Source organism: Equus przewalskii, chromosome 2 (assembly GCF_037783145.1).
Source record: "Equus przewalskii isolate Varuska chromosome 2, EquPr2, whole genome shotgun sequence".
Taxonomy (NCBI): Eukaryota; Metazoa; Chordata; class Mammalia; order Perissodactyla; family Equidae; genus Equus; species Equus przewalskii.
The window spans coordinates 29,249,472-29,364,001 of record NC_091832.1 but is presented as its reverse complement, the minus strand read 5'-3'; the positions used below and the strand labels follow the sequence as shown (position 1 = coordinate 29,364,001).

At 48.0% G+C, this 114,530-nt stretch overlaps 3 protein-coding genes and 1 long non-coding RNA gene across 37 annotated transcripts; 2 read left to right on the top strand and 2 right to left on the bottom strand.

Moving 5' to 3' along the window:
* Positions 1 to 22,327: 22,327 nt before the first annotated feature.
* PAFAH2 (platelet activating factor acetylhydrolase 2) lies at positions 22,328 to 62,184 on the bottom strand. 24 transcript variants are annotated; one of them, XM_070610644.1, is made up of 14 exons: positions 61,876 to 62,155; positions 61,328 to 61,515; positions 56,822 to 57,037; positions 55,457 to 55,597; positions 54,344 to 54,497; positions 53,508 to 53,604; positions 49,534 to 49,602; positions 49,006 to 49,147; positions 47,920 to 48,033; positions 44,409 to 44,500; positions 42,753 to 42,923; positions 40,094 to 40,248; positions 26,382 to 26,482; positions 22,328 to 25,561 (listed from the first exon to the last, which is right to left on the bottom strand). In XM_070610644.1, the coding sequence occupies exons 4-13, from the start codon at positions 55,544 to 55,546 to the stop codon at positions 26,430 to 26,432; spliced, it is 1,137 nt and encodes a 378-aa protein (XP_070466745.1). In that variant the 5' UTR covers positions 55,547 to 55,597; positions 56,822 to 57,037; positions 61,328 to 61,515; positions 61,876 to 62,155; the 3' UTR covers positions 22,328 to 25,561; positions 26,382 to 26,429. The 24 variants fall into 24 exon arrangements, 17 of the variants coding, with proteins under 17 accessions (XP_070466745.1, XP_070466746.1, XP_070466744.1 ...); XM_070610645.1 differs by having other exon boundaries at positions 56,798 to 57,037; positions 61,876 to 61,990; XR_011537529.1 differs by lacking the exons at positions 22,328 to 25,561; positions 26,382 to 26,482 and adding exons at positions 30,904 to 32,116; positions 34,900 to 35,459 and having other exon boundaries at positions 61,328 to 61,736; positions 61,876 to 62,156.
* On the top strand, positions 61,417 to 71,846 carry LOC139081967 (uncharacterized). Of its 3 annotated transcripts, XR_011537535.1 has the most exons (4): positions 61,417 to 61,541; positions 62,451 to 62,570; positions 69,855 to 69,981; positions 71,495 to 71,846. It is a non-coding gene; the product is annotated as an uncharacterized lncRNA (long non-coding RNA). The 3 variants fall into 3 exon arrangements; XR_011537534.1 differs by lacking the exon at positions 71,495 to 71,846 and having other exon boundaries at positions 69,855 to 70,651; XR_011537536.1 differs by lacking the exons at positions 69,855 to 69,981; positions 71,495 to 71,846 and adding an exon at positions 67,970 to 69,406.
* Positions 71,847 to 79,312: 7,466 nt separating this feature from the next.
* EXTL1 (exostosin like glycosyltransferase 1) lies at positions 79,313 to 93,534 on the top strand. 6 transcript variants are annotated; one of them, XM_008529051.2, is made up of 11 exons: positions 79,313 to 81,013; positions 86,062 to 86,152; positions 86,453 to 86,560; positions 87,417 to 87,536; positions 88,118 to 88,250; positions 88,451 to 88,557; positions 89,361 to 89,450; positions 90,160 to 90,246; positions 90,631 to 90,791; positions 91,807 to 91,978; positions 92,118 to 93,534. In XM_008529051.2, the coding sequence occupies exons 1-11, from the start codon at positions 80,238 to 80,240 to the stop codon at positions 92,298 to 92,300; spliced, it is 2,028 nt and encodes a 675-aa protein (XP_008527273.2). In that variant the 5' UTR covers positions 79,313 to 80,237; the 3' UTR covers positions 92,301 to 93,534. The 6 variants fall into 6 exon arrangements, with proteins under 6 accessions (XP_008527273.2, XP_070466732.1, XP_070466735.1 ...); XM_070610635.1 differs by lacking the exon at positions 91,807 to 91,978 and having other exon boundaries at positions 79,346 to 80,113; positions 80,542 to 81,013; XM_070610631.1 differs by lacking the exon at positions 91,807 to 91,978 and having other exon boundaries at positions 79,343 to 81,013.
* Positions 93,535 to 94,462: 928 nt separating this feature from the next.
* Positions 94,463 to 102,151, bottom strand: SLC30A2 (solute carrier family 30 member 2). Of its 4 annotated transcripts, none has more exons than XM_008529049.2 (8): positions 101,951 to 102,151; positions 101,066 to 101,286; positions 100,327 to 100,473; positions 99,452 to 99,605; positions 98,548 to 98,704; positions 97,703 to 97,808; positions 96,539 to 96,673; positions 94,463 to 96,051 (listed from the first exon to the last, which is right to left on the bottom strand). In XM_008529049.2, exons 1-8 carry the CDS (start codon positions 101,998 to 102,000, stop codon positions 95,906 to 95,908), a joined length of 1,116 nt encoding a protein of 371 aa, XP_008527271.1. In that variant the 5' UTR covers positions 102,001 to 102,151; the 3' UTR covers positions 94,463 to 95,905. The 4 variants fall into 4 exon arrangements, 3 of the variants coding, with proteins under 3 accessions (XP_008527271.1, XP_070466737.1, XP_008527272.2); XR_011537526.1 differs by lacking the exon at positions 101,951 to 102,151 and adding an exon at positions 98,338 to 98,457 and having other exon boundaries at positions 95,408 to 96,051; positions 101,066 to 101,654; XM_070610636.1 differs by lacking the exon at positions 101,951 to 102,151 and having other exon boundaries at positions 101,066 to 101,654.
* Between the last annotated feature and the right edge of the window lie 12,379 nt (positions 102,152 to 114,530).

Sequence of the window (114,530 nt, the reverse complement as noted above, 5' to 3'; positions counted from 1 at the left end):
GAGAAGCTGGAATTTAGGATTTCTTGCAAAATCTTCTGACTTTTAAATATTGGTATCTAATTAAATATAAACTTTTTCTAATACCATGACTGCCAAAAGCAATGCAACCTCTGCTCCAGTCACCACAGGGTTCTCTCTAAAAATCTGGTCCTGTCCTTCCACTTTACCAATGCCCGTGGGATTAAAGGCCAAGTTCCCTAGCATGGCACATGAGGCCCTCGGCAATCCAACTCTTTCCCATCTCTCCAGGATCCTTTCCCACTGTTCCTGCCATGCCCCCACCCACTGTACCATCATATCAAGACTCGTCCTTTTCCAAACACACGGTGCTATTCTGCACCTCTTTGCACCCTCCCTCTGCCTGTGATGCTGTCTCCCCTCCAATCCATTGGGAAACTCCTGGCCATCTTCCAAGTGACCTCTCATTGCCATCCCCTCTGTGAAGTCTTCCCTGTCTCCTCCCCCATAGAGTTAATCTTTCCCTTCTTTACGCCTCCACCGCACCCAACATTTCTCTAGTATAGCACTTGAAAGTTTATTTGCTATTATTTGATTCCATGTCTGCCTCCTGTCTGGACCATGAGCTCTTTGGGGCAGGGACTGTTGATCTGGAACATGTAGCACAGATCCTGGCACACAGTAGGTACTCAATAAATATGGAGTAAAGGAATACTCTTTGCACAGCACCCAACGAGGTATCATGAGGGACCCAAAGAAGCATCATGTGGTGTCTGTGTTCTTGAGATCCTTACAATCCAGCTGGGTTCACAAGATACCAAAGAAAAGGTCAACCATATTGGTGGTGTATGATGTCAGGCAGAACAAGAGGCTACTGGGGCCTATGGTGGTCAATGCCTTCTCATCTGGGACAGAAGACATCCTGTTTTGCTGGCCTGATAGAGCACTGCTTTTGTATGCAGAAAGGTCAAGATAATCTGGCAAATCCTTCCTGGAATGGGGAATGACTGCTCTGCATGCTCGCAGAGATGAGGTCAACTACGGTGGCTCATTACAAGAAGATAAAATGCGGCAAGGAGAAGAGAGCAAGAGAAAACACAGCAAAATAGAAATGGAGAAAGAGGAGGGGTGGAAGTATGAACAGGAGGACCTGGGGACCTGTGCTCATCTCACATCCCTCTCCTGCATCAGTTTCCCCACTCTGCCAGCTCTTTCCTATTAGCATGTGTACACACTGCAATTCATTCTTCCCTAAAACCTTCCACTGACTCCTTCCAGAATCCCCCACTTCTCTGCTCTCCACTATAACAGCGTTCCCTGAAAGGGTTGTCATTCTTACTGTCTCCAACTCCTCTCCGCCTTTTCTCCTTTTTTTAAATTTATTTTTTTATTGCAGTAACTTTGGATTATAACATTATATAACTTTCAGATGTACATCATAATAATATTTCAAATTCTGTGTAGATTACATCATGTTCACCACCCAAAGACTACTCACAAGCCATCACCACACACATGTGCCTAATCATCCCTTCCCCCCGCCCTCTTCCCCCTCCTTCTTCCCCCCTCCCTTCTCCCCTTCCCCTCTGGTAAACACCAATCCAACCCCTGTCCTTATGTGTTAGATTTTTCTGGGGGGGGGAAGATTAGCCCTGAGCTAACATCTGCCACCAATCCTCCTCTTTTTGCTGAAGAAGACTGGCCCTGAGCTAACATCCATGCCCATCTTCCTCTACTTTATCTGTGGGACGCCTACCACAGCATGGCTCGCCAAGCGGTGCATAAGTCTGCAGCCGGGATTCAAACCGGAGAATCCTGGGCAGCCGAAGCGGAATGTGCACACTTAACCACTGCACCACCGGTCTGGCCCCTGCCTTTTCTCTTTAAACCCTCTTCCTGCAGACTTGTGCTCCATCACTCCCCGGACACTGCTCTCATCAAGATGACATCTATGTTACTGCACCCAATGGCCAATTGCGCATTCTTATCATCCTTGCCATGGCTGACCTTGAACCACTCTATTCTTGTGGCTTCCAAGGTCCTATACTCTTCTGGTTTTCCTGCTACCTCACTGGAAGTTCCCTTTAGTCTCCTTTGCTAGCTCCTCTTCATTTCCTTCACTTCTAACTATGGCAGGACTCAGTACTTGGACCTCTTCTCTATACCCAATCATGTCCCGGCAATCTCAGCCAGTCCTATGCCTTTTTTTTTTTTTTTTTTTGGGTGAGGAAGATTGGCCCTGAGCTAACATCTGTGCCAATCTCCCTTTATTTTGTCTGTGGGATGCTGCCACAGTATGGTTTGATGAGCAATGTGTAGGTCTGTGCCTGGGATCCAAACCCGAGAACCCCAGGCTGCCGAAGCAGAGTGCATGAACTTAACCACTATACCACCTGGCCAGCACCAGTCCTATGGTTTTGAATACCATCTGTGCTGCTGACTTCCAAATTTATATATCTCTAGCCTGGGCTTATGCCTTGGACTCCAGACTTGTTTATTCAGCTCCTACTCTGCCACTTCACTTGGTTGTCTCACAGGCATTTAAAACCAAAATTGTCTAAAACTGAACTCCCGATCGTCCCCCATCCTCCAACCTGTTCCTCCCATTGTTGTGTGTATTTCATCCCTCTTATACTTGTAGGCAAATTATATATTTATGTATTTTCTGTGACACACCCCGCCCCCCAGCTTGAATGTAAGATCCAGGAGAACAGGGGTTGCGTGTATTTCCCCCCGTATTATAGAACAGTGCCTGACATGTGGGAGGCTCTCAATACGTATTTGGCTCATGAACAAGTTGAGGGTATTAGGAGCTCAAAGCATAGTGCTTAATGGTGTGGCCTCTGGAGCCCAGGTCTCTGAGTTCAAATCCTGGTTCTGCCTCTTATCTTGAGCAAGTGGAACCCCTAGGGTTTGAGAGTCTCTAGAATGAGCACCAGGAAACTTGGCCCAAAGAAGAATTTGCTGCTTTTGATCTGGATTGTCTGCTCCTTTAACAGGTCGTGACTGAGGAGCTCTGAGCTGTCAGGCCCAGGGCTAGGCCCCGGGAGTGCAGGAATAAGGAAGGCGAGCCCCGGCCCCAGGAGCTCCCAGTAAAGAGGCAGTCAGCTCAGAGTGCTGAGGGAGCCCAGGAGCAGCAGCTAACCTGGGCAGAGGAGGGAGGCAGGGAAGGCCAGACCTGAAGGGAGTTTGCAGGCTGAGAGGAAGGCAAGAGGGTGCCAGGAAAGGAAACAGGGCAGCTAAACGCCCAGAAGGGAGAGCAGCCTGGCACAGGAGTGAACTGCAAGGGGTCTGCCCTGGCTGGAGCCCTCGGGTTTCGATTGGCGAGGCTGGGCTCAGGCCTGGGCAGCGCCTGGGGCGGGAGATCCAAGGAATCGCCAGCCCTCCAGGGTGGGCTGGGACCACAGAGATGCCCCCCTGGAATCCCACGCTCACAGGCTCTTTGAGCAGAGGGGTTGAATGGGTCATCCAGTCCCCCTTGAACCCCTTCCCTGCATTTAAAAAATTTTTTTCTTTTATTTATTTATTTTTTGGAGGAAGATTAGCCCTGAGCTAACTACTGCCAATCTTCCTCTTCTGGCTGAGGAAGACTGGCCCTGAGCTAACATCCATGCCCGTTTTCCTCTACTTTATATATGGGACGCCTACCACAGCATGGCTTTTGCCAAGCAGTGCCATGTCCGCACCCGGGATCCTAACTGGCAAACCCCGGCCACCGAAGCGGAACTAGCTAACCTAACTGATGCACCACCAGGCTGGCCCCTAAATTTTTTTATTTTTTAAAGATTGGCACCTGAGCTGACATCTGTTGCCAACCTTCTTTTTTTTCCTTCTCCCCAAAGCCCCCTGGTACATAGTTGTATATTTTAGTTGTGGGTCCTTCTAGATGTGGCATGTGGGATGCCACCTCAGCGTGGCCTGATGAGTGGTGCCACGTCTGCGCCCAGGATCTGAACTAGCGAAACCCTGGCCACCAAAGCGGAGCACGCAAACTTAACCACTTCACCTGAAACCCAAAAGTACAAAGAAGAAAAGTACCCATATTCCCCAGCACCTGGAATTAACCATGGCTTACATTGTGGCATTTGTTTCAGTGTTTTCTTTATGAATACACAATTTAAAATTCCTTAAGTAATATATGAATGAACTGTCACTTTTTTTTTTAAGATTTTTTTATTTTTTCCTTTTTCTCCCCAAAGCCCCCCCAGTACATAGTTGTATATTCTTCGTTGTGGGTCCTTCTAGTTGTGGCATGTGGGACGCTGCCTCAGCGTGGTTTGATGAGCAGTGCCATGTCTGTGCCCAGGATTCGAACCAACGAAACACTGGGTCGCCTGCAGTGGAGCGTGCGAACTTAACCACTCGGCCACAGGGCCAGCCCCTGAACTGTCACTTTTTTAAAGAAAAAATTAGAATATTACAAACAAAGCTGAAGTTCTCTTTCACCTCCACTGGCTGTTGCAACTCCCTGTCCCTCTCCACAGAAAAAGCCACTCCTATGAGTTAGGAGTGTATCTTGTCATTAAAAAAAAAACGCTTTTACGTATGTTTGAATATACTGTAGAAAATCCACAGCTCTGTTTGCTATGTTGCAAAAATTGTATTGTTTTATGCATTATTCTGCAACTTTGTTTTTACTTAACATATTTCAAGCTTTACCCAAGTCCCTGCATATATAGATCTAATTTATTCCTTCTAACTGCGATACAGTGAGTGACCCATTATGCATATACACCCTATTGTATTTCTACTTTCCCTGTTGACAGGCATGGGGCTGTTTTCAATGGTTTGTTATGTCTTGCAATGGTCCTGCAATGGACAGCCTCCTTGAATACATGTGCAAATATTTCTCCAGGGTAGAAACCGAGAAATAGAATTGTCAGGGCACAGAGTATGAATATTTTCAGCTTTCCTAGATAAGGACAAACGGAGAGAATCCATTTCCTTGCAACCTCGCCAATCCTTGCCATGGTCTGATTTTATTCCTTCCCTGAACTGTTACAGATGAGAGCACTGAGGCCTGGGGCTGAACTGCTTTCCCACAGTCGTAGAGTAGGTTAGGTTCGGGGCTAGACCCCCGTAGCACCATCTTTGCACCACACCAGGTCGTCCCTGTCAGTTCTCCCTGGAGAATCGAGGAAAGACCACGGGGTAAGAGGGTGGGTGGGGAGGGATGGGTAAAATTCTCCAACGTGGTGATTATACCATGAGTGGAAATGACTCCAAATCCTCCCAGAAAATGGCTTCGCCACGCTCACAGATCTGCTCTCCCACCCGAGGCAGTTTCCACCTGCGGCTCTCACAGCTACACACAAGATCGTGATTGGCTCTTCCTCAGCCAAGACAAGGGTGGGAGCAGAAATGGCGTCTCCAGCAGCTGGTTTTTCAGTGCCGCAGCTCTGTTTGGGGAGAAGGGGGAGGCCAAGCCTTGCTGGACTGGTGGAGGCACAGAGCCCACAGGGGCCATCCTGAACCGGGGCAGAGGCTGGCCAAGTCGGACTGCAGCTCCCAGCACCCAGCTGAGCCCCGGTGACACCTCCCTGCCCCATTTGCAGCAGCTCAGAGAGGGTGGGCTGCCTCTGGCCGGGCCCTGCAGCAGTGCCTGAGCGGCTGGAAGGGAGCGAGAGCTGCAGAGAACAGCGCTAAGGAGATTCCACAAGGACCTCCGGAGCCAGTGCGCACACGGCCGCACGCCCACCGAGGCAACTCTGAAACGTCCGACCCGCCCCGGGAGGCGCATGCAGCCGCCGCCTGCTGTTAGCTTTGAGCAAGAGATGGAGGGCTGGGTCTGCCCTGCCCACTTCCCGGGCTCGGATCAGCCGGGGAAGCTCCGCGGCAGGGACCTCCAGGGAGAGTGAAGACTAACTCTGCTTCAGCTCCTGCAGGGTGCCTAAGGCGAATCCGGTGAGGCCCAGACCCCAGCCCCTCCTAAGGGCCAGTCGTGGTGTGGGGTGTTTCTCCCCAGGAGCTGGGGGCCAGATTTCCTTTTTCCTCTTCGAGGCACGAAAGACCAGCGGGAGAGTTTGAGGGAAAGAACAAAGCTGGAACCGCCCAGCCTACTTTTCAGAGGCTGGACGGCTCCCTTCCTCTCGCAGCTGGGGTAACTTGGAGGGCCGGCATTTTTTCCTTAAGGAACTTTTCTTCTTAGCTACCCCCTTTTGAGCCCTGTTATGTGCCAAGCACTGTACTATGTTATCTCATTTCCTCCTCACGACACCTCTAAGACACTACAGTCCCAGAATAAGCAATTTCCCAAGGGCACACATTTTTGTGGCAAAACTGGCATTAGGAAATTCTCTCAGATGCTGTGTTTTTAATTTTGCTTTAATTAAGAAATTTTTAGAAATTATTTGCTCACTTTTGCTAATCTTTCATGGATCCTTTTGAAAAAATGACAATTGGGGGCAAATGCCACAGACATCACCGTAAGTACTATTCGTACTCAGTGGGAGGAGGGAACAGGGCACCAGTGTCATTGCTGGTGAAGAGTGTAAACAGGTACCACTTTTCTGGAAAGCAGCTTGGCCATTTGAATCAGGAGCTTTAAAAACCATCTCTATCTTTAATGAGGAAATGGTCACCTCTGTGGAGACAGCAATAGCTACCAACACGTAAAGTGCACATTCCGTAGGGCTCCGCCATTCCACCTGAAGGAATCTATTCCAGAGATGGCTGCACGAGCACATGGACAAAATGCTGCGTATGTAAGGACGCTCATTCCTGCACTGCTCGAATAGCAACAGATGGGAAGCACCTAAAAATGTATCAACAGAATTGATTAGTTTAATCATGCACATCCATTTAAAGACATTCCATGCAATATTTCTAGAAAATGAGGCAGTTCTCTATTTTATATATGGAACAACTGTCAAGAAATATTAAGAAAAGAGAAAAGTGCAAAAATATGTATCTGATGTGCTATATTTCTATATAAAAAAGGAAGATATATGTGTATTTATACATATTTGGATATATACATATTACATATATATATGTATATATTTTTTTCCTAAGAAAGATAAACAAAAAACCAAGTAATAGTGTTGCCTTTAAAGAGGAAAACCACAGCTGAGGGACCAAATAGGAGAAGGACATTTTTTCATTGTGTAACCTTTGGAATTTTGTACCATGTGTACATATTAGCAATTCAAAATTGAACTTAAAAAAATAGATTCTCTAAAATTTCTACCTCTGGACACAGTAATTCTCCTTTTGGAAATCTAGCTTAAGGAAATTATTGAATTTCAGCCAAGGATTTATGCAAAAAAATATTCACTGAGGTGTTATCATAGTGAAAAAACCTTAGTCAAAAGTCCAACAACAAAGAAAAGAAAATTATAGTATGTACATATAATACCTATCATGAAATCATAAAAAAGATGTCTCCAAAAATAGTTTAGTAACATAGGAAAATGCTTAATTAAAAAAAAACAGAAAATTATCTATGTGGTATGATCAGATTACTGTAACAATAGCAGGCATAGAAAATAATTGGAAGGAACATGCCAAAAAAAAAATCAGTGTGGCCACTAAATGGAGGGACGGGGGGGTGATTTTGTTCCCCATATATAGCTTTGTATACTTTCCCACTTTTTGGCAGTGGGCATCCATGTCTTGGATAATTAAAAAAAAAAAACACTCAAAAATAAATCCCCACAGTATTTAGAAAAATTAAAGATACAGAGACACATTAACCCAGCAATTCTACTTCTAGAAATAAACCCTACATAAACAGATGCACAAGTGCTCAAAGCATTATATTAATGACAAAAGATTGTAAACAACGCAAGAGTCTGTCGGAGGCAACCCCTTAAATGAGTACAGAACATCCATCCTGTAGACTCTTAAGCTGCAGTTATGGGGAGAAGGGTTAGTATACGAACATGGAAAAAGCTACAGGGTAACATGTTATCGTGGCAAGAAAAGCGACTTGCAGAACGACATGGATGTTATGACTGCATTTATGCACAAGAAGGAAAAGCTGAGATTCTGTATTTGTCTTGGTATCTAAATGTATGGAGGACTTGAAACTGTTAACAGTAGCCATCTCTGGCGAACGGAATAGATTAAAAGGAGACTTTTGCTTTTGACTCTACGCTTATCTGTGGTGTTGGCGTCTTTTATAAAAATGTATTCTCATATAATTTGTGTAATTAAAAAAATAATACTATAGGGGAAAAGTCTAAGCATACAGAAAAGTCTGAAAAGATACTCAACAAAATTCTCAGTAGTTTCCAGCAGGGATGAGGGGCTGGGTCATTTTCTTGATCTACTATATTTTGGCATTGACTTTTTGCTTTAATGACCCCCCCACACATGAACCACCCGGATAATTAAAACAGCAACATCAAAAGCCCCGGCTGGTGGGCAGTAGTAGCCTCTGCGATTCTCCCGCTCTCTGCTGTCCCTCCACACTAGGACTCTGCTCCCTTAGGTGACGACCCTGCTCACATGCAACACCTAGGAGCGCAGAGTCCCAGACAATACCAGCCTCATTTCTCCTCTTACCAGAGAGGAGAAACACAACCTCCTGGCAGTTCTGCTGGGAAAGTGGACTCAGGCGACCTAGATCCCAGGCCCCTTGTCTCCCACCTTCAGTTTCCAGAGATAACCCATAGGAGGGGAGAGCCGAGGATTATTTCCGCCGGGCCAGGGAGGACAAGGCTTGAAGCCACAAATTAATGATATCAGCATAGCGTCAAACGAGGGAACAATAAACCCCATCATTTGCCGAGTTCCCTCTGGGCTCAGCTTCAAGCTCCTTTCCCAGACAATAGCTGGCCACATCCCCACACAGCCTCTGCCAGGTTTTCCAGAGAGATGGCGACAGGGTGCGGGCCAAATTGGCCTCCGGTGGCCAGCACTCTGGGATTCACCTCTAATGACTTACCCCCTCCAAGGAGGGGGCTTGGGAACCCTCCCAGGGCCCAGGAGCTCAGTGCTGGAAGATCCGTTTGCTTCCAAAGCGGAGCAGGAGGCAGCTGTGGTGCAGCAGGAGGGTGCTGGCCTGGACGCGGGAAACCGGGCTTTCAAGAGCCAGCCCTGTCACGTCTCCTTTTGTGACCCTGGCAACTCACCAGATCCTGTGAGTCTGGGCGTTGGGGGGCAGACTGGAGCCTCGCATCTGGGGGAGAAAGGGCAGTGTGAAGCCCCCTCCCCCACCATGGCTGTCTCAGAATCCTAGATGTCGGTGAGGCTGCTGGTCCCTCTTCCCGCGCAGCTGCTGCCTGTCTGTCTCCATAGCAACCAGGCCACAAGACTAATTTGCCAGGGTCCAGGCTCTGGAGCTCACCTTGGAGCGGGATTTTAACTTGTCTTTCTGGAAACTAGTCCATTGCCACTCCTAGGAGCCTCTGACAGCATCCCCTAGCCATTGCATGGGAGGGACACTGGGCCAGCCAGAAAAAACAGGCCACTTGTCCTTTATAAACCTCATACACTTGGAGAGAGGAAAGACAAACAGCCTCAGGCCCAGTGGCCCTGTAAGCCCGATAATTTGTGTTTCAAAGACCCCTGGTCCCGCTCCCTAGTTGCTCTGGGCTGTTAGTAGGGATCTGCAAGAACAGATGGCAGAGGGAACAGGTCACAGGCAATGAGGTCCCCAATCGTATCCCCTTTCCATTCCCTCAAGCTCCTCACTACTCTCTGCTGGCCCATGGCTGGGTCCAGAAGTGCTGCTGTGGCCTGTCTGGTTCTAATAAGACTGAAACAAAAAATCTTGATCACCTTTCTCAGAAGGTCATGGAGGGTCAGGGAGGCGTTCAGAGTTTTACAGATCTCTCCTTTGGACATCGTAAAATTTGCCTGTTTTGGCTTCCCCCGGGGTCATTTTACATCAGACAGCTATCTTTTCTATGTGTGCTCTGACCCCCTGGCTGTAAACTTCCCAGAGCGCCGGGATTATGTGGCTGCCTCTTCCCAGGATACAGCACACTACCACGGACACAGCAGGTGGCTTCATGGACACCTCAGTAGCGCAGGAGCACCTTTATATACTGGCCAAAAAGTCTGACTGGAGTCAGGAGACCTGGTTCTAGGCCTAGCCCTGCAGCTGACCTGCTGTGCAACTTTGAGCAAGTCTGTTGCCTTTTCTGGGCCTCATTCTCCCCATCTGTGAAGTAGGTTGGACTGTGGCCTCTAAAGGTTCCTCCTCAGCTCCAACTCCTTCTGTCCCCGGGAGAAATCCACGAAGCTCTCCATAGGGGAAACTGGGTCAAGATCAGGATAAATAAAGAAGAAAAAACATCATGAAATGGCAACGTTGGAACCTATTGTCCCAACCGAAAAAGGCTCAGAGAATAGATAACACAGTCTGTGCAGATTAAATGCCACCCAAGATATGAGTTCTTGGCGTTCTCTCCACATAAGGCTGTAGTGGGTTGTGATTACAATCAGTCCTGCTTGGACCTCGGATGGGATGGCCTGGTGTATGCTGGGCCCAATAGAAACTAACTCCTACCATGGTGGCTTGGCTGAAAACCCTGTCTGATGGGGCAAGTTATGCCAGTCAGCAGCAAACCAATGCAACTGGACCCTCTTTCTCTCAGAAACCAAGACCAACCAACACCAGGTGCTCATGGGGAGGGTGAGACCCCGGAGCTCAGGTTGTAACCTGAATAGCACTGCATTGACTTGGCAGCTTAGGGACCCAGAGCATGTCTGGCTGGCAGCTGAGAGAGTTTCCTAAAAATCTCTCTTCTTGTGGAACCTCATAACAAAGCTCAATGGATCTCGTTTACGTGGGCTTCTTCCTGCAACTCAGAGAGGCAAACCAACATACACAGACATACACACCTAAACACGCTCCAGAAAGAACTCCGGGGTAATCACTAGGCTCCATTCCGACAATAAGAAACAGCCACGGGGGCCAGCCAGGTGGCGCAGCGGTTCAGTGCGCACGTTCCACTTCGGCAGCCCAGGGTTGGCCAGTTCGGAGCCTGGGTGCAGACATGGCACCGCTTGACACCGCCATGCTGTGGCAGGCGTCCCACATATTAAGTAGAGGAAGATGGGCATGGATGTTGGCTTAGGGTCAGTCTTCCTCAGCAAAAAAAGAGGAGGATTGGCAGCAATTAGTTCAGGGCTAATCTTCCTCAAAAAAAAAAAAAAAAGAAACAGCCACTATTACACAATGTTTTATGTTGAATATATTTTAATTAAAAAAAAAAGAAGAAACAGCGACCACACTTCCCTCAGACAACCTGTACTCCAGCTATGCTAAATTCATATACCCTCCAGTACCTTGGACGTGCTGTTTCCTCTGCCTTCCCCTCTGCATAGCTCCCATTCCCATTACCTCCTACTTGTCCTGTTTTTGTGGGACCTTCTCTGGCTCCAACTGCTGCTCACCGTCCCCACCCCTTGACATTCCACAGCACCTCTGGACCCCTCATGTCTACATGCCGTAATCATTTGTTTAGATGTCTCTCTTCCCTTTGAATTCCTCAAAGCCTGGGAGTTTCCTTGAGTCCCAAGTACTTAGCACAGTACCTGGCACAGGAGAAGTATTCAGTAAACATTTTCCCAGCATTAAGTGAATGAATGAAAGAAAGAAACAATCTGAAGGCCACCAGCCCTCATTTTTGTATGAAGATATTCAGAATCATGTTTTTAGTATTCTCAAAGAATCTCTGGCATCGCTCGTTACTTTGATTCTCATCATACTCAAGAGGCAGGCAGGGTCCCCGTAGTAGACAAGGACCCCAAGATGCTGAGAGCTGTGGTGACCTGTGCAAGGTCAGAGGAGAGATGGCAGAGTTGGAGGAGAGCTCCCACCTCCTGACTCTGAAACTGGGGCTCATTCCACCCCCACCACTGGCTTCCAGATGTGCCTGCCACCTCCCACATGAAAGGTGATATCAGAAAAAGGAAGGGAGGGGCCAGCCTGGTGGCACAGTGGTTAAGTTCGCATGTTCTGCTCCAGAGGCCTGGGGTTCACAGGTTTGGATCCCAGGCACAGATCTACCCATTGTTCATCAAGCCATGCTATGGCGGTATCCCATATACAAAATAGAGGAAGACTGGCACAGCTGACAAAAAGAGGAAGATTGGCAACAGTTGGTAGCTCAGGGCCAATCTTCCTCACCAAAAAAAAAGAAAGAAAGAAAGAAAAGAAAAAGGAAGGGAGCTTTGAGGCTAAGAATCCCTTGGCCCTTTGGGGGAACCTCTCCTTCTTAGTGAAAGCCCAAATCCTCAGTCCCAGGGAGGGAAGCATCTAGAACAGTGGAAGCACTGGGCTCAGAGCCAGAAAAGCTGGGTTCCAGTCTTGGGATTTCACTTTCTAGCTACTTGATCTTGGATGTGTCATTTACCTTCTCGGAGCCTCAGTTTTCTAAGAAGTGACAGGTACCTGCTTCACAAGGCTGTTACAGAATCTGTGGGTATCCGGGCTAAAAAGAATTTATTCCCTGTAAAGTATCATATGCCCGGGAGGGGAAAGATAAAAGAGATATGGCAAACACGAAGCAGGGTGACAAGGCCTCAAGTCAGAACCCGTGCCTGCACGCCCTCAGGTGGAGCTTCACGTGTGGGCAGAGGTCACTGGCCCAGCAACAGGGCAAACTGCTGTCTGTCATATCATTCCCACCTCTCCTGCCACTGCCCTGTAGCCCATTGAGGGAAGGGCCGGGGACAGGGTTTCACTTCCACACAAACCCATAGAAAGGCATTTGCCTAAATTCCTTGACCTCATATGAATGTTATGCTCACTAGATAGATGCACCAGGTTCTGACCAGCAGCCTCTTCCCAAATCCCCCTTCGGCCATTTTGCTACTTATTCCACCCCCACCAGGTATGTGCCAGTCCTAACATGCTGGCCTTTATTGCAGTAGACGTTGGTATGCTTAGGGCCCTAGGGACCATGACTTTTATTAAGCCCCCAGAAAAGCCACACTCAGTTCTTCAGTTACTCATCACCAAATCTTATAAGGCTTTGCAGGGGATAAAATGAAATCGCTGTCTATGGTGACATTTCACACTGTCTCCCTGGAAATGGCCAGTCACTATCTGCTATTATTATTATTATTATTTTATGTTCCATTACTGAGGTCATGGGTTCAGTCTCTGTTCTCACACAGTTAGCTGCACCTAGAGACAGGGAAGTCTACTCCAGGCTATAGACAGCTCCACTCCCAGCACGCTGTGTGGTAAATGTCCTGTCCTGTCCACAAGACAATAAACTCCTCAAATTGGCCTTATTCATGTAAGTATTTCCAGGGACTGGCATAGTGCTTAGCACACGGTGGGCATTTAATAATTACAGCTACTGTTTATTGCACACTGTGCTAGGCATTTTTTAATGTAGCATCTCATACAATCCTTACAACATCCCTACAAGGTAGAAATATTATGATTCCCATTTTACAGATGAGGAAACTGAGTCTCAGAAAGGCAAAGTCACTTGTCCAGGGTGACATGGTTAGTAAATAGCAGAATCAGGATGGAACAGAGGCTGACTTGCTTCAGAACTGTTTTCTTGCCATTCTTGTAGTTGGCTCGCTGCCAACCACCTCCACTGCTGGAAAACCCTTTCCTTCCTAGTGCTGTTTCCGAACGGCTCCGGCTGAGAGGCAGAGGCTGGCTCTGAGGCTCTGTCCTGTCTTCCTGACTCTCTCTGGGGCCTTCGCCCTTTGTTTTCCCAGTTATCCTCAGTCTTCCCAACAGCAGAATGAGGCACTTATTCTTTTTCCTAGTGGCTTTCCTTATACCTGGTGTCTGCGATGGCGGGGGCAAGGATTTCTTATCACAAGTGCATGGAGGCTAAGTGAAAAGAAAAGATTCATAAGGATTAAAATAATGAGGCAGTTGAGGGACACCGCAGGCTCCGGGCTGTCCTCAGGGGAGCCTTGCATCCTAATCTGGACCAAGTCACCGACTCCCTCCCCGACGGGGCTGACTGGATTGTCTGTAAAATGATGATTATAATGCTGACCCTTCTCATGGGAAGGAGAAGATGGGAGCAATTAAGGCTTGAACAGGAGAAGATTAGAGACGAAGAAGCATGAGTTTCAGGCTGAATTTAGAGCATGACATCATTCTTTTTAGGAGTCAAGAGTCTCTTTTAATTCATGTTTATGAAACTGCTTTTTGGAGTTCCTTGAATCCCTCACTTTGCTAATTTTCTACCTCTTATAACAAAGGTCAAAAAAGGAGAGACATGGGGCCAGAGGGTGCTTAGATTCAAGATTTTGCGGGAGAAACAGGAGACGTGAAGACTCACAAAGCCCCCCACCCCCACCAAGGACTGAAGGCTGGTGAAAACAGGAGGAGGAACTGGTGACAGCTTGGAAGGTGGCTTTGGCTAGCTCCAGGTGTAGAATTTTCAGCAGGAGACACACAGGTCACGCATGGGGAGGGAAGCTCACTCTGAGCTACGGAGGGGTCCTCAACACCTGTGTACTCCTCTAGGGCTACACGTGGACGGTAAAGCAGACACCGTCGTCTGAGGACTTGTGGGCTCGGCAGAGATAAAAATGGTGTTTAGCAGAAGAGAGAAAAATGCGTTCAACTCCCAGCCCAGTTATGATTTAGATGCAGCCGTGGGCAGAATAGCAATGAGCTCCTTGTTTTAAGCAAGTGGTAGAGAGATGAAAATAGATCAAGTGTGTTGAATCAATCCAGGTTTTTGCAATCAGTGAACTGGATTGAAGACTACACCCCATGAGACAGGGAGAAGAGAGAAATACGAGGAGTCCTTCTTAAAACAAAAAGCCTCTCTTTGCAGAGAGCAGTGTTCGAATTGCTGCAGAGTGGCTTTCATCTAAATTATCACTAGAGAAGGTTTAGATCCCATCTTGGCACTGGACTCAGGATCCAGGAAAGACCCTCCAAAAAGAAGGGGAAATTGGACCGGATGGCCCCTCAGGATAATCTAGCAACAGCTACGACAGTGTTTCCCATTTATGTATTTGGTGCCAGACATTTTATATATGTATTATTTTGTTCCAACCTCACAACATCCTCACAAAGCAGGTACTTTTATCTACATGCTGTAAATGGAGAAACTAAAGCTCAGGGTAGGGGTCTAGCCCAAGGCCACACAATGAAAAGTACAGAACCAGGATGTGAACTTAGGCTTGCCTGACCTCAAAACCCATGCTCTCTCCACTCCACCACAGAGGTCTCTGCTCACTTGTCACTTCTCAGAAGCCTTCCCTGATCATCTGACGTGATGCCTCATCCCAGGCTCTATGCTCCGCCCCTGTTTTGTTTCTCTTCTCAGCACTTCAAAGCATCTGACCAACTAGATCTTTATTTGTTTATGGTCTGTTTTCTTCCCCTAAAAGCGAGGCTCAGGAGGGCAAAGATTTTCATTCACATCCCTAATGCCTAGAACAGTGTGTGGAAAACTAATGACTGTTCAGTGAATACATGAACGTTGAATAACCCGTTTTCTGACTCTCCATTGCAAAGCTGATGGAAATGCACACCACTTTTGATAAAAAGCACCCAGTGATCCTCTAGAGAACCTGAAGGTTCTAGACTCTGATGGAGTAAAAGAGAGAGTAACAGACAGCAGGCCTGCTTTGGAAGAAAGGGCATTTATAGGAGAAGATGGCATCCAGGCTGTCAAAGCGGATGAGCTGCAGACACGAGGTGCCAGTTCCGCATCTAATTTGAGTGCACACAGGGACCTGTGAATGAGAAAGTAAAGCAGGTAACTAGAGAAACTGGGACAGACAGCGGCGCCCAATCTCTCCGAAGAATCAACAAAACCATCCCACAGCTTCACTTGGCATGGATCCTGTGGGCACTTGTAGCCAATAACTTTTTTCTTCATTTAGGACAGTAAGAGGTGGGGTGGGGGGAATAAGACTTCCCTGTAGCACAGACATCCACCGTAGCAGAGGAGAGATTTACCAAGTCACTGTAAAGCAGCAGTTCTTTAACTTGCCCAAACTGATAACTGGGAGCAAGTTTCTTGACCTCAGTGTGGATTAACTGAGCTATTGTATGTAAAACCCTCAGGACAAGGCCTGGAACGTGGAGGCCACGTGATGCTCACTATTCAAGTGATGTCCATTTCTGAAAATATGATAAACACAACAAACTCTCTCTCCAGAAAAATGCACATTTGACCATATACTCAAAACTTTGCGTGCAATCTCAGGGGGAATAGGAGCCTTCCAGAGGTCCACTGAAGCAGGGGTGAAGGACAAGTACCTTAATGAGATGGATGGGCTCCCGAGCCAACAACATCTGGCTGTAACTCGCTAGAATATATTTATACACCTAAAGAAACAGTGTGCTGATTGGAACAGGGGTTAGCAAACCTTGGGAGCACAGACGTGGAGAGTTACAAAAGCAAATATAGGCTGTCCCCATTCAAGCACTGCTAAGGGAAAGGTGCCCTGGCCCGAGAACCCATCTGTCTGTCCCTGGTGGGTGGTTTAGCCCTGCTACGGAGACGTGTGCAGCAGGCCTTAGCCTGATGGCTTTAACATTGGGATAATGTCACCTACTCCCCCTTGCTCTGACTGCATCCCTATCGCCAATCAGTCTTCTGATTATAAGGTGGCTCTGCCAATGGAGGGCTGACAGGGAGAAAAAGCTCTAGCCAAGGGATGGGAGTATGGTCCTCTCCACGTACATTTCTCACTGTCAGTTAGTGAGCTGGCATTCTGGATTTGTACAACAGTCTGTGAGTACAGCTAACCCTTCTTCCTCTGCTGACATACATACCAGTTTTCTATGCTCACAAGGCTTCTTGGGTGATGGCCAGTAACCCCCAATGTGCTGAGATCAAGAGCTCTTATTTTTTCCTGAATTTTCTTTTAAGTATTTTCTCTCATATGAATCTACTCAAGGGAAATAATTAGAAGTTGAGATGTACACATAAATGTATAAGAAATGTCTACTATAGTGGATCTTTAAAAAACTTTTTATTTTGAGTTAATTTTTAGGTTAATATGCAGTTGTAAGAAATAATATGAAGAGCTTCCATATTATTCACCCTTCACCCAGTTTTCCTCAGTGGCAACTGTCTTAACCTGTTTGGGCTGAAATAACAAAAATACCATAGACTGGGTGGTTTAAAAAACAAACATTTATTTCTCACATTTCTGGAGGCTGGGAATTACAAGATCAAGTATCAGCAGATTACATGTCTGGTGAGAGCTTCTTTCCTGGTTCATAGATGGCCATCTTCTTGCTGTGTCTTCACACGGCAGAAGGAGCAAGTGAACTCTCTGGGGTCCCTTTCATAAGGGCACTAATGCCATTCATGAGGGCTCCACCCTCATGACCTAATCACCTCCTGAAGGCCCCACCTCCAAATACCATCACATTGGGGATTAGGCTTCAACATCTGAATTTTGAGGGGATACAGACATTCAGTCTATAATAATAATATCTTGTATTGTTACAATATACAATATACAACAATATCTTTTATAATCATAATCAAGGAACCGACATTCATACAATCCACACATCTTATTCAGATTTCACTATTTAGGTGCACTCATTTGTGTGTATTTAAGTTCTATGCAATTTTATCACATGTAGATTTGTGGGACCCCCACCATAGTCAAGACACAGTACAGGAATGTTAATTTTTACAGTAAAACAGTAAAAATAACCTCGATGTCCAACATTAGGAGATTGCTTACATAAATTATGGTACAGGTATAGAATAAAATATTATTTAGTCACTTAAAATGGTGAATACATAAATGTTATAAAATGTTTATGAAGATTGTTCAGTATGAGAAAATACTTATAAGAGTCAAAGTTTTATGTATGATATATATATTTTTAAAGTAGGTGTTGAGAATTACTTGAAGGAAATATGCTAGAAGTTTCTAACACTACTTTTAGATAGTAGGATAGATTGTGCCTTTCTTCTGTTTTACTTTTTTGTATTTTTCAAAAATTTCTACAAGCATCTATTATGGACTGAATTTTTGTTTTCCACAAAATCCATATGTTGGAGCCCTAACTCCATGTGTGATGGTATTTGGAAATGGTGCCTTTGGGAGGTAATTAGGTTTAGATGGGTCGTGAGCGTGGGGCCCTCATGATGGAATTAGTGGTTTTATAGGAAGAGGAAGAAAGAGAGTTCATTCTCTCTGCCATGTGAGGACACAGCAAGAAGGCAGCGGTCTACAAGGCAGGAAGAGGGGCCTCACCAGGAACCCAATGAGCTGGCACCTTGATCTTGGACCTCCAGCCTGCAGCACTGTGAGCAAGAAATGTCTGTTATTTAAGCTGCCTAGTTTACGGTATTCTGTTACGGCAGCCTGAGCTGACTAAGACAGCACCTCTTACTCAAAGAATGAGAGTGTGGGAAAACACAAAGGGGAAGAAAAATGAAGAGAAATCAAAACAAAAAACAAATAAAAATAGCAACTCAAGGCTGAGACCCTAAAGTGAGGAGGGACTGCTCCCTGGGCAGGCAATCGCTCTGTTTTCACATGGGTCCAGGGAGCCAGGGGCTGTGGCCTATCTCCTTCCCACCCACCCAAAGCAGTTTAGAGGGTGTCTTACAGGCGCTGCAGCTCCAGAATTTTGAACTGAGTGGAGCAGGAAGGTGAAGGCATCCTCTGGGCCTCAGCTTTATTTATCAAAGACAAAGAGGCTGGAGAGACTAAGCGGCAGGGGCTGGGAGTGGGAGCTGGGGGGTGGAAGAAGCCAGCTAGCCCACACCCACCTTCCTAATCTGCAACCCAGGAGGGTTGGGGAGGGAGACAAAGGATGGGTGGAGCATCTGCTCAGGCCAACTGCTCAGGCAGTGACCCATGGGAGACAAACGAGGGCAGAGTCTGGGCCTGGAATGTGCCCTGCCTGGGCCTGGGCCCACTCTGCCTGGAGACTGTGCCCTATTTGATAAGATTATTGGCCTGGGAGTCAGCCATCTGAGTCTCACTTCAACTGTGCCTCAAAGCAGGGCAGTTTGGCAAAGCCAGTTTGATACAGGGGACATTTTGACGTGGGAGACATAAACTGAGTCAAAATATTAAATTACCATTAAAAAGATTACCAAGTAGCTTAAGAAAGCCATATCCAACCCTTACTTTCTCTCTGACACTCACCCAACCCCTGGCTTTCATTCCACCATTGACCTTTACTCCATTCCTGATTTCTCCCATGTCTGACTCTCTCTCCACTGCAGATCATTCCTGATTTCCAGAGGTGAGAGTGGGTATTGAGTCGGGCTCAGAGTGGAAGTGAAGATGTCTGCTTTGCAGGTACCACTTGATAGCCAAAAAGTTATAAAGGTAATGATTGGGTTTTTAGGGTAAATGTCCTCATATGGACAGTGCTGTGTCAATGCATCCATGGTTGAACAGCTGTTTTAAAATCTGCTAAAGGTATTGGAAGTACTTTCTAAACAAAGTGAAAGATCTTAGGGAGGGTTCCTGAGTGAAAAAGCCAGAGGTCCCAGAAGGGAAAGAAAGAGGCAGCTCCATCTGGGAATGAACTGCCCTAGAATCTTTATGAGGATATGGGTGGTCTGTTCACCTGGAATTCTGCCATTTGGGAGGCTGCCTGCCCTTCTGCCATCACACATGGTTCTGGTAAACAGTCAGTCACAGTGTCATGCCTGCCCCGGGCGTAAGAGATGGGCCATGGCTCAGGCCTGGCCAGTTTCAGTCCCATCTCCTGTCCACAGTGACTGGTTCCAAGAGGAGAGTACAGAATCCAAGCAGAGACAGCCTCCTTCCATGAGGTCTAATATATGGTCCCTGGGAGAGAACATCTCTAAGATCTTCCTTGGGGATTGTGGACTATAAAGATGATGCGAATCTGGGGCTACTGGCAGCCATCTTGCCACCAGGCAGACAGTCAGCAACCCCCCTTCCGACTTCTTAAGCCAATAAATTCTTTTTGCTTAAGCTAGATCAAGTCTTTTTTCTGTCAGTGGCAACTAACAGACCCCTAACACATTGTTCCACTCCTTATTTTGGCACTTATGGGGATCCCAAGATTGCCTAAAGGGAAGCCTGCTATTGACAAGCCCTGCCCACTAATCAGAGCCCACATTCAGACCTCCTGCTCAGGAAAGAGATCTTCTGTGAAAGAAAAACTGACACACTTCAGGGGCCAGCCCGGTGGCACAGTGGTTAAGTTTGCATGTTCTGCTTCAGCAAGCCAGGGTTTGCCAGTTCAGATCCCAGGTGCAGACCTACGCACTGCTTGGCAAGCCATGCAGTGGCAGGTGTCCTACATATAAAGTAGAGGAAGATGGACACGGATGTTAGCTCAGGGCCAGTCTTCCTCAGCAAAAGTGGAGGATTGGCAGATGTTAGCCCAGGGCTAATCGTCCTCAAAAAAAAAAAAACCTCACACAGTTCAGAGGAAACCTACATCAGCTATCTATCTATACTAATCAACCAAGTTCTTTATTCATAAATATCTTTCCATCAAAAAGAGAAGTATATCTGGTGCCGGCACAGAAACAGACACACAGATCAATGGAACAGAACCACAGGCCCAGAAATAAAATCACACATCTATGGACAGATAACCTTCGACAAAGGAGCCAAGAACATACGGTGGAGAAAGGAAAGTCTCTTCAACAAAAGGTGTTGGGAAAACTGGACAGCCACATGCAAAAGAATGAAAGGAGACCATTATCCTACACCATGCACAAAAACTAACTCAAAATGGACTAGACTTGGGGCCGGCTGGGTGGCTCAGTGGTTGAGTTCGCACGTTCCCGCTGGCAGCCTGGGGTTCCCCGGTTCGGATCCCGGGTGCAGACATGGCACTGTTTGGCAAGCCATGCTGTGGTAGGCATCCCACATATAAAGTAGAGGAAGATGGGCATGGATGTTAGCTCAGGGCCAGTCTTCCTCAGCAAAAAGAGGAGGACTGGCAGCAGACGTTAGCTCAGGGCTAATCTTCCTCCAAAAAAAAAGAAAAAAGGATTAGACTTGAATGTAAGACCTGAAACCATAAAACTCCTAGAAGAAGATATAGGTAGTACACTCTTTGACATTGGTTTTAGCAGCGTTTTTTCAAATACCACGTCTACTCAGTTACAACTGACAGAAAAAAGAAAAAATAAACAAATAGGACTACATCAGACTAAAAAACCTGCAAAGCAAAGGAAACCATGAGCAAAATGAAAAGACAACCCACCAACTTGGAGAAAATATTTGCCAATCATATATCCGACAAGGGGTTAATTTCCAAAATACATAAAGAACTCATACAACTCAACAACAAAAAAATAAAAAATCCGATCAAAAAATGGGCAGAGGATATGAACAGATATTTTTTCCAAAGATATACAGATGGCCAACAGGCACATGAAAAGATGTTCAACATCACTAATTATTAGGGAAATGCAAATCAAAACTACAATGAGATATCACCACACACCCATCAGAATGGCTATAATTAACAAGACAAAAAACAACAAATGTTGGAGATTGTTGGAGAGGATGTAGAGAAAAGGGAACCCTCATACACTGCTGGTGGGAACACAAACTAGTGCAGTCACTATGGAAAACAGTATGGAGATTTCTCAAAAAATTAAAAATAGAACTACCATATGATCCAGCTATCCCACTACTGGGTATTTATCCAAAGAACATGAAATTAGCAATACAAAGAGACGTATGCACCCCATGTTCATCGCAGCATTATTCACACACAAAGATAAAGGTTAGCCTCCAGAGTTTCCAAAAATAAAGGACCAAGACTTAGACTGACAACAGATCTCTTACCAACCATACTGCATGCTGGAAGACAAAGGAGTGAGGTCTTCAAAATTCTGAGGGAAAAAATGAATTTGTACCTAGAATTCACTCCCCAGTCAAATTAGCATAGACGTCTGGGGTTCTATAAGGATTCCAAGTTTCCTTCTTACACATCCTTACAAAAAAGTATGCATACTCAAGCAAAATGAAAAAGGCATTCTAGAAAGAAATGGACCTGAATGGGACACAGGAAAGGAGAATTAACCCAAGAGACCCATGAAGGTGACATTTTATAAACCACATGAATTAGAGTACCCAAATCATTGAATCAAATTGGTGGATTTATAGGTGTTCCTTGTACTATTATTTTAGCTTTTCGTTATGTTTGAAATTTTTCATAATAAAAAGTTGGAAAAAACAGAAGCACGAGGATTAGAAAGAAAAAAAATAGGGGCCAGCCCCGCGGCTGAGTGGTTAAGTTTGCGCACTCCACTTCAGCGGCCCAGGGTTTTGCCGGTTTGAATCCTGGGCGCGGGCATGGCACTGCTCATCCGGCCATGCTGAGACAGCGTCCCACGTGCCACAACTAGAAGGACCCACAACTAAAATAGACAACTATGTACCGGGGGGCTTTGGGGAGAAAAAGGAAAAGAAAAAAAAAAAAATAAGAGCACATATCTTTTATGTCAACAAGAAAAAAAGAGGCAATTAAACACTAGGATAAAGTAAAACACTGGTTTTTTAATGTTTTGTTAACAACATAGGAGTTTCCAAATTTACTAGGTTTTACCATCTAGTTTTTTTTTTTAAGATTTTATTTTATTCCTTTTTCTCCCCAAAGCCGCCCGGACATAGTTCTATATTCTTCGTTGTGGGTCCTTCTAGTTGTGGCATGTGGGATGCTGCCTCAGCTTGGTTTGATGAGCAGTGCCATGTCTGTGCCCAGGATTCGAACCAACAAAACACTGGGCCGCCTGCAGCGGAGTGCATGAACTTAACCACTTGGCCACGGGGCCGGCCCCCCATCTAGATATTTAAACTCATTAAGAAACGTGATTTTTTAGGTTGAACAACAACCTGAATGTACTTTATACCACAGCACTGTACACTAAAAAATGGTTAAAATGGTAATTTTATGTTAGGCATATTTTGCCACAACAAAAAAATTGTAATAAAATGTGACTTTAAAAAATTCAATATTTTCATATTTGCTCATGTATACAAAATTAATGCAAGAGACACACAAGAAATTGCTAACACTAGGGAGATAAGGTACAGTGATGGGAGGAAAACATTGTGTATCATTTTGAACCTTATGACTTAGTACTTCCTCAAAAAATAAGTACAACTTAAAATTTCAAAGTTTTACTTAAATGCTCATATACTATTTTTCTAATAAAAATGTGAAGAAATACGCAAAAAAAATATTTTTTCTGGATTTCTTCATATTCTCTTTCAAACATCATCTGGAGGGGAAGGGAAACAATGAAAGGATATATTTTACTTTCAGGGTTTTTTAAAAAAATCCCAAAGAGTTCCCACAAAGGTAATTTAAATTTGGGGGCCTCAAGAAAAAAAATTCAAAACAATCCTTAATGGTTTTTTTTCAGCTCATTATACACATCTCCTCCTTGGAAAAGGGTCCTTTCTTCTGGGCCTCACTCCTCCCACCTCCCAGACCCAGGGCTGCCTTTGGTGCCTCCTCACCTGAGAAGAGAGGGACATGCTCTAAGAAGAGCGAAAACGCCGAGAGGCTGAGTGTGGAGGAAAGATCCCTCAGGGCTTTCAAAGCCTCGTTTTAGCGTGAATTAAAATTTATTTGTAGAAAGAAAAATTCAATATTTTCATTATTTTTTAAGACTTGCAGTTTTTTAGGAAACAATAACTTTTGTCATGAAGAAACATTTATATGCTATGAGATCTTTTTTCCTCCCCAAATCCCCCCAGTACATAGTTGTATATTTCAGTTGTGGGTCCTTCCAGTTGTGGCATGTGGGACATCGCCTCAATGTGGCCTAATGAGTGGTGCCACGTCCATGCCCAGGATCAGAACCCTGGGCCACCAAAGCGGAGTGTGCCAACTTAACCACTCGGCCATGGGGCCGGCCCCTGTAAGAGACATTTTTGTCTGTATTTCCTTGCACACATGAGCAAGGGTTTCTTCAGGTACATGCTTAGGAGTAGATGGTTGAGTGTAGCGTTTGTGCATCTTCAGCTCTATGAGATATTTCCCATGTGATTGCATTGACTTACTGCTGTCCGCCCTGAAGGGTAGGAGTGTTCTTGATGCCCTATATCTTTGCCGACACTCATGTTTTCAGACTGACATGTTTCAGTGTGAAATCTGAGTTTCATTATTATGGAGCAGGGGTGAGTGGTATGTCAGCCTGGCTTAATGGTCAGGACAGTACCCAACACCTGGCCCAGCAGTGACAAAGGCAGGAATGATGATGGTTGAATTGAATTGGCCAGGGACACTTGTCCTTCGGGAAGTCCTTTGTGTTAAGGGGGAACCAGGGTGCAAAAGAGGACCTGGAGAGGAGATTCATACCAAGAAAAGTGAACCTAACAAACCTGAGGAATAGATCCAGGAGCTGACAGCAGACAGGAGAGAGAAGATGCTGGAGCAGCTTATGCAAGGCTTGCAGGGTGGGTATCTTAGAGGAGGAGAGTCAGCAGAAACGCTGGAACAGAGCGGAGGGACAGAACTTGGTGAAGAGAAGAGGCCAGGGGGTATTTAAGAGACGATGGCCTGTTCTAAAGCTCAAAAGGAGAAAATTCTCCTGCATTGAGAGAGAGAAGATGGGTGTGTTTGGCAGAAAAGAATTTAGACTGGAGAATAATCAGAAAATACGGAATGGTGAAGTAAAATGACAAAACTGATCCATGCCTTAGTGTCTTCATTCAAAAAAATCAGGATACTGATGAGTCCCAGCTCATAAAAGGCAGGGAAAAGTGGGAAAGTTACTTACAATAATATCTCTAAGGCACATGGCATAATGCCTGGAACAAGTAAATTCAATAAGTTTTAGCTCTTGCTAACTGTCGTCCAAGGTCACACAGCTCATAAGTGGGTGTCTAGGATTTGAACAGTTTCTCTGACCCCCGAGCCCAAAGTCTTACCCACTGTGCTCTACTGAATAACTAGCATTCATTGAGCACAGTGCTCCATGCTCTACATTAGTTATCTCATTTAATCCTTATAACATCCCTGAGCTGGGTATCGCCATTTTACAGAAGAGGAAATTGAGCATCATTTAACTCACTTGCCCAAGTTCACACAGTTGGGATTCATACCCAGGCCTGCCTGCCTCCAGTGCCTTCTCCCTAACACCACAATGGGAGTCAGGAGGCTTGGGTCCCAGTCCCAGATCTGCCTGATCAACCTGCATCACCGAGCCTCAGTTTCCTCATTTTTTAAATAACAGAGAATGATCTCCCTGGTCCCTGTAAGCTCTATTTTTCTGGGAAGATGGATTTGATGAAATCAGACAGCTTTCCAGGTAGGACAGAGGGGTAGGTCTGAGTCAGACAGGGTGCCCATCCCCATATGACTGTACGAAATCAACCAGCAGAGATCCAGAGGCGCCAGGAGATGGGTCCACGTCTCCAAAGCATTAGTCATCGTCTGCTCCTGCTCCCCAGGGGACCAGGAGGGATGCTGCTCCAATTATACTGGATTGATGAGGGACCTCCAGGATGACGAAAGGGTGGGATAGGAGATGTCAGACGACACAACAGGAGATCTGAATCATTCATCCTGGAGAAGAGAAGCCAAGAAGGGCCAGTCTTCAAGTCTCCAGGGAGGATGGGAGCTGGGTGGCAGGGTGGAAAGAACACAAGGTGAAGACTCAGGGTATCTGGGCCCTGGGCCCCAGTCCCTGCTCTGCCACTAACACGCAGCATGACCTTTGTTTGACTAGTTACTTCACCTCTCCAATCTTCAGTTCCTACACTTAAAAAATAAGAGAAATAATGTTCAGAAAAACACCCCAACAATTTATACAAAGAAATGTACAATATTATAGCTTAAAACAACTAGAAATGGCTCAAACACCCTGGCAACAGAGAGAACTGTTAAGCAAACCCAGGGAATGGGGGCGGGGGGCGTTGATGCAACAGAATATTAAAATGCCTTTTGGAATGCTGAATACTAACAAACATTTACTGAGGACTAACTGCTTGCCAGGCACTCAGCAGAGGTCTTGACAGGCACGATCTCATTTAACATCCTCAAGCATCCATCTTCGAGGTAGGTATTACTGCCATTTTTAAGATGAGTTAGCTGAAGCCCTGAGAAGTTAAGTCACCCAACAAGTTAATAAGTGAGGACATCAGGACTCAAATCCAGAGGTCCATCTGACTCAGAAGGAAGGCCATGCCCCTAACCTTTATACCCTACTTCCTCAGACTGGTGGATGTGAGGACCACGCAGAAATAGAGAAATGGATATACGAAACAGTGTTAAGTGGGAAAAAAAAACCCTCAAGAACAATTATGCTAATATAAGAATGTTGGCATCAACATTAGCTTTGGAAGTTTATAAATAACAGGCAATTTAGGATGCTGGGAACTTACTTGGGGCTGCTCACGATTAGCTATTTCTGCTTAATTTTTGGTAGTAGAGATGACAAAATATCTAATACTTGAGTGAGGGGGTGAGTACAGATGATGGAGCCTTTCTAGTTCTAATATTTAATTTGTAGAGAAGGCAAACTGCACTTCCCATCACAGACATAGAAATCTGATGACATGACTCTGAGCTTTTCACTTACTTCATGTTGCCTGCAGCACGGGCGCTCAACCTTGGCTCCATACTGGAATCACCTGAGAAACTTTTCAAACCACTGATGTCCAGGTCCACTGCTAGAGAGTCCTATTTGACAGATACGGGTGTAGCTTTGGCATTGGAAGTGTTAAAATCTCCTCACGTGATTCCAATCTGCAGAAACACTTGAAAACCACTGGCCTACATGATAAAGGCCTAACTCCTTCACTTGGTATAGAAGGCACTCTCTGATTTCTTCAGTAAGCTCTCCTCTCTCCCTATTTTCTCCAAAGTTACAATGTCCTGAAAATGCTAAGCCCTGCTATTTACATTTCTGTGCCTTTGCATGTTATTTCCTCTGCCTGGAAGGCCTTTCTTCTCCCTCATCCATCTGGACAACTCCATTCATCTTCAATACCATGGTAACCAGACTCCAAGATGACCCCTTCAAAACTCCCACCTCCTGGTATGCATACCCCTAGATAGTCCCCTCCCACACTGAATAGGCCTGACCTGTAATAATATGATATTGTGGATATGATGGAGTATGACTTCCAAAGATGAGTCATAAAAGACATTCCAGCTCCATCTTACTCTCTTGGGTCATTTGCTTTGGAAGAAGCCAGCTGCCGTGTCCTGAGCAGCAGTCTTATAGAGAGCTCCACACGATGACGAACTCAGGCCTCCTGCCAACAGCCATGTGAGTGGGCCAACTTGGAAGTGGATCCTCCAGACCTAGTCAAGACTTCAGATATCAGCAATCCTAGATGATGTCTTGACTGTAACCTCATGAGGCCTTAACCCAGAACCACTCAGCGAAACCACTCAAGAATTCCTGAGCCATAAAGTGTGATAGAATGTTTGTTCTAACCTGTTGAATTTTGGGGTAATTTATTATGCAGCAATAGATAACTAATACAAATACCAAGGTCAAGTATATGATACAGTATGAAGCCTTTTTAGTCTTCCTCCTCTGCTGACGTTGAACTGGTCACCCTGTGCCACTTCTGAGCCTTACACATCCCCGATTACAGAACTCATCACACAGGGCCTGTGGATGTGCCTTCCTTGCCCTCTGGAGTCAGTTCCATGAGGACGGGGCCAGCACAGTACAGGCCTCATTAAGTGCCTGTACAATGAACGAACACGCGTGAGAACAGCCATCCAAGTGGATTCTCACAGGCCTTCCAGCCTAGGCTCCTTCCCTTCACACAAACTCCAACGTGTGGTTGCTAGAGTCACGGTTGTCACAGTGAGTGAGTCTAGAGGATTCTTCCTTCCTTCTTTCCTCCCTCCCTCCCTCCCTTCTTCCCTTCCTTCCTTCCTTGCTCTCTCTTTCTTTCTCTCCCTCTCTCTTTCTTTCTTTCTTTCAGATTTTCTTAATAATCCAACAAAACCCTGGCACCCAAGGATGTATCTAAAGCACTAGCCTGGAAGGCAGAAGACTTGGATTTTAATTCAAGTCTGCCAGCTACATGCTGAACTTCTCTGAGTTTTGTTTTCCTCAAGGACCAAAAGTCTTAAAGGCTCTTTCAATTCTAATTTAATGATTCTATATTTTCAGCTAGTAATTACTCTTGTTCCATAAAAGAGAAAATAGGCTAACAGTGTTAAACCATAGCAAGGGATCTCAAACTTGGCTGTGTATCAGCCCCTGGAGCTTCTAAAACACACACACACACACACACACACACACACACACACACCCCTACCTGGCCCCACCCTACACCTTCTGAATCAGCTTCTCTGGGTCTCTGGAGATGTGGCCAGGGCATCTGCATTTTTATATAGTTCCAGAGTGAGTCTGATGTGGATCCAGAGCTGAGAATCACTAATCTACAATATGTGGGTTAGAGACTTTTAAAAATGTTTCTCCCAGCTCGTTGGCTCCATGGTTTATAGAGTAAGGTACTAACGGTTTGTTCCCTGAACTGTTAACTTTAGATGAGGTTCATGGATGGATGGAAGGATGGATGGAACCAGCCTGAATCTACTGCTAGAAAAACAATTCAAGGTAAACTCAATCAGGATTCAGTCAGGTCTTGAACAAAAATGACTCTTTGTATGATATAACTGCTTAGGGCATTTACTAGAGATCAAATTGTGGGTTATTTTAGCCTATGTAAGGTAAAGTACCACTTTCTTTTTGTGAGATAGGAAAGAACAGGAAATAAGAGCACTGATTTTGGAACCCAACAGTTTAGGTTCAAATCCTGGCTCCAGCACTTACACGCTGGGTGACCGTGGCTAGGCCAGCAAGTCTTTCTGAACCTCACTTTCCTCATCTGTGTGTGAGGATAACATGCACTACCTTACAGGAATGTTGTTGGGATTAAATGATACAACGTACGTAAAACACTCAGTATCTAGCACAGAAAGGTGCTCGTTAAGTAGCAGCACACTATGGCAAAAACAAAATATGGCACTTTTATTATTAATAGCAACATATATTTGTCTAGTGCTTTGTAATAGCAAAGCACTCTTACATTGAAACCCTTTCCCTCCAAAAAATCCTGAGGTGGGCAAAGCAGACATTAGTGACCCCATTTTACAGAAAAAGAAAGGCTCGGGAGGGTTCACTGGCTCCAGATCAAATGGCAAAAATGTGTCAGTGTCTGGATTCAGACCCGGGTGTGATTCCACGAAGATGAATAATTATACATGCACACTTGGCAGGCTGAGCATCTAGGGACCATCTGGCTTAGCAGGCTGAAGAGGACTGTATTTCTGAGCAGCTTCTTTTTTTAGATGAAAGCAAGATGGGAAAAATTAGCTGGCAAACTGCTTTCCCTCATTTTCAACACTGGTGTGATTCGTGCTCGGTTCTGCCCTCCTTCCACCTCTCAAATGCTACATGTCCACGTATCTCAGTTCACTCCAGCTGCCCTTGGCTGCACTGTTGCGGGCTCTGCCCTGGGCCCCACAGCTGGGATGTGGAAAAACCAAAAGAAAAGGAAGCAGGGGCAGCTGGAGACATCAGAGGGCTGGGCGAACACCAGCTGTTCCCAAGTCTGGCTGGGGAACAAGAAGCCTGCTGACGGGGAGGGGTCGGAGGGAGGGGACAGTGATCCCTGCTCCCCATGTCAGTCAACAGGAGGCTGCTTTTCCCTTCCAACAGATGGGTCCCGCTCCTGGAACAATGCAATAAAGTGCAATACTAAATATGGCATAGAATGTATTTCTCTTGGGGAGCAAGAGGCCAAGAGATCAAATGTTCATTGAATCTAATCAAGAAGGCTTTCGTAGAAGAGGTGGAACTAGAAATGGGCCTAAAGGATTAGTAGTATTTGGATATTTAGAAAGGAAGTTGGGAAGGCCCTGCAAGCAAGAAAATATCATGAGAAACGGCAGGCATGTTTGTTTGGGGAGTGGCTGGGCACGTTCAGGAGACTGCGGAAAAAGAAGAGTGCATGGTAAGAAGCAGAGGACGGGGAGGCAGGGCAAGACCAGACAGAATGAGTGGGAGAAACGCAATTCTACAGAAAAAAGGGAGGCCTTAGATTGACCACTCAGTGAACGAGACGGGAAATGCCAGCACCGAAGGGGCCTTAGGGATCAGCCAATTCAATCCCGCCCCCAACATTCCAATTTATAGACAGAGAAACTGAAGTCATGAGAGGAATAGCATACACAGGAGGTCACAGAGCAAGAGAGAGTGAGAGAGCTGAGACAAGAACCCAGGGCTCCAGACAATGTTTGGTCCTTCTTCCATTAGATCACCTTGCTAGGCAGGTACTTTGATACCAAAGTGGTATTTTAGGCAGATCTGGCAGCAGAAAGCAGGGGAAAGAAAGATTAGAGTCTGAGAGATCGTAAAAATTATTCTAGGGGTGAGTTGATGGAAATGGAAAGAACAGGCTGGGTGTGAGAATCACCAAGAGGGAAGAAACAAGAGGACCTAGTGGGAAACCGGACAGGGCAGTGAGGGAGAGAGCTGTGCAGAGGTCATTCGCAGGCCGCCCTCAGCCCTGAGGAGCTTCTCCCGAGGTCACAGGGTACTTTAACCCCTCACTCCCACCTCAAAGGCAGCAGACAAAAATGAACACAACTAGTCTCTACTACAAACTCCCCATCCCCAGGTCCTCTTCCCTTCGCCCAACCTCTACACGGACATCTCCGATTCTCCCGTTTAACACGTCAGGACCTTCGGTTTCCATTTGGTGCACAGACGTGTGCGTTTGGATGATCAGGCGTGAAATTAAAACCCAAACCAGAACCTAAACATGTAGACTCTTCCTGGTGGTGAAGAGAGCCTGCAAAGCTGGAACGATGGTGCGGATCTTGATTTTTGATGTGAGGAGCAGGGAAATCAGAGCAAAGAGAGGGGAAAAACTGTCTCCCTTATTCTAGTTCCAGCCTCACACAACGGCAGCAGTTGAGTGGCAGTTAGCAGGCTTCTGTGAGGGAGGTAACCGTGAAACTGGAGAAGCTGGAATAAGAATTTAGACCAAGACCATCCGTGTCCATTCAGTACAAGGGCAAATTATACCTAACCTTACAGGTATGTAAGGAGAACCCAATAAACCACATAGTGATAGCTAATCTTTATTACACCCTTAGGATAGTACAGACACTGTGATGAGCACTTTACAGGCATTATTTCATTTAATTATTACAATAACCCTAAGAGGTAAATACTATTAGACCGCCCATTTTATAAATGAGAAAACTGAAGCTCACAGAAGTTGATAAATTAGCACAAAGTCACAGGGCTAACAGTGTTGGAGTTGTCTGATTTCCAAAGACGACGTTCTTAATCCCTGAACTGCTTTCCTCATCTATCAAATCCACAGAGCACCTGGCCCAGTCAGTGAGGCGCGGTCCTTTCCCCCAACCCATTTCTCAACAGTGCTGAGGATGTCACCGAATCTCAATGCACATCATACAGAAATTGCTGGAGAGTTTGACATTATGATTCAATCTGTGATGAAATTTCATCCCTCATACCCCGACAGCTGAAAGAGCAGTGGAAGGGGAAAACCAAGTATGTATATTAGGCAGTACAGCCCAGTGATCGAGAGCTCAGATTTTTATGCCTAAGCGCCAGCTTTGCCAAATTCTTGCTGTGAGAGCTTTATCAAATCGCTTCTCTAAGGCTCTGTTTCCTTGTACATAAAATGAGGCTAATTCCACCTGATCTCACGGGGTGAGAAGCAGATGAGATGATGCATATAAAGCACTGAGCATAGTCCCTGACACACAGTAAGGGCCCCCAAAATGTTGGCTACCACAGTGGTTATCACTGTCATCATTTGGCCATGCAGTCATGGCCAGGGACACTTGGCCTCTGCATCTGGCTGTGATGGGACAGGAAGTGAGCTAGGAAGCTCATTAGGAAATGAGGATGGGTCCTGAGTATAGAGTATGGCCTGTCCTGTTCCTCCGTTACCTTGCAGGCCCAGAGATAAGTCAGGCCCTAGAAGAAAAGGGGGCAGATAAAGGCCCCTACAAGGCCAAGACACAGAGTTGGAGTCCATCAATTGACATTTCAAGAGCCCAGTAGTCTTCTTGAGGAAGGGCAACTGGGACAGCTGTGTCAGGACACACACTGGAAAGGGGCTTGGGGTCCGTGCTGGGGGCATAGCAAGAACCCAGCCAGTCTCACCCTGACACGTCCAGGAAGTGGGAGGGACGGAGAATCTCATTCCTTCCTGTATTTACTTACCTTCCTTCCTAACTGACGCACCATCCCATGCTCAGAAACTTCACAACACACCACTAGGAGGCCTCCACGGTACAGTCCTATAATAGGATGGGGAACAAGAAGATGCAAAAGAAACCCAAGACATCTTCTTTGCTTTTGGAAAGGATTCACTAGAATGCAATTTATCAGGACATGCTATCAATATGCTGGGCCACCCTGTTTACCTAAAGGCCATTTATCTGGTATTTTTCGATTCCCTGGAAGCTAACCAAAAGCCAGGATGAAGGACCAAAGGCCTTATGATACCCCTTCTGAGCAGTCTCAGGAAGGATTACAGGGTCCAAGCACTAAAGGCAGCACACTTTAGTTGCAGCAGAGTCCCTCAAGCTGTCTTTCAGTGCCTGCCTAGTTTTACTTCGGACAGTGGGAAATCACGTGGCTAATCAGAAATTATAAACTTGAAGCGAACAGCGAGAGCTGCTAGGGGCTGGCAGATTAAAGGCAATGAAGAGTAAAGGCTGGCCGCCTGACCACAAGGGAGACAGCACAAACTATGACAAGCAATTAAAACAACTAGGAAGACGGCTGCCGGGAGCCACACGGTGTAGGAGCAAACAGCTATCCACATCTTCCCAGACCAGAGGGTGCCACTGCTCTGACATTAGACCTGGTCACACATATTTGTGCTCTCTTGGGATGGCATGGGATGTTAGGTATGGCCAGATGACCTGCTTTGGCCAATGCAATGTGCACAGAAATAACAAGTGTCACTTCTGGGCAGAAGATTCAAGAGCTGGTGGGTGCTTCACCATGCTCTCTTCCAGCTCTACCATGTGACTGGCAGCACACTTCTGATAGTGCCAGCTCCGCCAGCCTGGGTCCCCAAATGAGGATAAAAATGGCACAAAGCAGAGCCTCTAGCCAAACGACAGAGGACAAGTAGCACAGGCAAGAAATAAACTTGTTGCTTTTTGAGGTTGCTTGTTACTGCCATATAATCAGTTTATCCTGACTGAAACATCCTAAAAAATTAAATGAGGTCAATTCACATTAAAAAATGTGTGCATTATCTTTTTGGTAAATTACCACTCAAAATATTCAATATTATATTTTGTGGCTTAAAGGATAATTTGCAGCTATATGGAAAATTCACCTATTCCAATGTTGCTGGATAAATAGGTCATTACCAGAACATGAACTGAATGGAGGAGATGGATCCAGTTTCTGAACAGTTTCTTTTTCTAGGGAGGATCCAATCTTTAAAAAATACACCTGCATTATTCATGGGTCTAAGGTAGAAGCTGGGTCTCACGTGCTAATGCTGCCAGAACTGGCCCCTCAGCATCTGCAGAACTAGCCCCAGGCACAAGAGCTGGCATCTACTGGTTCTGTGAGTGCGGAGGGGCGCTGGTCCCCATTTGGGGGTGGGAAGGCCCTATTATAGATCTGTATGCACTCTCATAGAAGGAAATCCATAATGTGTCGTTGAGTAAAACAGCAAGCCAACAACTTCAGAACATACAGTCTTTTTAAGCATATATGGAACATTTATAAAATTGATCACACACTGGGCCAAGAAGCAATTTTCAGGATGAAAACCATATGGGTCATTTTCTCTGACCAAAAGCCATTAAGCAAGAAAACAACTGCTATAAGACAACTAGAAAAATCTCCTACGTTTGGAAAGTAGGAAAAATACTTTTAAATAACCCATGGGTTATACATCCTCTCACTTAATCCTCCTAACTATTATAATGCAGATGCCCATTTTAGAAATGCAGGAATGGAGATTGGAAAGAGAACATAATTTGCTCAAATTTACCCAGTTAGTAGTGGTGGAGGCAGGACTCAAAACCAGCTATAGAACTCTAGAGCCCAGGGCTTTCATGATTCCCCGGAGGCGAGGTCTCACGGGAATTCACAGGTCTTCCCAAGGTCCATCCTCAACGGATCTGATGTTTCACCTCAGACAGAAGAGCTGAGAGGTGGGAGACCTAGTCCCAGCTTGCTTTGGTGGCACTGACCTTGGACCCATCGCGTAGAGACGCATTTCCCTTTTGCTCTAGCCTCCTCTGGGGTCCCCTACTTGGATGGAGGTGAAAGGCCTAGAGGAGTGTGGAGGGCTGTTTCAGGTTGATGTTCCCAGACAGCTTTGAACTAGATCCCTAGGAAGACTTCCTTTTCTTTTAAAGTTTTTCTTGCACATAGGCACAAGTGGTAAGTGAACAAAGAAAGACAGAAGGAAAAGTTACTGCCAGATGGCTCCCCATCCTGCTCTAATGCAGATTAAATAGAGAGAATATTCCAACATATCATTAGGCAAACATGAGTATTAATATCATTCATAGTATAAATGGAACAGAATGGAAATTCAGTCTATATCTTGACTTAAATTTGAGGCTAGGGCCTCAGAGCCAGAAAACAGACAACTACAGCACCCTGATTCTGAGCGAGCTGAGGCTCAAGATATCTGAGGTAAGAGGCAAGACCACAGTGTTCCCAGACCTGTCCAGGGGTGGCTTCCTGAACTCTAACTGACCAAACTACCTCCCTCTTGTGTTGAGGACCTGTTCAAATGGCTACTCAACGCTGTTACTCTACCTTCTTCGTCTCAACCTACTTGTGTTGCTTCCTGTCAAGATACATTTTTAGCAAAATCCCAAGACATCTAGAGCTTCTGAGGTACCCCTCTGTACCTCAGCTTCTCTCTCTCTGCTATGAGGACAGTGCTGTCTGCCCCTCTCCATGGGCTCACAAGTATAATTGAGTCCTGACTCAGTGCCCAGTACTATGTTTCATGCAATGGGAAGGCTTGAAAATAAACAGAAAATCTGATGGTGGTCCGTATCCTCGAACGTTGCCTAAAGTGCTTAGAACTCACCAAGTGGCCCTGGAAAGGGAGAAGGCTGAGAGGTAGGAAGAGACAGTGCCAGGTTGGGCTAGAGGTCCTGAAGGTGGGAATTTTCACTCCATCCTTTGGCTTCATTTCTTCCGCTGCAGAAGCCACACTGGCCCAAGGTGCGGGAGTAGCCTTGCTGGGTTAACAGTGCTCAGCTTGGGGCTTGGGTCCCCCCCAGCCCCACCCCACTGCTTATTCCCCACACCATCAGGGCTCAGGCCCCAGAAAGTCAGTTTGCCAATCAGTAAGCAAACCAAGTCCCACCATAAGTATAAGATCAACAAGTCCAAGATCAAAGTACCCAGTTATCCAATCAGCAGTGTGATTACACCCTCTCAATTTATGAAGAAGGGTCATGTTGACCACTTTCTTGAGGCTGTAGGTGTCCCTGGGCAGGCCCCAAATGGGAACTCAGCTCAGTGACCTTTTACAAATGGCCAGTTGTGCCTACAGGCTGGAGAGATGGTGGGGGGCCCCTGGGGTAAGCGATGGTCCAATGCCTTCAATGAAATTGTTCCATTGGTCATAGTCCTCTTTCAGGTCTGAATGGGAAAAAAACAGGAAGGTTAGGCGAATTGGCGTAAGCTTAGATCAAAGAGCAGCTACCATGGATTTAGTGGGTCATCCCAGAGAAAGGAGCCCCTGGAACACTAAAAGGACTGGTTCTGGTGGCTGTGATGGTGGTAGCAATGACGGTAACTATCATTCATTGGGTGCCCCTATAAATGTGCTTCATAAATGACTTGCTTAACCCATAACAATTCAATAATGATAATACTAGCAGAAGGTGACATTTATTGAAGGATAATTTATTCCCGGGACTGTGCTAAACAAGCCTTGTTTCATTTAATTTCCATAGCATCCCTAAGAGCTGAGTACTATTATTAGTCCTATTTTACAGGTGAGGAAACCGAGACTCAGAGAAGCTACCTGATTTGTCCAAGGTCATTATAGTCGGTGAGTGGTAGAGACAGAATTCAAACTCCAGTCAGAGAGGGTGAGAAGATGGAATGCCTACTTCCAAGCTCAGGGATGTTGCCAAGCAAGAAGAGCTCCTTCACACGCCAGACAGTGGATGCAAATCCAGTGCCCACTCAGTGAAGGGCAGAAGGAATAGGGTGGCAACATCATGGAGCAGCATAACACCGGGTATGATTCAAGAGAGAGCCCTGGGATCATGGGCAGATGGGTCTAACCACATGGAAGAACATTCTGAAAGGGTCCAAGGCCTCAGGCAGAGGGACTGGGGCACAGCTGAGCAGGCAAATGGTGTCCTTGTTTAAAACAAAGCCTGGGACAGAAGGCAGGGACACTCTCCTTCATCTTTAGATCCCCAGTGCCCTGCCAAGAACCTGGCATGGAATAGGTCCTCCACAAATAAGTGCTACATATTCATTAATTCAAAATACTGAGCACATCACTATGTGCCAGTCTGCTCTTGGTGCTAAAAATACATTCACAAACAGAAACTCTCATCCTCATAGAGCTCACAATCTAGTAGGCAGAGATAACATTAAACATAATAAATTATACAGGATATGAAAAGGTGATAAATGCTATAGAAAGAAACAGAGCCAGATAGAAGCTGTGGTGGTGGCCGGGGGACAGGGGTGAGGGGAGGAAGGGAAGGTATAGTGTTTTAAAGAGTGGTCAGGGTGGCCCCCACTGTGAAGGTGAGATTTGAACAAAAACTTGAAGGAGGCGGGACTGAGCCCCGAGAGTATATGGGAAGAGTGTTCCAGGCAGCAGGAACAGCAGTGCAAAGGCCTGAAGTGGGAGGGTACCTGGAGTGTTGGAGGCTTGTGCAATGAGAGTGAATCAGGCCAGGGGATGAACAGCAGGAGAGGAGGTCAGGAGGGACTGGAGGGCCTCATCATATAGGCCAGGCAGGATGCTGGGTGTTGGCTTTGACTCTCAGAGAAATGGGGAGCCATTGGAGGATTCAGAGTAGAGGAGTGGCAAGATCTGACTTACTTTCTAACAGGATCGCCCTGGCTGCTTGACTAAGAAGACTGTGTAGGGACAGCAGTTAGGAAACTCTTACAGTAACATAGGCGAGACAGGATGGCGGCTGTGGCAGTGGTGACAAGAGATGACATTCCATACATATTTTGAAGGTACAGCCAATAGGATTTTCTGAGGGTTGGATGGGAGGTGTGAGAGAAGAGACAAGACAAGACTGGGGACTTTGGCTTGAGTAACCAGAAGGATGGAGTTACTATTAACCATTGAAATTGGTTTTCGTTTGTGATGTCTGTTAGATGTCCAAGCAGAACTGCTGAGCAGGTAGCAGGGCAATTGTCAGCATGGAGATGACCTTTAAAGCCATGAGACTAGATGACATCAGGGGATACAGAGAGAAGAGGTCCAAGCACTGAGCCTGGAAGTAGCAAAGTAGGCTGAGGAGGAGCAGACACTGAGATAGGAGGAAATCCATAGTGGGGTATCCCGGAAGTAAGACAGGCTTTCACAGAAGAGGGAGTCATCAACTCTGTCAGAGGCTGCTGAGAGTTCCAATGAGATGAAGAATGACAACTGACCAGTGGATTTAGTATGTGAAGGTCACTGGTGACCTTGACAAAAGCAGTTTTCATGGAGGACGGGGATACAAAGCCTGAGTGGAGTGGGCTTAAGAGAGAATGAGAAGAGAAGAATGGGTTGCATAACCAGATAACCTTGGACAAATTACTTAAATTTCCTAAGCTTCAGTGTCCTCATCTATAAAACGGAGTTAATAATCAAAGTACCTACTAGAAAGGGCTGTCTTCAGAATTACATGTGACAACGCACCTAAGGTACTTAGTGGGAGGCCTGGCATAGAGAAAGTCCTCAACAAACTTCCGACAGGCTAAGACTCTCCTACCCTCCATCTCCTCTTCTGCTGGGCTTCAGCAATGAGCATCTAGTTCAACAGGCATTGCTACTAAAGGGAGCCCAATCATGCCCCGGTGGGCTCCCTTGTCATCTTTAGCTCTTACCTGATGACATGGTGCCTAAGAGGAAACAGGGAAAGTGGGCTGAGGACGATGTAGTCAGGCCCCATTAACGTCTTGAGACATAGATCCATTCCTCTCCTACCAGGTGCTAAGAATGATCCTCTATGGTCTCTATTAAACCTAAAGTCTCTACACCTGGCCTGGAATAATGGCCCATGAAGAGCAAGATGAAATGAACAGCCATAAATACATAAATGTAAATTTACGTTCAAAAAGCCAACTCATTTATAAAAGGACAGATATGTTTTAAAAGCAAACTCAATCCAAACCAAATTTGTGAGGCACTTGTTGGAAATGTTAATGCACTCAGGCCATCTAACTAGAAGTCTGGTGTCCAGAGCATAGAGGTGACAGTCCTGCTGAACCAGTCTCAGGTCGGACCATAGCTGGCACATCGTGTTCAAGTCAGGACACCACACATTGAAAGGCACACCGACACACAGTGCATCCAAAGGGGGTAATAAATGGCATCATGGGGAACAGGGCAGGTACCACAGACACTTAGCTTAATGAACAGAAAACTCAGAGAGGACACCATAGGTGACTTCAATTATCTAAAGAGCTGCCATGTGCAGGGGTCTGAGGCTTCTCTGGATAGCTCTTGAGGGGATAACCAGGGCAAGTGGGGAGGAGTTACAAAGTATCACATCTAAGCGTTAGATTAGAGTTAGGTCAAACCTTAAGAACACCGGTCAACCTGGATCCCTTCTAAAGGAAACTTCCCTATGCACAGCGCCTGCTGAGGGATCAGCCTCATGCAGACAGTGGCAGCCTACTCCATTCTGACTGGATCAGAAAGGGACATCTGATCAGGGGAGCTGCAGGCCTAGGTTGGGCAGTGGCCTACAATGTGTTTTGGCAGATAAAGATGAGCTGGTACAATCAATTTGTCTCTCCTGGGAATCTGGTCTAAGAAATCCAAGAAAATACAGCAGTGAGCAGTGGGAGCTGAAGAGGACAGGAGGCCACGAGGTAGAGAGAACAAGCCATGAGTGGTTCAAGCCAATGGAAATTATGAGGAAGTAGAAACTGAAAAAACAGATGCTATCAACAAGAGACAAAATACAGAGCAGAACGGAGAAAAACAGAGACTGGAGCAAAAAGAAACAGAGATGTCACAAGAGGAAGAAACAGACTGAGCCCATGAGAGAGACCAAGAGAGAAGTCAGTCCTGCAAGCTACCTTGCTTCCTGTACCTTTTTACTTCCCACCTGGCCAGGTATACTTTCATAAACAAACTCCCCTTTTTTCTAGAGGTAAATTAGTGAATCTCCAGCTCTTGTAACCCAAGAAAGCTTAACTACAATATCAACTCTTAAAACCTTTAAAGTTTTGGGGTCGGCCTGGTGATGTACTGATTGGGTTCATGAGCTCCGCTTTAGCAGCCTGGGGTTCGTGGGTTCAGATCACAGATGTGGACCTACAACACTGCTCATAAGCCATGCTGTGGCAGCATCCCACGTACAAAGAACAAAAACAGAGGAAAACTGGCACAGATCTTAGCTCAGGGACAATCTTCCTCAAGCAAAAAGAGGACGATTGGCAACAGTTGTTAGCTCAGGGCTAATCTTCCTCATCAAAAAAACCCCAAACCAAAAACAAGAACCAAAAAAAAAACCCATTAAAGTTCCCAGCGGTGGAGAGGGCTGACCCTCATAGCAGTGCACACTCCACGCTGGTTGAGCGTGCGGCAGGGAAGATATGAGGGAATCTCCTCTGGGTGGGAGGCTGGACCAAAGACCTCAACAGGCCTTGCCATTTAGCTAGTCTGTGATTTACGACATTATTAACAATCCTTCCATGCTTTGTTTCTTTAAAGCACTTCCACAAATTTAGCCCATTTATCATCAGAACCTCCTCCACAAAGTAGATAAGGTGAGTGATCATGAGTTAGGACAGAGGTAGTGGAGCAGAGAAGCGAATGTTCCATTTACAGCAAGGAAACCAAGGCTCAGAGAAGTTAAGTGACCAGGCCAAAGTCATTCAGGCAGTAAGAAACAGAGTCAGGATTTCCAAACTCTCAGCTAAGTCTTCTTCCTAAATTCTATGTAACCCTCTCCTTCACTCAGGTTTTCCTTTTGCCATAAATCTCCCTGACCCGAGACGTGTCAGTACAGACCACTGTGCAGAAAAATCTAAGGACCCTCAGGCTGCCCCACGAGCCCCAGGCCTCTCCTTACCAAGGTGCTTCTGCAGGAAGGCCAACATGGCCCGCACCACAATCTCCTGACCTTCATAGGGGTCCAAACTCCCACGGGTTTGAGTGGGGAAGAATTTACCAATCCAGTTACCAGCCACAAAAGCAAAGTCAGTTTGACTCCGATGAACAGAACCACTAGAGGAAAAGAAAAACAAATAACTGGTAGGGATCTGAAGACTAGGGCACACAAACACTTGTGAAGCACCCACTACGTGCAAGGTGCTTTATGCACATTATCTCAGTTAATTTTCACAACAATCTTGTAAGGGAAGTATTTTCCCCATTGACAGAATCAGAGCAGAGAAATGATCTGCCCAAGGTCACATGGCTAGTAAGGGACAGAGTTAGGATTTGAACATAGGTGTGCCTGGCTTCAAAGCTGCCTCAGCCCCTGGGCCCCAATGCCTGACGTGCAGGGAAAAGGCTGAGCTGGAGTGGGGACACGGGTAAGGAGGCACGGTCTGCAGCACCTGCCATTCCCGTGGTATTATAAACTGCTACAACGTGACTTTCACCTGGTGACTTCCAAACATTCTCAAAACATATTCGCTCCGTTTTCAGAACTGTTCTACAAACAAACAGGAAAAAGGAATGACTTGCCTTTAGTTAAGCCATCAGAACAGTGAGGGCAAGCACTTGTAAAAGAGGGTTTCTGGATTAGAATGTAAGTCCTTTGACATTAAACACATTTGAGGTTGAAATTCTCACTAGGTTCATTATGGGCTAAACTACCCATAACTAAATTTACTAGTCAATTCAATGAAGGAAGGAAAATCTAAACACTAAACTTGGATATCATGCAGAAAAATTGACTTTAAAAAAAAATCGGGGGGCTGGCCCCTGGCCAAGTAGTTGGGTGTTCCGCTTCGGTGGCCCAGGGTTTTGCCGGTTCAGATCCCAGGCGCGGACATGGCACCACTCATCAGGCCACGCTGAGGCGGCATCCCACATGCCACAACTAGAAGGACCCACAACTAAAATATGCAACTATGTACTGGAGGGCTTTGGGGAAAAAAAACCCTCTTACTTAAGGCACAAGAAAAAGCGTAAAGAATAATATAATGGATGCTTGAGTCTCCAGCACTGTTTAAGAAAGACTACATTGCCAACAGTTAAATTCCTGTTGTGCACCCCTGCCCACCTGCTCCCGCCTCCCTTCTTTCCAGAGGTCACAATTATTCTGAATCTGAGTGGCTTGGGGAAACTTTCAAACAGTCTTCTGCTGCCAGGAAATCAAAATGAAAGGGGAGGGGCTGGCCCCAAGGAAGAAAGCCTGGGCCAAGAGGAGAAAGGGAAGAAGCCACTGACCGCCAGGAGCCCCCTAGCATTCCAGGGCTTTGGACTTGGCGGTCCAACTACCTGACTGATTCCAGAGGTCCAAGGCATGCAGTTACTTGCTGTTTTCCTGAAATAGGACCACGGATCCTTGAAGCATGTGTGCCATGGGGCTCGAGCGCAGGGTAGGCGCAAGTCAGAGACTAGCCAGCGAGCCTTCAGCCCCGCACCTGCAGCTCTAAGCCACTTCCTGTGTACAGGACATTTCTTTTTTTTTTCTTTCTTTTCTTTCTTTCTTTTCTTTTTTGAGGAAGATTAGCCCTGAGCTAACATCTGCTGCCAATTCTCCTCTTTTTGCTGAGGAAGACTGGCCCTGAGCTAACACCCATGCCCATCTTCCTCTACTTTCTATGTGGGACACCTACCACAGCATGGCTTGCCAAGCGGTGCCATGTCTGCACCTGGAATCTGAACTGGCGAACCCCGGGCCACCAAAGTGCAACGTGTGAACTTAACCGCTGCACCAGCCGGGCCAGCCCCCTAGGCCATTTCTTTTTTTTTTAAAGATTGGCGCCTGAGCTAACAATTGTTGCCAATCGTCTTTTTTTTTCCCCCTGCTTTTTTTCTCCCCAAATCTCCCCAGTACATAGTTGTATATTTTAGTTGTGAGTCCTTCTAGTTGTGGCATGTGGGATGCCGCCTTAACGTGGCCTAATGAGCAATGCCATGTTGGTGCCCAGGATCTGAACCCTAGGATGCCGAAGTGGAGCGTGCAAACTTAACCACTTGGCCACAGGGCCGGCCCCCTAGGACATTTCTTAAAGTCACTCAAAAATTTTGTCTCTGTGAAAAATGGCTTCAGGAAGAAAGCCATCTGATAGTGCTGGTGATGGAAGTGAAGAGAATGTGGTTTCTCTCAGGAAGAACATAGATGGTTTATGAAAGATATCTGAATTTAGGTCTTTAAAAATCTATCTTGTGAATGTCAAAGGTCTACTATATCCACAGTCTTCAAAAGAGCCAAGAAAATTCCCAAATGAGGTTAGAGATCTCTGGAGTCCACCCAGACCCACACCTCTTCCTCTCCAACACACAATCTCACAATACTTTTTTTCCCAGAAAGCACGACGTAAATCCATCCATAAAGTCATATAAACTAGTGAAGAAATCACTGTAGGTGGAGCTAAGTGGAGAACGAGGACAGAATGAAATTGTAAAGGAATGAGGATGCTGAAGTTCAGGAACTATTTATGTATTCTATGTGGGGAGAACTTCTGGACAATTTAGAAGAAATTAAGGGAGCCAGCACAGATAAGTAGAGAATGGAGAGGACACTGGGGATCATGACCTTGGTGTTTACTCACAGGACAGTTATGATCCTGGACTGTTCATGCTGGGCACATATCTTCTTCATCAAGTTGACACTCTCCATTGTCTGGAATTTCTCAGCATTGATGAAGAACACAGGGCCTCGGGCCTTGGGGTAAAAGTCCCGCTCCAGAGGAAACATCCAAGCATCCAGAGCCACAGCACAGCTGGAACAGGACCAGACATTTGGAACTGCCATGCAGAAACCCAGGAAAGGACAGTGAGGGCAGTGGCGGAAGGGGCAGAGTTCCTCCCTCTCATGGGGTGAAGGCTCAGGAAGCCAGGAAGCAGGTACTAGGGCCCACATCCTTTGGTTAAGACCTTGGATAGAGATCAGTTATTTGTCACCAAAGATCTTTCTAGATTTTAAACTCGTTGAGAGCAAGGATCTGACCTTCTCATTCTCCTGGATCTACTCTCAGGCAGCTGACTTGAGTTACACAAAACAGCACTTCATTGGTTTAATCATTCATTCATTCAACATTCATTGAGTACCTACTATGTGCCTAGCCCTGTGCTGTGGATACAGAGATAAATGACACAGTTTTCGCTCTCAAGGAGCTCCCAGTCTAGAAGGGGGGACAGAACAGACAAGGCAACAAAATATAGCCTAGTGCCCTGAGAGCACAGGTGCTATGTGAGCCCACAGCGTATGTGGCGGGGAGGTCAGGAAAAGCCGCCTTGGCGCCACAATGCAAAGACCTGGCCAGTTTGTCAAGCAGTAATCTCTGTCACCAGGAGCAAGACTAAGGCCCTAAGATTAGTGCCCCTCCCCCACAATGCTCCTCTGATCGTCTCCATCTGAATAAAGGATAATTATCTTCCACTCAAATGATAGGTACAAAAACGAAAACCCTTGATTCCCTTCTTTCTTTCAGCTCATGCATCACTAAGTCTCGAAAATTCTAAAACATACCCTGACTCCATTGGCTTCTCTCCATTCCACTCCTTCCATCCTAAAGCACATCCAGCGTGGCTCACCTTGACTCTGAAACAGCCTCTCTAACTAGCCTCCTTGTTTTTAATCTCCTCCTGCTACAACCCACTCTTCACACAGTAGCCAGAGAGATCTTTTAAAATGCAAGACTTTTCTCAGCTTAAAGTCCTTCAACGGTTTCCTATCAGACTTAGAATAAAATCTAACTTCCTTAGAAGTCCATTCCTTATTCTGGCCTAAGGCCCTGTGATCTGGCCCGTTTGTCTCTCTGAACATATCTCGAATAGCTTTCCCCTCACCCACTATGCTCCTCCCACGCTGACCTAGCAAGCTTCTTTCCACCTCAGGGCCTTCGCATTAGCTGTACCCTCAGCCTAGAATGTTCCCCTACACCTTTATATGGCTGACTTCTTTGCCTCTCCAGTCTTGGCTTACATCACTTTCTCAAAGAAGCCTTCAGATACTCTTGCATATCAGCCTATTTTATTTCCTCCATTGCACCTGGTGCTGGGGCTTCGATGATTCAGTTAGCTTGTTTACTAGTCCATCTCCTCCCACAATGACATCACTCCATGAAAGCAGAGACCTTGTTCTCTCTCCCCACTGAATCCCCAGCCCCCAAAACACTGCCGGGCACAGAGTACTTGTGTAACAAATACTTGCTGAATGAATGAATGGTGCGTGGAGCTAACAGCAGCCTCACTGGGAAACTTACCGAAAGTTGGTCTCCTTGGCCAAAGCCAGAATAGCCGTGGCCCCTCCAAACGAATGTCCCATCACAGCCACGCGGCTCATGTCAATGCTGCCCTGAGGAAAGTGGAGAACTCAGCCACCCAGAAAAGCAGGGCAGCTTTTTTAGGAATTCTTCAGGGGCAAGAGGAAGAAACAGTGAGATAGTGATGCAGAAGCACAATCCAGTAGATGCACTCCCCTCTACATATTAAGAACCTTTTGCCCACCGGAGAGCAGCCAGTCAGGCAATTCCTGGACTGAACGGCCTTCTGCAGGCAGGAATTCTGAATACCATGTTTTTCATCTTTTGTAATTGTACCACCTACAATACGTGGACTAGGGTAGACATTCAAGCATCTATGAATGAATGAATGGATAGAAATTACGTGATTCCACACTGACTCATCAGTGTAAGAGTATGTTAAGAATAAGAACTCTCTCCATCCTCTAGATCCTTGCCTTACAACCCGTCAGGGGGATGACACGTGCACCAAGTCGAGGGCAGAATGAGGGAGCTCCTGCTGCCCGTCCACTTCGCTCTGAAGCAAGGCCTGTGTGTACAGAAACCAACTCAGGTTCTACCTCCTCTGGATATCTGTCCTGACTTATCCAGCAGAGCGAGCCTGCTTGCTCCAACATGCTCTGCAAGTATCGATTTCTGTTTGTCCCCAGAAGCCTTCGGGGCATGGTTATAGAAAAAGCCACTGCAGCTGCCTGCTAAGGGGCTCGGGAAATCTCTCTGGGCTTGGCTGCCCAGCCTCTGCCCAGAACCTGTGCTCTCCTCAATTTCTAGCCCAAGGCTTTATATCTAAATTCTCCCCCTTTGCTCAGTACCTTCAGATCAACATCTTGCTTGGGGGCCTCTTCAGCTTCTTTTTTCTAGGTCACGGCCCAGCCCCACACAGGTAAGTTTCTTATGCGTCTTTGCAGAGCTTACTTATACAAATACAGGTGCACATGAACACATACTTTCCCCCTTTTTACAGGTGATATTGTGTCTTACCTTTTTGTATAATAATATTAGTACATAATGAGCTTCCTTATCCTTTTTTACAACTATATTTGGCTTCACCATGGTATAGAGAGCTAGCTGACCACCAAATCTGTTCCTCTTCTTCCTGGACACACAGTAGACTCTATACAGACGTGTCCAAGAGAATGTGAGTGAAAATGATAGCTCCACTTCCAGGCTGGGTCCATAACAACTCTTCGTACAAACCTCCATGCCCTTTCCCATTCCTGCCTTAATGTACACAGTGAAGCTGGGTTTCACAAGTGGAAGAAGGCAGAGCTATAAGATGAAAGGAGCCTGGATCCCTGAATGACTCCTTGCATAGGAGCACCCATTCTGGACTTTATGTGGGAGATAAATAAATTTCTATTGTGTTAAGCCCCTGAGATTTGGGGTATATGTGTTAAATTAGCCAAACTAATACATCTATTGTTCCACAATCTATTAAACCAGTTCCCTTCCTGGTGAACATTTAAGATACTATCAATCTTTTGCTATTACAAACAACATTGGAATGATTCATCTTGTACACACATCACGTTGCATGTGTGCAGGTAACTGGAGAACAGTCCCACAACTGAAATCGCTGTGTCAAAGAACATGTGCATTTGTACTGCTGACAGTGCTGCCAACCTGCCCTGCATGGGGCAGTCTGTGCGCTCCCTGCAATGGAAGAGAGCATCTACTCCCCACAGCTTTGCCAACAGAGGGAGAAACCAACTTCCAGATCTTAATCCGATGGGTGAAAATTTACTTAGCTCTTTTAATTCCGCATTTCTCCAGGAGGCTGCGTCTTCACTAATCCGGCTACACTGTAGCCGGCCATTCCCCAGTGCCTGTCTCAGGCTCACAGGCATACAGGCCTGGACTTTGGGGCCTGGGGGCTCTGCTTGTCTGGTGGGGTTGACGACACACACCAAACAGTTGGGAGAAGCACGCTAGGTTTCAGGGTCTGCCTTCCCTACTGGCCATCCAGGCAGATGCTTCTCCCTGGGAGACTTCACTAGAGCCTTTAAAAGGTATTTTCTAAAGAGGCTTGGGGCACACAGCACAGGCTTTGAGATCAAAAAGCCCCGATTTAAAGTTTGACTCGACCATTTACTCAGTTGTGTAACCTTGTGTAGATACTCGGTTTCTTTAATTCTGTCTTTCTTTCTATATAAAGAGATACTAATGCTTACTTCAGAAGTTCATAAGAGGAACTCTTATCTTAGAAAGCACTCATAAAGCAGTAATTGCTATATTATATATATACCATTTTCATTCACACAATGGAAGATCACATGGCTACTAAAAATCATGCCATAGAAAAATATTAAATGGCATAAAAAGACATTCATATTGTTTTGCTAAGTGAAGAAAAAGGCCACAAAACAGCTTATATTAAATGGTTACACTATTGCTTTAAAAAATACATACTTTTTTTCTTTCTTTCTTTTTTTTTTTTTGGTGAGGAAGTTAGGCCCTGAGCTAACATCTGGTGCCAATCTTCCTCTACTTTGTATGTGGGACACTGCCACAGCATGGCTTGATGAGCAATATGCAGGTCTGCACCTGGGATCCAAACCCATGAACCCCAGGCCACCAAAGCAGAGCATGCAAACTTAACCACTATGCCACTGGGCTGGCCCCTAAAAATACATTCATTTATGTTATGCATTTTAAAGAACTAGAAGACTAAACATCAAAATGTAAAAAAAAAATTCTTTGCTTCTTTTTTTTCATGCTTTTGTGTGATTTCTTGGTTCTCTGAATAGAGCTACTTTTGAAATCAGGGGGAAAAAATTGGTGGTGGAGGCGGGAGGAATGTACCTTTATAGGCACCAAATTCCATAGCCAGGATGGTTTCTATCCTCCTGGGAGGGTTCCTGGGAGTCCCTCAAAGGAAGGGTTTAGGCTGCAGTAGACACAGGTTGTCTGCTGCCCGCTAGCCCTTCCTTTCGGGCAGGGACCATCTCTCCCTTATCCATGTGGCCCTGTGGGGCCGTCAGTCCTGTGCCAGGTTCCCCTGACCCAGAAGTGATTGTATAACCCAGGGTGGCCAATCAGAATATCCCATCCCTGGGGCACAGTGATCGGCCCTGAAGGGGCATGTGACCCAAGCAGGGCCACAGCCTTCCCAGATTAGTGAAAGCTAACAGAAATTCCTTTCCTTTTAAATCTGGAGCTGAGCTGAAACGCAGGCTTGGACTGCCAGCCACCACCTTTCTTGCTTACTGGAGAGAGTCTGGTGAGCATGAAGCCCACATACACAGGGCGGACCTGAGCCAGGAGAAGGGAGAGAGGGCCCGAGCTTTGGTGACAATGTTTGAGACCCTGGATCTAGAAACGCTGGCCTAAAGCCAGGCTGCCTTTGGCCTTCCTAGTTATTCAAGCCAATCAATTCTCTTGGTTTAAGCTAGTGAGTTAGGTTTCTGTCATTTGTAACCAAGAAAGTCCCGATGAATATATGCGCTCCAGGTCACTCCAATTGCTGCCATACCTTCAAGGTCATCAGATCCAACCCACCAGGCAAGATGTTGAGGACGGTCTGCCCAGCAGTGACTTCTTGCAGGATCCTCAACACCTGTGTACACTCGCTTACCCTCTGATGCACCTGCAACAGAGACCGTCCCAGTAGGAGCCGGAACACTGCAGTAAGAATCCCATCCCCCTACAGAGCCAGGGAAGAAGACAGGGATAGTGTGCCCACCCCATCTCAGCAGGCACTGTGGACCCCATGTTCTGAGAAAGGCTCAGCACCCTTGCCATGGCTCACACAGGCATCACCTAACAGTACAATGGAGTCAGGCCCACCGTTCGGACTGTACCTACCTACCCATGGGGTTGTCAGGAGGACCAAACAAGACACTGTATAGGAAGCGTTTTGAAAACAATTAGAAATAAGAGTGTTCGTATTATCAACCCAGTCCTGGATTCTACTTGCCCATTTATAGCACACATCTATTATTTTTATCTGCCATCACTTACCCGCCCCCACTTCTCCTGTTAACCCTGACTTTCGAGGATTACTTCTCACCCCCTAAAAATCTAACAATCTATTTCTGATGGGAACTTCCCATTTGGGTACTTCTCCCCAGCCTAGGAATCTCTCTCTGGGATTCTTCATGTTGCAGCTTGGGGCAGGTGTCAGGGGAACAACCCCAAAACAGCCCTGTTCTCTCAGACAGTGAGGTCAAACTTATGCAAGCTCAGACAGTCAAGAGCTGGGGTCCTAACCTCATAAGGTAAGTTGGTTCGCAGATGAGACCACCCAGCAGAAGAGACAGAGATGGGAATGAAAAACAAGTCCTGATGCCACCTGAGTCTGGTTCCAGGGGTCCCACCCTCCCTAGAGTCTGCTTAGATAAGCGTCATCAATTTTCCTTTTTGCCTAACAAGTTTAAGTTGGTTTCTGTCACTTGCAATTGTAAGAGTTTTGATTAATACCCCATTTCTCCGATGTGGCAAGCTCAGACCCACTGTGAGGGAGATTTCAAGACAGCAGGTTAGTTAAAACTCTTCTTATTGAGTGCATAGAGGGAGGGCAGGTTTATGAACTCTTCCTCCCCAACCGGCACAGGCCTACCTGGCAATTCCGAACATGGAATTCCTTCTCCCCTTCCTCAATTTGACGGTAGGGGATCCATTCCTTCTCCAGCACCTCATCAGTGGGCTGGTTCTCCTCTGGGATCTGCTTGCAGAAACAGGTGGTCGCAGCTGACCCATCCCTGAAATACACGTGCCACCAGAGAGAAACCAGAAGACACTCTTGAGCTCCTTTCTCCCCTTTACCAAATCCTCCTTTTCATCCAAGACACTTTGGATCATCTTTTGGCTAGTAGGGAAAAAGATGTGAGGGCACACATAGGAGAGCAGAAAAAACAGGGTCTTCGGAGACTGACCTGGGTTTGAATCCCAACTCAGCTGTGTAACATTCAGCAATTTATTTCACATCTTGAAATCTTGGTTTCCTCACCTTTAAAATGGGTATAAGACCCGCCTTGCATGATGGTTGTGAGGACTGGAAACAATACATAGATAGGGGACTAGCCTACACCCTAGCCCGCTGCAGGCACCCAACCCATGACAGTTCATTATGACTGTCACCCCTCACCTGTGCTCTAGTACAGCAACCACAAAGCCACGGGAGGCCAGCTCCATGCAGAAGGCTGAATACAGCGTCCTAGAGATTCAGGAGGGAACAGAGAGAAGTAATCAAAAGAATGGTTCACCCTTAGCCCTCATTCCAACCATGCACTGCTAACGGCCGTCTCAGAAGATGGAATGGAGGAAGTTTCATTTGCAGCAGCCCTTCCCACGCCGCTCCTCCAGCCAGGATACCTTCTCTCACCAAGGCTCCAAGCATCCTCCTCCGGGAAGCACGTGCAAATCGAACCAGGGTATCTTCCCACCCCATGCAAACACCCGCTCATCTCCTCCACCCCCTACCTCCATAGTTGGGCTACTTCAATTGCATTTTTATCGTCTATATATTGCATATCTCCCAAGTCAGTTGGTAAGCTCCTTGAGGACAGGGATTCTGGCTATTTCTTTAAATATGCAAATATGTATCTGTGATTTAGCATGTGGATTTTTTGGTGTGTCCTCAACTTTCCAGAAAAAAAAGGAATATGGCAGACACTGCTAATTGTCTATTCCAAATATGCATTTTTCCCTTCCTCCTTAATAACAGAATCTGATTTTCAGCTGAAGACACTGTCATGCCAACAAAATATGACATTTCCCAGCCTCCCATGCAGCCAGGTTTGCCTGTGTGATTAAGTTCTAGCCCAGAAACAGAAATGTAATGCTGCCCTCATAAGTAATTTAAAATTTTCTAGTAGACATATCTTAAAAAGTCAAATGGAACAGGTAGAATAAATTTTAACAATATATTTTATTTAACCCAATATAGCCAAAACATTACCATTTCAACATATAATCAAAACTTAAAAATTAATGAAATGCTTTCTTTTTTTTTACATGAAGTCTTTGAAAACTAGTGTGTATTTTATACTTATAGCACATCTCAGTTTGGACCAGTCATATTTCAGATGTTCACAAGCCACAAGTGGCTAGAAGCTATTACAATGGACAGACCAGCTCTAGTCAACGGGACGTAAGCAGTTGTGTTACACAGAACTTTCAGGAGAGTTCTCACTTCCTCTTGCCTGGAATGTGGATGTAATGGCTGGAGCTAAAGTAACCACCTTGGGTCATTAGATATCCTTAGAAATGGAAGCCACACGTGGCAGAGCAAGATTAGAAAAGAAGTCTAGTTCTCTGATAACTTTGTGGAACTACCATATCAGCTCTGTCTACCTCCAGCTTTCTTTTATCTGAGCAAGAAACAAATTTTTATTACTTAGGTCACTATCGTTTGGGGGTTTTCTGTTAAGTACAACTTACGTGGATCCTAACTGATTCAGGAAGACCAGTTTCTTAAGCTTCTTTTCACCTTCTCTCACTTCTCTGGGGGAGGCTGTGAACTGAACTTAAAGAACCAGAAAGATTTCTGATCCCTATCACTGTGCAACCTTGGCCAAGCCTGCATTTCAGAGCCTGTTTGCAGTCACCCCCAGCCCCTGCCACCTACCTCACAGGACTAGGTGGGAACCCAAGGAGACCACGGCACACGGCAAATGGTTAGGCAGTATTTAATGCACATACCCCTCCCTAAGACGGGAAGCCATGGGTCTGTGACCCATGGGAAGGATTTCAGATCCCAAATCAACCACAGATGCAACGAGAGGAAACCATGTCCCTCTCCCCCCGACCCTTGTTCCTGGAATTTCACTCCGGTTAATGAAGAGTATTTATAACTGGCTCACCCAGGTCTATTGAGCCGTGAAGTCTCAACACGGATTCTTAGACCAAAAAAGACCAGTCTCCAAAGTCATGTGCTCACCTGCGCTTTATATAAAATATGTGAGCTTAGGATGTTTCTTAGCTTCTTTTCCCCAGTAGACTACAATCTTCCTGAAGGCAGGGACTCTATCCTATACCCAACACAGGCCCTGGCACATAGCAGATACTAAATATACTGAATAAGAAAGCAACACTGAAAACCACCTGCTTGGCTCTCTAGCCCCATGACCACATTTACCCTCCACTTCCTGCCATGGGCTATAGTTATATGAGTCCATATTCCGGCTCCTCTAGTGGATGCAAATTCCTTGATTTGTTTATCTCTGTACGTCCCACTTTCTTCTCATGCTAAGGGGCTGGCACAGAGCAGGTGCTCAACAGACATTTGCTGAATGAGTGAGAACCGAGCAAAACAAAGCCCCTGTATTCACTCAATAAACATTTATTGGGAAACTACCACTTTCCAGGTACTGTCCTAGGCACTGGGAGAGACAGAAGACAAACACGGTCTCTGCCTTCAGGGAGCTTAGACTTTAGTCAGAAAGACAGATATTAAAGAATAATCACACAAATAATTCGTTACAATGATGTTAAGTACTGAGAAGTACACAGTGTCTTATGAAAGCACATTCATGGAAAACCTGACATAACACACAGGTCAGGATGGGTGTCCTAAGGAAGTGACATCCAAACTAAGACCCTGAAGGGAATCTGGAATTAGCCAGACAAAAGACAGAGAGGGAAAAGAGGAAGAGAAGAGCAGAACAACAAATATTCTGGGCAAAGGGAACAGCCACAAAGCACAGCAGAGATGACAACCCTGAGGCAGAAAACGACAGTGCCTTTCTGGAAGTGAAAGAAGGTCAGTTTGTCTGGAGAGCTTGAGTGGGGCAAGTAGCAAGACACGAGGCTGGGAACTTTATCTTGGACCTGCATCCAGGTAAGACCATGACAAGAGCTGAATTAAGTTCAAAGGGCTATTAAAAAGATTTAAGGGGCTGGCCCCGTGGCCAAGTGGTTGGGTCTGTGCGCTCTGCTTCTGCAGCTGGGGGTTTTGCCGGTTTGGGTCTTGGCTGTGGACACGGCACTGCTTGTCAGACTATGCTGGGGTGGCAACCCATATGTTGCAGCTAGAAGGACCCACAACTGAAAATACACAACTATGTACTGGGGGGCTTTGGGAGAAAAAGGAAAAATAAAATCTTAAAAAAAAAAAAGATTTAAGTTGGGAAGTGACATTCATTCAAGAAACATTTACTGCACACCTACTACATGCCGAGCACGGTTCTAGGTGCTGGAACGACAAGATGACATTTGGGTTTAAAATAGATCTCCCTGGCTACAGTGTGGACCATGATTTGGGGGGTGGGGAGGCAAAAACAGATGCATTCAGATATGTCACACTCTGGGACATAAACTAGACTTACACGTTGATGAATGAACATATAGAGAAAACATTCACAAGCTTAGATAGGAACATACGTACCACGGTTATTAAGCTATCTCACACACCAAGGTGTAGAAATCAGAATTCATGGGAAGGATCCTGAATGGATATGACTTATAACACAGGCCAGCATTTCCTGAAGTCTAGTAGAAGAATCTTACAGCTCACCACCCCACATTCCTCTGTGTAGAGAAATGGACGGGAGACCTGGCATGCTTGTACACCTACTAGGTGCCAGACTAAATGAATCCTCACAACCACCATGTAGGAGCGGCATCCCCATTCGACAGACGATGAAAGCTAGGCTCAGCGAGTTCTACCACTGTCCCAGCCCACCCCGAGCACAGGCGGAGTGGCCGCGGTGCACAGGGGAGGCGGCGAGCTCCCCGAGCGCAAGGGGCAGGTAGTCTAACTCATTCACTGCTGCGCCAGCACCACAGCAGACTGTCCCTCAATATACGCTGGATTAATGACTCTCTGACTATAAAGCTCAAGCTCCTTCTTGTACTTCTGGGCTACAAATGTATATTTACATAAATGCTGGAACATGTGAGCAAAGGGTGTGAAGCCTGCTGAAAGGCTCCACCAGGTGAAGGGGCTTGGGAGAGGCCTTCGAGAGAAGACGGACCCAGAGCTCTGGAATGAAGCAAGTGGTAGATAAGACAGCTGGCAGATGGAAAGGTCTGTCTCTCTATCCTTCGAGAATAAGTTGAGACCCAGTAGCCATCACCAGACAAGGAATATGACAAGGTCTGGGGGAGAGAAGCTCTTACCTGAAGGCTCCCAGGCCATGGGAGAAGATGATCAAGGGGTATCCAGAGTCCTTGGTCTTTAAGGGGCCATTCCAGCTAACAGGCAGGCGACAAGATCCTAGCAGAGACATGGGCTATAGAATCTCTGGCTGCCCCAGAGCTATAATCCCACTGGGTCTCTTCTCTCAGAGAACCCCTTTTCCCCCGAGCAGCCCAAGGCAATCAGTCACCTATTCTTTCCCCCTTTCTTCCCTAGGGAGCATGAACACAATAGGAAGATAAATCCAGAGGGGAAGTACTGAAGAACTGTGGGGTGAATCCCTGAAACGCCAAGGCAATGGGAAGAATTCCTTTGGGGGAAGGGGATGATTCAGTGTGATCCTACCCAGAAGAAGGGAGAGCTGGAGGGGGAACTGATTGCAGGAGACAGTATGCTCCTTGGTAGTTTTCTTTAATCTACACTATAGCTGGCACAGAGTGGAATTAACACATGCTGAACAAATGCGTACTAGCCACCATTTCTGAAACACATTCCATGTCCCAAGCACTGCACTAGAGACTTTAATACATCCCACATGACAATCCTGCAAAGGCAGATACTCAGACAAGTTAACTTGCCCAAGCCCCACAGTTAGTAAATGATAAAGTCTAGATTTGAATCCAGGACAGTCTAACTCTGTAACCAAAGCTCTTATGTATGTCATTCTCTCCCAACTCCCCACACCACACTGGCTGATGGATGCCTCACGCAGAAGAGCTGGACAATGAAAGCTATAAGGTACTGTGTCTACCTGGGGACCTCCTAGGAACATAACCAAGAAGCTGGGAAAGCACCTGGGGGTGAGGCCAGCCCTTACCCACAGCCAGGTTGAACAGCAATCCTCCCCAGCGCTTATTGAACTGCAGGTAATCGGCCAGGCCAGTGCAGTATTCATAGCGGGGAATCCACAGGGGCTGCTCCGTGGGCACCTCTGCCTCTTGGCAGGGGTAGAAGAGTCGGAAGAAGCTCCCCTGTAGGAAAGAAGAAAGCAGCTGCTCAGAGCAAGGAGCCCAAGCACGGCTAGATTTCCCAGCAGACATACTCAGCAGGTGTTTGGGGCACCAGCAAAGCAGGGCACCAAAACGGGAAACAAGCTTCCGTGCATATACCTGAATTTTGCATTCAGAAAATCCAGAAAGAAGCAATTTTATTTTTAGCCTACATGGAAGGCTTATGCTATTTCAAATAGCTGACTGTAATTTGAATTACAGCTGGGGGACAGTAAAATATTTTCAGTGCTTAGTACATTGAAAGATTTAAATCTGGCCCTGAGCCCAGCCCTGGAGGAGCCTCTCATGCTGAATGGGGTGGCACTGGTGGGTCACCCAGGCTAGACCTCCAGGCTGGCCCTTGGGAACAGCAGGACATTCATTTCACATGGGAGTAGGTGTGAGGTTACCAGGAAGCATGCGCCTCTCACACAGGAGGGGGGAGTCGAAGGGCTAGCAGAGAAGGACCTATGAAAGTCCAGAGGGAAAGTCCAGAACCAAAGCAGGAGGGGAAAACAGGCGAAGGCAGGAAAGGAGAAAAAGGAGACTGCTTTCCTATCCAGGTCAGGGAGTCAAAGGCCAATGACACACGGTCCACTGCTCTTCCTCTCATACACTCAGGTTAGGATGAGATCAAAAACCTTTCCAGTACAAGCATCTGCTCTCAAGACAGGTGAGAGGATCTGAGAGCTTCCTTTGAAGCTAGAACCCCGCTTTCCTCCTGGCTGAAAAAGAACACTTCATTTCTATTGAGATGTTTCTAATTTGAAAGAGGAAGAAAAAGGTCAGCGAGGACAGACCCGGGGGCTGTATAACCAAATCTAGACCAGCTCTAACTCAGTTTCCCCCCACCCAGAATTGCGCCATCAGGTGGCTATCGATAAGTCACCGTGCAAGCAGAAGCAGCAGAGAAATGCAGAGATGGAGCTGGAGACACTTACCTGGAGACCCTGACCCTCCATTACATCCCCGCAGCCTACGAGGTGGGGTCCTGCGACAGATGGAAAGCCCATGGACTGGCCGACCCCCATCTCATTACCAGTTAAAAGGAGCAACGACTTGGGCAGTGCTGAACTTGATGCCTGGAGGGTGGAACACAGAATAGCCACTTGCTGGTTTCCTGTTGCTTATACATGTTATCTGCTACCCGTCCACCCTCCTTATCACCCCAACTTCACTGCCCGTGACTCAATCTTCCACGTGATTTTCTTTGCTATGGTGACTTTGCCAAGGTCCTAGGGGCTGCTATTTTTGTTGTTGGGGGTGGTGGTGAGGAGATGGTTGTGAAGAGCAGAGAGAGCTTCCAAAAGCTCCTCAAAACCCATTACCAAGTGTTTTCTCAGCACCTACTAGTGGCCAGCACGGCTGTAACTGCTGCAGAGAATACAGCACAGACCTTGTCCTCAGGAGGCTGCGAATGACAGTAACTACTAAGATCTCTTATTTACTCAGAGTCAGCACTGAATTAAGCTTGTTACATACGTTACATCATTTCATTCTCTCAACAACTCTCTGAGGAAGGTACTTTTAAGACCTTGTTTTACAGGAGAGGAAGCTAAGGCACAGAGAGGCTAGGTAACTTCCCTAAGTCACACTGCCTACAGGAGGCAAAGCCAGGTCTGTCTACTGCAGAGCTGAGCTCCTAACCCTTACTGATCCTGTTCATGGGGAGACTCAGTTATGTACATACAAAATCACTGACCTGACCTATGGACTATGAAGGTGGCACTTGTGCTGGGCCTTGAAATAGGAAGACTAAGAGGCAGGGGAGAAAAAGGAAAGCATTTCTAGAAAGGACAAAATATAAGAGCAAAAAAGGGCAGAGATAGGGAAGAGTATGATGGTGGCAGCAGATCAAACAGGAGCCTTCAACACGGCAGGTGTGCACACGCCTGACTCGATAACCTTCCCGTAACTTGGCAGCTTCCTAAATTGGGGCTAATAACATTGCGCTCTCTCTTCAATCTCATCACCACCAGCACCATCATCATCACACGTACTCCTGCCAGCAACTATACTAAGCGCTTTACATATATTATTTAACTGAAGCCTTACATCAATCCTCTGTGATATGTATTGCTATCTCATCTAATAGATGAGGAAACTGACGCTTGACAAAGTTAGGTAATTTACCCAAAAACATACAGCTAGCAGAGGCAGAATCTGATCACGGGCAATGTGGCTGTAACAGTGGAGAATGTGGTCAAACTTCTCCATACCCATTCTATCCTGCCCTCCCACACAGTGCCTTGTGGTTTGGATGGGGCTGACCACTCCCTAACCTCTAGAGATGGACCTTAATTGACCTGAGCCAGTCAGCCCTCGGTATCTCCTGGTCAGTATGTGGATGAAGAGTTGGCACATTGACATAAGTTGGTCCAATCAGAGTAAAGTCCAGGACTCTGGTTTGATGGTTGAGCATGGAAACGTTCTTTCTGGTTTTGAACTAGAGTGATGTGCAGATATGAAGCCTTGAACTGCTGCAGCCACTTGAACTGTTGCAGCCACGGAGGATGGCAGAGCTGAAAGAATTACAGAGAAATTTTGAGTCATATTTGTGAAGTCATTAAGAATCTCTGGATTAGACTACATCTGAAACCTGAAATCTAGAAACTCCTAGACTTTCTAGTTACATGAGTCAATAAATCCCCTTTTTTGTTTAAATCAACCGAGTTTAGATGTCTATTGCTGGAACTCAAAGCATCTAAGCTGACACACAGAGTCCTGGGCCTATATTTTTAATCATTACATTTTCTGCTTTCTTTAAGACGCTCTGGGATGGATCAGAGAATTCACGTTAAAGCATGTCTGGGCAAGAAAAGACCTTAGAGATCATTTCTGTTAATCCTCCCCAGAATCATCTCCCCAGGCTGACCCTCTACCCAGCACACACATGTGCTTTACAGAGGAAGAAATCAAGGTCCTAAGAGGTTACGTGAGCTGCTCAAGGTCACCAGCAGAACTATTATTACACATAGATTTCCCAATTGCCAACTTCCAATGGAAAACCCCAAACAACCAATAATCCTAACATCATTCTCTTTAACTGTGGAAGATAATAAATGATTTTCTTTCTACTACAGACTTCTTCATTTTGTTTCTCCGAAGCAAATTTTAAAATAAACCAGTTCTTTTAAAAAAGAAGCTAAGTTCCTGATACAGTCAGAAGACAGTTTAGCCAGAGTGAAGTTGAACGTGTGTTGCTTGGCCCCAGACCCTGACCTTTTCCCCTTGCTGTTGAGGGCATACACGCGGAAGACCTACGGGGGGGGCACAAGGCACATGTCACCCACATGACAGTGAAGCAGCAGCAAGTTCTAACTGCCATCAAAGAGGGTCAGATAAAATACCACAGGGGCACTGAGAAGAAAGAGAGTTCCGTTAGCTTGAGAGTGGAGGCAGGGGAAGCTGGGGAAAGTTGACTTTCAAGCAGAAGAAAGTGCATGAGCAAAGGCACAGAGGTAAGAAGGCACATGTGACAAACAGCAAGTAGTCAGCAACGGACAAAGGTGGGAGAAGGAAGTCATGACCAGATTTGGAGGGAAGCTCTTCCTCAAGTGCTCAGCTAAGGAGTTGGAATCAACTCTGGAAATGAGGTCAAAGATATGAGAGATATGAAGCCCGAAAGACCCAAGTTTGAGCCCCAGCTCCTTTGCTGCCGGGCTTTCTCACCTTGGGCACGTTATCTGATCTCTCTAAGCCTAATTCCCCATCTGTACGATGAGAATCCTATCCATCCTCACAGGGTTGCTATGGAGATAAAATGAAATCACCCACTTAAAGCACCTAGTGTAGTATCCAGGGAATATTTGTTGATTGAGTGAAAAGTAGAAACAATAACATTTGGCAACGGAGTGGATTTGGAGAGTCCAGGGAGAGGGAAGAGGCAAAGATGAGTCAGGTTTCAGAACCGGGTGACCAGAACGATAGCAGCTGCTTATGGGAAGAGAGTTTGGTCTTACGTCGCAGAGAGAACAGTGCTTGGGATAAGCATTAGGATGAGTGGACCTGAAAACAGCCAAACAGAAGGGGAGTAGAACTCTCTGGTAGTCCTGCAAAGTTTCTGGGAAGGTGACCAACTAAATTAAGTTTGGAAATAAATAAAAACTAAAGAAGAGAATTGGCCAGAGTGAGGCTAACATGAAAATGAATCTGGATTCCCTGGGCTTGCATCGACTGATGCCCAAGTAGAAAGGGGAGATGGGAAAAGCCAATCTGGCATGCAAATTTTGCCTAAGAAACATCCACACAAAGCATCCAGAGTCATTTCTAATAAACGCCATGGAATTTTCCAAGGCAATAAGCCCAGGTGTCTCTACCTTCTTTTTTTCATCTTATCTTAACAGCTCCTGGTGGTACCTATCCAAAAGCCTCTCCACCCATCCAAACCCGCCCCATTCATCGAGGCCCAGGCAAAGCTCCGGTCCTCTGTGAGGCTTTGCCAAGTCCATCCAACCTTCACTCCTCTCAACTCTAAGCACTGCCTGCATCCCTCACCTGGTAACCAATCATAGGCTGCCTTAGGACAGCTCTTGGATTGGTACGTATATATGTGCAAGCAAGAAATATTTACTGAGTGTACACGGTGTTCCAGTCCACCACTCTCACATTAAGGAAATAATGACTATGATTTCATTGGTTTAATCCCCGTGGCCACCTGAAGCAGGTTCCCGCCAGTCACTAGGCTTAATGTAGTGCCCTGCATAGAACTGGTCTCAATAACCAACTCATTCAGTGAATGCTGTTTAATTTTTTACACACTTATGCCTTATCTCTTCAGATATACTACAGAGGTAATGACTGTTTTATATTTCTTTGTAGGCCAAACCATCTATCCTCATGCTTTCCCTACACAGAAGGGACCAATAAATGCTCCTTTATTTGGCTTTGACTCAAACTCTCTCAATTGTTCAATCTCTGTCTTTTTGATCTAAAAATAAGACTCTATGATATAGTGGGAAAAGAAAGACTATGGTCACAGTCTGAATTCCACCTCTGACACTTAATTGGCTGAGGGATCTTGAACAAGTTCCTTAAATTCTGTGCCTCTCATAATTCATCCACATGAGAGAAATAATAATAATCACTCATGAAATTGTTGATGAGGATTAAATGAAATAATGTATGTAAAGCACCTGATATATAAAAGGCACTATAACCATGGATGGTAGTTCTAATTTTTATTACAGCAGTCTCCCCTTATCCACAGGGGATATGTTCCAAGACCCCCAGTGGATGCCTGAAACCATATAGTACCGAACTCTATTTATAAATACTGTTTTTTCCTATACATACATACCTATGGTAAAGTTTAATTTATCAGTTAGACACAGCAAGAGATTAACAACAATAAATAATAATAAAACAGAACAGTTAATATGGGGCCGGCCCTGTGGCCAAGTGGTTAAGTTCACGTGCTCCACTTGGGCGGTCCCGGGTTTCGCCGGTTCGGATCCTGGGCGGGGACCTAGAATGGTTCATCACACCATGCTGAGGTGGCATCCCACATGCCACAACTAGAAGGACCTACAACTAGACCACACAACTATGCACTGGGCGGGGGGCTTTGGGGAAAAGAAGAAAAAGAAATAGAACAGTGATAAGAATATACTGTAATCAAAGTTACTGTAGATCTCAGCAACCTTACCATACAATCTTCTTCTTTCCTTAAGTCAAGAACTTTCACCTTTTCACTTAAAGGAAGCACTTTATGGCTTCTCTTTGGCATGTCCGAATTGCCAGCATCACTACTCTTGCACTCTGGGACCATTATTAAATAAAGTAAGCGTTACTTGAACACCAGCACTGCCACATCCCAACAGTGAGTCTGGTAACCCAGATGGCTAAGTGACTAAAGGGCGCCGCACAGAGTGTGGATCCGCTGGACAAAGGGATGATTCGCGTTCCGGGTTGGACAGAGCAGGACGGTGAGATACTTCATCACACTACTCAGAACAGCGTGCAATTTAAAACTTATGAACTGTTTATTTCTGGAATTTTCCATTTAATACTTTTGGACTGCAGATGACTGTGGATAGCCGAAACCGGGGAAAGTGAAAACGCAGATAAGGGGAGACTACTGCATAACTAAGTACAGCACCTCTGTGAGCCTAAGTTCCTTCTATGTAAAATGGGGACGCTTCGTAAGTGAAACTTAAATAAGAAAATTGATATTGCCTAGGGCCTGATACATTCTAAGTGCTCATAAAATGTTTGGAATTAATTCACAATGCTATGTCCCTCTTTCATCATACCCAGCCAAGGTCTCTCTCATTTTTTCTGGATAAACACTTTGGCAAAATGGTTCTTTCCTCCCAGCCTTTTCGGGTCTGAGACACCCCTACCAAAACCGGAGTCTACTCAACAGGCCCAAAAGAGCCGAGAGGGAACGGATAAGGCTTACACTGCAGCTGTCCATCTCCTGCTGGGGCCCTGTTTCCAGGCAGCAGGGACCGCCCCTCTGCCAGCTGTGTGGACTTTTCATCACTGGCTATTTCAGGACAGAGTCCAAGATAAGCACTTCTCTGGGGCTTCCTTTCAGACAAAGCTCTCCGGAGACTTGAAGCTCATTAGTCTGACCTTTGGTCTCTGGAGAACATGAGGAAATATCCTACTCTGAGAGAATGGAAACACCAAGCGCCCAAGGGGCAGGCCTGAGCAACAAGACACAGAGCTAGAAAAGGAGGCAAAGTAAGAGAGTGCCAGAGCATTAATAATTATAATAACAGTAATCTCTCTCGCTCATGGAGGCTTTACAGTTTATAAAGCACTGTCACACATATTAGCTTATGGGCTCCACAACACATCCTCACCCTAAGACTGACAGAGTAACTGTCATCTCCATTTTGTAGATGAAGAGAGCGAGTCCCAGAGAGGTTGTATGATTCGTCCAAGGTCACACAGCCAGAGAGCTGCAGAGCTGGACTGAAGCCCAGGTCTGCTGATTTCGAGTCCTGGGCTCCTCCCCAGATTGAGAAGAAGAAATGGCGATTCTTCTTTACTAGCATGAAAAACAGGAAAGTGAAGGTAAGAGTGAAGCGTATAGAAGGTGTGGAGCATAACGACGCCCAGGTATCAGAGAGGTGATTCTGTGGGCTCAGGGTGGTGCTGTGGGGGCCGGGTCCTGAAACGAGTGCTCAGCGTGGGATTCCAGGGGCGCCGGGAACGAGGGCACGAGATGATAGTGGGAGGGTTCAGGGTGCGGGTGGATATTGGAGGTGTCTGAATAGGAAACAGAAAAAATGAAAGATTAATGTAGAGTTCCTGGGACTGAAACGAGGAGCCCCCAAACCGGGCTGGAATATGAGAAAGTCTGCAGACACCTCAGTTCAGAAGCGGAACGTTCTCCAACCAAACTTACCCAGTCAAGTTGACCTCTCAGAAGTAGCCCAGACGGACAACTGGACGGAAACGAGAAATTGTCCCGGAGTCCGTGGCCGTTCGGTAGTTGTAGTTTCCAGAACTCAGGACTGGCGCTTGAAAGTATTTCCCGCCTCTCTGTCCGGAACTATAACTCCCGACGTGCACCGCGTAAGATTCTGCATTACGACCCTAGGACTACAGTTCCCAGAGTTCTATGCAGCCTCTCGTCGTTGGGGGAAACCGCCCAAGTCCCAGGCTGCGGTGCCAGTCCTCCCTCTGGTGGTCGAGGAGCCGCTCCCACGATTACAAGGCTCCCGCGGAGGGTTACTTCTTGTAGTCCCGGTTGGTAACCTTCCGCCTCACCATCCCTCAAATAACTCCCAGGCGTGCCTAGAAATAGCCACAGCCTGGCTTTATTCTTAGAAAGGTGGGGAGGCGGTTGGAGCTTGATTTGTGTTCCCTCCGCTACCATTACTTTGCTTGCTGTGAGAATATGAGACTGATAATTCAAAATAAGGGCACATTGCCTACCAACCTGTACCTGTTGACACGTGATTTTCCATTGTCCTCCAGAGACTCACTGGCTGAGAACAGGGAGGAGCCTGAGAGATCACTGATCCTGCCTAAACCCGGACCAGCCTCTCCACGCATCCTCGCTTTACTGGCCCTATGCTGGTTCTTGAGGACACACTGGTAACAATATACTGTCCCTAGCCTCAAAAGAATTCACAATCTAGCGGAGGATTCCGCTATGAATCCTCCAAATGAATAATTACAACCCAGCGATATATGTTTTAATGGGGGAAATGGGATGGTGTCAGCAAAGCATCGCAGAGAGGTGTTAAAACTGAGAACTGAAGGACTAGGGCTTAGCCAGGAGTACAGGGAGCGTGGAGAATGTCTTGCACTCTGGCTGGAGCACAGTGTGCAAGGGATGGAATAGAGAGACACCTGAGGAGGGAGGCAGGGCCGCATCCTCAAACTCTTGTAAACTTCCATAACAAATTTGGATCATTCAGGCAGCTTCAAAACTTTCAGCGGCTTCCTGCTACCTACTGAATGAGGTCCCAACTTAGCTTGGCCTTCAAGGTCCTCACCAACCTGGCCCCTCACCTACTTTCTCAGAAGCGTTGCTCATGCTGTGCTGCAGTAGGGATCGCCTCTCTTCTGCCCTGCCCCCAGCTACATTTACCTCCTCACCCATCTCCCGATGTAACAGGTTCTCACTGTTACCACCACACTTTTACTCATGGGCTTCCCTCCACTTAGTACTCTGCCCTGCCTGGTGGCCTGTCTAATCCTGTTCTTCCTTTAAGATTCCTCTAGGCCCTCCCTCTCCATGCAGCTTCCCTGATCCTTCCAGTGCCAAGGGGCCTCAGCACACTCAGTTGCTGGGATATTTGTGTGCACTTCTCATTTGGGGGCTTACACCACCTTGTCCCATCTCCTAGGTGGGAGGTCTTAGCTCTCCAATAAACTGTGAGCTCTTTGAGGGCAGGCACTGAGCCCTACAGCTGATCCCTCCACGCAACCACCCCACATACCCTCAAATCACCAGCATCCAGAGTCTGGGCTTCAGACTACTTTAGGCTCAACTCTCCTCCTGACACACTGACGCCACCACCATCCATCCAGGAGCCGAGATAAAGTCATCTGGAGAGTGATGGCAGCGCTGCACTGTGGTAATTAAGCCCCAGATTTAATTAAAGCTGTAGTTGGTGGCAGTGGTGGCAGAACATAAAAAGCTTATGGCAGATCAGAGAGTGACTCTCTTTGGCTAATTAATCAGTGCTGTGCAGCTGGCCCAGAACACTCATGACTAACCAGAGTCCCTAGTCACGAAAGGGGCAACTGGGGGTGGTTTCTCTGTCTCCTACTCCTAGACCAGGCCACACTGGGGACATTTGCTGGCCAATGGCGTTTTAAACTTCCCAGGGACAGGGATGTCACAGGCTCTTTTACCTCCTTTGTCACCGTTAGGAAGACCTGCCTTGGCCCAAACTTTTCCCTGTTGCGAAATAAAATACTTGCATTCAATTGCATTTCCTCCCAATCTAGTCTTTTCTGGGATAAACAACACAAATGCTTTAAGTTTTCAGAAAGGGGTTGATTTTCCAGCCTTTTCATCATAGATCCCATCCTCCAACAGCCCACGGTTCCTTTCCAGTCCGCTACCATCCCACTCTGGCCTTTGCCTTGTTGCTAAGTTACCTTTTTTTTTTTTTTTTTTTTTTTTTTTATTAATGTTATGATAGATTACAACCTTGTGAGATTTCAGTTGTACATTTTTGTTAGTCATGTTGTGGGTACACCACTTCCCCCTCCGTACCCTCCCCCCACCCCCCCTTTTCCCTGGTAACCACCAATCAGATCTCCTTCTCAATATACTAATTTCCACCTATGAGTGGAGTCATATAGAGTTCGTCTTTCTCTGACTGACTTATTTCGCTTAACATAATACCCTCGAGGTCCATCCACATTGTTGTGAATGGGCCAATTTCGTCTTTTTTTATGGCTGAGTAGTATTCCATTGTGTATATATACCACATCTTCTTTATCCAATCATTAGTTTCTGGGCATGTAGGCTGGTTCCACGTCTTGGCTATTGTAAATAATGCTGCAATGAACATAGGGGTGCAACGGACTCTTGAGATATCTGATATCAAGTTCTTAGGATAGATACCCAGTAATGGGATGGCTGGGTCATAGGGTATTTCTATTTTTAACTTTTTGAGAAATCTCCATACTGTTTTCCATAGTGGCTGTACCAGTTTGCATTCCCACCAACAGTGTATGAGGGTTCCTCTTTCTCCACAACCCCTCCAACATTTGTCGTTCTTGGTTTTGGATGTTTTTGCCAATCTAACGGGGGTAAGGTGATATCTTAGTGTAGTTTTGATTTGCATTTCCCTGATGATTAGCGATGATGAACATCTTTTCATGTGTCTATTGGCCATATTCATATCTTCTTTTGAGAAATGTCTGTTCATGTCCTCTGCCCATTTTTTGATCGGGTTGTTTGTTTTTTTGTTGTTAAGCAGTGTGAGTTCTTTGTATATTATGGAGATTAACCCTTTGTCGGATAAGTGGCTTGTAAATATTTTTTCCCAATTAGTGAGCTGTTTTTTTGTTTCAATCCTGTTTTCCCTTGCCTTGAAGAAGCTCTTTAGTCTGATGAAGTCCCATTTGTTTATTCTTTCTATTGTTTCCCTCAACTGAGGAGTTACAGTGTCCGAAAAGATTCTTTTGAAACTGATGTCAAAGAGTGTACTGCCTATATTCTCTTCCAAAAGACTTATTGTCTCAGGCCTAATCTTTAGGTCTTTGATCCATTTTGAGTTTATTTTGGTGTGTGGAGAAAAAGAATGGTCAATTTTCAATCTTTTGCATGTGGCTGTCCAGTTTTCCCAGCACCATTTGTTGAAGAGACTTTCTTTTCTCCATTGTAGGCCCTCTGCTCCTTTGTCGAAGATTAGCTGTCCATAGATGTGTGGTTTTATCTCTGGGCTTTCAATTCTGTTCCATTGATCTGTGGACCTGTTTTTGTACCAGTACCATGCTGTTTTGATCACTGTAGCTTTGTAGTAAGTTTTGAAATCGGGGATTGTGATTCCGCCGGCTTTGTTTTTCTTGCTCAGGATTGCTTTAGCAATTCGCGGTCTTTTGTTGCCCCATATGAATTTTAGGATTGTTTGTTCAATTTCTGTGAAGAATGTTCTTGGGATTCTGATTGGGATAGCATTGAATCTGTATATTGCTTTAGGTAGTATGGACATTTTAACTATGTTTATTCTTCCGATCCATGTGCAAGGGATGTCTTTCCATCTCTTTATGTCATCGCCTATTTCTTTCAAGAGAGTCTTGTAGTTTTCATTGTATAGATCCTTCACTTCCTTGGTTAAGTTTATCCCAAGGTATTTTATTCTTTTCGTTGCTATTGTGAATGGGATAGAGTTCTTGAGTTCTTTTTCTGTTAGTTTATTGTTAGTGTATAGAAATGCTACTGATTTATGCACGTTAATTTTATACCCTGCTACTTTGCTGTAGTTGTTGATTATTTCTAATAGTTTTTCTGTGGATTCTTTGGGGTTTTCTATGTATAAGATCATGTCGTCTGCAAACAACGAGAGTTTTACTTCTTCGTTACCTATTTGGATTCCTTTTATTTCTTTTTCCTGCCGAATTGCTCTGGCCAGCACCTCCAGAACTATGTTGAATAGGAGTGGTGAAAGTGGGCACCCTTGTCTTGTTCCTGTCCTCAGAGGGATGGCTTTCAGCTTTTGTCCATTGAGTATGATGTTGGCTGTGGGTCTATCATATATGGCCTTTATTATGTTAAGGTACTTTCCTTCTATACCCATTTTACTGAGGGTTTTTATCATAAATGGGTGTTGGATCTTGTCGAATGCTTTCTCTGCATCTATTGAGATGATCATGTGGTTTTTGGTTTTCATTTTGTTAATGTAGTGTATCACGTTGATTGACTTGCGGATGTTGAACCATCCCTGTGTCCCTGGTATAAATCCCACTTGATCATGGTGTATAATCTTTTTGATGTATTGCTGTAATCGGTTTGCCAAAATTTTGTTGAGGATTTTTGCATCTATATTCATCAGTGATATCGGCCTGTAGTTCTCCTTCTTTGTGTTGTCCTTGTCAGGTTTGGGGATCAGAGTGATGTTGGCTTCATAGAATGTGTTAGGGAGTTCTCCATCTTTCTCAATTTTCTGGAACAGTTTGAGGAGAATAGGTATTAAGTCTTCTTTGAATGTTTGGTAGAATTCTCCAGAGAAGCCGTCTGGTCCTGGACTCTTGTTTTTGGGGAGGTTTTTGATTACCGTTTCTATTTCCTTACTTGTGATTGGTCTATTCAGATTCTCCATTTCTTCCTGATTCAGTTTGGGGAGATTGTAGGAGTCTAGGAATTTGTCCATTTCTTCCAGGTTGTTCAATTTGTTGGCATATAGTTTTTCATAGTATTCTCTTATGATCTCTTGTATTTCATTGGTATCTGTTGTGATTTCTCCTCTGTCATTCCTGATTTTATTAATTTGCGATTTCTCTCTTCTTTTCTTGGTGAGTCTGGCTAGGGGTTTGTCAATTTTGTTAATTCTTTCGAAGAACCAACTCTTTGTTTCATTGATCCTTTCTATTGTCTTTTTTGTTTCAATATCGTTTATTTCTGCTCTTATTTTTATTATTTCCCTCCTTCTACTGACTCTGGGCCTTGTTTGTTCTTCTTTTTCTAGTTCTGTTAGGTGTCGTTTGAGGTTGCTTACGTGAGCTTTTTCTTGTTTAGTGAGGTGAGCCTGTATTGCGATGAATTTCCCTCTTAGGACTGCTTTTGCTGCATCCCAAATGATTTGGTATGTCGTGTTCTCATTTTCATTTGTCTCCAGATAATATTTGATTTCTTCTTTAATTTCTTCAATGATCCATTGTTTGTTGAGAAGCGTGTTGTTTAGTCTCCACATTTTTGCACCTTTCTCTGCTTTTTTCTTGTAGTTGATTTCTAATTTAATAGCGTTATGATCAGAAAAGATGCTTGATATTATTTCAACTCTCTTGTATTTATTGATGTTTGCTTTGGTTCCCAAAATATGGTCAATCCTTGAGAATGTTCCATGTGCACTTGAGAAGAATGTGTAACCTGCTGTTTTTGGATGAAGTGTTCTATATATATCTATTAGGTCCATCTGGTCTAATTTTTCATTTAATTCTATTATTTCCTTGTTGATTTGATTGGTATTTGAGTGACCAGTTTTGGATTTCCTGTTCTCCCCACTACCTGATGAAGTCGGTGGACAAAGCATTTTTAATCAAAGTGTAAGATGTATACCAAAAAGTGTGTAAAGTGCACTAATATTAAGTGTACCTATTAACTTTTTTTTTTTAACATTTGGTGTAACGATCACCTAGTTCAAAAGGTAGGACCTTTCCAATACCCCCAAAGTTTGCCTCGTGTCCCTTCTCTGTTTATAACCACTCATCCCCATGCCCTAGAGAGAACCACTATTTTTCTTTCTATGATCATCAACTCGTTTGGGGGGAACAAAATTTTCTAACTTTTGACAATGATATTTTATGCTCAGTGATCCATCAATGGATGACACCCGTGTCAAAGCCATTCCAGTCGAAGACCACCAGAAACACACCTGTAACTGAAGAAGTTGGATACTCGTTGTAGGGAGGGAAAATGCACATGATGGGGAACCTTGGAGGCATCTCAGAAAGAGGATGTCAGAAAGGACTTGTAGAATTTGGGCTTTTGTTAGATGATTTCACAGAGGGCTTAAGGAAGCAGGGCTTTGTTCTGGATCAGATGCTGTAAGAAGTCGGGGTAATTCTATGACTGGGGATCTTAATAAATTTTATCCAGAAGGAGGGAAGAACAGACAAAAGGTAAAGCTGTCATTAGTAAGAAGCAGTAGTCAGTATTAGACAAGATAGGGGGATGGTTGGGCCTTTTTGTGTTTTAGACAATGTCTGTGTTCAGACATGCTTACGAAGTGGTCCTGTTTGTATCTTGATCCATCATGGTCACAGAGTGGCCTTGTCTGATGTTGATGTTCTGTGAAATTATGTGCAGCCAGGAATACGAAGGCCCAGCTGTGAGTGCCAGGCCAGATCCTGGAGACCAGGGCCTGCTTTACTCTTCCTTACATACCAGTATGTGTTGATGTCTCTTCTGGGCTGGGTGCTGGGTGTTGGGTGTATGGAAATGCCTTGTCTTCGTGTCCTTGGGGACCTCATGGTTGGTGGGGAAAGTGGACAAGAAAACAAATACATACCGTTGGAAAGCACTATGATTAAGAGTCTGGGTTCTGGAGACAGGCTATGGACTTTAAACCCCAGATCTGCCACTTACTAACTGTGAGATCTTGGGCACTGCCTGTTCCCTAAGCCTTGGTATCCTCATCCGTAAATGGGGACAACAATGGTATCTGCATTATAGAGTTGATGCAAGGATTAAATGAGCTAACCCGTGGATCGCTGGTCACTTAAATGGCTTGGATTTGATAGAGGACAGAGGTGGATCCAGGTTTTGTGAGGCTCGAAGCTTATAATTTGGGGGGACAATTTGGAGGGGCCTTCTTTAAGAAAAAGAATTTTAACTCACTTTTTCAAAATTTGCAAAACATCTGACAGTGTGAACACATTGCTAGGTCCCCTCCCAGGGCCTCAGAAGGGACTCTGAAGTTTAAACTTCATTAGCTTCTTCATAATTCTGACTCTGAGAAAGAGCAAAATTATGCAATAGCTTTATTCTCTTCAAATCATTGCCTTCAGACAAGCTCTCCCAAAATACCCTTGCCCTTAGCTGAAACCTGCTCGAATACTCTTAGCTCTTTCTTGTATCATAGCCTGCAAGTTAGTGGGCAATGGACTAGTGATGGAGGAATTGGCTTGGGTCCTGATCTGAATACGGCTGCACCTACTGTTTTGAGCATTGGGACCCAGAGCTGGAGTCTGGATGAATCCTCTTTTAACATCTTGTTAAAAAACAGAATATATGCTTAATAAAGGTCAAGAACAGGACTGATCTTCTCTTATTGTTACCATAATAATACTTCCCTTCAAAAAATATTTATTGAGTACCTAGTGTGTCCCAGGCACTGTGCTCATTGCTGGAGCTCAAACAGTGAGTAGAGAGATTAATTCCCTGTCCACACAGTGCTGTCATTCTAGTGAGGAGAGACGGATGATAGACTAACATGTAACCAAGATGACTTCATGTTATGTTAAACGCTCCAGAGGAAATAGACAGGATGCTTTGGTGAAGAATGAAAGGAGTGAGCTACTCTCAATAGGACAATCAGGGAAGGCTTCTCTGAGGAGGTGGCATCTGAGCTGAGTCCAATATACCTACCATTTCTCGATTATCTACTATGTGTCAGACATGTCGTTAGGTACTTTCAAATTCTTCACTTCTTTTAGTCCTCCTGGGAAGTATGTCTTATTCTTTCTATTTTTCAGATGAGAAAACGGGCTTGGAGAGGTAATAGCAGGTGGCGTTGGTACGTGCCTCATTTCCCCAGTCCCTGCTCCGAGCTGCCTTGCCAGCGTGGTGGTTTCCAGCACACTGAGAGCCCCTCCACTCAAGGTCTTGCTTCTTCTGCTTCCTTGCCTGAGGGCTTTCCCTGGCATCCATGAGCCAGGAAGGAGGGGGAGGGTGTTACCTAGCCCAAGGGCAACCTTCATCCATCGAGAGACTTGATGCCTCCCCATCCCAAGATAGGATGACTTGAGGTGCATTTCATACTGTCCCTCCGAGGGCCCCAGGGGAACCGACACCAGTTGCTCATGGCTGTAACCGCACATTAATGCTTTCTCCCTTCCGTCTCACTTTCTCCATGCCCTCACCTCTGCTTCTTGAAATCACCTGCCAAGCGGACTACCAGCCCCCGAGCCTCAGAGTCTGCTTTTGGGTGAATGTAAGCTAAGACAGAGCTTAAGTTACTGACCCAAGGCTACCAAATCAAGCGGCAGAACTGGAATTTGCATTCCACAGTCCTAACCACTACATCACAGGACAAGGAGCCTGAAGATGGAGCCCAAGCCCTTTGGCTCAGCTCAAGGCCCTTCCCATCCTGACCCCAGCTAATCTTTCCTGCCTCATCTCCAAGCTCCTCATTCTCAGCCATCCCTTGCTTCAGGCACAACAAACTCTTGGGGAATGTAATGTTCTCTAATCCTGCCATGCCCTGTCACCCTCCATTCCTTTGTAACTGCTGTCTCCTCTGCTGAAACATGTGTTGAATCCATTGTGGTCCATTCACTGTCCACCTTCACTCCATCCCTGCCACCCTCCACCTGGTGGACTCCAGCCACCAGTGTCTAGCACTGGTAAGAATCATGTTTGTGCCAAGTACTTGGCATACTCCATCTTGTTCAGTTGGTACAATAACTCTGGGATGTCAGTAGTGCCATTCCTAGTTTGCAGGTCAGGAAACCAAGGTTCACAGAGGCCAGGTGACTTGCCCAAGGTCTTAGAGTTAATGACTGGCAAAGCCAGGATGGAAACCCAGATCCACCTGTTCTGCTACCATACCTTGATGCCTGGCTGGAGGGAAAGGGGAGGAATTGAGGTCTCTGAGGCTGCTCTGACGTTCCCAGGCCTGACAGCTGGGGAGATGTCCTCCAAGGCAGTCGCCAGAGCCACAGCTCAGATGAGAGGGGACCATGGAGTCCAGAGAAAGGAGGCCAATCTGAGGGGGCTGTCTGCAAAGGGAGAGGCCAGGCATCCTACCCACTCCCACCTAGAGGGGAAAACTGGTGAGGGCATTACCTTTCCTACTTTCTGGCTCCGTCCATAGTTTCAGGAGTTCAGTTGGCCTTGGCTACATCCTGCTTCCCAGAATCTCCCATCAAAAATGATTTTTGGAGGCTACACTAGTTCAGGGACACCCAGAGGGTGAGGAAGGCCTGAATTACTGGCCCCTAGCCTTGTTATCCTCAAGCTCATCAAATGCCTAGTAAAGGCTTGCCAGCCTGCAGAACATGAGCTGGCCTGGTGGGTACCAGTTTCTCAGCAGGTTTCTCAGAAAATGGGGGTGGGGTGGGGGCAGAACCATTACCAACAATACTGTGTCGGTCCCCACTTCACATCCTTCTAGGACTGCTTTCAGCCTCCACAACAAAGGGTGCAGTCCTTGCTGGAAGCCCAGAAGCCCTCAAGACCTGGATCAACTTCCTTCAGCCAGTCAGATTCACTCCTCCTTCTCCTGCAAAGTACTGGCTCGTCCCTAGACATGCACACACTCGGCCACCTCCATCCATTTGTCGGTGCTGTTTTCATTTGCCTGTGCAGCATTTTTCCCATTGGCTTCCTGTCCAGTTTTTCAAACCCAGCAGGGATGTCACTTTCTCTGGGAAATCCTTCCTGGCTGAATCCCCCTGTGCTCTTTGGTGCTTCCCTAACTCTCATTGATATCCCCATGGCAGCATACATGACAATGCAGTGAAGTGACATGTGTGTGCGCGTCTGCTTCCCCACACGGCCGTGGGCTCCGTGAGGGCAAGGTTGCCATCTTATTTGTCTCTGTGAGCCTAGCACAGCATCTGGCACAGTGGGTGTTGGTAAAAAGAATGAGTGAATGAGTAAGAGGCACCCAGAGGAGGGATTGCAAACATGAATGCCTTCAGGGTCCAAGCCAGTCAGGTAAATTGGTATAAAATGATAGAGAGCAGGAGGGACAAACGGGACAGTGAGTGACTTGCCTAAAGGAATTTAAATTCATGTAAAGAAAATGGGTGGGTGAAATTCAGCTTCTGTCAAAGGCAATAATAATAACAGTAGCTAATAGTTATTATGAACTTACTCTGCACCAAGAAATAAGGCACAGTGGTTCAGAGTGCAGACTCTGGAAATGGGCTCCTGGGTTTGAGTCCCAGCTTTCCTGCCTGTTAGCTGTGAGACTTTGGTCATGTCACTTAACTTCTCTGAGCCTCAGTTTCCTCATTTGCAAAATGGAAATAATAATAACCTACCTCATAGGGTTGTTGGGAAGATTCCAAGAGTGAATACATGGGAAGTGTATAAAATGGTGCCCAGCGCATGGAAAACACCCAAGAAGCACTAGCTATTATTATTCTTTGAAGGTGAGTGTTCAGAGAAGTCCTCTCCGAGAAGTTGACATGTGGGCCGGCCTGGTGGTGCAGCGATTAAGTTCACAGATTGAGCTTCGGCGGCCCGGGGTTCGCCGGTTCAGATCCCGGGTGTGGACATGGCACCACTTGGCACGCCATGCTGTGGAAGGCATCCCACACATAAAGTAGAGGAAGATGGGCACACATGTTAGCTCAAGGCCAGTCTTCCTCAGCAAAACGAGGAGGATTGGCAGTAGTTAGCTCAGGGCTAATCTTCCTCAAAAAAAAAAAGAAGTTGACATGTAAATTGAGCCTGGGATGTCAATAAGGAGCCACCATGCTGAGCTCTGGGAGAAGAAAGTTCTAGGCAGAGGGGACAGCCAGGGGAAAGGTCCTAAGGTGGTGATGGCTTTGCTGGGTCTGAGGAGTAGAAAGAAGGTAATGGGGCTGGATCACTGTGAGCCAGGGAGGGGGCAAGAGATAAGGTCATGGAGGGCAGGCAGAGGCAGACCAAGGAGAGCCTTCTAAACCATGGAAAGAAGCCTGGATTTTATTCTGTGTGATAGAAGCCCCTGGAGGAGTTTGTTTTAAAATATAGGTTTTATTATTATTTAGGTACGGCGAGGCCAGCAGATCAGGAGACGATTGCCATGGAAAAGACAGTTTGTTATACTCACAGATCTAAGAGGAGGGGTCACCCCATGCCACAGGGGGCCACATGGAGAAGCACCAGGGTCAGGAGGGTCCAAGTAAAATGGGACTGAGCCCCCTGCATCTCCTCCCTGGAGCCCACCTCTGGGCCCGCTCCCCCCAGGCCTGATCCCTGCCCCCAGCTCCCGCTCCTCTGCTAGGCATCTCCTCAAAGAGCCAACGGAAAGCTGTGTTTACTCTGCCAAGTGGCATCCCTGGGGAGGGAGGAGAGGAGAAATACATCTTCCTGCCTGGCTTTGGAAAGCAGGCTGTTAATTACCCAAGGTTTGAGGCAGCCTGCCTACTAGGTAAACATTTGCCAAACTGGCCCCACTGATTAACCCTTTGGCACCCAGGGCTGAGATGGAGGTGTCTGGGTGCAGGCTGCTGTGAGAGGGTTCAGGACTTGGGGGAGGCTGGGCATGGCTTCTGGAGCCTTCAGAGAGGGTCTAAATCAGAGGAAACACTCAGGAGGATGGAACAGAATGACTTCAAGACCAATCATTCTTCGCCTGTCCAGTCCTGCTGTCCCCCAGGCCCCTGTCCCAGGAAGAGAGCCCCCCAAGGTGCAGCCAGGGCGGGAAGCTCAGCCTGCAGTTTCAGGCAGGGATGTTCTGCATGTGAGGGGCTGGCCCAGCGATGCCTGCTTGCTTCGATCCCCTTAGCTTTCTCTGGGTAACAGAAACCCACCCTACAGGGGGCAGAGACCCACCTCCCAGGGGAGGGGAGCCCAGCCCCTGGGACATGTCTAGGTGAGGCTGGTTGGAAGGCAGCCTGGAGCTGACTGTAATTATTCACGTGTGCGCCTACCTGTCCAGCTTACCAAACACTTTCCCAAGTGTTATCTCATTCAACGAACCCACAATAAACCTGTGAAGCAGGAATTAGCCCCCTGTGAGGCAGTGGTCCAAATCCAGGCTTTATTTCTCACTGGCTGTGTCACCTTGGGGCAATCACTTCACCTCTCTGAACCTCACTAACCTCTCCTGTACAATGGGGAGGATAGCCGCCAGCCCTGGCAGTTTTGCTGCAAGGCTTAAATGAAATCGTGGATGTGAAGAGCTCAATAGTGCCTGGCACATGGTCAGCACATGTGTCAGCCCCTCCCTCGAATTCCCCACTTAACAGAAGAGGAAAATGAGGCTCAGTGAGCTATCAAATTAGAATCTTCTGAATGTTAAAAAATTATCATACAAATGCATAGTGAGCATGTGTCAAATTTGTATGTCACTCGTTTGTGAGGACATGCTCAGGATGACAAAGCTGGTGGAGAGGACTCACTGATGATCATCAAGGAAGCACAGAGAATGCTGGAAGAAGATTGCTGGTTAGATCCCAAACTGCAGATGCCCTACAGTGCGTGACCTATAACCTTTGGGGTGATCTCTATGGGTCAAAAATCAATTGTATCACTATCGGACAAAAATCTTTTGTATTTTATCTGTTTTCTACAAATTAGCACCTTAGTTCTCAGACATAAAATGTCTAGGCTTGAACACATGGGGAGTCACATGACCCTTGGCTTGTTAGTTGATGCTCAGTGGACCGATGAAGGTCACACAGTTTCCTCATTGCCTCACTTCCAAGTTTTAGGTACTTTTCCATAACAAAGTCAAGTGTTGATTGGATGGCAAAGGGAAGGACTGACCTGCCAACTTGTGTCAGAATTACTTCTGAGTAAGAATTCCAGATCTTTAAAAAGCCTAGTCTGGAAAGCCTAGTCTGCTATCATGTTAGGCTGATGGTGAGAAACTGAAGGCCCAGAAAAAAGGGTCTGACTTGTCCAAGGTCACGCGGCAGTGCCTGGGGGAGGAACAGAGGCCAGAGCTGCTCTCCCCAACTCCTGTCCCCAGATCCCCTGGGCTGCTCCCCTGGCCCTCCCCCAGGTGGGGTCCGGGTGTGGGTTATCCACTATGAGCAAGAACTGCTCTTCATCCTGGTGGGGCCGAGGGGTAGCTGGAGCTGGAGCTGGAGCTGGATTCATGTCGTGGGGTCCCACAGGCCTTTACCAGGGTTTGGGGTTATCTGAACAACAAGCAAGTGAGAGCTGAGACCCCAGAGGCTCACACAGCCTCCAGCCCCCTGCCCTTGTTAATTCTGCAGTGAGACACCCAGACCGCTCAGAGCTGGGAAACAAACAGCAGCAGACAAGAAGCAGCAGATGGGTTTCCACGGTGATCGTCTCCTGGAGCTCCGAGTGTCTTCCTTCTTCCTGAAGATGGAGATGCAGCAGGAAAAACATGGATACAGGAGGGAAACACCAAGTCCCGGTCCTGATCTACCCCAGATAGACCGCTTGGTGCCCCTTGAGCAAGTCATCTCACCTCCCCCTGGGCCTGAGGAGGGACAGAGTCTGCCTTTTGTTAGGTGCCTGCTAATGTGCCAGGAACGGTGTGCTCAATGCCATACATTTATTATCTCATTCAATCTTCTTCCCAACAAGCCTTTAAGGAAAGAGCTATTATCAGCATTTTACAGATGAGGAAACAGGAGCACAGAGAGGTGAGGTAACTTGCACAGGAACACACAGCTTTTTAAGAGCACCTGAGCTATGCTCTTAACCACAGCACTATATAGTGCTCCAGGCCCCTTCTTCTTGGAAGACTAGATATAGTCCTTCTGGAGATTTCAGGCCCGACCCAGAGAAGGAAGGGCGGGAAGGAGGCAGAATCAGGGTGCAGAGAAGAAACACTTCAGATCAAACACAGTGATGTTAGCCCCATTTTCTGTTTGGGCACCTTGGCCAATACGATACCCTGCATCTCAGGCAGGAAGCAACCACATGCTCAGGTAGCCCTCAGGCATCACCCGCCCCCCCTCACCACCAGGCAGCCCCCAGGCCACATGACCCCACCACAGCTACAAAACAAACACTGCAGTGCTCAGAGCTCCAGGATGCTACCCAGAACACCTCCTCATCCTCAAACCCACATAAAGGCCTGTGTCATCCCTGCCCTGCAAAAACCCATCTTCTGGCTCCTCCCAGAAGCCTCCCCAGGCTGAAGCAGAGCCCGGGCCTTCCCCTCCTCCCCCTCATTGCTGTCCTCTCCTTCCTGCCCTGTCCCACCCCCCTCTCCCCAAAGCATTGGCTTCCATCCCACTGATCAGAGCCCAGGCATAGGACAGGAACTCCTCGGAGCCCTTGGCAGAATGCAGAGATGTATTTTTAGGATGAGCCCAGCTCAGTCCTGCCTGCCAGGATGCCCTGCCTCCTCTTCCTCCATCCAAACCCCAAGGCAACTGTGTGACTGGCAGTCCAGACAAGCCCAGGCCCCGGCCAGCCTGAGACCCTCCCCTGCAGGGATGAGGGTAGGGGAGGGCTCGTGTGTGTATGCAAGTGTGGGCATGGGCGGGAGCCAGCCAGGGCACCCGAGGTGGAGTGGGGGAGATGGAGCAGGATCAGGTGTTCCCCGTAAGCCCCTCACCTGATGGCCTTGGCCACCTAGCCCTCCCAACTTTGTCCATCCATCCATTCATGCACTCATTTGACAAGCATTTGTTGGACATTTATGATACTAGTGCTGGGGACAGGAATGATGAATGAGCCACGATTCCTAGCCTCAGCACTGGATTCCTGGCCTTCTTCTCCAAGTCAGTTCCCCACTCAGTCTTCCCTATCTCAGATGATGGCAACTCCATCCCGCCTGTGGCTGAGGCCCAGCCTCACATCAATCTGTCAGCATGTCTGTCTCTTTGCCCTGGCTCCAGCGTCCAACTACTTCTCACCCCCACCACCTTGGTCCAAGACATCATCATGGCTTACCTGACCCCAGAGGGCTCCCGGCTTCTGTCTTGGACCATATGGCAGCCTGTCCCCTGCAGTCCGAGGGTGCTGTGAAAACAAGGTCAGATCAGGCCTGACGTGTAGCAGGCAGGCTCCCCCCAGAACCTGTGCCCTGGCTGCTCCTCCATTCCTCCTCCCGGAATGGACTTCCCCTAGAAATACACCCCACTCACTCCCTGACCTCAGATGTCAGCTTTCAGTGCGGCCTGCCCTGGTCCTTGCATTCCACATTGCAGCCCCTCCCTGTCTCCGTAGCATTTATCGCCACATAACATATGAGATCTTTTATTCGTTTGGTTTCTTTATTGCTGACATCCCTTCCCTGGAATGTCAGCTCCGTGAAGACAAGATTTTGTCTGCTTGTCCACTGCCCTTGGCACCTGCCCGGCCCCCAGTAAGGGCTCATTAAATGGATGTGGAATGAGAAAATGAATGACTTGTGGGGTGACAGACGTGTAACAAAAGATGTCCCTGCTTCCACTCCTGCCATTTCCTGTCTGTTCCCACACAGGCAGGACACGGATTTTCTAAAAAACACATTGTTGTCCTTCAGGTCTTTGGGTGGGTGCCACTGCTTCAGACACCTTCCCTGGCCCCCTGGGTTAGGTGGTCCCCCTTCCCTTGTTCTGTTGTTGCCTGATTAATGGTCTCCTTCCGGGACAGTGAACTCGGTGAGGTCGGGCCGTGTCTGTCTCAGTCAGGAGGTAGAGTGGTGCAGTGGTTAAAGGAATGGACTGCCCGGGTCCAAATCCTGGCTGAGGTATGGGAATTTAGGCAAGTTACTTAAGCTCCCTGGGCCTCCATTTCCCCATCTGTAAAATGGGGATAATAATAATATCTCCCTCAAAGCCCCCACAGGAGAGGAGTAAACGAGCGAAAACACTAGCACTTAGAGCTGCGTGTGGCACACAGCAAGTGTAATACGAATGTCAGCTATTATTGCTCTTTGGTGTTTACCCCCAGGGCCTGGCACAAAACCAGGCCCACGTTTAGTCCTCTGTAAGTATCTGTTGGATGAATGAATGAGCACAGGGATAGAGGGATGGAGAAATGGCATGAGACCCTAGAGGAGGGCCCTCACCAGCCTGAGGGGAGTCAGGGAAACCTCCTGTAGGGAGAGAGGCTTCGGTTGATTCCTGGAGGATGAGGAGGGTTAGCAGAGGAAAGCGAAAGGCATGTGCATGTGCAGAGACCTCCCTTCCCAGGAGGGAACCTGAGGTGTGCAGGGAGAGACTGACCCTGAAGTGTGAAGAGGCCAGATTTCCCCTTTGTTGGCCATTTTGAGGACATTCTTGGATGTGTGAACTGCGCCCCACCCCCTGACTGACTGCCCACCGAGGGCATAACATTCCCATGGTGGCTCCCTTGTCAGATCAGTGGCCCCCTGAGATCAGGGGAAGGCCAGCAAAGAAAGGAGCTTACCACTTGTTGCCAGACTCCCTGGGATGGGCCTGGATTTAACCTGGCAACCATCTCCTGCTAGATATCATTATCCCCATTCTAGCGACGAGGGGACAGAGGCCCAACATCATCCCGCCAGTAAGGCGTAGAAGGAGCATCCACTCCAGGTCTGCCTGGCTCCCTGCAGCCTCCCACATCAGACTGGGGCTCCTGGCAGCCAGGATCTGCGTCTTCCCCATCACTTCAGCGCTTCCTCAAGGGGCAACATCACCCATTCCCGGCTCCCCTCACCGAGCACAGATCAAGGCACTGAGCAGGGAAAACCCTCAATGTTCGTGGGCTAATGGAGAGTCAAGTTCAGCCTCAGGAAGAGCTTCCCATACTGGCTGGAACAAGCATCAAGATCTTCCCCGGAGAGCTGCAGGCGATGGCAGACCTGTGCACCTAAGTGAAAGGTGCCAGGCGGGCCTGAAAAGGCTGGGAGCTGGATGAGATTGGGGGTGGGGATACTGAAGGAGGAGGGACCAATCCTGGGAATAGTTAGGCGCAATTTACCCAATACCACTCACCCTGCCCCCTCCCAGCCGCTAAACCTCTCTTAGCTCATCTGTTGATCTGTAGACTCCCCACACTCAGACCCAGCTGGGGTGAGCAGTGGGAAGCTCTGCCGGTGAGGGTCAGGAGCTCAGGGTTCGAATCCCCATCCTGCCACTTCTTAGCTGGGTCACCTCAGGAAGATATCACCCCCTCTCTGAGCTTCACTTTTCTCGTCTTTAGAAAATGACAGTGATAAACCTCGGCCTTGGAAGGTCGATGTGAGAATTCAGAGATAGAGGCTGTGAGAGCTCAAGGCCAACGGTAAGGTGTGGGCCCTGCTGGTTATTATTATTAGCAGTCGAGGAAACTGGTTTGGAAGGGGTTAAGTGGAGACCCTGCCTCCCAGCCAGGAGCGAATCAGGGATGGCGGGGAGGAGCCAGGCCGCCGCTAGGAAAGAAATCTGGATTGGTCAGAGGCTGCTCCGAGGGACCGAGGGACCAGGAGGAGAAACCGGCAGGGCTTAGGGGCCGTGGGGCAGGAGTTTGGTGCGGGCTCCCTGGCCTCTGCACCATGATAGCTCCAATCAGACCGTGCAGGACCAGCTGCTAGTGGGGGAGGGGGAGGGACAGAGCTGTCTGAGCCGGGGGCAGCGACAGAGTGGGAGAGGACCAAGACCCACAGCCCTCCCAGTCCTCAAGGCAGGGGGCACTGGCTGCACCCAGGCCTTGACCTCAGCTGACCCTGAGAGCCCACATGGGGCACAGGGTCTAATTTTAGCTCTGGCCGCAGGGCCCACAGTCCAGGAGTGCCTGCCAGTGGACACACAGGCGGCCAGGGCTGTTCAGGGGCTGCTTAGGCAGGAGGAGGACTGGGGAGACCATCCCCGCTTCTGTCCAGCCCTGCACTCTGGCCAAGCTGCCTCCTGTGGGAGCCCTGACGGGTCCCCCATGGCCTGGCAGACAGCCCTCCTCTCCCTTGAGGCGGAGGTCACGGGGTGCAGCCAGGAGGGCAGAAGGACACGGCCTTGCAGTCCAGACAGGGGTTGCAACAGCCTGAGCAATACCCAGGAGCACAGGGCGCTGCTGGGAGAGCAAAGGCTGGCTTGGTTGTCCAAAGGCCGGGGAAGCAGAGTCCTGACAGTAGGAAGGCAAAGCTAGAGGGCTGGGTCCTACTTGGCCTCCTTGTGCCTGGCCGGTGACTCGCTGTTGACCCTACGCAGACAGCCTGCCCTCGGTGAGCCTCAGTCTTCCCAGCTGTACAATGAGGGCGCTGAACTAGAAGGTTATTCAGGTTCCAGCCGCCCACCCTCAGGCCCCTGAGCCTCCTGCTTCCCCCAGCCCTGGCTGCGGGTGGCCACATGCAGTCATGGAGAAGAAAGGCCCTCTTGCTGGCACTGTCGGCCTCTTGGCTCCTCGTCCTCCTGGGAGCCTTCCCCCTTCTCCGCCTGGCAGTGCCCACCAGACCTCGGGCAGGTGCCTCCCAAGGCTGGCCACGCTGGCTGGATGCAGAGCTCCTGCAGAGTTTCTCCCAGCCTGGGGAGCTCCTAGAAGATGCCCCTGAACCTCCTCAAGGCCCCCGTGGCGGCAGCTGTGACTGGGGAGCTTGCTTTGACGCCTCGAAGTGCAGGGGTGGTGGCCTCAAGGTATTTGTGTACTCGGCAGCTGGACCGGTCTCTGAGACTCATCGCAGGATCCTGGCTTCCATTGAGGGGTCCCGCTACCACACATCCAACGCTGCCGAGGCCTGCCTCCTCCTCCTCCCCCTCACCCGGGACTCCTCAGCTGGAGAGTGCAGCCCGGTGCCCCCGCAATGGAATGGGGGCAGGAACCATCTGGTCCTCAGTCTCCACCCAGCCCCCTGCCCCCGGACCTTCCAGCTGGGACAGGCAATGGTGGCCGAGGCCAGCCCAACAGTGGACACCTTTCGGCATGGCTTTGACGTGGCCCTCCCGCTTCTTCCCGAAGCCCACGCATTACGAGGTGGGGCACCTGGCCAGCTGCGGCAGCACAGCCCCCACCCCAGGGTGGCCCTGCTAGCCCTGGCAGAGGAGAGGGGCGGGTGGCACACGGCAGGCACCAACTTCTCTGCCTGCCCCTGGGATGGGCGCTGTGAGCAGGACCACGGACCGGAGCAGTAAGTGGACCTTTCCCCTTGGGGTCTGGATGAGAGGGGTCTGTGATGGGAGCGAGCCCAGAGGCCAGGGTGGGGGCAGGATTGGGATGGGAGAACCAGCTAGTCCTGGCAAATTTAGGCCTCAGCCGCAGCAGGAGAGTCAGGCTAGACAGCAGAGAACACTACCGCCGAGACAGTGATTTGCTGCAAGGGGTGTCCTAGGCAGGTTGCGGAGTTCTCCCCTGGGGATCCTTAAAAACACAAAACATGACTCACCCTACTTACTCTTTTTCTCTTATTCCAATGCCTCCTTCCCTAGTACTTTCTTTAACATACACTTCTACAGTCCTTACTCTGTGCTGAGCACTTTCATAAATAACGATTATAATAAAATATACTTATTGCTATCATTTAAATGTTTGTGTACCAGATACTGAAGCTCAGAGAGGTTAAGGAACTTGTGTGAGGCCTCCCAGCCAGAAAGAGCACAGCCAGTATTTTAATGGAATTTCCTGTCTCTGTAGCCTTCAGCGTTAGAATTCTAAGTTTTAAGCAAGAGTTTGTGATCAACCCCGTCAAATGCCTCAGAGCCATGGAGATTAGTAACTGGTCACAGATGGAAGCTGCTCCTATGTCTAATTTGGGGGATTAACTTCTTAAGGAAACAGCCTTTGGTTACAGCAAATATGAATTAGGTCAGACCTACAGAAGAACTTCCTGCCAGTAAGAGTGCATGAATACATATAACAGGCATGGGGGCCTATGGGGCATGGAGAGCTCGTTCAGAAATTTCTCTCTGCCTGGGCTAGTTGGGGTGACACACCGCAGATGATAATGCAGTTAACCTCTAAGTACTCTAACCCCTATGCAGCCCCAGGAGGCCCACATCATCCAAAGGCTGACTGGCCAGGCAAGAATGAAAGCCTGCTCAGGTTGTCCAGGGCCCCTGCAGCAGAGAATTCCCTCCCTATCTCCCAAGGCAGACCTGAGGCGGAACCTGTCCTTCTAGAATCCTTCCCTGCTCCCTCCCTCTGCCAGGACAACACGGGCTATTCTGAGCTCCTCTTCCCTCCCAGGAATTCTTCAGGTGGCCAAGCTCTGTTTTTGCCTTGCTTGGGGCCTCTGGGGCTTCTCTCAGCCAAAGGGCTCTTGTGGGAATGGAATCCCTCTGCCTCCTGAAGGCACATGGCCTCCAGGGAGTCTCGAAGCCGGGGGCGAGGACAGAATTGCCCCAGTCTGCCCTCACGGCCCTTCTGCTAGGACCCACGCCTAGTGGGCATCCTCAGCAGTAACCAGAAAAGTCGGGGATTCCCCCCAGACCCCGCAAGCTCGGAGCTCAGACAGAGCTCACCTTTGGTGACAAGGCTCTCTGCTTCCATTGCCCTGCCTCACTTTTCTGAGCAGGCACTTAGCTATGAAAGTTAGGGAGCTGTACACAGTAGGCAGGTGCTCACTAAATGTTTATTGATTGATCCAAAATTGGCCAAAACTGGCCAAGGTTTTCTAATCAGCGTGGGCCACACTCTAAGTAGCATTTTTGATAAGTCTGTTTCCAAGGTGTGAGGCCTAGCAGCCTCTAATTGTCCTCCGAACTTCAAGAAGTTCTGTTTTTGGCCTCAGCCCGCCTGCAGGTGACAGGACTCGTCATCATCTCTGGGGTAGCATGCGCCTCGGTTTCCCTGAAGTACCAGACTGCGGCCCGGCCGAGCCAGCCACACAGTAGAGGGACAGGGTGAGAGAGGGAGGCCCACAGCCACAGGGCCAGCCCCCTGAAGGTGGCCTGAATAAACAAGTGCTGGCCAGAGAAATAGGCGACTCACAGTCACTGGCCAGGCTGGCGGGAGGGGGGAGGGGAGAGCTTGCCCTGGGCCAGGTGCTGTGCCAGCCCCCTTACAGAAGTCATGGTCAATCCTCTGAAACACCCTTCAAGGGAGGCATTATTATCCCCATTGCAGGGAACAGGAAACTGAGGCTCAGACCAGGGGAGTGCCTTTGGTGCCAAGCTCCTTGATGCACCACGGCCTCCCTCATGTTTCTCATCTGGCCCTTGGCAGCAGCGGGGTTGAGATTAAACGCTGCACTTCTGGCTCCAAAGCCCATGTTTTTCCACCTTTGTTGAACAGTCTCCTGCTGCTTTGGAATGAGCCTCCACCCATTTAAATTGTTATTTATTTATTTTTATGAATAGGGAATTCATTCACATGGTACAAAATTCCAATGGTACAAAAGCGTATACAGTAAAAACTCCCTCCCTCCCTCCCCTGTCTCCGGCCACCCAGTTTTCCTTCCTGGAGCTGAATACCGTTTCTAGTTTCTCGAGCGTCTTTTCTGAGGTACTCTGTGTGTGTACAAACAACATGTATGTATGCTCCCCCGTTTTTTTTTGTTTTTTTTTTTTTTTGAGGAAGATTAGCCCTGAGCTAACTGCTGCCAATCCTCCTCTTTTTGCTGAGGAAGACTGGCCCTGAGCTGACATCCGTGCCCCTCTTCCTCCACTTTATATGTGGGATGCCTACCACAGCATGGCTTGCCAAGCGGTGCCATGTCCGCACCCGGGATCCAAACCAGCAAACTCTGGGCCCCCGAGAAGAGGAACGTGCGGACTTAACCGCTGCACCACCGGGCCCACCCTGTATTTTTTTTAACATAGATTCAATGCATGTTTTAAAGGTCCCTGGCCCATCTCCATGGGGCCCCGGAGGCACAGCACCCAGGACCAGTGATACTTTTAGGGGCCCATGAAAATATTTTCATTTCTTTGAAAATCAGAAGGAAAAAAATGAACTCTTAAGTAGAAGAAAATGATTTAATATATAAAACTAATATGTTCATTTTTATACCTACACAGTCATCAAATATCATTTTTATAATTTTTTTATGGCAGGGGCCTACAGAGGCCAAAGTGCCTAGGGCACACAGAAGTCACAGTGTGGCCCTGCCTACGGCTAGGCCCTGGTAGAGCCCTGGGGCCATGAGTGGAGCCACATTAACTCCAGCCTTGGGCACTGAGGCTCCCTGGCAAAACACCTTATGCAATCATAGACTAAGACTTCATTGGCAGTGACCACGATGTCCCCTCTAAAGGAACACACATACACGCTTATCCAGCCTCTGCTTAGTTACCTCTACTGATGGGGAACTCACCACTTCCCAAGGTCACCCACTGGCTACTCTCAGTCAGCTCCATTACCAGAATTTGTGCTGAAACTAATCTTGCAGACATTTGGTCCATTGGTCCTGGGTCTATCCTCTATTGCACACTGAGCATTCATTAAGCACCCATTAAGTGCCCATTCTCTGCCAGGTGCTCTGCTAGGCCCTGGGGATATGGAGAGGAGGGAGGCACAGCCCCTGCCCGCAAGTAGCTTGGTCTTGTAGGAGAGACAGACAAGGCACTAGTTATGACCCACATTGTTAAGCAGAGAGAGGCTGTGCAAGCTGCCTGCCTGGCTCTCCTACTTCAGAAGTGTGTAACCTCTTTAGGCCTCAGTTTCCTCATCTGTAAAATGGGATACTAACAGCACATACCTCCCACCTCACAGGGTTGAGAATGAAGTGAGTTAGCGCATGTAAAGTACTCAGAACGGGGCCTAGAAGAAAGCGCATGCTCAGTAGAGGTTAGCTTGGCCCATTACTACTACATGTGCACAGGTGCTGTGGGAGCAGAGAGGAGGGGGCCTTCTCTGGAGAGGTCAAGGAGGGTTTCCCAGAGGAGAGGATGTTTGAGCTCAGACATTAAGACTGAGTAGGAGGAATTCCTCGGGCTGCAAGGCAGGGAGGGGTGCTCCCGGCTGAGGGAGAAAGAGATGCAAAGACACAGAGCGGGGAGCAGTGGAGGTTAATGAGGACTCAGGGGTGCAGTTTATTCAGCAGGCTCTTTGTCTCTGGGTTCTCTGAAGCCTTCAACTTAGGGGTTTTCAGTCCCTTAGGGCTTTACTGGGGAAGGGGAGAGGGCTGTAGCTTGCTGGTGCTGTGGCTTTTAATTAGGTGGAAGGTGTCCTGTTGTTTAACTTGCGGCTTCTTCCAGGAGATACCTCTGGACACCTGAGCATTGGAGAAAGAAGGCAGGGGTCCTCTGGGAGACCCCTAAGCAGCAGCTCTGGGGTGGTTCAAATAACCCAGTTCTGCCCCAACCCCTTCTGAGACCCTGAGCCAGTACTTGGGTCTTTCTGAGACTCGGTCTCCCCATCTGCTCAATGGGGGTTGGTCCAGAGGCTGACTAAGTACACCCAAGACTGCTTCTTGAAGGTTCAGGCTCAGAACCAGATAGGCTGTAGCTGAGGAAGATCCTGGGACCCCCTAGGTCCTTTTCATCTGTCCCACTCAGAGCAAGCCCGTGAGCCCGGAGTCCTGCCCCCACCCCCACCTCCCAGTAGCTAGGTCATGGGCACTGCTTCCCCCAGTGGGCAGTCCTACCCCTGTGACTCCTGTCCCTCCCTCCACAGGCACACACAGCCTGAATGTGGCCCTGGGGTTGGGGGAAGGAGGTGGGAGGAACAGAGGAGGCCTGTCCTCTGGGCAAGGGGGCCTCTGGGCAGCAGCTTCCTGTGTGGTTCCAGGCTAGGGGCCCAGCCCACCTCATGACAGAGGAGCCTTTCACAGGCCTGGGCTCTCAGGATGGGAGGAGGGCAGGGCATGGAGGCCACGCAGGTGAGGGCTGCCAGAGAGTCTGCATGTGGCAGAGCAGTGGGAAGGCAAACATGTGCACGGCCAAGTCCAAGTCGAATCCAGCCTTGGAAACGGCAGGTTCCGCCACCTTCCATTTTGCAAATGAGGAAAGTCCAGAGAAGGGAGGTGTCTAGGCCCACCAAGGGCAGAGGCAGAGCTGGAACCTAGGCTCCTGCCTCCTGGCCCAACCATGGGTGAGGCTTGTGTTTGTGTTAGTGTGTCAGTGAGTGGTGTGCGTGTGCATGAGTGTTTGTCAACATATGAGCACATGGTGGTGGGTTTGCACATTGTGAATTGGGGAGTGTTGGTGTGGGGGCTGGGGGCCATCAAGGAGCCAGATAGGGTGAGGGGCAGCTGTCTCAGGCCTCATATGTGTGGGACCTCCTCCTGTGCCTCCTTAGGACCCACCCTGGGGCAACGCTACCCAATGCCACCTTCTGCCTCATCCCTGGCCACCGTCCTGATGCCTCGCACTTCCTCCAAGCCCTGCAGGTACAACCCTAACTTGGGCACCCCCTGCCCCTGTCCCCCGACACTCCTGAGCTGGCAGGGTACTCTGGGCCCAGGCCAATGGGCAGGGGTGGTGAGCTGCCCACTCCTTTACTGTGGGACTCAGGTGTGCCTGCAGCCACATTCACTGCACCTTCTGCAGAACAACCTCCCCCCAAACCCCACTTTTCTCTCCTCTTTGCCCCCTGACCCCAACAGCAGCAGCTGCTGACTTGGAACTGGGAGGGGGGTGAGTGTGTGCAGGGTGGGACTGGGCTCCCGAGTGACACCCCTGCCCCCCAGGCTGGCTGCATCCCTGTGCTTCTCAGCCCTCGCTGGGAGCTGCCCTTCTCCGAGGTCATCGATTGGACCAAAGCGGCCATTGTCACTGACAAGAGGCTCCCACTTCAGGTAGCACAGGGCCCTGCCTACGGGGTGGGGACTGGACCTGTGACATGGGAAGACCCGGGGATCCCCGCCCCCAGGCTGCCTTCAGTCCTCATTCCTATCCCCCATCTATGTATACTGATGATTTTGCCCCCAGCCCCAAGCCTTTGGGGCTCCCATAGGATCAGATGGAGGCAGAGACTCCTGGGGGTTCTGAGAGCAAGTCCTGAGCCTCTTCCAGCCTCAGTTTCCCCTTCTGTACAATGGGATAAGTTAGACCAGAGGATCTCCATAGACCCAGCCATACTCATGCATGACTACTTAAATACCCAATTTAAGGGAAGGCCACAAAAGTCCAAAATCTGAGCACCTCCTTGGAGCTTCGGATGAGAAAGCAAAATGCATGGTGACTTTTCCATCTGATGAAACTCATCTGCCCAGCTCTGAAAAACGTGTGTGAGCCCTGAACCCCCAGAAGTGAGAGTGGTGTGGGGAGTTCGTAACAATAGCTACTGAGCCTCTCCACTGCGCTGCGCAGTTAATATGTATCATCTAATTTAATTCTCACAACCACCCTCTGAGGCAGGTGCTATTACTATCCTCACTTTACACATGAGGAAACAGACCCAAAGAGGTTAAGTATCTCGTCCACAGTCACACAGTTACTAAGTGGCATTTAAACCCAGCTCTGTGTGACCCTTGAACTCTGGATTGCTAAATTACCTGGGACTTAGCCAAGGGTGGCTGCTCCTAACCCACTTGGAGAACTGTGGGGAGAGGGCTTCTTGTTCCTAGACCTCCAACCTACGTTGCCCCAACCCGGGGTCAGTCAGGGCCTGACAAGGCCCCACGCCTTCTCCTTTCTCCCTCTCTGCCCCAGGTCCTAGCTGCCCTCCAGCAGATGCCTCTCACGCGGGTCCTCGCCCTGCGTCAGCAGACCCAGTTTCTATGGGATGCCTACTTCTCCTCAGTGGAGAAGGTCATCCATACCACTCTGGAGGTGAGGGGGACTCCCCTGACGGGGGCCCTGGTGCTCGGCTCCTGCCTCATCCCCATTCCCTCTCCACACACCTCCTCTGCCCCGGTGTTTGGGCCTCCCCCTTGAAGATGCCTCTAGGGTGAATCTGAGACTTGGCTCTGATCTCTTGGACAAGTTCCTTCTCCAATCTTGGCCTCGGTTTCCCCAGCTGTAGAGGACAGCTGTGGCCAATAGATTTCAAAGCATGTCCCAATTCCAGTTGACGGGCACTGGCTGCCTGGGGTGCTGGGTGGGAGGGATTCTGGGTCCAGAAGAAACATCAGGACCTGTTAGTGGTGTCGCCATGAGTGAGGAAGGAAAGGGAGGCAGCAGGTCACCACCATCTGCCACCTCTGGATATCATCATTGACTGCCCCCTACTCTGGACTTCTGCATCTGAATCCTTCTGTCCCCAGTGATCTGGTGATGCAGCTGCTGCCTCCACCCCCCACCCCCTGAGCCTGAAGGGGAAGGGGTGGGGCTATACCAGGTCCTCACTTCCTCAGAGCCTGCCCATGGCCACACTGGCCACTCCCTCTGCACAGCCCTCTCTCATTTCACAGATTATTCAGGACCGGATCTTTGGAGCATCTGCTCACCCCTCGCTACTGTGGAACAGCCCCCCAGGGGCACTCCTGGCCCTGTCCACTTTTTCCACAAGCCCCTCGGATTTCCCCTTCTACCATGTACAACAGGGTATGCCCTGGGGATGGGACAACTTGAAGTCCCCACATCAACTCTCCCCAAGTCTGACCCAGCCTTAACCATAGAGCCCAGCCCAGCCCCTTCCCAAATCCCCAACGTCTCTCCTGGCTCCCTGAGTCCCCAACTCAGGTCAGAACCTCCAGAGGGTTCTGTCCCCTCCCATCCTAATAGCCTGTGTCTCATTTTCCTAGGCTCTCGCCCTGTGGGCAGGTTCAGCGCCCTGATCTGGGTGGGGGCCCCAGGCAAGCCCCCCCTGAAGCTCATCCAGGCGGTGGCAGGCTCCCAGCACTGTGCCCAGGTCTGCCCCCTTGACAGCCGGTGTCCCGAGATCCAAGGTGGGGACAAAGGACAAGGCAGGACCCTCAAAAAGACATCTAGACCTTGATAACCACGCATTTTTGGGGAAGGCACGGGAAAGATTTTCAAGTGCCACTGCTACCTTCCTCTTTAAGCCCCAAAGTTCTTGTTCCTTTCCTCACCCCCACCTCTCCCTCCCTCTTGGGGAGGCTGAAGAAGTAAACACACATACATTCACTCATTTATTCATCCAGCATTCATTTTCTGAGCCCCAGGCCCTGGGCTCGATGCTGAGGATGCAGAGAAAAAGCAGGAAGATTCCACCCCAGATTCAGATTCAGGTAGTATTTCCTGGCATGCAGACTGTCAAATCTCACTTCCAGAGAAGCCAGACAGACTCTTGAGAGTAAGAGCATCAGTTAGCTCAGCCAGGGCACAGATGGAGCAGCTCCAAAGATGGACATTGGAGCTGGGTTGGGACAGATAAAGGAGCAGGAAGAGAATGAGAACCTTTGAGAGAAGATGGGGATGGGGCATGGGGTCAGGGCCCAGGCTAGGGGCTACCACAACCGGCTCTCTTTGTTCTAAAGCCACAGGTAGCTACCTTCGTGTCACAGGAATTCCTGCCTTCCAGAAGCCCAGAGGCAAGCAGGGTAGCATTGAAAGGACCTCGACTCCAACTACACTCTCCTCCCAAACTCACACATACACCTGCTCCCCCATATTCCTTCCACCTTGAGAAAGATCACTCCTGGGACCCCCCCTTCCGCCGCAGACTTCAGGAACACTCCCCTTTCCTTCTAGATCTTGGTTCTCTGGAGCAGCGAGAAGCCACCACCACCCAGGTGGCCAGAGACAGCAGTGCCCTTGACAGTCAGTGAGGGGCACAGGAAGGTGAGGGATGAGGAGGGGCATGGAGGGGAGTGTCAGCCCCTGAATGCTGGGAACTGGGGAGGGCACACCGGGCGCTTTATGTGAACCGGAGCCAAAGCTGGACTTCAAGTTGGGCCTGAAGAAATCAGACAGTGGGTTTTGGCTGCAGGCCTAATAGAGGTGCTTCTCTTCCATCTCTGGCCTTTGTGAATTGTGCTTCCAGAGAACTGGGGTTTTCTGTGATGTGGGAAGGCAGAGGGAGTAGGTTGGATGTAAAACCTGGGATCTAGAGGAAATATAGACAGATGGCAGCAAACTGGGCCAGAGTGGGGTGGCTTCTGAGAACCTGGGATGGTGTGAGCCACCTGCTGGCTGTGTGGATCTAGGCAAGTCCCTTCATCTCCTGGACCCATTGCTTTCAAATGAAGGATGTTTGACAGCCCCTGCCAGGGTAGAGGTGAGCATCTTATGTGACAACAGAGGACTCTGAGGTGTCAAAACTGGAAGGGCCTTTAGACACCAAACACCCCGTTCCAAAGGAGCAACTGAAGTCCCGAGAGGTCAGATGAGTTCCTCAGGTCCGAGTTCTGGGCAGCCTCGCTGTTTTCTCTACCCTTCCCTCTACACCATGGCTGCAGGGTCTCCTGCTTAGCAGATACTCAGATATTCACTGTAGGAGCCTGGGGAGGGTCCCCACGGCTGAGCTGCCTTCACCTCCCTCCCACTGCAGGTCAGCGACCGCTTCTTCCCGTACAATGCCATCAGCACCGATGCCATCCTCAGCCTCGATGCCCACAGCAGTCTCTCCACAAGTGAGGTGAGGTCTGGGCCCGGGAGCAGCTCAGTGTGGATGGGGACAGAGCTGAGGGCCCTGGCAGCCCCTTAAATTCCCAGAGATCAAGAGGTCCAGCCTCCTGCTTTTGAAACCATCCCAGAAAGCCAATCAGCCTCCTCCTTAGAAATCTAATAGAAGCTTTCTACAGACTCTTCTGAAGACATTATTTTCAGCTTCCAGCAGAAAAAGCATTGTTTCTAGCTCCCCATTGGGAAAGGTCCCCTAAGCACCCCCTGGAAACTTTCATGTTCCCATCTCTTCTTCCCCGAGTCCCCCTCAGCCAGGCTGGCCTTATCTCCCTATCTCTGGATATTCCTGGCTGGTCGTGAAGTCCTTCCTCACGCCTCCACTTAAATATCTCCCCAGGTGGACTTTGCTTTTGTGGTGTGGCAGAGCTTCCCAGAGCGGATGGTGGGCTTTCTGACGTGGAACCACTTCTGGGATGAGGCCTTGGGCGGCTGGGGCTACACTGCTGAGAGGGCCAATGAATTCTCCATGGTTCTCACCTCGGCTGCCTTCTACCATAGGTACAGATGGGCCCTGGGGTCAGAGGGCCAGAGACCCCTTCTTTGGACCAGGAGCAGGGTGGCATGGGAGTGAACATAGCAATCAGCCTAGAGCACAGAGGTCCAGCTTCAAGGACCAGATGTGCCACCTCCCAGTTGTGTGATGGAGAGGCCTCCTCACCTCTCTTGAGGTTCAGTTTCCTCATCTGTAAAATGTATTCACCTCACAGGGCTGGTGTGATAATCAAATGAAAAAACCAAAAGAAGTCCTTGGCACACAGATGGTCAACAAATGGTAGCTGGTGTTATTTTAAGTAGAGCCATGCAGAGGGTATGGACAGTGTTTGGGTTTGGTGGTGGTGGCGGGGTGACAAGAGAATGGAACTGATGCTTTATAAATGTGTGTGTGATGGGCTGGGGACTGTCCCAAGGCTTCCAGAAACTGCCTGAAGCGCCCCAGTTTGGGGACAGGGACTGAATTCTGGATAGCCTGTTTAGAGGGGTTCCTTAAACATGTTTAAACCAAATATGTGTAACCTGGAACCTCTTGTAGATTTACCCAGGAGCTCTGGGGGAAATTCTCAGTAGAGTGAAGAATGCCCCTAATGTCTGCAGGCTGGGCCCAGGCTGTTCTGTAGGGGGCTGTGTGAAGCGAGGCTCACCTGGAGCAGCACCAGCCTGGCGAATCCACAGTCTTCCTGAAGCTGGTCTTTGGGCTGCCATGTTGGATGGCCTTGGAACCAGCTGATCCCTCCCTCAGTCTGGCTCTGTCTGAGTTCAGATCTCAGAGCCCAGGAGCGGGGGCCCCAAGGAGCTGTCAGGGAGTACACCATTGGCTGCAGACAAGCCACACGGCACAGAACAGTGGAGGGTAGTTCGAACTCGGAGTGGGAGCTCTCTGAGGGGGCCAGGGCTCAGAGAGGGGAGCAGGGCTTTCACAAGAGGCTTAGGGACTGGGTTGAAAGGGAGAGTGAGGAGAACGGAGCTGGGAGGCGAACTCGGCCGCAGCCTCTCCCCGTCCTCCCCCTTTGTCCAGGTACTACCACACCCTTTTCACTCACTCCCTGCCAGAGGCTCTGAGGGCCCTGGCAGATGAAGCACCCACCTGTGTGGACGTCCTGATGAACTTCCTAGTAGCGGCAGTCACCAAGCTGCCCCCTATCAAGGTCCCCTATAGGAAGCAGCACCAGGAGGCCAGACCTCCACTGGTGAGGATCCAGGCGGTCGGCACTGGCTGGGGAGGGGAGGGAGGATTCCCTCTCACTGTCTAATCCAAATCCTTCGTGCTGCTGGGGGAGGGAGGGCGTCGGCAGGACAGAACCAACGCCTTTCTCCTCCCGCTCTTAGGCGCCTGAGGGCCGGGGGCCCAGGCCGGAGCCGCAGCCCCCAGTCCGCAACTGCATCAATCAGATGGCGGCAGGGTTCGGCCACATGCCCCTGGTGTCCTCCCGCCTCCGTCTGGACCCAGTGCTCTTCAAGGACTCGGTGTCCGTACTACGCAAGAAGTATCGCAGCCTGGAGAAGCCCTAGGAGGGAGCAGCGGAGACCCCAGCCCTACTCCCGGGGGCGCCCCATCTGCCTGGGGGGAGCGGAGAGGGGAGGCTCAGCATCCTCCCTTAGGACTGGCCAATCAAGGCGGCCAGTCAGCCAATGCGGCAGATCCCGATTGGCTAACCACAGCCCTAGCGCCCCCGAGGGCGGGCCCTCGCCCCACCCTCCGGTCCCACAGCTGGCTGCAGTTCCCCTGTGCGCGGCGCCCGCTCTGCGGCTGTGCGGTGCCGGCGCTGACCCCTTGCCCGCAATGCCTTTCTCGACTTCTCTGCCGAGCTGACTTCTACTTGTCTTTCAGATCTTCGCCTCCTCCAGGAACTTGCCTGACCCCCATCCCCGCCCCGGTTGGGTTTGGTCTCCTCCTCTGCGCTTTCACAGCCCGGTGTTTCCCGCAGTCCTGACACTGTTCATGCTGCCTTGCAAGGTACACCGCCAGGCCCCAGGACTGGCCTGGGAGCCCGGGGAGGGCAGGGTCGTGTCCTCTTATCTCTGGCCTGGCAGGTGCGCCACAAATAATTTGACGAACAGATAGAAGAGACATCGACGGCGTGGTTGGCTCTGGGCCGATGGTGGCGAGAGTGTGGACAGGGTGTGTAGAGTGAGAGGCGAGACTCCGTCCCCCACCCCCTGGGGTTCCTAGTCCGGCGGGAAGGCAGCTACCCTCAGACGCCTGGGTTGCCAAGCGCAATCTTTGCGCCCCAGAGATGGAGTAAAGAGATACCGAGAAGCCAGTTTGGGGGCTTCCTTCCCCACCGGGCGGAACAGGATACCGAGGTGAAAAAGGGGATGGGAATACAGGTGGTCAGCCCCTGCCCGGTCTGGGACCCTTGGCTCAGGCTGGGCCGTCGCCTGCATTACCGGCCTGGGCCACTAGAGGTCAGCGTCGCACCGCGCTGTCTCCTCCCGGAAAGGGGCTGAAGTTCTCAACACCCTTCGGGTCGGAGAGCGGCCCGGGACGTGGAGGGTGGGCGGTGTGCAGCCCGAGGTCTGAAAACTGCGGGGAGGGATATGAAAGAATAGCCCCATGCCTTTGGTCCACAGACTTAGGCCTAAGAAAGGGCCATTTCTAGGTGGCTTGGGTGGGAGCAGGGGCTGTCCCCAGCGCCCTGGCGGTGAGAGTGAAGTGGGGGAGGGGACACTGGGTTCCCCGGGTTCATCCGCCTGGAACTGAAATTATCGCTTCCGAAATAAAACGCGTGTCCTTGCCCCCTCACGCTCAGGCTATAAATACCCCTATAGCAGCTGCGCGGGGGGGGGGGGGGGGGAGGCACGACTCTGGGATGGGGGTGACTCTAGAATGGTGCGGGTGGTGGGTCCAGCCCAGGTCCAGGGTGTCCGGTGTTTTCCTGCTTTGATGGCCTCGCAGCTTTGGAAACTCCCGTGACTAGCTCACTGGCAGGAACATGCCGTCCCCCAAGCCCTCGCCAAGGCCTCCCACTCCCATCCTCTGGTCCCTGGATGATTCAGGTCCTCCCTGGAGCCAATCACAGCTGGGGATGCAGAGGGCTCTCCTTTGGGAGGCATGGGGCTGCTAGATTCTTGAGGTGGAGTGGGGACAGGGAGTTACAGGGGAGGGGAGGCAGCCTGGCCCAGAGTCAAGAACAGCTGAGGGTGGGTGAGGAAGCACACAGCTGCAGCCCAGGCAGCCTTCCCAGGGTGGGGAGGACACGAGGGCCAGCCCCAGCCACAGAAAAGAGGCACCTTTCCCCTCCCCATTCACAGCTGCAGCACCCAGAACACTGAACTGCCTTGGCATGGCCTTGCCCGTGGGGAAGGCACTGCCAGCCCCAAGGGCTCACACTGTGCCAACACACACCCCAGAGTAGGTCCCCAGCCCCTGCTGTAAAGGCAAACCTAGGGGAATGAGGCAGAAATCCCAGATGCCTCACACTGGCTGTGTGACTTCAGGGAAGTGACTCAACCTCTCTGAGCCTCAGTTTTCTCATCTGTAAAAATGGAGGACAGCAATGACTGTTTCTTGACAGGAGTGTAGGGACTTAGCATACAGCAAAGCCCAGGAGTCAGGTTCCTGGGGTCTACTATGGCTAGGGGGAGGGGGATTTGATTCCCCTGAGATTGGGGTGGTGTGGAGCTCGGCCACCAGCAGTCTCCCTACACACACACTTCCAAGCCAACACAAATGACTTCTCACAGATTTTAAAGGGCTGAAGAACCTGCTGATCTAGATCACAGGCAGCCCCAGATGACAGCGCTGGAAAGGCACAAAGAGGTCATTTCACAGATGGGAAGAGAGAGGCTCAGAGGGGAATGCAAGTGAACAACCCCTCTTCCTCCCAACATGGGTCAGGAGAGAGTCAACACAGACTCGGTGCTGCCCCTGGGGAGGCTGGGAGCCCACTAGCTCTTTGGCAAGGCAGCCTCGAGCCTCATCTCTCCAGAGTGAAGATAAAAGTAACCACTCTTCAACAGCCACCAGGTGCTTGGCCGACTTTGGCTCCAGTACTCACAGCAACCCGGGGTGAGGCGGGTGTTAGCATTCTCAGCGGGCAGACAGACGAGAGGCACTGACTCGCCTAAGGGCACTTGCTTGCAATGGCAGACAGACCGCTGGATGAGGGCTGCCTGATTGCCTGGCATGCTGCCTCCTCTGTGACATGGGGACAGGTCTCCCCCTTGTGTAAACACAAGCCACCCCCCAGTTCAGGAACCTTCACACACACCCCAGGAAGCCAGTGTCTCCTGTTCCAGTGCACAGGCTCTCTGTCCTCCAGCGCCGAGTTCTCTGCAGGTCAGGCCATACCGGCAACAGAGCTGGCCCAATCATATCTGATTTCATGTTCTGCGACCCCTGCCATACCATCAGGGCAAGAGGAGTGGGCTAGGGACTGTGAGGCTCTTAGGGCAGGACCCGAGCTGAAGTCTCTGCTTCCCGGGCTGGGGAATAAGGAAGGAGGAAACCAGCCGGGTCGTTCCCTACTCAGAAGCTTCCTCCCTCCAGGAAAGGGGAATACTTGGCTCACAGCTGAAGTGATGAAGGCACAGATAGGCCTCATCGCCCCCCAGCTCCCCATCTCAGGGGGACATGTACGAGAGTGCAGCGTCCTCACAACTCCGCAACCCCCATGGCCCCTTAAACCATGTTGTTAGAGGCTGAGGGAGGGCTCTGTTCCAGAGCTTCTTTACAGATTCATAAGGCAAGGGCAGACAGACTGGAAAAGGGAAGTGAGGCAGGTAGGTGAGGGGACGTTGAGGCCAGTCTCCCCTCTATCACCCCTCATGTGCCCCCCCTGCCTTTCCCGAGGCTGTGGTAGGACAGCATTAGCAGAGGATTAGGCGCACATTCAGCCCCGCCAGGAGCCCACCCAGGAGCTGGAGGAGCAGGGTCAACTAGCTGTGCGCCTGCCAAGTCCCCCGCCGGGGCTGGCTGTGGTCAGGGGGGAGGCAGGGGAAGAGCCCCAATCTTGGAGTAGGGCAAGGCTCCTCCACAGTGAGCATGGAGCGGAGGTCAGGAGAGGGACCCTGGTTTCCAGCTGGGCTAGGCAGAGTCTTGCTGGGCCTGAGGGACACTCAGCCCTGCCATCTGCAGGTCCTGGCCACTCCCCAGTTGGCACCTGGCCAGGCAGTCAGTCTGACGGGCCTTGGCATGCCTGACAGTCCTTCATGTCCTCAGAGTAGTTCTCGATCTGGATGGTCATGGTGTGGAAGTGGAACTTCCCCTGCAGGCGGGCAATGGCTGCCATCAGCACAGCCTGGGCGTCTGCATTCTGCGCTGGGGGCCAAGAGGACAGACCATGGGAGGCACCAGAGAACCGTTTAGTCACTCTTGGGCCCTTAGGAGCAATCAGGAGCCAATCTCATACCCTACCCCCAGCAGAACAGGATAGGGGACCATGAGCCATCAAGGAACCCCCAGATTCCATGCCTGCACCAGGCAACCCTCTGGGTCCCATGCCTGGCACAATCCTGAAGAGCAGGAAAAGCACTGGCTTTAAGGCTCAGAATCTTTCCTCACCACTCATTAGCTGTACAAGCCTGGGCAAATGACTCTACCATCCCACCCCACCCCCAGCTTCAGTTTCTTCATCTATAAACAGGATTGTGGTGATCAAATGAAATACTGTGTATAAAGTGCTCGGCGTGGGGCCAGGTTCAATGCATGGGCTCTGCAAGCATCTGAGGTCGCTGGACCCATCTGGGGTGGCCCCAGGCCTCTGGCTGCTTCTCCCTCACCCGGCCCTGAGTACCCTGCCACTCACCGATGGCGATGTGGACAGACAGCACAGGCTGGGCCATGGTCAGCGCCCAGATATGCAGGCTGTGCAAGGCTTCCACCCCCTCCACCGACAGCAGCAGATCCCGCACAGCCGTGAAGTCCATGCCCTTGGGGGTCCCTGAGGACGGCAGGGACAGGGGCTGAAGGAAACTGCTCCCTCCCACCCAGGCTTGTTCCTGCTCTTCAAATGTCACCTCAGAGAAGACCTCCTTGGCACGCAGATCTGACGTCGCCCCACCCCCCAAATGATCCCCATCATGTCACTCTGTTGTATTTTCCTCTTCACACTTAACACTGTCAGAAATTATCTTATTTGTTAGCTTCTTGTCTGTCTCCCTCTCTAAAATGGAAACTCCCTGAGAGCAGGACTGTCTTGTTTACTGCCATATCCTTGGTGCCTAGAACAGTGCCTGGCCCTTAGTAGGTGCTCGATAAATGTTTTTTTGAATGGAAGGAAGAAGGAAGAAGGGAACGTGGGGATCTCCACCCCCACGTGGAGCAGCATCATTGTCACTTTTACCTGCATCAGTCACCTTCTTGTAGAAAAAGCTCTGACGTGCAGCCCAACACTCCTGCTGACCCCAGACTGGCACCCAACTTCAGACTAACCCTGACCACACAGAGGCCCGAGACACAAGCTGCTGGGGCACCGTGAAAGCTGGTGAATGAGTGTGGTAACTCAGGGCAGACCATCTGCCACCCCTCGAAGCCCAGCCATGTCCAACACTGACTGTTTTTCTGAGCCTCAGTCTGCCCCCTGTGCAATGGGAAGCATAATCCTCACCCATCTCTGCCTGAGGGAAGGCTGCTGGAGACTGAGGAAGTGTATCAGGAAGAGCTGGAGTGCCAGCTGCTACAGACACCACCCAGAAGCCACCTGGCTAGGCAGGGAGGACACATCTCAGCAGGGAGGAGGCACTCTTGGGGCCAGGAGGAAGGGAAGGTACAGTCCAGGGGACATTTCCAGGAACAGCCACACCTGAGGGCCCAGTTTGATGCCAAGGTTGGCCCGGGGCCCCAGGATGTTTTCAGCCCATGCCAGGCTCCAGATCATGGCTCCCGGCCAATTTGCTGGGATTCCCCTGCCCTGAATTTCAATTAGAGCTGGAGAGCCAAGAGCAAAAAGGGAGCCCCAAGCCCGGGTTACCTTCCATCAGCACCAGGATCACATCTCTCAGGACAGTCAAGGTTGTCCCCAGGACCAGGATGGAGAAGAGGAAGGTGCAGATGGGGTCTACACACTTGTACTCTGGCTACAAGAAAAGGGGAAGGCAGAGGTCAGCTTCCCTTCTCCCTTCCCACCCAGCACTGAGTTGGGGAGAGGGTCTCTCTGCAGGCTGGGCACGAGCCTCATCCTGGCCCTGCCTCCCAGTTCTCTACTTTTCATTCTGTGTCCAGAAGAACAGGCAGGACAGACCACAGTTCAGGATAAGGCACAGTCCCTTCCCATACATCCTTGCCTAAGGGACTGAGACATGGACAGAACTAAAAGGAATCTTAGACATCATCTGGTCCAACATCCCCATTTTATAGATGGAGAAATTGAGGATCAATTAGAACAAGAGACTCACTCTACAGCACATGGGTAGTGAGGGGTGGAGCCAGGCTCCAAACCCAACACATGGCTCTTTTTACTACACCACACTGTGCTATGCAGTGGGCAACGTCCAGGCTTTGGCAGCACACAGTCCTGGGTTTGAATCTGGCTCCACAATTTATCAGCTGCGTGATACTGTGCAAGTCACTGAACCTTTCTTAGCTGCAGAAAACACTACCACCTACCCGTCAGGGTTGTTATGAAGATCAGAAGTACTGACGCGTGGTAGGTGTTGGATAAATGTTCCTTCCCTCTCCCCAACCTTTTGCCCAGAGCTGGAATGGAGCTAGAATCTGGAAAGGGTCCTGTGCAGACAGGAGGCCCCAGATGATCTACACTCCCCTGCTCCTCCCCACCCCCGCCCCGACCTATTTCCCTCTGTCCCCAGCTCTGACCTTGAAGTATACAACATAGGCTGCCACCAAGATGCCCAAGCTCTGCAGAAAATCTCCAATCACATGGATAAAGGCAGCTCGGACACTGAGGTTCTCCTGCTGCTGGCTGGTGTCGTGGCTGTGCCCGTGGCCAGACTGGTGAAGAGTCAACCCCATTCTACAGAAGTGGAGACAAGCCAAGGGGCTCTCTGAGGTAACAGGAAGAGGCCACCCATTAGGGCTGGCCTCCCTCTGGGGCAAAAATCTCAATCCCCAAGACTGCATGATCCCTTTGGCCATGTGAGGAGCCCAATCCACACGGCCTTGGTTCAGAGGTCCACAGGAGAAAGGGCTCAGCTCTTTCAGATGGCAGGCTGAATCTGAGCACAAAGATGCGCCAGTGTCAAATTTCAGAGCAGGAGGGCACCATGGAGGTCATCGAGTTCCTCCCCCCCCCATCACAGATTGGGAAGCTGAGGCCTAGAGAGGGAAGTGGCTTGCCCAAAGCCACCAAACAAGGGAGAGAGCCCAAATGAGACACTCAGGCTCTAAACACCCTGTCTCTCACTGAGACCAATTTCAGGCACATCAGCTTGAGAAAGGACTTCTGCTGTGAGGAACATCTGCTCTTGCGAGACTAGACTCACCCCTCCCCACTTCAGGTATGAAGACTCCCAGGTTATTCACTGACATGTATGGGGGGGTGTGGAGTTAGTGCTGCCCTAGATTTATAACTCCTGATGGCCATGGCCTAGGCCTAAGGCAGGACCCAGGTGTTTCAGAGGCCAGAGCTTAGACCATTAGGGAAATCCTGTTCCTGTGGCCTGGAGTGCGGCATGGCCTCCTTCCACTGGGAGCAGGCATGTAGGTATGCATGTGAGAAGTGGGAGGAGGGAAGACTCACAGGGAACCAAGGCACACTCACATGATGTTCACGGCCACAGCACAGCCTGACGTGATCAGCATGGTCCCCCCCTCAATCTCATAGTCCCCAGAGATCAGCCGCTCCACCGCCAGGTACACCAGTATCCCAGTCACGACCCAGATGGACAGCACAGACAGCAGGGCTCCCAGGATCTCTGAGGAAGAACCCAACCCCCCACACCAATCTGAGCATGGGGCTCTAAGGCTAAGGAGGCATCCCCCTCCCTCTGTGATCTCCTCTCCATCTCCCAGGAAAGTCAGAGCCTGGGTCTGGTAAAGACGGCTGGCATGGTGGCACCCTACCCCACCACTCACCCATCTGAGAATGTCAGAGCCACAAGGAACTTAACAAGTCATCTGGGTCAACACTTTTGGTTTTACATATAAAGAAACTTACTTATTAAAATTTATACCTCTTGCTCAACTGGCAAACTGAGACTTCTGAGGAGGATGGGCTGGGCCATCATCTCCCACCAAGAGGAAAATGACAATGCAGCCCAGAAATGAACTAAAAGTGTGTAAAGCCTGAATCTTCCAGAAGACTTTGCTGACCTTTCCCACCCCCCAGAGCTGATCCATGGAGTTATGTGCAGAGTTCATGCCACAGTCATTTGTTCTGGAAGTTTGGCCATTTCATTTCTTAGGAAGGCGAACTCTTTCCCTGCAGGCTGGGCGTTCCCAGAGGACAGAGGATCAGAGCTCCCCCATCAGACAGGGAGCTCCCAAAGGACAGAAGCCAAGGCTGACATCCTCTTCCCCCATCCAAGTCAGCCTCCTGGCCTCACTCAGGGTTCCACCCACTGCAGCCACCTAAGAACCCATGTCTTGACCAGCGTCCTCTCCCATCTCCATCCCCATCCCGATCTGGTCCCTCACCAGCTCGCTGCCAGCCGAAGTTCATGGTCTTGGTGGCCGCCCGGGAGGACATCCAGAGGGAGAAGAGGCTGATGAGCATGCTGGCAAAGTCAGTGAGCAGGTGGGCTGCGTCTGTCATGATCGCCAAGCTATGTGCTAGGTACCCACCTGCAGGGGCAGGACCAGGAGGATGGAGGATCCTTATCAGCTTCCCAAGGAGCCAACTTCCCCGACTGTGTGTGCAGCAGGGAAACCATGGGCTCTGGAGAAAGACATTGGATTTGGGGCCTCTCTACCCACTAGCTTGTGTAACCACGGGCAAGTGACTTACTTTCTCTGAGCCTCGACTTCTACTATCTGTGAAATGGGACTAACAACATCTACTTAGAGGGTGAACATGAAAATCAAGTTCAAATAGGGCCTGGAAAGCATAGTAGGTACTCAGTAAACACTCTTTCCTTCTAGGCATTCAGCCCTTCCCTTACCTACTAGTTGTGTGCGATCTTAGACAAGTTACTTAACTTTAACGTTCCTCAGTTTCATCATCTGTAAAATCAGGCGAATAACAGCACCCATACAACAGGCAAAATTGTTATGAGGATTGCTTGAGACAGTGTGTATATAAAGGACTTATCATGGTGAGTGTTCAATAATTAGGGTTATTAGTATTAACATTACTGGGAACATCCAGGAGAAAAGCCTTTGGCTCATCCAGACTATCAATGCGTCAGTTTAATTTAATTAGCGCAAAAGTCCTTACCAATGACTTCCCCAATCATGAACACCAGGCAGATGGCAGAAGCCACATAGAGCTGGCGCCGGGCTCGCTCCTTCTTGGGGTCCCAGTGACTGTCAAGATCTTTCTGGGCGTGGCAGTAATGGTTGTTCTCAGTGGCCAGCTCAATGGCCTGCAAGTCCAGGCCAGGTGGAGGCAGAGGGATCCAGCCAGCCCCATCCTGCCTCAGAGACCCCTTGTAAGACCTGACCAGAGAGGAAGGGAGAGGGGAGCTGAGGGGGCAAGGAGGGCAGACTCTAGTCCTATCTCTCTGAGGGGGCTTAGCATTCCCATGTGTCCAACTGGAAGAATAGCTGAGGACACTCCAAACTCGACAGTCCCTGAAGAGGGACCAGAAGCCCGTGTTCGGAGGTGGGTGCTGGGGAAATGACCAGTCCAGGAGTCTTGGGGCCTTGGCCCGTGATGTTCCCTCCTCCCGCATCCCTCCCAGGGCCCTGAGGAGGCAAAGCAAAGACCTTGGGAAACGGCCAAGGGGCGGGGCTGGTCCAGCAGAGCGCGGAGAAGGAAAAACGCTCAGGCTCAGGGAGAAGGGCAGATCCCCCGTCTTGCGCACTTGGGGACACAGGGCCTCCCAGGACAGGGCTGCCCGGGGGCAAAGTGCTGGGCCGGGGGCGGGGCTCCAGGTATCAGACTCCCCACTAGCGGGCAGGGGTCAGGATCTGTGTTCGGCCGCAAGAGAAGGATGATCCTCGTGCCCACGCTCGATTTCCCCTTTTCCTTACCTCTCCCCAGCCCTCCTGTGCGGTCCCAATTCAAGTCGCCGCCAAAACCATCCACTGCCAGATGGCAAGCGGGGAGGTGCGTCTGATGCCGCTCCAACGCCCGCTCCTCCCCAGGCTCTCGCCTTACCCGGCTCGGGACCTGGCGTCCAACAGATGCTGCTTCTCCGTGGCCTCCATGCGCGCCGGGCGCCGGGTCCCGGAAGCCGCGTGCTATCGCCCGGCCGAGGGCGCTCTTGAAGTTGCGCGCGGACGCTCGGCGGCGCGCACTCACCTGCCGGGAGGACCCCGCGCGCCGCTCCCGCCGCCCCGGGGCGTGCGCCCCCCGCCCGCCCGCTCCGCTGCGCGCCTGCTCCGCCCCGGGCCCGCCGCGGCCGTCCCGCTGTCGCTCCTGCACCCGCTCCGCGCGCCGAGCGCTCCCGCCTCTCGACCCCGCCGCTGCGCCCCGCGGCCGCCTGCCTTATCCGGCCTCCGCCACTCCGTGTGAAGCGGCCCGCGGCGCGTCGTGTGCAAAAGCTGGCGGGGAAGGGGGAGGAGGTGGCCGGCTGCAAAGGGCGCCCCGTCGCTGCACCCGAGCACCGGGCCCCAGTGCCCCCCGAGGAGCGACCTGGCCTGCGACGAAAAGCCTAACCGCCTCCGCCCCGCGCTGCCGCCTGGACTTACTGAGTTAGGACTGGGCGAGGGCTGCGCGCACTCTCCCGGGCCGGGGCCGGCCGCGTCCTACCGAGAAGTTTTCGGACCTTGGTTTGTAGAAATCCACTTCGGGTGCCCTGAGAGCAGAAAAGTGGCTCTTAGAAGAAGGGCTCCTGACGCTAGGCTTGTGTCTTCCCCTCGGGCCGGAGACTCCTGAGGGCTTGATCGGTTTTCTTCCTCAGCCTGCAGATCCTTGAGATCGGCCGTGTTCTTCCGCTCCGGCTGCGAGGCTCCTCGGTTGGGGGTATGCCTCCCTTCAGGCTGGGGGAGTAGCCCTCCTTAGGTCTGGTTGGGACTGACCGACCCATCCTTGCCGCTGAAGCAGCACCAGTTCCCCCTGTCCTGCTCGCTCCGATTAGAATCCGGAGTGGCCAGCTTTATCTCCACTCCTACATGGAGCAGTGTGGCGCTTCAGCAGGAGTCGCCATCTGGGCAGAGCTGACGCCACCACCACCATCCCTTCTCCCCTGCCCCGCAGCAGCTCCTCTGGACTCTCAGTGTGGAAAACCTTTATCTCACACTTCCTGGCTTTCCTGCTATAGTCTAAGACCCTACAGGCTCAGCATTACCTAGAGAAAGTGTTAAAATTCAGGTCCCAGGTGCCAACAAATAAGAGGCATAAACTGCAAGAGAAGCAAAAAGTTTATTTGACGTTTCAAGAATTGCAATGTGGGGGGCTGGTGTGGTGGTGTATTAGATAAGGTTGCATGCTCCGCTTCTGTCACCTCGGGTTCACTGGTTCCATCCCAGGCACAGACACTGCACCACTGATCAGGCCATGCTGTGGCGGCCTCCCACATAAAATAGAGGAAGATGGTTACAGATGTTAGCTGAGCGCTGATCTTCCTCAAGCAAAAAGAGGAGGATTGGCAGCAGATATTAGCTCAGGGTCAATTTTCCTCACCCAAAAAGGAAATGGATTGTAATTTGAGAGACACAGATTTGAGTAGAAATTCAAATGTGCTCCAGTTACAAGACAGGGGCTGAGGGTTTTTGTGGGAAAAAAGGAGGAAGATGAGGTAAGTTGCATTAAGGAAGAGTTCACTGGTGCTCCATGAGGCAAGGCTAGGTTTATACTTCGTAGATTGTCTTGAGATTCGGTCGACAGGCGAAAAGCTAGACTTGTACTTCATTGACTGGTTAGTGATTTGGTCATCAGCAAAGTCCAATTTCATCAGTCCTTACAAGCAGGATATTCTTGTCCTTATTGACTTTTTGGAATGCTGGCAGTTTTCTCCAGTTTGGAAGATAAAGAACATGAGACACGCAAGGCAATTCTTCTGAAACGGCTGCTCCGCCTCTGTTTTAATATGGCTGCACTCATGTCATCTTTCACATTTTCCCCTTTTGATCAAGATCTTTCTCCAAAAGCATTGCTGATCACCCATCAGTGCATCGTTGGTCCCTCATTGCCAGGAAAGGCTTAGTCCCAGTATGTCATGTCCCACATAGGAGGGAAAGCAGTTTCCTTAGGCCCCTTTAGGCCAAATTTGAGGAACAAGAGCACCAGAGCAGAGCAGGGCTCTTGGGTCAAGTTCTTTTAAGGATAATCATCTTCTGCAGTTCCTTGAAGTTTCTCATGTGAAGTTTCCTAAGTCTTGGTAATTATTTCAAAGCACTTAGCAACCGTTATCTGAATGGTGTTTTTTATAACATTGAGACATGCAGAGGAGACAAAGTTTTACAACAAGGAGAATTCCTATAATAACAAACAAGATGCTAAGTCCAAATTAGGGAATCGATGTGAACCAGGAGGCAATGCCTGGGCAGCCAGCTAAAGAGATCAGAGAGCAACAGGATGTCAGTGGGCACTGCATTCAACCATTTGGCTTGTGCCTGAATTCTGTCCAGTTCTAGCTCTACCTTGCCAGAGGTGTTTACTCAAGTAAAACAAGAGGTGTTTACAAGAGTTACAAATGTCACCTCTTAAATCTCTGGAGGTTTGATTGGTTAGGCTAGAAGTTCTAGACACTGAGCATGATGAATTAGGGGAGGAATGGCAGAAAGATAGGTAATTAAACTTGCTAAAGGATTCTCTAGATTCATGTACAGAATGAGGCTTCTGATGACAAGGCCAATAGTCAGAAAGATTTCCCCTTTTGTAATAGATTGGGACATATGGATAAGAGTATTGTCTTTCCAAGAAAGATGGAGAAAATAAGGTAAGAAGCAACAGTGAGTAAGAGGTATACAGGCCTGGTCCAGCTGTCTTGGGAAAGCTGTCTGCCTCAGCCATCAGCTGCTTCTCTTCCTAGTCAATTGGATTTGGAGATCTCCAGCATTTGTACGGGACCAAATGTCAGGGGGAGCCTTCTTCAGCTGTGAGCTGTATCTCCAAGGTTCAGTGCCTTCTGGTTCTGCAGCAGTGTTGGTGGTTAGGAGCACCTGGTAAGGTCCTTTTCAATGGGGCTTAAGAGCTGTCTTTCTCTGATGATGCTTCCAGAATACCCAGTCACCAGGCTCTAGACTGTACCCAAGAGGACCCTTTAAATTGGAATCTGGGAAAGCTTCTTTAACCTGTTGATAATAGGCTCGAGCATAAGACATTGGAGACTTGTAGTAGCTGCTCATACTAGCATAAGACAACAGAGAATCAGGAGAAGATTATATACCAACAGACACTGATCTACTGGTGACCGTCCCATGTGGAGTCAGCTCATGGTTTCCAAAAGAGTACTGTGAACAGTTGGCAAGACCAAAAGTAATACCCTAGGCCAGGGGAGTCCTGTCCACAGGTCTATGACAAAATCTCAAAGACAATTAACATGACTAGAATCCAATATTTACAAAGGTGCAAATATAATTTTTCTCTCTACCATTATTACCCGCATTTTTTTTTACCAAAGATAATCACAGTAAAATTAATTTGTTTATATTAAAAACTTGGCCTGATTATTTATGTAAGCGAAAATGAGAATACTCACTGAGAGTTTCTGAATTCTGTAGGGATCAGGTAGGGAGAAAAAGTAAATGTTTCATCTTTGTTCACAAAGGTATGTTACCTTTGGTCACAAAGGATCAAATTGTTGATCACTTAGGAGAAAATATTTCTTTAAATCTGGAAGAACAAAACATTAGAACATCTTCCTCAGTTCACATAGTCCCATGTAATTTAATATTTTTTCTGCTTGAATCCAGTTTTCCATTAGTTTTCTCAACTTTGCCTGATGATTGAGGATGATAGGAACAGTGACAATTCCAAGAAGTTGGAAAGGTTTTTCATTTAGCTTTGTATGATTTGCCCAGTGAAGTGGGTGCCTCGATCACTGGAGACTGTGAAAGGCAGACCCCAAGTGGGAAATAATTTGCCAGCAGTTTCTTTGCCATTGTGAGGGCATCAGCTTTGTGGCAAAGGAAGGCTTTAATCCATCTGGAAAACATACATACAATAACAAGAACATAATAATAACCCATGCTAAGTAGCAATTGAATTAAATTTAGCTGTAGGTGCTTAAAGGATTCAGAGAGAGGAGTTTGAGACCTCTGGGGACAGAGATAGTTTTTCTTAATGCACTATGGTTGGTGAAGGAATGTAAAAATGAAAAATGGGGTTTGTCAGGGAGCCGGGAAGAGCCAAGTGGCCTTCTTGGATTTCCCATAGCCCTGTCTGCTCATTTAATTTACCACCATTGTTTGCCCATCTTAATTTCTCTGATTCAGGAGCAGACTGTTGCCGTGTTAAAGGATTTCAGGCTGGCAAGAGTCTGGCAATGAGGGGTCAATTTTTTTCTTTTTGCAGAAGCAGAAGGAACTTCAATTACATGTGTCATAACTTTTATAGATTCTGATTCTGTTGTTACTGCCTTTGCATGAAATTCAGCTAAGGCACTTTCCTGATATTTAGTATGAGCCTCAATTTTGATGACAGACATTTTATACCAGGACATATTAAATATCCAGGAATTTCACATAATTTCTGGAACTTTTATAATACATAAAGACATAGCATAAAGAAAGCTTAATGTTATTTCCCACTTAACAATCCTTCCCATGTAATTCAACATGTCAGATAAGCCTAATTAGTTTGATATCCATCTTTTTACAAGGAGAGAGAATGAATCTTTTTCTTTTCTTTCTTTCTTTCTTTTTTTTTTGCTGAGGAAGATTCGCCTTGAGCTAGCATCTGTTGCCAGTCTTCCTCTGTTTTGTATGTGGGTTGCCACCACAGCATGGGTGCCAACGAGTGGTGTAGGTCCACCCCTGGGAACTGAACTAGGGCAACCAAAGCTGAGCACAGCAAACTTAACCACTAGGCCACGGGGCTGGCCCTGAGAACAAATCTTTTGAGATATTTCAGGGATCCTCTGTAAAATCCCAAAGTTAGCTAGAGTTCAAAAAAAGACTTCATTTAGAATCTGATTTAGGGAAGTTTGTCTAAAATATCAAAGAGATTTTAAAACACTTTCCTAACTAGATCACGGATCATTATAAAACTTAATATTTAATTATCTTGGTTTTTTTTTTTAAAGATTTTATTTTTCCCTTTTTCTCCCCAAAGCCCCCCGGTACATAGTTGCATACTTTTAGTTGTGGGTCCTTCTAGTTGTGGCATGTGGGACGCTGCCTCAGCGTGGCCTGACGAGCGGGGCCATGTCGGGTGCCCAGGATCTGAGCTGGCAAAACCCTGGGCTGCCAAAGCAGAGCGCAGGAACTTAACCACTAGGCCAGCCCCCTAATTATCTGTTTAACCAAAATGACAAAAAGATTTCAAAGACAAACACAGAAGGTTACATAGCTGCAAAATTTTAACTCTTTTAATAGAAAAGACTCAGCTTTTCTATTAAGCAAAGTAATCAAAGACCTGATAAAGACAAAACAGAGAATCTTTGTTTCCCAGGCAGACTATATTAAAAGTAAAGAAACTTTGTTTATAATTTCTTATTAAGAACAGACCAGGCGGCTGGCCCCATGGCAGAGTGGTTAAGTTTGTGCACTCCACTTCAGCAGCCCAAGGTTTCGCCAGTTCGGATTCTGGGCACAGACCTAGCACTGCTCATCAGGCCATGCTGAGGCGGCGTCCCACATAGCACAGTTACAAGGACCTGCAACTGGTATATACAACTATGTACTGGGGGACTTTGGGGAGAAGAAGAAGGAAAAAAAAGAGAGAGAGAAGATTGGCAACAGATGTTAGCTCAGGTGCCAATCTTTGAAAATAAAAGAACAGACTAATAATCTGAGAAGACTTTGTCTTTTAATAGAGAGAAAAAACAAATTGTAATTTTTCACCAGTATATTTTGATATTAAAACATTTACTTAATTAAATTCATTCCAATCTTAGCCAGCTTGACCATGCATAAAACACTTTTCTCACGGTTCCTCTTCCACAAACCTCCTATAACTTTCTTTTTATATTCAGAATTTGTTCTTCATTCTTTTCGATAACGAATTTTACTTCTGGACCAATTTACTTTCTTCACAAAAATATCTCCATTCTTTATACCTTTTTTTACAGAAAACATACATTTCCTCAGGGCATAAGTTTTATTTTAATGTGGCACAGGACACGTTTGCTAATAGAGCCAGACATCTTTTAGTTTTGCTGTAATAAGAAGCCAAAAGTAGGTAAACTTAAACTTGTTCAGCAATTAATGTTTCAGTATTTTATCCTATTTGAAAATTATCTAGATATTCAATGAATTTTCCATCATTTAACTTAACTTAGTAAAACTCTAAAATTTCAAGTTACTAAAAAGATTTTGGAAGCTATTTTCAAGTGCATATACCATAACACACAATTATTCTTAAAAAGTTTGCCTAGGGGCCAGCCCAGAGACATAATGGTTAAGGTTGTGTGCTCTGCTTCAGGGCCTAGGGTTTGTAGGTTCAGATCCCAGGCACAGACCTACATACCATTCATGAAGCCATGCCATGGCAGTGTCCCACATACAAAATAGAAGATTGGCACAGATGTTAGCTCAGGGCCAATCTTCCTCACCAAAAAAATAAATAAATAAATAAAAATAAATTCTATTGGAATTATGATTTTTAAAAAGTTCACCTAAAACCCTTTTTGTTTTACTTACATCTATTTAATTTACTTGTTCTCAGTAATTATTTTTAGATTACCTACCAAAACATCATGAGACATTAGATAAAGTCAGCCATCAATTTTTTTGGTGCTGAATTTTGTAACAGAGATAACATGAATTTGTTTGACTTTTAGTAAACCTAGGTAGAACAAAAAAAGTTTGTGACGTTAACTTGAAAAACATTTGGGTTAGTTTCTAATACGTTTTTGAGAGTATACTCAATTTATATAGCGCTAGTTAAGTTTTAAGCTGATTAAATAGAGATCTCTACAAATTAAATTTGATAATACCATCTGGAGGTAGAAAAATATCACACATTTACAACAAACGTATATATAGACAAACATACATAGGGACCACATAGCTATTGTTTTGGAATTACTGCCATGAATCAGGTACAATACTACAAAGCTCACTAGTTATAAAAGAATAGTTGGATTCAAATTTTGTTTCTTTCAGATGGAATAAATTAAAGTTATCTGCTTAGATGGCTAAAGCTTTTTTCTCTACTAATATTTGTGGAGAAGATGCTAGATTTGTGGCAAGGGTGCTTCTATAGTCATTTGCCTCTTTTTTCCTTTTTTGGTTCTTCAGTCTTAGAAATTGGTGTTGGTCTAGATAACAGTTCCCCCAGAGAAGCTGCAAGCCTTTTTGAGATAAATAAGGGAGGTTCTGGGGATGGGTGAAAGGGAACCAGTGGAATCTGAACTACCTCTAGAGTTGCATTTCCAGTTTTGCAAAGATTTGTAAGATAAGGACAGTTGCTGTCAATTCCTCAGAAACTAAATTGGGTTGTAACTTAAATGACATTATAGGCTGATCTACCCGTCCAACCACATCATCCCTAATTTGCTTCTTTCCCTCTGGGTACATAGTTTTGTGTTAAATTAAGGAAGAAGGCCTATTGGGCTGTGAATATCAGCTTCCAATTTCGCCAAATTTCTGATCATAAGTTACCAAATCCTTTCAAATATCTTGTGAGGTTTCGGCCAGGACAAACAGTCAATATTTCTGGCAGTATTCAACAACTCCATTAATTTTTAATTTTAGTTTCCCCTTGACTGTTTAAGGGAATAATGTAGCAGTTTACCAGAAAAATCTCTCAGTCTCATTAACTCTTGGAGGGGCCCATATCAGGCCCTCCTTTGAAAGTCGATATGGAGGTGTCTGTAAAGGTATTAACTTAAGAGTCTTTTGTAGTCTTTTCTTTTAGGTACCTCTTGTATCTTAATTTTTCATTAGCTTTTTGCAGTGAAACTTTCAATAAGGCTACTTTGGAATTTTGAAGCCTTTGCTTTTAAGTGGACTTCTCAAATGATCTTATCTAGTTGGAATGTTCCTTCCAATGGTCAATGTAATTCCCCTGAGGCTGGCTGCAGTTTGGTAGGACCCTAGCCACGAATAGAGTTTAACCCACATTTCTTTTCTTTTTTTTTTTTTTAAAGATTGGCACCTGAGCTAACAACTGTGGCCAATTTTTTTTTTCTGCTTTATCTTCCCATATCCCCCCAGTACATAGTTGTATATTCTTAGTTGCAGGTCCTTCTAGTTGTGGCATATGGGACACCGCCTCAACATGGCCTGAGAGCGGTGCCATGTCCGCGCCCAGGATCCGAACCCTGGGCGCCGCGGCGAAGTGTGCGAACTTAACCACTTGGCCACAGGGCCGGCCCCATTAACCCACATTTCTGTCCAGCCATATATGGCTGTAAATGGGGTGCAACCCACATTTCTCTCTGGCCATATTTTGGCCCCCAACCTGATGGTTACCAAACCAAGCTCTTAGGACATGAAACAAGCTTAGTAAGATTTTGCTCCTCTTTGTAAATATTTACACATTCTGGGACCATAGTTTTTAAGCAAGTGTGCCAGAAGGTGGCGTGCTTGAGTCTTTAGAAATTAAAGATTGCATTCAATTTGTCTGGTCCACGGTTCTCAAATCTAGTGCGCAAAAAGACAAGTTTTGGAAGCTCAAAGGAGCCCCAAAGTGTTGGCCCTAATTTTAAAATCATCTTTAGTATTGTCAGTCCGCTGGGACAAAAATTCAGAAGAGGAAGGATCATAGTTCTTAAATATAAATCCCGCTGGAGTTCCTGAGGGAGGAACTTCTCAGGAACTTTTAGAATATGGAATTCCCACATTAAAGCACAGCCTGAGAAAGAGACAAAAAGAGACAAAGAGATACGAGTTGCAAGCCCCAGGTTGTTACCTATGCTTCTGACCCACTGGCTACAGCTGTTTTGACAAATGACACAAAAGACAGAATTTGAGCACTCACCAGATAGGGAGAAAACCCACAGACCCGTATCTCAAATCTAGAAGCCCTCGCAGATGGCAATCGCTGTGAGTTGGCTTGGAGACAATTGTTTCCTGGGGCGTTTACATTCTAAAGACGGTGAAATTTACAGCTTCAAAGGACAGAGAGAGAAGTGCAAGTTGAGAGAGGTCTGGATTGGCCTCAGTGAGTTTAGAATTAACAGCTTGCAGGGAAGCAAGCTTTTGAGTGTTTCATTTAGAGGCATCAAGATACCATTCAATTGTTTGGTTTGATAATTTTTTCCAACTGAGCACACAAGTGGACCAATTTAGGATTTTCGAAGGAGTCCTATTTAGGCCAGTGAAGCCTCAAATAGTCCTGAGTAAGGCAAATCCAGCAGGACAAAAGTCTACATGTTGAAAGTCCGTATTCTTTAAACATAAAGCCAGCAGGAGTCCCAGAACAGGGGCTGGCCTTCAGCAGTCCCCTTATAAAATGGACTTCCCATTTGTAAGTACTTACCAAAGAAACAAAGGCCTGACAAAGGAACAAAGCAAAGAGAAGTTCCTTAAAGCCAATAACAAAAGGATGGCCAGAACTGGTATCAAAGGACACCCAACTAAAGAGTTTGAATCTCTACCAAAGATGGGAGATTTGGGCCCAGGAGGACTCACCCCCAGGAGCTGGAGCTACTGGGAGGAGACGATAGAGCACAAAGGACTCTTTGCAGCCACCTTGCTTGTGTCTGCATGGTGGACTCTGGATCCCACTTCTGACACCACGTAATGTCAACAGATAAGGGGCATCAACTGCAAGAGAAGCAAAAAGTTTATTTGGGGGTCTCACGAATTTTAATTTGAGAGAAACACTTTTGAGTAGAAACTCAAATGTGCTCTGATTACAGGAGAGGGGCTCAGAATTTTTGTGGGAAAAAGGGAGGAAAATGAGGTAAGTTGTATTAAAGAGGAGTTCATCGGTGCTAGAGAAGCTAAGCTAGGTTTGTACTTCATAGATTGGCTTGAGATTTGGTCATCAGGCAAAAGGCTTGATTTGTACTTCATTGACTGGTTAGTGATTCAGTCATCAGCAAAGTCCAGTTTCATCAGTCCTTACAAACAGGATATTCTTGCCCTGATTGACTTCTTGGAAAATAATGGTTTGTTCCAATTTGGAAGGTAAAGAACATAAGATGTGCAAGGCAATTGTCCTGAAATGCCCTCTCTGGCTCTATTTTAACTTGGCTCCACTCATCATCTTTTGCATTGTCAACTCAAATAATCCGTAACCAATCTATAAATCAAAATTGGGGTGAGTTTATTATGAGCCAGATTTGAGGGCCCAGGAAAGTCCTTCCACAAAAGAATGGAGCACTCCAAAGAAGTGTGGGGTGTACAGAGTGGTTATATACAGTCGAAGAGCACGTATCACATGTGATTGAAATGTCCCTTTTACAATAGTCACGAGATTGCACAGCCATTGATGGACACAGCAGGTAGCAGGTCTGTTGTCTCAAGCTGGGTGGTCAGAGGGTGGGAGCAGCAATTAATTCCTAGCCTAGGGAGAGATTCTTATCCTCAAGGAAATGCCACGTAGGGAAAGTTGCACCTATATCTTAAGAGCATTCGTTCTTGCCTTTGGGACACAGCAAATGCTTAAAGCGGATATACAATGTTTGCTCAATGGCCATGTCAGCCCCTTTTGGAAAAAACAAGTTTAGGCCAAATTTGTTTTACACCAAATGGCTTCCTCACATACTCCAATATATCCTATTGCTTGCCATTTGTTTACCAGCACAGATCCTGCATCAGACCAAGTGAATCAGAATTTTTGGGTGTGGAGCCTGGGAATCTGCATATGTACAAGATTCCCAGGGGATTTTCCACACAGTAAAGTTTGAGGCCCTCTGCATAAGCTCTCGCAGGTCATCTCAGATATGTATTCACATGATCTCCCCACTAGATTATAGGCTCTCTGAGAGAAGGGATTTATTTTGCACTTCTATTACATTTTAGCTCAGCTCTGAACACCTACTGGGCACTTAATTAAATCCCTGTGAATTGGACTGAAGTAAAGAAGTAGACAAACATAGGGCTGGTCGCTTAATCAGGTGAGAGTAAGCGAGGGGAGTGCTGTTCACAGGAGTGTCTTGCTGGGCCATCTCAGTTGTGTTGTGTTTTGAACTGCTCTATGCTCAGATTAATGCCTTAGAAATTATTTGAGGGCGAAAGATTTATACTTTTAAAAAGTGTCTTTTACGTCCCCTTGTTCCCTTTAATGCAGGTCATGTAGTAAATTCTCAATAAATGCAGATTTATAAATTGGATCCAGACACGTATATGCATTTTATAAAAACATTTATGCCAAGTTTCCTTTAAATTAATACTTTCCCATGATGTATTTTAATTGATTTGCAAGAATTCAACTAAATAATTAATCAAGACTTTGATATACTGAAAACTGCCAGGTCCACTTGTATACCTGGCTCCTTCAGACATCTCCAGGAAGTCGTATGCAAATCACTTAGCTGTTCTCAGATGTCAACATTACCTGAGGAATTTTATTTTAAAAATACAGATTCTCAGGGGCCAGCCCAGTGGTGTAGTGGTTAAGTTCGAGCCCTCTGCTTTGGTGGCCTGGGGCTTTGCAGGTTCAGATCCTGGGCGTGGACCTACACACTGCCCATCAAGCCATGCTGTGGCAGTGTCCTATGTATAAAATAGAGGGAGATTGGCATAGATGTTAGCTCAGAGACCTATATATAAAAATATGTAGATTCTTACATTCTACAACCAGAGTCTGAGTCTGTGGATGTGGGGGTCTGGGAATCTATATTTTTAAAACATCTGTTTGAATGCTATTGTGGAATTATTTATTTTTCACTTTTTTTTTCTTTGGTGAGGAAGATTGGCCCTGAGCTAACATCCATCCCAATTTTCCTCTATTGTTTATGTGGGACGCCCACCACAGCCTGGCTTGATGATCAGTGTGTAGGTCCATGCCCAGGATCAGCACCTGTGAACCCCAGGCCACCAAAGTGGAGTGTGCAAACTTAACCCCTACGCCAGCAGGTTGGCCCCTATTGTTCACTTTTTATGGTATAGTGGTTATGATTTTTAAAATAACTTTTTAAAAAGTTTATTATTTTTTTATTGAGGTAACATTGGTTTATAACATTATATAAATTTCAGGTGTACAGCATTATATTTCGATTTCTGTGTAGACTACATCATGTTCACCACCCAAAGACTAATTACCATCCATCACCACACACATGTGCCCAGTCACCTCTTTCTCCTCCGCACCCCCCCCCCCACCCCCACATTCCCTCTGGTAACCACCATAAAAGAACTTTTATCTAAAGTATTGAAAGATAAAATGACATGATATCCGGGATTTGCCTTAAAATAACCCCAGCGTGGGGAGTGGCTAATAGTCAAGAAGAAGCAAGCATGTCAATAACTGTTGAAACTGAGCGATGAGTATGTAAGGGTACAGTATACTAGTCCCTCTACTTATCCATATGTTTGAAATTTTCCAGAATTAAAGGTTTAGGGAAAAATAAGCCTTCTCTGGTGATTCTAATGCAGCAGCCTATGAAACTATGTTCAAGATTCATTGGAATAACCCCTTTGAAGCCAATTTCCACTCTCTCAGCATGATCCTACAGGAAGCTTGTTGATCAAGAACCCTTCCTACTGCCCTTTATTGTTCTGCTTTGCAAGGACAG

Excerpts from the sequence above, each read along its gene's own strand:
- PAFAH2 (XM_008529054.2), bottom strand. The coding sequence starts at position 55,546 with ATGGGGGTCGGCCAGTCCATGGGCTTTCCATCTGTCGCAGGACCCCAC. Across the intron at positions 49,148-49,533 it reads GTTGCTGTACTAGAGCACAG|GGATGGGTCAGCTGCGACCA; the intron begins GTGAGGGGTGAC and ends CGTGTATTTCAG. Across the intron at positions 48,034-49,005 it reads TCCATGTTCGGAATTGCCAG|GTGCATCAGAGGGTAAGCGA; the intron begins GTAGGCCTGTGC and ends TCTCTGTTGCAG.
- SLC30A2 (XM_070610636.1), bottom strand. The coding sequence starts at position 101,522 with ATGCGGGAGGAGGGAACATCACGGGCCAAGGCCCCAAGACTCCTGGAC. Across the intron at positions 96,674-97,702 it reads GATCCTGGTGCTGATGGAAG|GGACCCCCAAGGGCATGGAC; the intron begins GTAACCCGGGCT and ends TGCCGTCCTCAG. Across the intron at positions 96,052-96,538 it reads GTCTGTCCACATCGCCATCG|CGCAGAATGCAGACGCCCAG; the intron begins GTGAGTGGCAGG and ends CTTGGCCCCCAG.
- EXTL1 (XM_070610631.1), top strand. The coding sequence starts at position 80,238 with ATGCAGTCATGGAGAAGAAAGGCCCTCTTGCTGGCACTGTCGGCCTCT. Across the intron at positions 87,537-88,117 it reads TCATCCATACCACTCTGGAG|ATTATTCAGGACCGGATCTT; the intron begins GTGAGGGGGACT and ends CTCATTTCACAG. Across the intron at positions 89,451-90,159 it reads TCAGTGAGGGGCACAGGAAG|GTCAGCGACCGCTTCTTCCC; the intron begins GTGAGGGATGAG and ends CTCCCACTGCAG.